At 41.2% G+C, this 144,179-nt stretch overlaps 1 pseudogene; it reads left to right on the top strand.

Moving 5' to 3' along the window:
- Positions 1-25,713: 25,713 nt before the first annotated feature.
- LOC149182651 (cysteine proteinase inhibitor A pseudogene) lies at positions 25,714-26,061 on the top strand (annotated as a pseudogene).
- The last annotated feature ends 118,118 nt before the right edge of the window (positions 26,062-144,179 follow it).

Below are 144,179 nucleotides of genomic sequence, written 5' to 3'. Positions count from 1 at the left end.
CCTTGAACTCTTTCAAATACTCATTAATGGATTCAATTTCTCTCTGCAAACGATACCCCCTTAGCTCATGCATAGTAGGGCCTTTGAAGCCTTTTCCAGCAGCATGTATGGCATCAAACATAGGCTCATAATATGGTGAACGAGCAGCATTAAAGGGGATATCAGCATCATACCACCATCTAGCTATGTACTCACAAGCAGTCTCCCTCAATTCTTTCTTCCAGTGGTCATCTAAAGTGGGCTGCATTTGAATTTTACTAACTTCAGGACCATGTGCATCTGATGGAGAGGAGGGAGTGAAATAACTTTTGATAGTCACATCACCCTTTGTCATTCTACCCTTTCCCTTATCTTGAACAGAACCAAAAGAGGGAGGAACATATCGGAAAGGGTTGGATGTATCAGTTTGAGGGATAGAGGAAGAACCCTCAAAATCATAATGGGGGTTGGTAGCCATCATTTTTTGTATCTCCCTCTTCCTCCCAATTTCAGCCTGTATGTCTTTTTGCCTAGCCTTATCTTCTTTAAATTTCTCAAAGCTGGCCAACAAATTCTTCCTAATCTCCCCAATTTCTGGTGAGGTACATGGGGTGATTTGGCCTCTAATCCCTGCCAAGTGTTGTTTCAGTCTATTAATGCCCCCAGGACCTTCCTTAATTTTCCTATGGCAAAATTTGCATTGCATTTGACTATCAACCATTTCAACATATGCCCAAGCAGGATCTCTTGCTCTAGGTGCCATTTTTTGACTAGGAAATGAAAGCAAACAATCTGAAAATGAAAAAAAAAAAAAACATTGATTCAATGTTCATTTCTTGGACAAAAAACACTCTCTAAGCTTTCTAAATATGCACCTAAAATTTACTAAGCAAAAACAGATTTATAGAGGTGAAAAAAAATACCTCCAGGCACAAACTGCCTCCTCAAGCTTGCTCCAAGAATCAGCTCCTCAATGCTGCTCCAAATGGCTGCCCAAGAAGCTCCTCACTCCAGCTACAATGCTCCTCCAAGACTCCTCACTGCTGCTCCAAAAACAAGCTCAAGAACTGCTCACTAACTCTCAAAGAAGACTCTCACTCAAATGCACAAGATTGCTGTGAGAGAATGAGAGCACTTGAGTGTGTTAAATAGGGTTTGGGAGGGGGAAATGGACCCCAAATGACATTTAACTTATTCACACAACAGCTTGGAGTCCAAACCAATCAACAAACACCAAAAAAAATCATTAAAAAATTGTAAAATCGCTGTTTTTGTTGGGTTACGGGCCGCTGGTTATGACTCGGCCGAGTCAATACGGAAACGGCCGAGTTGGCCGAGTCAGCCATGACTCGGCCAACCGAGCCGTTTCATAGGCCGAGTCACTCCGGAGGCCTCCAACTCGGATCAACTCGGCTGTTTCGGTATCGAAACAACCGTTTTTTAAAACTATGGTTGAGATATCTTCGTGGCACAATTACTTATGGGTTAAGATACACTGCCGGAGATGTGAGACTACTTGGATACATTGATGCTGATTGGGTAGGCAATGTGGAGGACCGTAAGAGCACTTCCGAGTGCTATTTCTCCTTGGGATCTGCTTCGATATCCTGGATGAGCAGGAAGCAGAAGTCGGTGGCTTTGAGCACCGTCGAAGCAGAGTATATTGTTGCTAGCATGGCCTCCTGTGAGGCAGTCTGGTTGCGAAAGCTCTCAAGTGCGCTGTTTGGATTTACAATGGATACCATTGTGATCCTGTGTGACAACTAGAGTGGGATTCGTTTGTCAGAGAATCCCGTATTTCATGATCGCTGCAAGCATATCGATATCAGGTACCACTATATTCGAGATATGGTGCAACGGGGAGCTATAAAGCTCCAACATATCAGTACAGATGAACAGGTCGCCGACATTTTGACAAAGCCCCTAGGAAAGGTCAAATTTTTGACTTTCCGAGAACGACTTGGTGTCGTTCAAAAAACCCTCTGATGAGGGTCCTGTATGATGCATTGAGCTCTGGGAGCTCTAGGGGGGGTGTGGGGTACTTGGAGCGACATATAACTACAGGGTGATTCACCATCCCCTGGTGGTATAAATGTACACCCCGTGGCAACTATGTAGCAGGATGATTGGTTCTCCTGTGAGGTCTGGATGATGTGTTCTCCATGACGACTATGTAGCAGGATGATTAGTTCTCCTGTGAGGCCTGGATGATGTGTTCTCCATGGCGTTTATGTAGCAGGATGATTAGTTCTCCTGTGAGGACAGGATTGATTAAGTTCTCCTGTCAAGGCATCCTACCCATGCAGTCTAGGACTCATGGGAAGTACCTCTCATCTTATCAATGAGAAGGGAAATGAGGATAGGGACCATGGTAGTACTAATGGGCGCACCGCTGTATCTACTGTACTCCCTATGCTAGGATGACCTTCATTGATTTGGGATCAATGATACTAGTCTGGGACCAGTGGTAGGAGTTGTACCCACTATGACGCTGACTTTGGGTCGGTTGAGACTGGTCTGGGACCAGTGGTACACACTCTGAGACTGACTTTGAGTCAGTGGAGGATGATACTGGTCTGGGACCAGTGGTAGGAGTTGTACCCACTATGACACTGACTTCGGGTCGGTTGAGACTAGTTTGGGACCAGTGGTACACACTCTGAGACTGACTTTGAGTCAGTGGAGGATGATACTGGTCTAGGACCAGTGGTAGGAGTTGTACCCACTATGACGTTGACTTCGGGTCGGTTGAGACTGGTCTGGGACCAGTGGTACACACTCTGAGACTGACTTTGAGTCAATATGATACATCCTCGATCATTTCTTCCTCTTCATAATTCAGACAAAGTAGAGTAGAGCAGAACAGAGTAGAGCAGAGCAGATCAGAACAGGGCAGAACAGAACAGAGCAGAGCAGGCAGAATAGAGCAAAGCAGAGCAGGCAGAATAGAGCAAAGCAGAGCAGGGGTCAAGCTGTACAGGGTAGTGCATTTGATGGATGAATAGTAGCGACCGACAGACAGATTGCAGATGGAGTTCTCCCTAGTTGATAGGGAGTGTTAAAATTGGAAACTAGGGCCAAACTCCATGTGGGTCATCTTATTATTGGCTGATAATATTTTTATTAGATTCCTCTCATCGAGAGGTGTAGGATTGATCTAAAGATCATTCGATTCCGATAAGTATTTATGGAGATATGAATTTATTTTGATTATGGAATAATTATCAAGCCGACCTACAACTCATGTAGGCTCAGAAGCCCAACAGTCGCATCTATTCAATCATCAATAGTTGTGTATAAATACAGGAGGTCTTTTCCTCATTTGGACTCACTCAACTCATCACATCTCTCTCTCTCCTGCGCAGAAAAGAGGCTCTTCTCCTACTGCGTAGAAAGAGGCTCTTCTCTCACACGTGTGGAAGGAAGGTGTAGAATTTAGGGCTGCAACTGTAGAACCAAAGTTTGACCAGAATTGACCATCAGTCTGCCTCTCAGAACTGCACTGTAGGTGAATCTGGATCTCCTCTGAAGGCTGCATTTTTTGGTGAAGGAATCAAGCCGATCCGATGGTCGGTTTGCAAGATATTGTTTGCCCTAGTTTGGCTGATCTAGGGTTTGCTGCTACTGATTGAAATCAGATTTATGTACTATTTCTCTCTGCTGAATTATTGAAGATAAAGAAAGATTTGATCAAAGGGTTTCCGCACATTGGGGTTTGTCCCTGGCTAGCCGCCACATCTTGTGTCTCTTGTCCTGGCTTGTTTTCTGGTGATCGTTTAATGTTCTATTTGCACTTTACTTTATGTACATGTGATTGCTAATCTGTGGATAATAATAAGAAAGATAAGTAAACTGCTCTAAGCATAGAACATACCATAAATTAACATTATCCTTCTAACTCTTTCGAGAAAGGTATTATTTGAGCGGTAACAGGGTGCTTGAATTTATTTTAGTTTTCGAAGAAGAAAAAAAGCCCAAAATATCTCACTAATAGCATGGTTGCGTAGTTCTCATCGATACCTCTTCAATCCTATATTCTTCTTAGAAAAAATCCTCCCGGGTGAGAAGTTATGGCCAGTTGACAATTAGTATTAATCAAGGCAAAAATTAAAAGGAAAAGCTATAGGGCCAAACCCAAAATATTATTTTTTTAAACATCGTGCAAGTTTCATGAAGATCCACCATTGGATAGGAATATCAATGGCCACAAGCACATGGAGTTGTGCATTAGTTAACAGAGTTAGAAACCATGCAAGTCTCATATCAATCCACTGTGTCCTCAAAAAATTAATGGTCAGATGAAGAAAATGATGCTTGATGTTTAACCAGTCCAAGCAGACCAATAGGATTACGACACATGGCAAGGTTATATTAGTAGATGATGTTAGCATGTCGACAAGGAGCCACCCGAGGCTGCCACTTGTCAGAAAAAATGGAAATTTCAGCTATCTAATGAGCGTGACATGTGGCCCCCTCTAGGTATGCCACGTGGTTGTTGTGACATTGTCGATGGCATTAACATTTTGACACTCAACGATTCTTGGGTCTAGGTCACAAGGGCATGGTCTTATGTCTTATGGAAATGTTGGCTCCGGGTTTAAAAAGTCGGTCTTATGGTCGATTGGGACAACCATGTGACCATAACAAGTCATGCGACTACGAGTTGAATGCAATGGAGGAGTGGCAACACATATTCGATCGAACAATGAACGAGTTTTGATATGTTAACTATTTGTGAAAAGTTCGGTACAATGATCTGATGGTTTGGTTTGAAATCAATGTAATACATGACATGGTTTGGAGTGGTTTTGATTCTTTTCTATTCGTTGTGGAATTTTGGCTATGAATTCGTAACGGAGATCTGGTCATGTCAACTCGTTGGAAGGGTTTGAAGCCATTATAATTTTGTCGCGCATGTTTTGAATATGGAGTGTAATCTCTTTCATGTGGAGGTCTTGTGACAATATTATGATTTGGTTTCATTACAACCCATCAACAAACTTGCAGAGATCTCATATATTGAGCGAAGCACGAAGTTTTGGCAGAGGTAAGTTTTGGCAAGAGTTTAAATTTAGAAAGGGAGTTCATATGGAAATATTATATGGTGGAAGCATATAATAGAGGTCAAGTCTTATTATTGATCCAGCTATATTTGGCTATGGTTGTGTTTCGATAGTTCATGGCTTGTTGCTAATTTTTTTTTAACATAGTCTCGTTTCTATACATCGAATTACTAACTCAATGCATGCAATCGATTGACACGAGAAATGATTGCACGATGCAATAATAGCGAATCCTGATTGGCTTAGAACTTGACACATAGACGCACCATAAGTTGATGTAAGCATTTAACACAATATGGATCATGACCCCACTCCAGGCATGTGGATACATGGCCTAACAGTACACAAGACTTGATACAAATACAAGAATGCCCAAATACAAACAAGCATAAGCACCCGATTGCATAATAAATAAAGTACCTTTTGATGAGAAGCCCACCTTCCAACATGTGCTCTTGGAAGATGAGTGAGGTAACACATGACTGATGTAGGTGGCAGAGGTATGAATGGCACGTCACATCGGCTACTAGTGGCTCTCAGGGGATGCCAGCTATCGGTTCAAAGAGATGAATAAGGAAAAAGTTTCTCCTATGGGCCACTCACTTTTGGTGGGTAACAGTGCCAATGAGGACAAAAATATCTAGCACGCGTATGTTGCTTCTCAAAGAATGAGAGAAGAAGAATGAAAAAGCAAAGGAAAGGAGGCAGAGAAAAAAGAAAGAAAAGTGGAGAAGACACTAGAGTTGTACTAGCAATGTTAGGAACCAAAACTTTAGAGGAGGGATACTCTGGATTGATGATTACGCAATCCTATAGCTGCAGTCTATAGGATGTACCAACCAATGCCAATATTCAAAGGAAGTGACAGGAGAAATGAGAATGGTAACCAGTCCCATCTAGGAAGAAGTTATCTCAAGTTGGGCCCTACTTGAGACAACAATCTAAAGAGAACCAATCACTAGTGAGGTGACCAAAAATATAGGAGACAAAAATTGAATAGGGAGAGAGAGGCAGAAGGAGAAAAATGGAAAAGATTAATTCTCATCATTGCTATGAATGATTAGTAGCTTATGTAAGGATTTCCAAATCTAATAAAAAATCCCTCATCCCCAATCTTTGATTCAAAGCAATGTTACATGGATTTATTGTATGCAATATGCCAGCAAGCGAGTATGAGCAAAGAAAAATGAAATAGGAAGATTTGAAAATGAAATAGGAAATGAAATAAATATCCCTGGGTAGAATTTGATGACTTGTTGGAGTGAGGGGCACCTATGAACCATTTCATCACTTGCTTGATGCAAATTGATCATTCTTGGAGGTTAATCATTTTGGAGAGTTTTTATTCCCACAAGTATGGGTTATTTTGGCATTTTTATTATGCTTTTGAGCTATCTCAAGATCGGCTAACATATTTGTATACTTCTGTAATGTCCCTTCCGAAATTAAATTGTTACAGGTTTATTTATTCTACAATTTTGACAATTTGGGAGGCCATGGGACCCATGTGATTTTTGGGAAGGACTTGGGAAGGGAAAAGGGGCTGAAATGTTTTTTTGGCATAGCGTGGGGGCCACCCACATGAGGAAATACAAACCACCTTAGAGGGAAGTTCGAATGACTAAGGAGGGAAAGTGAAATTGCTAGTTCGAGGGGGACCACATTAGAAAAGAGGTCCACGAATTATAAATAGAGGAGGCTCAGCCTCATTTGGCATCTTTTGGACATATTGAACTCACTCTTAGTTGCTCTAGTTGCGTAGCTGGGTCACCGGTTGTTTAGCACAAGTTCTCCAAGCAGATAACTCACCCTCTCTTTGGTGGACCACGAGTGCCACCCTAGTGAGGTTTCTTTCTATCATTCTGGGAGATTGCAGGTGGATATTTAGAGCTCCCAACGCAGCCATCATTTAGTCAGTGCGTACTCTAGAAAGATGCAGTAGTGGAATACACATGAGATCATTCAGTGGCCTTCCGGGGAGCAATTGCCGGAGGAGTTTTGGAGAAGGAAGTACATGGGAAGACTAGCCTTTAGGAGGATTTTGGGAGCTGGAGATTTCCGTTTGGGAGCAGTGTGATTGCCAACACTCAGGACCAGTGCAAGAATTCATCACTGGGCACACGTGGGGGATTCGTGGGTCAGTTGTGGAGCGAGTATTTGCCGGGAGAGATAAGGGGAAGTTCGCGGAAGATTATTTCAGCCATTTTGGTGTGCTTTGGAGGGCTTACTATGGATTTACAGGAAGGTCATACACTTTAGCAATTGGAGGAGGGCATGACTCTTGGGAGGACGAATTTCCGAGGTGAAAACCAGGGCAAACACTTTCTGGGTTTTGGTTGAGGAGATTAGGGCTAATTTTGCAGAATTTTCCCAGCAAATCTGGGGGGTCAAACAGGGATCCCAACTCATCTAGAAGCTAGATGAGCTAGGGAGAATTCAAGCCAAAATTGCAACGTCAACATTTGGCCAATTCCTTCGTGGGTTGTTCTGTGTATTTGGTGGAGAGGCATGAGTTAATTTCCCGGAATTTTCTGAGCATCGGAGGTGGGGTTTCCAGCAGCATCTGTGCAGCAGACAACACAGTTTCACTAGGGCAGTGCAGGGCATCATTGTAGCAGTGATTTGTGCCATCTCGGCTTCACATATTACCACCTGGGCTTGATCACGCTTGTCATTGAGGCAAGCCCAGGTGCACCACTTCCACATTATTGTACTTTTCTCCCAGATTATAATAAAATGGCTCAGCCATTGGTTATTCCTGGACATTTTATTGGTGTGCACTGAATGTTTCAACCTATGTTGCATGAAGCGCCCCCCCCCCCCCCCATGGTTCCAAGTCCCGAAGCGCGTCCCGTACGGAAGCGCCTAGGAAGCTTGGCCGGAAGCGCCGCTTCCTAGAAATTCAGAAGCGTGGTATGGAATCGCCGCTTCGAAGCGCCGAAGCGCGCTTCGTACGGCGCTTCGGGTGTCAGAAGCGTACGCTTCCGGAAAAGCGTTTAGAAAATCGTTTTTTTTTTCAATTTTTTTTTAAATTTTAGGTGAGTTTGCTTGTTGGGGTTGGGTCCACCTTGGGTTAGGGTGACGAATGAAGGCAAAAAAAATATAAATATAGCAGATGCTCCCTCATGGTAATCTTAAATTCTTAAAGTAAAAGGATGAAAATGAAAAATAAAGGAGAATATGTCACTTTTACTTAAATTTTTAACATTACCATGAAATGACTCAGGATGTTTGAGAGTGGTTCTAGCCTCATTGGACTTCATATGGAGAAAATAGAATTTCATATCCTATTCAAAATTCAACAGACTTAATAGTTTTCAGGAATTCAGGATCAATGGGATTGTGGCATTTCATTAGATTATATCAAGTATGAAGGTATGCGATTAGCATTTAATCAAGAGCACCAAGCCCTATATGTACCCTAGTGTTGGTGGTGTTAATTATTTAACTCCTTTGTCATGCGGCACGCCCTTAGCAAAAAATTACCTTTCAATCAAGTCAAAATCATCGATCAAGCATGTTAAGCTTTTTCTACCATATTTTAAGTCTTGAATTAGGTAGTTTGATCAAAATTGGGAAATGTTCATTGTTGACTAATATCCCTAGACAATCGAGGTAGAGGCAAAGGCTAGACAAAAGGAGAAGAATCTAGATTCTAGATGGTTGATGCATCTAAATGGTTGATGCTCGAATAATTAATAATTAATGTACAATGGATGTTATATCTATCTTGATTTATGCAAAAATATGCATGTTTTCATGTCTTCTACAATTAATTTGGTATTTGGGATGTTTGTTGTGAGTATAAATGCAAATATATATATATATATATATATATATATATATATATATATATATAGCAGACGCTTACGCGGATGCTTCGCTTCCTAGATTTTTGGAAAATGACGCTTCCACGTCCTCGCTTCCAAAAAACGCTTCCGCTTCGCCCTTGCTTCGTGCAACATTGGTTTCAATATTATGGTGTTGTTTTTATTGTTTGCTTTGCATAGCACTATTTTTCCTAGTTTGAAACATTACAACTTCAAGCAATTTTTTTTGGGATTTTCTTGTAAAATTATGAAAAAGTGACATATTTACCCTCACAAAATAGAGGGGAGTCACTTTCGATTGTTGATTATCATTCACTCACTTCTTCTTCTCTAGAGGAGGGTACATTAGCTCTTATCTTTCTTTTTGGATGTAATATGATCATTTATAGATCGAATTGTCTTGTGAAGGAGATTTTTGCATGGACAGACTTTTGGTATTCACGAAGTGATTCCTATTGGAAATGTGTAAGTTTATTGTCACATTTTCTTCCATTTTGCATGCTATATTTCTGAAATTAGGTCTTCTATGAATGCCATATTAACAAGTGCAATATATTTTCTTGAAATCTTGATCCTTGATGGCATGTAAAATTTGCTTTGCACGAGTCCATCAAAGGAACTTGATTCATGCATCCTTTGACATCAAAATATTCCATATAGTGAAGTCACTAGTCATTTCTAATTGAAGAAATTCAATCTTTCATCCTCTTCATCCAAGGCCCTTTGTCATTGACCTTTCACTAATTGTCTCCATTGCCTAACTAGATAAAGGCTCTAAACTAATAGGTGTTCATGATTATAAATCTTCCTTTCTTCTTTGATTTCATGGTAACTAGGGTTGGTTTGGGTTTAGCTTAAAATATACATTTAATCACAATTTTATGTCCATACGTTATTGCCCTATTGGAAGGGATTTCATTTAATAAATAATAAAAGGAAAAATATAGCATTAATTGAATATTTTAACCTTAAAATTAGGGCTGATGTCTTGGTATTTATTGTTGTCATATGCATTTTCAGCCATTTGAAACTATTGTTTACTTAACCCTAGCTTACCTCGCTCATATCCTATTGTTCCTTTGATAGGAATGTAAGAGAGGACTATCTTGAAGATGGGTATTCAAAAGACAATGTGATCCACCGCAAAGGGACTAGATATACCACCTAGGTTAAACACTTCACATAACTCATTCAAGCATGGCCCAATATAATACATGAATACAACAAGGAGAACACTTTTGGCTCAAGTAGTGAATTATGATTAAAATCAAATGTGTTAAAATATCCTTTAGTTATGCCTAGAGGTAAGGGGTTAACATGATCAATACCTACACTTACACGAGTGCTTGCGATACATTACAAGAACTTATTTATACCACGCCATTATAAAAATGAGAGTCATCTTGGAGATGCCAACAAGCTAGATTTTAATATTACCTTACAATTTTATAGGGTTACCTTGAGGAGTGAAGGTGATACCAACTCTCTAGGAAGGGCAAGAGATGAAAACAAGAAAGAGAAGAAAATAAGGGAGGCAATGACACTGTTGATGCACCATTAAAGACAAACGGTGGAAATGCCCATGCAAAGAAAGAAAGGGCATCAGAGGTGGAAGAATTCTTGAAATACCTGTGCATTTTCAGCTATTTGAAACTATTGTTTACTTAACCCTAGCTTGCCTCCTTCATAGCCTATTGGACCTCTGTTGATCTTATTCATTATAGTCTATTTTCAAGAGCTGCTATATAACATCATGTGCCTTAAATTTGCATATCTTACAAACCCTAACTTAAATAGATGGAAATATGAAACAACATGAGCAACTATTTAATAATCTCAAAGAGTCCTACACTTAAATGTGCCAAATACATAAGAAGGGAGTCCATGCTTGGGTATAAGATAAATTGTAATTTTCTAATGGAAAAATTAAGTGGATAACAGTAACATAAGGGGAGGTTCCATGCCTGGGTATAAGTTAAATGTTTCTCTATACATGCGGCAACCTTTATAACATGAGAAACACTTTATATAGAAAGGAGTGATGAAACTAAGGCTCCCCTAGATCATGTGTATTGGTAGAACCACCTAAAGACCCTTGCATACCTACCCAAGTCATAAACGACCAACGTGGAGTCAAATTAATGTCACCAAAAGATAGTCAAATAGGAATGTAAGAGAGGACTATGTTGAAGACGAGTATTCAAAAGACAACGTGATCGACCACAAAAGGTCTAGATATACCACCTAGGTTAAACACTTCATAGAACTCATTCCTCGCTAAGAGGGAGTGTTGATTTCTGGTAGCATCGAATGTGCTCTAAGCCTCAAAATTTGAAGGGAGGCTTGGACACATGTATTCCAGAATACCTAGAAATCGTTTTGGGAAATTCCGGCCAGAGACAGTTTTATTAAAATAATTAATTATTCCTAATGGATGCCTAAGTCTAAACTTAGGAAATTAAAATAATTAAAGGGTATTAATAAAACTGAGGGCGAAACTTCTAGAAGAAGAAGGAGATCAAGACCAAATGATCTAAGCCATTGATTAGAATATAATATGGGCCATTGATTACTCAACTGGAGCATTATAAGAAGGACTTCGATGGGTATTTGGAACAAACATTGGAGAGAGATCAAGATATCGATTTTCTCAGAGAGGGTAGCCCAAAAGTTTCGAGAGAATCGATCAAGGTGATTTCTTGCAGTGAGGGGCAGGGATAGTGGACCAGAGGAAGCTTTTCAGATCCGGGGAGTGTAAGGCAAAGACGAGATTCAGTGCAGGAAGTCGAGGTGTGAGACCGGAAGGCCTCAAGATCAATTTTCTAGTAAGTAGGAGGTCAACAGAGGGATTGACACAGAGCCCAGCCAGAGTGATGCAGTTTTGCGTAGGGTTGACGAAGAAGCTTCGCAGAGGCAGCGTAGGCCCAGTCAACAAGCCCCTGATCAGAATCGAATCTCCTAGAACAGTGTGAGATTTCTCTCACTAACCTTTTTGCCAGTTTCTCTCTGTATCGGATAGCCAGTTGGGCATCCAATGAATTGTATCCAGAAAACTACTACTTAATAATAAAAACCCTCAGCTTCTGCAACAGTTTTCCCGCATTGGGTTTTTCTGGGGACATTTGTCCAAAAATAACGGTGTCATGTGTTGTGTATTTCTTTCTTGCTCAGTTTCTTGTTTCCACATTTAATTTAATTGGTGAAGGCTGCAGTGTATTAGTTTCAATATTTGTTGTAGCATGCAGTAAATAATTTGTTCAGTAATTTAACAAATAGAAGATACTTAATCAATTGCTGCAGTAGAAATTTGGGTCTCCAAATTTTCACAACACCAACTCTCTACGAAGGGAAAGAGACAAACAAAAGCGATTGGAGAAAATAAGGGAGATAGTGACATTGTTAAAGCACCATTGAAGACAAATGGTGGCAATGCCCATGCAAAGAAAGTAAGGTCATCAAAGGTGGAAGAGTTCTTGAAATACCTATGAATGTAGGAGGCAATAACGACAAGATGTATCTAACTATGGTGCAAGTGTTGTGAGGACTAGTGAAGCACCAACAAAGATGAGATCTAGAAAAACTAGCACAACAACAAATGCTAAAAGAGGCAACACTAGCATGGAACAGGAAAGGGGATGAGTTTTGACGATGCTAGTGAGGTATCAATGAAGAAAGAAATCCTTAACACCATTACATAGCTGGGGAAGGAAAGACATAATGAGAATGAGTCACTCGAGCTATCCCACTTCATTATTGGGTTGCAACGTAGAGTACCCATCAAACCTTCTTGCTGGGAATCACACATATTCTCAATTATTACTAATTCTTCTCAATGCCATGAATTTATTAAACGCATAAGAATTATTTCCGCAAAGGTACCATTTCCATAATTCAATTCAATGTAGCCATGGTATGATAGAAGCAAGCCTAACTGCCATGGAGAGAGAATATTAGCTAAGATATGAAAATAAATGTCAAGATGCAATATAAGAAAACAATACCTGCACTTACCTAAGTGTTTTACATGCAATGCTAGAGCTATAACACCCTCCTCCCACCTTTACCCAAGCTAACCGGTCCACCGGGGTAAACATGTGATGAAGAGTTACTAAAATTTGATTCAACTCCCCAAGTATAGTTAAGGAAGTGGAATCGACTAAACGAAACCAAACTGACCTTCCTAAGGAGCTATGAAACCTTCAAGAGCCAACCAACCCCTCCAGTTGTCCAACCCCTGAGAGAACTTAATGTTTTGTTGAACTAGATCCCCAATCGCTCCTATAACAAGCCTTCCCTGCGACTAAGACCCTCCATGCGAATGTGGCCTTTGTCAGGCAGTTCTATGCCAGCGACCTCAGATTCTGAGCCACCTTTTCAAAGCTAAGACTCAGGCCTCTGCCTAGGACTTCATGAAACTTCCAAAAATGATAAGCAACGTTGATACAAAAATTGAACAAGGGCTTGATTAAGGCACTGATCTACCAAAAGGTGATCACCAAAATTCACATTCTTTCACCTTCTTCTAGGTCCAGCTAAGTTAGGGCACCCAGGGCATCAATTTATCGACAACCTAGCCCTCCAAAAAGTTCAATCTCCTAAGGTCTCCTGCGCTGGTGTTTCCTCAAGCTCTCCTCCAATTTTGAAGCCATTCTGTCGGTGGATTTGGGAGAAAAGCCAAGCCCTAGCTCTGGGATCAAACTTTGCATTAGCATCCTCAAGGATGGTACCTCATAGGATCAAACCAACACCTTCAAGTGAAATTTTTTTCTTTGATCCTCTCCCCACCTTGTCTAGGTTAAGAACATCATTGGTTGTTATACTCATTCCCCCTATCCTAGACCGGGTCCACTTGGTCCCGTGTGGCCCAAATCCTTTGAAAGACAATTCTTCAAGAAACATCCGGGATACCAATTACAATAAGGATTTTAGGGATTGGGAATTTCCTTCATAACTTATATCCCATAAACCTAACCCTTGAATCCTCCTTTTCATTTCCCTAGAAGACATTGTACTTTGCTTAGAAAGCAAGCAAGCCTTATCCTTCTAACTCTTCCAAGAAAGGGATTATTTGGGTAACTCCACATCATTTTGATGACTTATCCTTCATCAGGGACTCCATAATATAACGAGTCTCCTTCCATCGGTGAAAGTCCGTAAATATAAGGGAGCCTTAGCTGAGGTGACAATGGGCTAAGTCTCCATTTGTTACCCTTGGCCTAGCATTTCCCCTTTAGGAATCCCCTTTAGGTCCCCTACTAGTTTGAGTGGTAACAAGGTGCTTGAATTTATTTTAGTTTTTGAAGTAGAAAAAATGCCCAAAATATCTCACTAATAGCATGGTTGCGTAGTTCTCATCGATACCTCTTCAATCCTATATTTTTCCTAGAAAAAATCCTCCTCGGTGAGAAGTTATGGCCAATTGAAAATTAGTATTAAAGGGGGCTAAAATTAAAAGGAAAAAATATAGGACCAAACCCAAAATATTAATTTGTTAAATATCGTGCAAGTTTCTTGACTAGAACTTGATGATTTGTTGGAGTGAGGGGCACCTATGAACCATTTCATCACTTGCTTGATGCAAATTGATCATTCTTGGAGGTTAATCATTTTGGAGAGTTTTTATTCCCACAAGTATGGGTTATTTTGGCATTTTTACTATGTTTTTGAGCTATCTCAAGATCGGCTAACATATTTGTATACTTTTGTAATGTCCCTTCCGAAATTAAATTGTCATGGGTTTATTTATTCTACAATTTTGACAATTTGGGAGGCCATGGGACCCATGTGATTTTTGGAAAAGACTTGGGAATGGAAAAGGGGCTGAAATGTTTTGTTGGCATAGTGTGGGGTCCACCCACATGAGGAAATACACACCACCTTAGAGGGAAGTTCGAATGACTAAGGAGGGAAAGTGAAATCGCTAGTTGGAGGGGCCCCACATGGGAAAAGAGCCCCAAGAATTATAAATAGAGGAGGCTCAGCCTCATTTGGCATCTTTTGGACATATTGAACTCACTCTTAGTTGCTCTAGCTACATAGTTGGGCCACTCACTGTTTAGCACGAGTTCTCCAAGTGGATAACTCACCCACTCTTTGGTGGACCACGAGTGCCACCCTAGTGAGGTTTCTTTATATCATTCCAAGAGATTGTAGGTGGATATTTAGAGCTCCCAACACAACCATCATTTAGTTAGTGCGTACTACAGAAAGGTGGAGTAGTGGAATAAGCAGGAGATCATTCAGTGGCCTTCCGGGGAGTAATTCCTGGAGGAATTTTGGAGAAGGAAGTACAGGGGAAGACTAGCCTTTAGGAGGATTTTGGGAGCTGGAGATTTTTGTTTGGGAGTAGTGTGATTACCAACACTCAAGATCAGCCCAGGAATTCATCACTGAGCACACATGCGGGATTCGTGGGTTAGTTGTGGAGCAAGTATTTACAGGGAGAGATAAGAGGAAGTCTGGGGAAGATTATCTCAGCCATTTTGGTGTGTTTTGGAGGGCTTATTATGGATTTACAGGTAGGTCATACACTTCAGTGATTGGAGGAGGGCGCAACTTTTGGGACGACGAATTTCCGAGGTCAAAACCAGGCCAAACACTGTAATATCCCTTTTCAGGGATATCCCTCAAACACAAGCAAACTCCAACCAGAGATGGACTAGGAGGGCATTTACCAGATATGTCGCCTCTGAAAAGAGGACGAGATCTGGAGGCTACCTGGCCCTTTCCAAACTCTGTCTAAGAATATAGGAGAAAAACACACAAGTGGTATAGTAGCCGGGAACCTCAAAAAAATAACAGTAGTGCAACATACAATAATGTCTACATGGAATATAAGCAGATACTCAAGAAATGAAAAGAGAAATGCTAAGCCATTTTATTTATACTGAGTAATGGACAGAGTACAATAGGTGATTAGAAAGATAGCACCTCGACTTGCACAAGGCAAGTGAAGAAATACACTCAGAATGGTAAGGAAATGGCCTCTCTCTGAACTGCGTCCAAGCTGCCAGAGAACTGCTGTGCTGCTGCTACTACTGGAATCAAGTGAGGATTTGGGGCTGTTCACCTCCTCAGAAAATGCTGAAACTCTGGAATCAGCCTCTGTTCAATAAACCTAGAAAAGCCCAGAAAGCTTTTCTAAAATAGATGACCCCTGAAAATCACCCCCTTGAGGATCTACGCTATACCTCAAGGCTCTGCACTGCCGCTGAAGAGAATCCTCCAAAACTCTACCCAAGACTCTGCCAAAATCCTCCAATATGCAAGGGTTGATCCCTTGCTCAATCTCCAAACTCAAATCCTCCACATAAACCCAATCCAAAGCTCCTACCAAAAGAGACTGCGTCCTGCTCTCTCAAGACTGCGCAGTCATCAAATTGCTCAGTTCCTCCTCAACTCCAAAGATCAATCCTCCTGCAAAAGATTGATGAAACTACCTTGCTCGAGCAGGCACTTGAAGTCCCCCGTGGCTAAGGGTGAGATCTCCGAACGGAGACACTCGATGCACTAAACAGTGCTGCAGACAGGCTAAACAGCCAGTGCGCACTGAGTCGAAGTGACTAGCTCAAATGCAATATAATCGAATGCCAAAATGAGGAGGCTCCTCTCTCCTTTATAGCGTTGGCCTCTCTCAAAACCCTAAGGCCCACCTCCTCCAACGTAGCCTCTCTCTTGCCACGTGCTCCTCTCCATCTGTGCAGTCCCTCCACGTGTCTACGTGGGCCCCCTTCTCTACGTGGTCCTTTTGGCCCCCTTGGCTCCCCTTTTAAGGTACAACGTTGTGCTACTAGGGAGTGACTTTATTCAAAAAGTTGTGCTACTACGTAGTCTCCCCCAACAAAATGTTGCTTGTCCTCAAGCAACTAAAGTGATGGATGCTGTAAAATTTTCTCACTCTCCCAAGTGGCATCCTCATCCGGTAAATTCTTCCACCTCACCAAGAATTCCCGGACCGTCCTGCTCCGCAACTACTTCTCCCTGGTATCAATAATAGCCTCTGGCTGCAACACCAAATGCCCCTCATCATCCGTGGGTGGTAGCTCATCTGTCATTGTCACCTGCTGCCCCAATGCTTTCTTTAGGCATGATACATGAAAAACGTTATGAATCTTGCTGCCTTGGGGCAGCTCCAACTCATACACAACCTGTCCAATCCTGCGTATCACCCTGTATGGCCCATAAAAGCGGGGCTTGAGCTTCTCAGCCCCCTTCTGCTTTAGTGACGATTGTTAGTATGGCTGTAATCGTAGGTAGACCAAGTCCCCTACCTCAAACTGTCTCTCCACCCAACCCCTGTCAGCATACAACTTTTGCTGGTTCTGCGTTGTAGCCATATTATCCTTGAGAGCTCGGAGAATATCCTAACTCTCTTGGATCAAAATCTTGGCTCTCGGAGCCTTGCTAGCACCAAACATCACGTCAGCAAAAGATAAAGGATGATATCCATACAAGGCATAGAATGGTGACATACCAATAGACATGTGATGTGTAGTGTTGTAGCAGTACTCCCGCAGATGCAGCCACTTCAGCCATGCTCACTACTGCCCACTGACATAGTTACGCAAGTAGCCCTCCAGCCACTTGTTAACTATCTCTGTCTGCCCGTCCGTCTGTGGGTGATAACTGGTACTCGGTGTCAACTCCGTCCCCACCAATCGGAAAAGCTCCTGCCAAAACCCGCCCATGAAACGACTGTCCCTGTCACTGATGATGGTCTTAGGAAGACCATGTAGCCTGAAGACCTCTCTGAAGAATAGCTCGGCCACCTGTGTTGCTGTGTAGTGTGCGGATATGGCGAAAAAATGTGCGTACTTTGTCAGTCGATCAACGACGACAAAGATACAATCCTTGCCCTGTACCATGGGCAACCCTGTGATGAAGTCCATCGAAATACACTCCCATTTCCCCTCCAGAATGGGAAGAGGCTGCAATAATCCTGCGGGATGGCTCATCTCCCCCTTGTTCCTCTGGCAAATATCGCACTCCCGGATATGCTGGAGTACGTCCTCCTTGAGGCCCTTCCATGAGAACCTCTCTCTAATGGCCCTGTAGGTTTTGGTAAACCCCTAATGGCCGACCAATGGTGAATCATGTGATGCTTGAAGTATCTTCTTCTTGAGCTGAGATCCCTTAGTCAAGAAGATCCGGTCCCTGTAGTAGATGATCTCATCGACCACCCTGTACCTGTCATCCGCCACCTGCCCATCCAGAACCTCACATGCAAATCTATCCTTGGAGTACTCTACTAAGAGTCGAGCCCTCCAATCTGTGTCCAAGCTCATAAGAGACAATGTGGCTGGTCTACATGAAAGGGCATCTGCTACCACGTTGTTCTTACCCTTGACATACTCAATGTCAAAATCATATGCTTGGATCTTACTGATCCACTTCTGCTGCCTCTCCTATAGTTGCTTCTGCTCCAAAAAGAACCTGAGGCTGTTGTGATCAGTTCTCACCCTGAACCTGTTACCCACTAAATACTGTCGGAACTTGGCCAATGCATGCATAATGGCCAGCATCTCCTTGTCGTATATAGAATACAACCTCTCGTGCGGAAGGAGCTTCTGGCTCTCAAAGGCTATAGGGTGACCTCCTCGCATCAACACTACGCCGATCTCCTCTCTCGATGCATCACACTCCAAAACAAATGGCTGCGAAAAATCCGGCAATGCAAGCACTAGGCAGCTGCTCATAACCTCCTTGAGCCTGTCAAAGGCTCGCTGCGCTGTATCCGACCAACTGAATGCCCCCTTCCTCGTCAGATCTATCAGGGGTGCAGCAAGCTGTGAGAAACTCTTGACGAACTTCTGGTAGTAAGTACAAATGCCAATGAATCCCCAAAGTTCTGTCACGTTCCTCAGCTCCGGCCAATCTCTGATGGCCCTGATCTTCTCCTCGTGGACTCTCACTCCGTCCACCCCTATGATGTGTCCCAAGTACAACATCTCCATCAACCCAAACTCACACTTGGAGAGCTTGGCATAGAACTGCTGCTCCTCCAAGATGTGCAACACTGTCTCAATGTGCTGGAGATGCTCCTCCCAAGTCCTGCTGTAAATGAGGATATCATCAAAGAACACCAACACAAACTTCCTTAAGTGACTGCGGAAGATGTGATTCATGCAGGACTGGAATGTAGCTGGGGCGTTTGTTAGCTCGAAGGGCATCACCAAAAACTCAAAGTGCCCATAGTGACACCTGAAGGCAGTCTTGGGAATGTCCTGCTCCCTCACGCAAATCTGATGGTACCCAGATCTCAAATCAATCTTTGAGAAGAACTGTGCTCCTCTCAACTCATCCATCAACTCATCGATCCTGGCTATGGGGTACCTGTTCTTCGGTGTCTTCTTGTTTAGGGCCCTATAGTCAATGCACATCCTCAATGTGCCGTCCTTCTTCTTCACCAACACCATGGAAGAAGCAAAAGGACTTGTGCTTGGCCGAATGTGCCCAAGAGCCAGCAACTCCTGAATGGCCTGCTCAATATCATCCCGATAGGAATTGGGATTCCTATAGGGGGTAGTAATCATTGCCTGTATGCCCTGCTCAAGCTCAATGGTGTGCTCAAACCCCGGGTCCAGTGGCTGTCCCAGCGAAATCTCCCCAAACACTGTGGCATACTGGTCAAGGATGGACTGTATCTTTGGGTGCACCGTCTGCCCTGTAGTCCCTGCCTCTGATGCATGCAGCTCCACTGCCCACTCTACGTCTCCCTTCCGGAAGACTGCCTCCATCCGATGAACCGAAACAGTCTGAGGCGGATATGTGTGTTGTCCCCGTATCTTCTCATGCCTCCCTGTCTTCTCATCATCCCACTCCATCTCTAGGGCCTTCCAATCTGTCGTGACCTTCCCTAGAGTGATAAGCCACTGAACACCCAGTATCATGTTGGTGTCCGGAATGTTGACCACAAAAAAGTGGTCACTCAGTGTGTAGGTGCCCATCGTCACTGATAACTCTGGGACATAACGAGTACACACCATGGTCTGATCTCCTAGGACCAAAACTGAAAATCCATCGAAGCTCTTTGTCTGTATACCTCTCCGCTCAACCGTCTGTGCATCGATGAAGTTGTGGGTTGCCCCACTGTCAACCAAAACTGATACTCGCTGGCCACATACAGTCCCCTGTATGCACAACGTCAAATACTTGGGAACTCCTCGCAATGCTGCAAGGGCCCCTCTGGTAGGTGCAAAAGCTGCACCACCTGGTGGTGGTGGTGGAGGTGGAAAAGGATCTTGTGCGGTATGAATATCTCCTGCCTCCACATCATCCTCCTCATCCTCTTCCCCACTGCTCTCGGAGAAGACCTCAATAAAATGTGCTTTGCCAATAGCACATCTATGTCCCGGTGCCCACGGCTCTTGATAGGTAAAGCACAACCGCTTATTCTTCAGCTCCCTCCTAGCATCATGATTCATCATCAATCTGTGCTCGTGCGGGATTCCCCTTTGGAGGAAAAATCCTGACATCCTTCCCCTTAGGCTGGAAAGCCTGTCTCTGGGGGTAAGGTGTCCGGGTCCTGGGTAAGGCATCTTGTAAGTCCCGGGTCTTGCTAATAGCATCCTCGAGTGTGGCTAGTCTAGTGGATCTGACTAGACCCCGAAGTGGCTCTGCTAACCCCTCAACAAACATGTAGATCCTCTGTGCCGCAGATAGATCTGGCACCATCACTGAAACCCTCAAGAAGTCTGCAATGTAGGTCTCTGGGCTCCCAGTCTGTTTGAGCCTCGTCAGCTCAACAAAATGCTGTTCCGGATCCCTCCGGTAAAACCTCTCTATCAATCTCCTGGTGAACTCGGCATATGTCATCACTGTGGAGTGTCTGAGTGTAACCATCCCATGGAACCACCAGTCCTGGGCCTCACCATCCAAATGTAATTTCGCCACCTTGATGGCCTCTATCTCCGACATCTGGTTAAGATGGAAATAGATGTCCAGTTTTTCCATCCAAGACTTTGCCGAACTATTTGATGAACCATCAAACGTAGGCAAGTGGAATCTACTAGCTGTGCGGTGGGTGTCTCCATCATGATAATGCCGGTATCTTCTGTGATGGTCGCAGGGTCTACTATCCCGCTGGAGTTGAACAAAGTCTCTGAATGAGAGAGCATCCCTGAACTCCTGCACATAGGCCTGGTACTCTGCAAAATAATCACCCATATGACCGGGCTCTGCCTTTGGTTGGGCTCCGGCCCCCGTGTATGCTCCTAGGAAAGTGGGCATGGTAGAGCGTGTAGGGGCCTGTGAGGCCATCTGCTGAATAGTATCACGCTAAGTGGCACCCTGCTCTGGCAAATGGTGGGATGTACCTGATCCCTCACCAACTTGGCGTGGGTTCTCACACTGTCTAGCCTCCACTGCCGTGAATCTTTGCCCCATCACCTCGATCTGCCTCGACAGATCCTGCACTGATTTGAGGAGCATGTACGCAAACCTCTTCTTGTCCTCATCTGCCATCGGATCCTCCTGCTCTGTGTCCACCACAGGCTCCCCCTGTTCTGTGTTCACCACAGGCTCCTCCTGTTCTGTGTCCACCACCCGAACACAGTCTCCCTCTCCGTAGGTGTTATCCAACCTATGCTCAATATCTCTGTATTTCCTACCTCTGTAATAGATGTAGGGTTTCTTCCTCAGTGTCATAGACTGCTAGCTCCACAGGCTGAGCCAGATCTATGCTCTGATACCACTGTAATATCCCTTTTCAGGGATATCCCTCAAACACAAGAAAACTCCAACCAGAGATGGACTGGGAGGGCGTTTACCAGATATGTCATCTCTGAAAAGAGGACGAGATCTGGAGGCTACCTGGCCCTTTCCAGACTCTGTCTAAGATTATAAGAGAAAATCACACAAGTGGTATAGTAGCCGGGCAGCTCAAAAAAATAACAGTAGTGCAACATACAATAATGTATACATGGAATATAAGCAGATACTCAAGAAATGCAGAGAGAAATTCTAAGCCATTTTATTATACTGAATAATGGACAGAGTACAAGATGTTAAACACACATGGAAAACATAGAATAGGAAAGATAAATCAGTGAGTTCATTTTTTATTAACATCAGATATACATTTATAGTACAATATGTGACCGTTGGGATTCACATCCCAAGGTCTCTTGGACTACTTTTGTCCATTCGACTTCCACACTAACCCATTAGGATTAGGTGTCCAACATTCCCCCCCTTAATCCGAAGGGTTATGTATGAGTCCAAGAAGAGAGCTGTAATACAAAATGTGCAAAAAATGCATGACAACACTAGGCTGAATGTGCTCTATGAAATGTTGGTATAAAGGGCGGTGGTTTAAGGATGACAACCAACACTGGAACGCTTAGTGCAGTTCCCGGAACTCTTCCAAAACTGGCAAGAAACTGAAGTTTTCTGCTAGAGGAAGTGATCCTATTGTTTTAAAGAGGGAAACCTTCAACCATAAAAGGGAGGTCTCACCCCGCATAAAAGGTAAAACTTCAACCTGAAAAGGGAAGTCTCAACCTGTGATGGTTTAAGGATGACCAACAACTCTGGAATGCTTAATGCAATTCCTTGAACTCTTCCAAAACTGGCAAGAGGCTGGTGTCTTCTGCTAGAGGAAGTGTTCTTAATCTGTGATGGTTTAAGGATGACCAACAACGATGACCAACAACTCTGTAATTCCTGGAACTCTTCCAAAACTGGAAAGAAGCTGAAGTCTTCTGCTAGAGGAAGTGTCCCAGATTGCCAACTGAAGGCATGTTCAGGCATCTTGTCTCTGGCTACAACTCTGAAACTGGTGTGGCAGGTTGTGGCTCAGGCTCGCTTGATGTGACTTTGAAGCTTGTAGATGACCATCATTTCCCCCCCTGTCAGATACAAGGTGAGATGATGGAGGAAAATCAACTGCAAGACTGTTCAATATTCTGGAACAAGTTCTGATGTGTGTTTGGAATATCTTCTTGGCTGTTGATGCCCATTGCCAAGAAGCGATCCATCCAAGATGAATCTTTGTTCTTGCAGGACGTTTGTTTTTGAAGCATCTGTGTGAAGAATGGCTGGTTTTATGACAGTGCTTGCATGGATGAAGATCAAAACAGTGATCTTTCAGATGGCCAACTCGGTCACAGTGTTGGCATTTCACGATCTGTTGTTGTTGTTGTTGTTGTGGAAGAGGGGCAGAATCTGAAGCAGCTGGAGGTGAACTGTCATGAGGAGCAAGTGAACTGTCATAAATGAATCCAGCACTCTGAAACTGAATGGGCTTGGCATAGTCTGGAATATGAAAGGACAAGTCCTTGTCATATCCAAGACCAGTTATGTGCTTGTTGTGGACAAGCTGTTCCCAAGGTCTGATGATGGGCTTGGGAAGTGCAGACTGAGTTTCTGCATCTGCATGTACAATTGCTGCTTTATTGGGCACTGGATCTGAATGAACTTCAGCAATATTGTTTTGCTGTTTATGGGAGTCTGTTTCATTGTTCTGAACAGAAACAGGTTCAGAATGATGACTTCACTGCTGTAATTCTTCTTGCTGTAGCTTTGTCACCAACTGCAAAAACTCAATATTTTCCTGTGCATTTTGTAGACATGTCTGAATTTATGAGAGAAAATCCTTACTGATTCTGACTGTCCCATCAACAGTGGAAAAGATTAGACTATTTAGTAACTGTAATGCATCATCAATTTGCTCCATTTAATGACAATGTTGCACAAATATCTTATACAATGCCAAATAACCGCAACTTTAAAGAATATAAATAGCCCCCAATGCTTATGAACTTTGAACTCTGTCGTTCCAATTAATCCTCCAATTGATGAGGATGCCCTTTTAACAACTCAGACCACATTAATAGAAATGTCTCAGTTCTTTGATGGAATGGATGAGGATGGAAATCTTCGAAATACCAATGGACATGACACAGATGGAGATGCTGGTTATTTTGAAAAATAATGCAAAGTGGCACCTTCTAGTAATGGCAAACAACAATTCTATAAGGGAAGGTGCAATCAGTGGTAAACAAGGAACCCCAGATTAGAATGCGCATCTTTTGAGCATTATATACGTTATAGAATTCATCGAGCCCTGAGCGGATGTATACGGCACTGATCTCAAAAATCCTGGCACAGTGAAGTCAGGTTATATATATATATATATATATATATATACGCGGTTCTCTCAATGTTTATGGGACTATACTATTTTTGAAGTTCATCAACCATATGACCAATCTCAATCACTGAATTATGCTAACAACCTGCTATAGGAACTTTCCATTTGATGCAATTAGAAATGCATATCATGGCAAACTTTTCATATAGAATAGCTGGAAATTAATCAAATAATGCAAGAAATATTCTTGGTGTTGTCCTGTTCGGATTTGTGAGAAGTCCGTGGCATTTTCGGGTAAATATGTGACACACAAGGCTTTCAGCTGCCAGATTATTTACAGTTATTGGTTGAGATCTGACTTGACATACATAGTATATTGATGATCCATGGCCGCGCTTTTGATTTGTTCATTTGTTCATGTTTATATATACATAAACAATTACGTATTCCGCGTCATCCAACAGCTTTGATTCGAGGCGATTCAAATGTTAAGCACATATAAAATTTGAACACATAAAATTTGAACACATAAAATTTGAACAATGCATAGACAAACTTGATTCTCGTAACGAGTTTCTTTCTGAAGATTTCGTGGAAAACTTGAAGCGGATGGAAACTCTGTACGGAGCAAAGGACTTCGTTTCAACTTCTCAACTCAGTTTGCTGCGGCATGGCACTTTCTATTTGACTAAAGTAGATTCCATGTACCATCGTTTTTATTCCCCCAAAGTTATTAGTGCTGAACAATGCATAGACAACTCGGAAACAGATATGGACAGCGTTCAAAAACTGCACCAAACAATGACTCAAAAACTGCATCAACGGGCCTCTTAATACCGTTGGCTCTCTTAATACCAGTGTTCGAAAGGCAACGTGGTATGATGGTAGACCGCGTTATATAGTTTATATTATGGACCGATGTTGTATATTTTGTATACCGGCGTTCAACATATGCAACGGAGGAAGGTATGGTGGCACCACCAAATGGGAGGACAAGAGTCGAGTGTACAGATGAATCAGTATGATGTATGAACGCAATAGGGATCCACGAGTATTCAGGATGCAGCAACCAGAGGAGAGGACCAGTGGTATGGGGAGGCGGAGAGTTGATGGTATGACAAACAAACGTCAGGATTCAGGAGTATTAATTGTGTGGAAGGAGAGGCGTTAACCAAGCAACAGTTACGGTAACGCAGTATTATGCAACACAGTGATACCATCAAAATTGTCAATACACCAACAATCAAGATATATAACATACCATGAATACATTCACATCAGATATATGAACCAACGCACCAGTATTTGAACACAAAGATTCAAATTTGCAAACCATTGTTTCAACTCTTCGACTTCAAGGTTTTAACCATCTTACATCCCAGCATTCAAATGTTACCATTCAATATCGATACCAGGACATGTCTCCCCCGCAGGATTTGTGCGATGACAGTTGAAGAATGGGAGTAAAAGTCCCTGGCATACGCGGATCCCATATTCGAAGCACAGAATCAGCCCCGCCTGCAGCAATTAGTGAAGAGCCTTCACCACCGATACTCAGACAATGCAGTGCTTTCCGGCAACCCACTGTCAATGAAGGCGGTCCACACGCTGTTTGACCATGACTGTCGTGACTGTCATTTTCCACTGAATAAGCCCAAGTGCAAGCAAACAGCTACTGGCATTGATAACAAGAAAGTTTTGGTTGTGCCTTCTATTCTGCTGGCCTGGAAGAAGAGCAATGTCGATGACAATGGCGAAGAGAGACTACGACAACATCACAACAATGGCGGTGTACATACTATTACTGGGATGTCTATGTGCAAGTGCGGAGGCTTCTACTCCCAGTGGAGGGATCCACGACATTCCGGGGTTTGAACACAACAAAGAGATTCAAGACCTCGGACGCTTTGCTATCGATGAATACAACAGGCAACAGAATGCCAGTATTTCATTTTCCAAGGTGGTGAAAGCCCAGGAGCAGGTCGTCTCAGGCCTGCTGTACTACCTCAGAGTAGAGACAATGGACGGCGGCGAAACCAGGCTCTGTGCGACCAAAATATGGGTGAAGCCATGGGAGAATTCTAGTAAAGAAACTTAAAGATTACAGAGGCAAAGACTTGGAAGTTATACAGAAGCTTGTGCTTTTGCTGGTGAACCTGTTGAGCAGAAGGATGGTGCATGCAATATAAAAAACGCATGAACGCTCAGGTGCATTCAATAGAAAAATGCACATTCAGTAGCGCAGAGGCACGCAGTCTCAGGTGTAACCGAAACGCACATTCAGATTTCCAAAACGCATATTCAGATTTCAAAAACGCACATTCAGATTTCCAAAACGCATATTCAGATTTCCAAAACGCACATTCAACAGAGCAGAGGGCGCAGTGTCAGGACAAAGGCGTTATAAGGCAGCGGCAGCATATCAGGAGCGCTGGAAAAGAATATGGCAGAGGGCCAGGACTGACATGCACATAACAGGCCACAGAAAAACAAGTGGCTCTGATACCATGTTAAACACACATGGAAAACATAGAATAGGAAAGATAAATCAGTGAGTTCATTTTTTATTAACATCAGATATACATTTATAGTACAATATGTGAGCGTTGGGATTCACATCCCAAGGTCTCTTGGACTACTTTTGTCCATTCGACTTCCACACTAACCCATTAGGATTAGGTGTCCAACACAAGAGGTGATCAGAAAGATAACACCTCGACTTGCACAAGGCAAGTGAAGAAATACACTCAGAATGGTAAGGAAATGGCCTCTCTCTGAACTGCGTCCAAGCTGCTGGAGAACTGCTGTGCTGCTGCTACTACTGGAATCAAGTGAGGATTTGGGGCTGTTCCCCGCCTCAGAAAATGTTGAAACTCTAGAATTAGCCTCTGCTTAATAAACCCAGAAAAGCCCAGAAATATTTTCTAAAATAGCTGGACCCCGAAAATCACCCCCTTGAGGATCTATGCAATCCCTCAAGGCTCTGCGCTGCCACTGAAGAGAATACTCCGAAACTCTGCCAAAATCCTCCAATATGCAAGGGCTGATCCCTTGCTCAATCTCCAAACTCAAATCCTCCACATAAACCCAATCCAAAGCTCCTACAAAAAGATATTGCGTCCTCCTCTCTCAAGACTGCGCAGTCATCAAAATGCTCAATTCCTCCTCAACTCCAAAGATCGATCCTCTTGCAAAAGACTGATGAAACTACCTTGCTCGAGCAGGCACTCGAAGTCCCCCGTGGCTAAGGGTGATATCTCTGAACGGAGACACTCGATGCACTAAACAGTGCTGCAGACAAGCTAAATAGCCAGCGTGCTCTGAGTCAAAGTGACTAGCACAAATGCAACATAATCGAATGCCAAAATGAGGAGGCTCCTATCTCCTTTATAGCGTTGGCCTCTCTGAAAACCCTAAGGCCCACCTCCTCCAACGTAGCCTCTTTCTTGCCACGTGCTCCTCTCCATCTGCACAGTCCCTCCAAGTGTCTACGTGGGCCCCCTTCTCTACGTGGTCCTTTTGGCCCCCTTAGCTCCCCTTTTAAGTTACAACGTTGTGCTACTAAGGAGTGACTTTATTCAAAAAGTGAGTTATGTCCCCCTTTCCTCACCTTTTTATTTATAAATAACTATAGAAGGCAAAATTGAGCAAAACCGAATATTCCAATTAGCCATGGCTACTTAGGAATACTACAAACACTTTCTGGGTTTTGGTGGGTTTTGGTTGAGGAGCTTGGGGCTAATTTTGCATAATTTTCCCGGCAGATCTAGGCGGCCAAACAGGGATCCCAACTCAACCAAAAGCTAGAGGAGCTAGGGAGAATTCGAGCCAAAATTTCTACGTCAACATTTGGCCAATTCCTTCATGGGTTGTTCTGTGTATTTGGTGGAGAGGCCCGAGCTAATTTCTCGGAATTTTCTGAGCATCAGAGGTGGGGTTTCCAACATCATCTACGCAACAGAAAACACAGTTTCATTAGGGCAGTGCAGGGAAGCATTGTAGCAATGATTTGTGCCATCTGGGCTTGACATATTACCACCTAGGCTTGATCACGCTTGCCATTGAGGCAAGCCCAGGTGCACCACTTCCACATTATTGTACTTTTCTCCCAGATTATAATAAACTGGCTCAGTCATTGGTTATTCCTGGACATTTTATGGGTGTGCACTGAATGTTTCAATATTATGGTGTTGTTTTTATTGTTTGCTTTGCATAGCACTATTTTTCCTAGTTTGAAACATTACAACTTCAAGCAATTTTTTTTGGGATTTTCTTTGTAAAAATATGAAAAAGTGACATATTTACCCTCACAAAATAGAGGGGAGTGACTTTCGATTGTTGATCATCATTCACTCACTTCTTCTTCTCTAGAGGAGGGTACATTAGCTCTTATCTTTCTTTTTGGACGTAATATGATCATTTATGGATCGAATTGTCTTGTGAAGGAGATTTTTGCATGGACGGACTTTTGGTATTCACGAAGTGATTCCTATTGGAAATGTGTAAGTTTATTGTCACATTTTCTTCCATTTTGCATGTTATATTTCTGAAATTAGGTCTTCTATGAATGGCATGTTAACAAGTGCAATATATTTTCTTGAAATATTGATCCTTGATGGCATGTAAAATTTGTTTTGCAAGAGTCCATCAAAGGAACTTGATTCATGCATCCTTTGACGTCAAAATATTCCATTTAGTGAAGTCACTAGTCATTTCTAATTGAAGAAATTCAATCTTTTACCCTCTTCATCCAAGGTCCTTTGTCATTGACCTTTCACTAATTGTCTCCATTGCCTAACTAGATAAAGGCTCTAAACTAATAGGTGTTCATGATTATAAATCTTCCGTTCTTCTTTGATTTCATGGTAACTAAGGTTGGTTTGGGTTTAGCTTAAAATATATATTTAACCACAATTTTATGTCCATACGTTATTTCCCTATTGGAAGGGATTGCATTTATAAAAGGGAAAATCTAGCATTAATTGAATATTATAACCTTAAAATTAGGGCTGATGTCTTGGTATTCATTGTTGTCATATGCATTTTCATCCATTTGAACTATTGTTTACTTAACACTAGCATGCCTCGTTCATATACTATTGTTCCTTTGATGATCTTATTCCTTATAGGCTATTTTCTAGAGCTCTTATATCCCATTGTGTGCCTTAAATCTGAATATCTCACAAACCCTAACTTAAATCAATGGAAATATGAAATTGCATGAACAACTATAGAATATTCTCCAAGTATCCCAGACTAAAATGTGCCAAATACATAAGAGGGAGGTCCATGCCTGGGTATAAGAAAAATGTTTTTCTATACATGCGACAATCTTTATAACATGAGAAACACTTTATATAGAAAGGAGTGATGAGACTAGGGCTCCCCTAGATCATGTGTATTGGTAGATCCACCTACAGGCCCTTGCATACCTAGCCAAGCCATAAACGACCAACATGGTGTCAAATCAATGTCACCAAAAGATAGTCAGATAGGAATGTAAGAGAGGACTATCTTGAAGATGGGTATTCAAAAGACAATGTGATCGACCGCAAAGGGACTAGATATACCACCTAGGTTAAACACTTCACAGAACTCATTCAAGCATGGCCCAATATAATACATGAATACAACGAGGGCAACACTTCTGGATCAAGTAGTGAATTATCGTTAAAATCAAATGTGTTAAAATATCCTCTATAAGGTGTTAACATGATCAATACCTACACTTACACAAGCACTTGCGATAAATTACAAGAGCTTATTTATACCACGCCATTATGAATGAGAGTCATCTTGGAGAGGCCAGAAAGCTAGATTTGAATATTGCCTTACAATTTTATAGGGTTACCTTTAGGAGTGAAGGTGACACCAACTCTCTAGGAAGGGAAAGAGATGAACAAAAGAAAGAGGAGAAAATGAGGGAGGCAGTGACATTGTTGATGCACCATTAAATACAAACGGTGGAAATGCCCATGCAAAGAAAGATAGGGCATCAAAGGTGGAAGAATTCTTGAAATACCTGTGCATTTTCAGCTATTTGAAACTATTGTTTACTTAACCCTAGCTTGCCTCCTTCATAGCCTATTGGACCTTTGCTGATCTTATTCATTATAGGCTATTTTCAAGAGCTGCTATATACCATCATGTGCCTTAAATTTGCATATTTTACAAACCCTAACTTAAATCGATGGAAATATGAAACAACATGAGCAACTATTTAATAATCTCAAAGATTCCTACAGTTAAATGCGTCAAATACATAAGAAGGGAGTCCATGCTTGGGTATAAGATAAATTGTAATATTCCTAATGGAAAAATTAAGTGGATTACAATAACATAAGAGGAGGGTCCATGCCTGGGTATAAGATAAATGTTTCTCTATACATGCGGCAACCTTTATAACATGAGAAACAGTTTATATAGAAAGGAGTGATGAAACTAGGGCTCCCCTAGATCATGTGTATTGGTAGATCTACCTAAAGGCCCTTGCATACCTACCCAAGTCATAAACAACCAACATGGTGTCAAATTAATGTGACCAAAAGATAGTCAGATAGGAATGTAAGAGAGGACTATCTTGAAGATGGGTATTCAAAAGACAATGTGATCGACCTCAAAGGGCCCAGATATGCCATCTAGGTTAAACACTTCACATAACTCATTCAAGCATGGCCCAATATAATACATGAATACAACAAGGAGAACACTTTTGGCTCAAGTAGTGAATTATGATTAAAATCAAATGTGTTAAAATATCCTTTAGTTACGCCTAGAGGTAAGGGGTTAACATGATCAATACCTACACTTACACAAGTGCTTGCGATACATTACAAGAGCTTATTTATACCACGTCATTATAAAAGTGAGAGTCATCTTGGAGATGCCAACAAGATAGATTTGAATATTGCTTCAAAATTTTATAGGGTTAGCTTGAGGAGTGGAAGTGACACCAACTCTCTAGGAAGGGCAAGAGATGAAAAAAGAAAGAGGAGAAAATAAGAGAGGCAGTGACACTGTTGATGCACCATTAAAGACAAACGGTGGAAATGCCCATGCAAAGAAAGAAAGGGCATCAAAGGTGGAAGAATTCTTGAAATACCTGTGCATTTTTGTTAAATTTAGGTATGTTCTATGCTAGAGAAATTTATTTCAATTTTCACAGTTAGCTCAATATCTTTTCTAGATTAGCAATCACATCAGCATTAAAGTAAATTGCAGATAGAACATAAATATAAATCGCAGAAGACAAGCCAAGACAAGAGGACACAAGATGTGGCGCTAGCTAGGGACAAACCCCAATGTGGGGAAACCCTTCATCAATTCTTCTTATATGATCTTCAATAGTTTAGCAGAGAGAGAGAGATAGAGATAGTACATTTACAACAGAAGTCAACACTTTGACTTATCTAGATAAGAGCATAGATCATCTCCTAAGATGATGATACATGAGATCAGTTGAAGACATGCTGCTTCAATTGATTCTCCAAGGTGACTCCTTCACCTATCATAGTGCTGCATCTCATCATCATGTTGCACCTCACCGTGCTACACCATGCTGCACCCATCATCACAATGCTGGACCTCATGTTGTTGCTGTCCCAGTGTTTAGCACTGCTGTACATAGTGCCACTGCTGCACCATGCTTACTGTTGTCCCAATGTACTTGTTGCACTGTACTTGCTGCTGTCCATGCTTTACCATGCTGCTGCTGTCCATGATTCTTCATGCTTGCAGCTGTCCCATGTTGCAATTGTCCCATGTGTCACCAAGCTTGCAGCTGTCCTAGTGTCATTGCAGCTGTCCCATGTATAAGCTTGTTGTATTTAACTGCTGCATGAAGACATGTAGCATCCAACCATGTAGCTACATCATACATAGAGCTGTACTATGCATCATACCATGTTGCACCCTTTTTACATTATGTTGCATTGCTACCCATCACTGTATGTTGATAGCACTATGTTGTACTATGTATACAACTATCATATACTATGTTGTCTATGTCACATCATTCATCACATCAGGCTGCACTCCTTTGGGGTATTCATCACTCCATGTTGACCCAACATGTGGCTCCCATAGGCTGTTTCAAGTCTGATCCAAATCTGGCCAATATCCTTGACCCAATGCACCTCTAACACTGCTTCAAATCTACTTGACACTTTGTTGTTCCTGAATATTTTGTTTAGGGAACTTGGGCATACTGCTGCAGCCCTAAGTTCCTCTCAACAGTCCTCAAACAACCCTTCAAAAACTACGGACTAGGCAAGGAGAGATGCTCCTCCTCCATGTTGAAGGTAAGGGCTCAAGACAGCCCTCAAATCTGCCCAAGCTAGGTTTGCTGTAGTGGTATGGCATTTTTCCTACCACACAACACTACTACTGCTCACGACACCCTCCAACAATGATACAAACCATCCATTAGCCTTTAAACAAGCTAGCGTTCAACTTCCAAGGCCTCGGCCTAGCACAACAAGCATCATGACTTCCTACAACAGACTTTAGACTTTGTTCAACCGATGAAATAGTCCTCCAACCCATGCTGTGGCCTCAAAACAGAGATCTCCCTTTAGACCTGTGGCTAGGGCTAGGGCTTGAAAGCATAGCAGTTTAGGGCATATAGTAAACCCTTATAGGACAGCGAGGGAGCCTACTTCAATCTCCTTCATGACAGCGGTGAGGGTCTCCCTTTGACTGCGTAGAGCCTTCTTTGATTAACTGCATTAGGGCTTCTTCATTAGGGCAGCGTAGAGCCTTTCTCCATTAGGGCAGCATTATCCCTTAGGATCTCTTCTCCTACAAAAACCCAAAGAAAAGTAGAGAGGAAGAGATCCCAAGTGTGTGTGTAAAAATGACTTGAAGGCCACCTCTATTTATACTAAAACATTGAGCACAAGTGGGGTTTATTTGGTTGCTCGCCGACCTTGACGAATTGTCCCATAACACTAATAAATTCATATCTCCATGAATACTTATCGGAATCGGATGATGTTTAGATCAATCCTACACCTCTCGATGAGAGGGATCCAAGAAAAATATCAGCTGCCATTAATAAGATGAACCACATGGAGTTTGGCCCTAGTTGCCAATTTTAACAATTTTCAGCTATTTGAAACTATTGTTTACTTAACCCTAGCTTGCCTCCTTCATAGCCTATTGGACCTCTGCTGATCTTATTCATTATAGTCTATTTTCAAGAGCTGCTATATACCATCATGTGCCTTAAATTTGCATATCTTACAAACCCTAACTTAAATCGATGGAAATATGAAACAACATGAGCAACTATTTAATAATCTCAAAGAGTCCTACACTTAAATGTGCCAAATACATAAGAAGGGAGTCCATGCTTGGGTATAAGATAAATTGTAATATTCTAATGGAAAAATTAAGTGGATAACAGTAACATAAGAGGAGGGTCCATGCCTGGGTATAAGTTAAATGTTTCTCTATACATGCGGCAACCTTTATAACATGAGAAACACTTTATATAGAAAGGAGTGATGAAACTAGATCTCCCCTAGATCATGTGTATTGGTAGATCCACCTAAAGACCCTTGCATACCTACCCAAGTCATAAACGACCAACATGGTGTCAAATTAATGTCACCAAAAGATATTCAAATAGGAATGTAAGAGAGGACTATGTTGAAGACGGGTATTCAAAAGACAACGTAATCGACCACAAAGGGTCTAGATATACCACCTAGGTCAAACACTTCATAGAACTCATTCCTCGCTAAGAGGGAGTGTTGATTTCTGGTAGCGTCAAATGTGCTCTAAGCCTCAAAATTTGAAGGTAGGCTTGGACACATGTATTCCAGAAAACCTAGAAATAGTTTTGGGAAATTCCACCCAGAGATATTTTTATTAAAATAATTAATTATTTTTAACGTATGCCTAAGTCTAAACTTGGGAAATTAAAATAATTAAAGGGTATTAATCAAACTGAGGGTGAAACTTCTACAAGAAGAAGGAGATCAAGTCCAAATGATCTGAGCCATTGATTACTCAATTGGAGGATTATAAGAAGGACTTCGATGGGTATTTGGAAAACACATCGGAGAGAGATCAAGATATCGATTTTCTCAGAGAGGGCAGCGCAAAAGTTTCTAGAGAATCGATCAAGGTGATTTCTTGCAGTGAGGGGCAAGGATAGTATATCGGAGGAAGCTTTCCAGATCTTGGGAGTGCAAAGCAGAGACGAGATTCAGTGCAGGAAGTCGGGGTGTGAGACCGGAAGGCCTCAAGATCAAATTTCCAGTAAGTAGGAGGTCAACAGAGGGATTGACGCAGAGCCCAGCCAGAGTGACGTAGTTCTGCGTAGGGTTGACGCAGAAGCTGTGCAGAGGCAGCGTAGGCCCAGTCAGCAAGCCCCTGATCAGAATCGAATCTCCCATAACAGTGTGAGATTTCTCTCACTAAAATTTTTGCCAGTTTCTCTCTGTATCGGATAGCCAGTTGTGCATCCAACGAATTGTATCCAGAAAACTACTGCTTAATAATACAAACCCTCAGCTGCTGCAACGGTTTTCCCGCATTGGGTTTTTCTGGGGACATTTGTCCAAAAATAACAGTGCCATGTGTTGTGTATTTCTTTCTTGCTCAATTTCTTGTTTTCGCATTTAATTTAATTGGTGAAGGCTACAGTGTATTAATTTCAATATTTGTTGTAGCATGCAGTAAATATTTTTTTCAGTAATCTAACAAATAGAAGATACTTAATCAGTTACTACAGTAGAAATTTGGGTCTCCAAATTTTCACAACACCAACTCTCTACGAAGGGAAAGAGACAAACAAAAGCGATTGGAGAAAACAAGGGAGACGGTGACACTGTTGAAGCACCATTGAAGACAAATGGAGGCAATGCCCATGCAAAGAAAATAAGGTCATCAAAGGTGGAAGAGTTCTTGAAATACCTATGAATGTAGGAGGCAACAACAACAAAATGTATCTAACTATGGTGCAATTGTTGTGAGGACTAGTGAAGCACCAACAAAGATGAGATCTAGAAAAGCTAGCACAACAACAAATCCTACAAGAAGCAACACTAGCATGGAACAGGAAAGGGAATGAATTTTGACGATGCTAGTGAGGTATCAATGAAGAAAGAAATCCTTAACACCAGGTCATAGCTGGGGAAGGAAAGACAAAATTAGAATGAGTCGCTCGAGCTATCCCACTTCATTATTGGGCTGCAACGTAGACTACCCATCACACCTTCTTGCCGGGAATTACAGATATTCTCAATTGTTACTAATTCTTCTCAATGCCATGAATTTCTTAAATGCATAAGAATTATTTTTGCAAAGGTTCCATTTCCATAATTCAATTCAAAGTAGCCATGGTATGATAGAAACAAGCCTAACTACCATGGAGAGAGAATATTAGCTAGTATATGAAAATAAATGTCAAGATGCAATATAAGAAAACAATACCTGCACTTACCTAAGAGTTTTACATGCAATGATAGAGCTAGAACACCCTCCTCCCACCTTTACCCAGCTAACCGGTCCACTAGGGTAAACATTTGATGAAGAGTTACTATGATATGATTCAACTCCCCAAGGATAGTTAAGGAAGTGGAATCGACTAAACGAAATCAAACTGACCTTCCTACAGAGCTACAAAACCTTCAAGAGCCAACCAATCCCTCCAGGTATGTAATCTCTAAGAGAACTTGATGTTTTGTTGAACTAGATCCCCAATCGCTCCTATAACAAGCCTTCCTTGCGACTGAGACCCTCCAGTCGCTCCCATAGAAAGGTCTCCATGCAACAGTGGCCTTTGTCAGACGGTTCTATGTCAGCGACCCCAGATTTTGAGCCTCTTTTTTAGGGCTAGGACTCAGGGCTCTGCCTAGCACTTCATGAATCTTCCCGAAATGATAAATAACATTAAGACAAGGCTACTAACACAAAAAATTGAACAAGGGCCTGATTAAGGCACTAATCTACCAAAAGGTGATAACCAAAAATCACATTCTTTCACCTTCTTCTAGGTCCAACTAAGTTGGGGCACCTAGGGCATCAATTTACTGACAAGCTAGCCCTCCAAAAAGTTCAATCTCCTAAGGTCTCCTGCGCTGGTGTTTCCTCAAGCTCTCCTCCAATTTTGAAGCCATTCCATCGGTGGATTTGGGAGAAAAGCCAAGCCCTAGCTCTAGGATCAAACTTTGCATTAACATCCTCAAGGACAGTACCTCATAGGATCAAACCAACACCTTCAAGTGAAAATTGTTTCTTTGACCCTCTCCCCACCTTGTCTAGGTTAAGAACATCATTGGTTGTTGTACTTATTCCCCCTATCCTAGACCGGGTCCACTTGGTCAAGTGTGGCCCAATTCCTTTGAAAGACAATTCTTCAAAAACCATCCGGGGTACCAATTACAATACGGATTTAAGGGATTGGGAATTTTATTCATAAGTTATATCCCATAAACCTAACCCTTGAATCCTCTTTTCATTTCCCTAGAAGACATTGTACTTTGCTTAGAAAGCAAGCAAGCCTTATCCTTCTAACTATTCCGGGAAAGGGATTATTTGGGTCACTCCACATCATTTTGATGAATTATCCTTCATTAGGGACTCCATAATATATCAGGTCTCCTCCGATTGGTGAAAGTCCGTAAATAGAAGGGAGCCTTAGCTGAGGTGACAGTGGGCTAAGTCTCCATTTGTTGCCCTTGGCCTAGCATTTCCCCTTTAGGAATCCCCTCTAGGTCCCCTACTAGTTTGAGCGGTAACAGGGTGCTTGAATTTATTTTAGTTTTTGAAGAAGAAAAAATGCCCAAAATATCTCACTAATAGCATGGTTGCGTAGTTCTCATCGATACCTCTTCAATCCTATATTTTTCTTAGAAAAAATCCTCCCGGGTGAGAAGTTATGGCCAGTTGAAAATTAGTATTAATCGGGGCAAAAATTAAAAGGAAAAACTATAGGGCCAAACCCAAAATATTAATTTGTTAAACATCATGCAAGTTTCTTGAAGATCCACCATTGGATAGGCAGATCAATGGCCACAAGCACATGGAGTTGTGCATTAGTTAACATAGTTAAAAACCATGCAAGTCTCAGATCAATCCACTGTGTCCTCAACAAATTAATGGTCAGATGAAGGAAATGATGCTTGATGTTTAACCAGTCCAAGCAGACCAATAGGATTATGACACGTGACGAGGTTATATTAGTGGACAATGTTAGCATGTTGACAAGGACCCACCCGAGGCTGCCACTTGTCAGACAAAAATGGCAATTTCAGCTATCTAATGAGCGTGTTTTGGGTGACATGTGGCCCCCTCTAGGTATGCCACGTGGTTGTTGTGGCATTGTCGATGGCATTAGCATTTTGACACTCAATTATTCTTGGGTCTCGGTCATATGGGCATGGTCTTATGCCTTATGGAAACGTTGGCTCCCAGTGTCGATTGGGACAACCATGTGACCATAACAAGTCATGTGACTACAAGTTGAATGCAATGGAGGAGCGGCGACACATATTCAATCGAACAATGAATGAGTTTTGATATGTTAACTATTTGTGAAAAGTTCGGTACAATGATCTGATGGTTTGGTTTGAAATCAATGTAATACATGACATGGTTTGGAGTGGTTTTGATTTTTTTCTATTCATTGTGGAATTTTGGCTATGAATTCTTAACGGAGATTTGGTCATGTCAACTCATTGGAAGGGTTTGAAGCCATTATAATTTTGCCACGCATGTTTTGAATATGGAGTGTAATCTCTTTCATGTGGAGGTCTTGTGACAATATTATGATTTGGTTTCATTACAACCCATCAACAAACTAGCAGAGATCTCATATATTGAGCGGAGCACAAAGTTTTGGCAGAGGTAAGTTTCGGCAAGAGTTTAAATTTAGAAAGGGAGTTCATATGGAAATATTATATGGTGGAAGCATATAATAGAGATCGAGTCTCATTATTGATCTAGTTATATTTGGTTATGGTTATGGTTAGATAGTTCATGGCTTGTTGCTAATTTTTTTTTAACATAGTCTGGGTTCTATACATCGAATTAATCACTCAATGCATGCAATCGATTGACACGAGAAATGATTGCACGATGCAATAATAGGGAATCCTGATTGGCTTAGACATTGACACATAAACGCACCATAAGTTGATGTAAGCATTTAACACAATATGAATCATGACCCCACTCTAGGCACGTCGATACATGGCCTAATAGTACACAAGAGTTGATACAAATACAAGAATGCCCAAATTCAAACAAGCACAAGCACCCAAATGCATAATAAATAAAGTACCTTTTGATGAGAATCCCACCTTCAAACATGTGCTCTTGGAAGATGAGTGAGGTAATACATGACTGATGTAGGTGCTAGAGGTATGAATGGCACATCACATAGGCTACTAGTGGCTCTCAGGGGCTGCCAGCTATCGGTTCGAAGAGATGAATAAGGAAAAAGTTTCTCCTATGGGCCACTAAATTTTGGTGGGTAACAGTACCAATGAGGAAAAAATATCTAGCACGCGTATGTTGCTTCTTAAAGAATGAGAGAAGAAGAATGAAAAATCAAAGGAAAGGAGGCAGAGAAAAAAGAAAGAAAAGTAGAGAAGACACTAGAGTTGTACTAGCAATGTCAGGAACCAAAACTTTAGAGGAGGGATACTCTGGATTGATGATTACGCAATCCTATAGCTGAAGTCTATAGGATGTACCAACGAATGCCAGTATTCAAAGGAAGTGACAAGAGAAAGGAGAATGGCAACCAGTCTCATCTAGGAAGAAGTTATCTCAAGTCAGGCCCTACTTGAGACAACAATCTAAAGAGAACCAATCACTAGTGAGGTGACCAAAAATATAGGAGACAAAAATTGAATAGGGAGAGAGAGGCAGAAGTAGAAAAATGGAAAATATTAATTCTTATCATTGCTATGAATGATTAGAAGGTTATGTAAGGATTTTCAAATCTAATAAAAAATCCCTCATCCCCAATCTTTGATACAAAGCAATGTTACATGGATTTGTTGTATGCAATGTGCTAGCAAGTGAGTATAAGCAAAGAAAAATGAAATAGGAAGATTTGAAAATGAAATAGGAAATGAAATAAATATCCCTGGCTAGAATTTGATGACTTGTTGGAGTGAGGGGCACCTATGAACCATTTCATCACTTGCTTGATGCAAATTGATCATTCTTGGAGGTTAATCATTTTGGAGAGTTTTTATTCCCACAAGTATGGGTTATTTTGGCATTTTTATTATGCTTTTGAGCTATCTCAAGATCGGCTAACATATTTGTATACTTCTGTAATGTCCCTTCCGAAATTAAATTGTTACAGGTTTATTTATTCTACAATTTTGACAATTTGGGAGGCCATGGGACCCATGTGATTTTTGGGAAAGACTTGGGAAGGGAAAAGGCGCTGAAATGTTTTGTTGTTATAGCGTGGGGGCCGCCCACATGAGGAAATATGCACCACCTTAGAGGGAAGTTTGAATGACTGAGGGAGAGTGAAATTGCTAGTTGGAGGGGACCCACATGGGAAAAGAGGCCTACGAATTATAAACAGAGGAGGCTCAGCCTCATTTGGCATCTTTTGGACATATTGAACATAATCTTAGTTTCTCTAGTAGCTTAGCTAGGTCACCCGTTGTTTAGCACGAGTTCTCCAAGCGGATAACTCACCCTCTCTTCGGTGGACCACGAGTGCCACCCTAGTGAGGTTTCTTTCTATCATTCTGGGAGATTGCAGGTGGATATTCAGAGCTCCCAACGCAGCCATCATTCAGTCAGTGTGTACTCTAGAAAGACACAGTAGTGGAATATGCAGGAGATCATTCAGTGGCCTTCCGGGGAGCAATTGCCGGAGGAGTTTTGGAGAAGTACAGGGGAAGACTAGCCTTTAGGAGGATTTTGGGAGCTAGAGATTTCTGTTTGGGAGCAGTGTGATTGCCAGCACTAAGGACCAGCGTAGGAATTCATCACTGGGTACACGTGGGGGATTCGTGGCTCAGTTGTGGAGTGAGTATTTGTCGGGAGAGATAAGGGGAAGTTCGCGGAAGATTATCTCAACCATTTTGCTGTGTTTTGGAGGTCTTATTATGGATTTACAGGCAAGTCGTACACTTCAGCAATTTGAGGAGGGTGCGACACTTGGGAGGACGAATTTCCGAGGTCAAAACCAGGCCAAACACTTTCCGGGTTTTGGTGGGTTTTGGTTGAGGAGCTTGGGGCTAATTTTGCAGAATTTTCCCGGCAGATCTGAGGGGTCAAATAGGGATCCCAACTCAGCTAGAAGCTAGAGGAGCTAGGGGAAATTCGAGCCAAAATTTTGACATCAACATTTGGCCAATTCCTTCGTGGGTTGTTTTGTGTATTTGGTGGAGAGGCCCAGGTTAATTTCCCAGAATTTTCTGAGCATCGGAGGTGGGGTTTCCAGCAGCATCTACGCAGCAGACAACACAGTTTCACTAGGGTAGTGTAGTGCATCGTTGTAGCAGTGATTGGTGCCATCTAGCCTTGACATATTACCACCTGGGCTTGATCACGCTTGCCATTGAGGCAAGCCCAGGTGCACCACTTCCACATTATTGTACTTTTCTCCCAGATTATAATAAAATGGCTCAGTCGTTGGTTATTCCTGGACATTTTATGGGTGTGCACTGAATGTTTCAATATTATGGTGTTGTTTTTATTGTTTTCTTTGCATAGAACTATTTTTCCTAGTTTGAAACATTACAACTTCAAGCAAATTTTTTTGGGATTTTCTTGTAAAAATATGAAAAAGTGACATATTTACCCTCATAAAATAGAGGGGAGTCACTTTCGATTGTTGATCATCATTCACTCACTTCTTCTTCTCTAGAGGAGGGTACATTAGCTCTTATCTTTCTTTTTGGACGTAATATGATCATTTATAGATTGAATTGTCTTGTGAAGGAGATTTTTGCATGGAAAGACTTTTGGTATTCACGAAGTGATTCCTATTGGAAATGTGTAAGTTTATTGTCACATTTTGTTCCATTTTGCATGCTATATTTCTGAAATTAGGTCTTCTATGAATGCCATATTAACAAGTGCAATATATTTTCTTGAAATCTTGATCCTTGATGGCGTGTAAAATTTGTTTTGCAAGAGTCCATCAAAGGAACTTGATTCATGCATCCTTTTACATCAAAATATTCCATATAGTGAAGTCACTAGTTATTTCTAATTGAAGAAATTCAATCTTTCACCCTCTTCATCCAAGGCCCTCTGTCATTGACCTTTCACTAATTGTCTCCATTGCCTAACTAGATAAAGGCTCTAAACTAATAGGTGTTCATGATTATAAATCTTCCTTTCTTCTTTAATTTCATGGTAACTAGGGTTGGCTTGGGTTTAGCTTAAAATATACATTTAATCACAATTTTATGTCCATATGTTATTGCCCTATTGGAAGGGATTGCATTTAATAAATAATAAAAGGAAAAATCTAGCATTAATTGAATATTTTAACCTTAAAATTAGGGCTGATGTCTTGGTATTTATTGTTGTCATATGCATTTTCAGCCATTTGAAACTATTGTTTACTTAACCCTAGCTTGCCTCGTTCATATCCTATTGTTCCTTTGATGATCTTATTCCTTATAGGCTATTTTCTAGAGCTATTATATCCCATCATGGTCCTTAAATCTGCATATCTCACAAACCCTAACTTAAATCAATGGAAATATCAAATTGCATGAACAACTATAGAATAATCTCCCAGACTAAAATGTGCCAAATACATAAGAGGGGCAGTTCATGCCTGGGTATAAGAAAAATGTTTTTCTATACATGGGACAGCCGCTATAACATGAGAAACACTTTATATAGAAAGGAGTGATGAAACTAGGGCTCCCCTAGATCATGTGTATTGGTAGATCCACCTAAAGGCCCTTTCATACCTACCCAAGTCATAAACGACCAACATGGTGTCAAATCAATGTCACCAAAAGATAGTCAGATAGGAATGTAAGAGAGGACTATCTTGAAGATGGGTATTCAAAAGACAATGTGATCGACCGCAAAGGGACTAGATATACCACCTAGGTTAAACACTTCACAGAACTCATTCAAGCATGGACCAATATAATACATGAATACAACGAGGGAAACACTTTTGGATCAAGTAGTGAATTATGATTAAAATCAAATGTGTTAAAATATCCTCTAGTTACGCCTAGAGGTAAGGGGTTAACGTGATCAATACCTACACTTACACAATCGCTTGTGATACATTACAAGAGCTTATTTATACCACACCATTATAAAAATGAGAGTCATCTTGGAGATGCCAACAAGCTAGATTTGAATATTGCCTTACAATTTTATAGGGTTACCTTGAGGAGTGAAGGTGACACCAACTCTCTAGGAAGGGCAAGAGATAAACAAAAGAAAGAGGAGAAAATGAGGGAGGCAGTGACATTGTTGATGCACCATTAAATACAAATGGTGGAAATGCCCATGCAAAGAAAGACAGGGCATCAAAGGTGGAAGAATTCTTGAAATACCTATGCATTTTCAGCTATATGAAACTATTGTTTACTTAACCCTAGCTTGACTCTTTCATAGCCTATTGGACCTTTGCTGATCTTATTCATTATAGGCTATTTTCAAGAGCTGCTATATACCATCATGTGCCTTAAATTTGCATATTTTACAAACCCTAACTTAAATCGATGGAAATATGAAACAACATGAGCAACTATTTAATAATCTCAAAGAGTCCTAAAGTTAAATGCGTCAAATACATAAGAAGGGAGTCCATGCTTGGGTATAAGATAAATTTTAATATTCCTAATGGAAAATTTAAGTGGATAACAATAACATAAGTGGAGGGTCCATGCCTGGGTCTAAGATAAATGTTTCTCTATACAAGCGGAAACCTTTATAACATGAGAAACACTTTATATAGAAGGGAGTGATGAAACTAGGGCTCCCCTAGATCATGTGTATTGATAGATCTACCTAAAGGCCCTTGCATACCTACCCAAGTCATAAACAACCAACATGGTGTCAAATTAATGTGACCAAAAGATAGTCAGATAGGAATGTAAGAGAGGACTATCTTGAAGATGGGTATTCAAAAGACAATGTGATCGACCGCAAAGGGCCTAGATATACCACCTAGGTTAAACACTTCACAAAACTCATTCAAGCATGGCCCAATATAATACATGAATACAATAAGGAGAACACTTTTGGCTCAAGTAGTGAATTATGATTAAAATCAAATGTGTTAAAATATCCTTTAGTTGCGCCTAGATGTAAGGGGTTAACATGATCAATACCTACACTTACACAAGTGCTTGAGATACATTACAAGAGCTTATTTATACCACGCCATTATAAAAATGAGAGTCATCTTGGAGATGCCAACAAGCTAGATTTGAATATTGCCTCACAATTTTATAGGGTTACCTTGAGGAGTGAAGGTGACACCAACTCTCTAGGAAGGGCAAGAGATGAAAAAAGAAAGAGGAGAAAATAAGGGAGGCAGTGACACTGTTGATGCACCATTAAAGACAAACAATGGAAATTCCCATGAAAAGAAAGAAAGGGCATCAAAGGTGGAAGAATTCTTGAAATACCTGTGCATTTTCAGTTTTTTGAAACTATTGTTTACTTAACCCTAGATTGCCTCCTTCATAGCCTATTGGACCTATGTTGATCTGATTCATTATACTCTATTTTCAAGAGCTGCTATATACCATCATGTGCCTTAAATGTGCATATCTTACAAACCCTAACTTAAATCGATGGAAATATGAAACAACATGAGCAACTATTTAATAATCTCAAAGAGTCCTACACTTAAAAAGCTAAATGTGCCAAATACATAAGAAGAGAGTCCATGCTTGGGTATAAGATAAATTGTAATATTCTAATGGGAAAATTAAGTGGATAACAATAACATAACAGGAGGGTTCATGCCTGGGTATAAGTTAAATGTTTCTCTATACATGCGGCAACCTTTATAACATGAGAAACACTTCATACGGAAAGGAGTGATGAAACTAGGGCTCCCCTAGATCATGTGTATTGGTAGATCCACCTAAAGACCCTTGCATACCTACCCAAGTCATAAACGACCAACATGGTGTCAAAGTAATGTCACCAACAGATAGTCAAATAGGAATGTAAGAGAGGACTATGTGGAAGATGGGTATTCAAAAGACAACGTGATCGACCACAAAGGGTGATCTGAAAATGAGATCTTAGATTAATATCAAGGTATCACAGACTCATGTGCATGAATGCCTATATTACTTAGTGCAACGGATCGAAAAGATTGCGAATAATATAGACAATGAGCAGTTAGAGAAACATAATAGACACACACACATCAACACAGCAAATAATCAAGGAGTTCACCCAAAACTCTTGGGCTACGTCTCTTGGTCCAGCTTTCAGTGGTGACCTCTCTATTATGTCTTCAAGAGCAGAGTTTTTACAAGTGTGAGCTCAAATCGAGTCTCAACACAATAGGAACAAACAACAGGGTTTTACTTGAATCCCTCAAGTCTTTCTGAGTACACAGACTCTCCCTCTCGCTCTCTATCTTCTGTTTTCTCTCTGTCTCAGCATTGCTTGCTCTGTCTCTGACACTGAGTGGCTTTTAAGCCTATCGGTGCTTGTCTGTTCGTTTTCCCTTTCGGGCTCTCTGGCTCCCGGCCTCTGTCCGTTCAAATCCCCTTTGAGCATTAAACAATCATGGTGAAATGCCTTCAGGTATGGTGGCCACCTGTTTTGCAACAGAAAGGACCACTGGCGCATTGAAATCCAAAAAATATCATTTCTATGTTTACACAGCGAAATACACAGAAAACACTGAAAAATCTGACAAAACGCTTTCTATCGGACTTCAAATAATATTAAATCAGCCTCATAATTCTATCGGGTCCGCTTTTATATCGCTATCGCAAGCCCACCGTTGATCTGTGTGATCCCCAATCCAACGGTTAATATCCATTTCAGGCGGCTTATATGTACGGAGATAACTCACCTGAAAAGGCGGTTTTCTCTCTCCAGCGCCAAGCTACGTGTCGGCCAGTGTATGGGATTGGGCAGAGCCCGCCCAATACCACTTACTGCCTGAGGTCCACTTGAAATCCTGCTTATTACGGAACTGAAATAATATAACGCTGCATCTATAAGCCTTTCGGGTCCGTTTTATCGCTCCGGGAACATTTCCTTTGTATTTCATTTTTTTAACGAAAATGCGTAAATACATAGAAAAACCCTTTTTACTAGAACTCAAAATATATTAATTTGCATCCATAAACCCCATTGGGTTCGGCTATCGCAAGTCGCATATTGTATTGGCCCCACTCCTTTGTAACTCCACAATGCGATATTGCGATTAGATCTGGACCGTTGATCTGCGCGGTTGATCAACGGCCCTCGTTTAATCACACTGATCGCTATTGCGATTTCCATAAGGTCGCCTCCGATTGACTCTGCTTGCCACCTCCGATTGTGATATGCCGATTAGATTTGGACCGTTGATCGGCCAGATTCGACGGCTCTTGTGCAATGTTGCTTAACCCTCCGATTAAATCTGTTTTCACCTTTTCTTCATGTTTTTCTCGTGCGATGGTGTTTTTCGCCATTTGCTAATGTTTTTCCCTTGCGATAGTGTTTAAGTATATAAAGACTTAGAGGGTTTTAGGATCCATTTTGGATCACGCCTTCCCACTGAAAAGCTTTTGGACCACCAAAAGTTGGTTTTTAGGCATCGATCAAGTGAGGATACAACTTCCTCACTTGTCCAATTTCTATCCATCGTGCACTGCTTGGTTTTGAACCTTTGAGTCTGATTCTCAGGTACTCAACATCCCCTCTGCGCGTAGTTCTCACCTTCCTGTCCAGAACTGTGTCTTCCTGCAACTCATTGAGATATTCAAGCAACAGATCATCAATAGAAGGCAACTGACTTTGCTCTTTGGGATCTTCAATCAATGAAGGTTCATACAGTCTCAAGTTTTCTGCATTAACGACTGAATAGATATGCATATAAGCTGGCAAATCAAGGCGAAAAGCATTTTCACCAATTTTCTCAAGTATCTTGAAAGGCCCATACCTTATTGGTTTTAGCTTCTTACCTTCACCTTGCATTCTGTCTTTGTTGATGTACAGCCAGACTTGATCACCAACTTGGAAACTATGCTCAATTCGATGCTTGTCACGCCTTGCCTTGTACTTGGCCTGGCTTCTTTCCAGCTGTTCCTGCACTACCTGGTGAATTTCTTGGATCTATTCAATGAACTTGGTTTCTTTGTCGACATCACTGTGTCCATCGACCGCTATGTCTTTGCCAAAGACAAAATCCAAGGGAGACTTTGGTATAAAACCAAAACAAGTCTCAAAAGGAGATCTCTGAGTAGAAGAGTGCTTGGCACGGTTGTAAGCATGTTGCACATAACACAAATGCTCATCCCAAAGCTTGGGATTCTTGCTGCAATAGCCTCTTAGCAACTAGATCACTGTCCTGTTGATCACCTCTGTTTGACCATCTGTTTGTGGATGAAATGTTGTGCTCTTCTTCAATCTAGTGTCCATCAACTCCGATAGACCTGACCAAAACTTCCCAATAAGTTTGGAATATCGATAAGATACAATAGAAGTGGGTAACCCAAAATGAACCCATACATGCTGAAAGAACAACTTCACTGTTTGTTCAACTGTAACCTGCTTGTTACAGGGTATCAAAATACACATTTTACTAAACCTATCCACAACAACATACAAATAATCATGACCTTTTCTAGATTTTGGCAATCCCCCAACAAAGTCCATGGAAACACTTTCCCAAGGACGAGAAGAAACTGGAAGTGGAGTGTACAAGCCTAATTTTCTATTACTGGGCTTGCCTGTAGCACACATAGTACACCCTTTAATATATCTAGAAATTTTTTCATGCATTCTTGGCCAATAACAGAACCTTTGCAACTTTGCAATTGTTTTACTTACACCAAAATGACCTGATATGAGAGAAGTATGTGCTTCTCGGATTATGTTAACTCTTTCAGTTTGTGGAATGCATAACTTTCCCAAATGATATAAGAGTTGGTCCTTAACATAATAATCCAATTCTTCTACTTGCTTGCCATGACTTAAAGTTTCATATACATCTTTAAAATCTACATCTTGAGCATATTGTTCAATGTAACTTTCATGCATTACTGAGTTATGCTTAAGTATAGTAGATGCATTTATGATTGGTCTTGATAGCATATCTACAACCTTATTGTGTATGCCCTTCTTATATCTGATGACAAGATGAAATTGCTGTAGAAAACCCATCCACCTATAATGTCTTGATTGCTGCAATTTAGTTTGTGAGTGCAAATATTGAAGTGGTTGATGATCTGTATGTATGATTGTTTCTTTGCCCATTAGGTAATGTTTCCACTTTTTCACACTCTGTACTAATGCATACAATTCTTTATCATATGTGGGATAATTAACTACTGCAAAATTAAATGTCTCAGAATGATAGCATATGGGTTTACCGTGTTGCATCAACACTGCTCCCATGGCATAGTCACTAGCATCTGTTTCAATCTCAAATGGACGTTGAAGATCTGGCAGTGCTAGTACTGGTGTTGTACTAATTTTTTCTTTTAAGGTGTCGAAGGCTTTCTGCTGTTTGCCTCCCCACTGAAACACCTTTTTCAATCCTGTTAAAGCATGTAATGGAGCTGCAATCAAAGAAAAGTTAGCAATAAACTTTCTCCAATATTGTGCTGCTCCTAGGAAACTTCTAACCTCTGTAGCAGATTTGGGTTTAGGCCAGTTCACAATGACTTCAACCTTAGAGGGATCTATCTTCAATTCACCACCCCCTACAATATGACCCAAATAATTTAAATATGTTTTGCCAAATTCACATTTTGACAACTTCACATAGAGATTTTCTCTTTTTAAAACATCTAAAGTCTGCTTTACATGCTTCAAATGGTCTTCCCATGTTTTACTGAAAACAAGAATTTCATCTAAATATACAATTACAAAATCATCAATAAAAGGTCTGAGTACATCATTCATAACTCTCATGAAAGTGGCAGGAGCATTAGTTAAGCCAAAAGGCATAACCAACCATTCATACAACCCTTGCTTTGTCTTGAAAGCAGTCTTCCATGCATCTTGTTCTGCAACTCTGACCTGATGATAGCCACTACGCAAGTCTAACTTGGAAAAGTAAACTGCTTCTTTCAATTGATCTAATAGATCATCAATACGAGGAAGAGGATAACGATTCTTGATCATTATTTTATTCAGTGCTCTATAATCAATGCACATTCTCCACGAACCATCTTTCTTTCTCACTAGTACGATTGGAGATCCACATGGTGATGTGCTTGGTCTTATGAACCCTTTATCGAGCAGCTCATGTACCTGCTTCTTTATCTCTGCATTCTCTAAAGCGGATAACCTTTTATACCTATGGCTGTGACTGTTGTTTCATCACCTCAGTCTGACCCCAAGTCTTTCTGAATAGCAACAAGAGTCTTCTTCTTCTTACCACCGAACTTCTTAGGTTTCATCTTTGGATGCAAAGACAAATAGTGTGCATCATCGTGTCGATCCTTCTTGCAATGAGTGCATGAAGGTTTGTCCTTCTGTACATCGTTTGTCTTCCTCTCCTTCCATTTTAGCTTCTTCTTTTCCTTGTTCTTGCTTGTAGAGTGTTTAGATGATCCCCCAACCTCTGGGTTCACATTCTTGCCTCTAGCTTCTAGATGTGTAGCCTCAGCTGATACATCATCTAGGCTAGTGGGATTAAACATGAGAATGGTGTGCTTCAAATAGCTATACAGACCACCTATATACTTAAACAAAGTTTCAAGTGAGTCTAGAGATATGCCTAGAGTTAAAGCTCTTTTTCTAAGTTCCTGGGTATAACTTTGTACACTTTGACCCTTTAATTGGCGCAAAGTTTTCCAACTCATCATTGCTTGCTGCATATAAGCAAGAGGATAGAATTGTTTTTCGATGGCAGAAACAAATTCATTCCAGGTAGAAAGAATTTTACCATGTCTCTTCAGATCAGCTTGTGTCTTGCCTTCCCACCACACTAGGGCAGTTCCTCCAAGTCGAAGGCTAGCCAGTTGAATCTTTCTCCTTTCTGAATCAATGTTCTGCACCCTGCAATATACATCAATCTGTCTTATCTAGTTATCTAGCTTCTTTGCATTTAGTTCTCCATCATAAATTGGCAAATCAAATTTTACATCTAATTTAATCAAAGAAGTTTTCTTCTTTTTCTTATCAGGGCTAGGAGATGAGGATGATGAAGGTGATGGTGGAGGAGATGATGGAGGAGGCATTTCCCCTTTCCCTTTGCCCTTTGGAGGGGCATCTAAAGAAGGTTCCTCTGCTCCTTTGTCTTGTTTGGGTGTTGAAGTTCTTTCATCTTGACCCTTCTTAAATTCCCGATACATCTCTTCCACCATGGCTTGTGTGGCTATAAAACTGTCCATGAACTAAGATTCTGATTTCAATGGAGTTTCTTCTACCATTCTCCTCCGAGGATACACTCTTCCAATCCCTGGATTAGCCTCAACAAGTTCTCCTTCTCCTAGTTTGAGCTTTGACCTAGTTAGCATTCAAAAATCCAGCACAAGCTTGTCTAACCTTAACAAATCAAAACCAAAATCTCTGATACCACTTGATCTGAAAATGAGATCTTAGATTAATATTAAGGTATTACAGACTCATGTGCAGGAATGCATATATTACTTAGTGCAGCGGATCGAAAAGATTACGGATAATATAGCCAATGAGCAGTTAGAGAAACATGATAGACACACACACATCAACACAACAAATAATCAAGGATTTCACCCAAAACTCTTGGGCTACGTCTCCTAGTCCAGCTTTCAGTAGTGACCTCTCTATTATGTCTTTAAGAGCAGAGTTTTTACAAGTGTGAGCTCAAATCGAGTCTCAACACAACAGGAACAAACAATAGGGTTTTACTTGAATCCCTCAAGTCTTTCTAAGTACACAGACTCTCCCTCTTTCTCTCTGTCCTCTGTTTTCTCTCTGTCTCAGCACTGCTTGCTCTATCCCTGACACTGAGTGGCTTTTAAGCCTATCGGCGCTTGTCTGTTCGTTTTCCCTTTCAGGCTCTCTGGCTCCCAGCCTCTGTCCGTTCAAATCCCCTTTGAGCGTTAAACAATCATGGTGAAACGCCTTCAGGTATGGTGGCCACCTGTTTTGCAACGGAAAGGACCACTGGCGTGTTGAAATCCCAAAAATATTGTTTCTCTTTTTACACAGCGAAATACACAGAAAACACTGAAAAATCCGACAAAACGCTTTCTATCGGACTTCAAATAATATTAAATCCGCCTCATAATCCTATCGGGTCCGCTTTTATATCGCTATTGCAAGCCCACCATTGATCTGCGTGATCCCCGATCCAACGGTTAATATCCATTTTGGGCGGCTAATATGTACGGAGATAACCCGCCTGAAAAGGCGGTTTTCTCTCTCCAGCGCCAAGCCATGTGTCGGCCAGTGTATGGGATCGGGTGGAGCCCACCCAATACCACTTACTGCCTGAGGTCCACCTGAAATCCTGCTTATTACAGAACTCAAATAATATAACGTTGCATCTATAAGCCTTTCGGGTTTGTTTTATAGCTCCGGGCGCATTTCCTTTGTATTTCATTTTTTTTAACGAAAATGCGTATATACATAGAAAAACCCTTTTTACCGGAACTCAAAATATATAAATTTGCATCTATAAACCCCATCGGGTCCATCTATCGCAAGTCGCATATTGTATCGGCCCCGCTCCTTTGTAACTCTGCGATGCAATATTGCAATTGCATCTGGACCGTTGATCTGCGCGCTTGATCAATGGCCCTTGTTTAATCGCGCTGATCGCTATCGCGATTTCCATAAGGCCGCCTTCGATTGACTCCGCTTGCCACCTCCGATTGTGATATGCTGATTAGATCTGGACCGTTGACTGACCAAATCCGATGGCTCTTGTGCAATGTTGCTTAAGACTCCGATTAACTCTGTTTTCGCCTTTTCTTCATGTTTTTCTCGTGCGATGGTGTGTTCCGCCATTTGCTAATGTTTTTCCATTGCAATAGTGTTTAAGTATATAAAGACTTAGAGGGTTTTAGGATCCATTTTGTATTAAAGGGTCTAGATATACCACCTAGGTCAAACACTTCATAGAACTCATTCCTCGCTAAGAGGGAGTGTTGATTTCTGGTAGCATCGAATGTGCTCTAAGACTCAAAATTTGAAGGGAGGCTTGGACACATTTATTCCAGAATACTTAGAAATCATTTTGGGAAATTCCACCGAGAGACATTTTTGTTAAAATAATTAATTATTTTTAATGGATGCCTAAGTCTAAACTTAGGAATTTAAAATAATTAAAGGGTATTAATCAAACTGAGGGCGAAATGTCTAGAAGAAGAAGGAGATCAAGTCCAAAAGATCTGAGCCATTCATTAGAATCTAATATGGGCCATTGATTACTCAACTGGAGGATTATAAGGACTTCGATGGGTATTTGGAAAACACATTGGAGAGAGATCAAGATATCGATTTTCTTAGAGAGGGCAGCGCAAAAGTTTCTAGAGAATCAATCAAGGTGATTTCTTGCAGTGAGGGGAAGGGATAGTAGACCGGAGGAAGCTTTCCAGATCCGGGGAGTGCAAGGCAGAGACGAGATTCAGTGCAAGAAGTCGGGGTGTGAGACCGGAAGGCCTCGAGATCAAATTTCCAGTAAGAGAGGGATTGATGCAGAGCCCAGCTAGAGTGACGCCATTTTGCATAGGGTTGATGCAGAAGCTGCGTAGAGGCAGCGTAGGCCTAGTCAACAAGCCCCTGATCAGAATCAAATCTCCCAGAACAATGTGAGATTTATCTCACTAACCTTTTTGCCAATTTCTCTCTGTATCGGATAGCCAGATGGGCATCCAATGAATTGTATCTAGAAAACTACTGCTTAATAATACAAACCCCTCAGCTGCTGCAACGGTTTTCCCACATTGGGTTTTTTTGGGGACATTTGTCCAAAAATAACGGTGTCATGTGTTCTCTATTTCTTTCTTGCTCAATTTCTTGTTTCCACATTTAATTTAATTGGTGAAGGTTGCAGTGTATTAGTTTCAATATTTGTTGTCGGATGCAGTAAATAGTTTGTTTAGTAATTTAACAAATAGAAGATACTTAATTAGTGGCTACAGTAGAAATTTGGGTCTCCAAATTTTCACAACACCAACTCTCTATGAAGGGAAAGAGACAAACAAAAGTGATTGGAGAAAATAAGGGAGACAGTGACACTATTGAAGCACCATTGAAGACAAATGGTGGCAATGCCCATGCAAAGAAAGTAAGGTCATCAAAGGTGGAAGAGTTCTTGAAATACCTATGAATGTTGTAGGCAATAACGACAAAATGTATCTAACTATGGTGCAAGTGTTGTGAGGACTAGTGAAGCACCAACAAAGATGAGATCTAGAAAAACTAGCACAACAACAAATGCTACAAGAGGCAACACTAGCATGGAACAGGAAAGGGGATGAGTTTTGACGATGCTAGTGAGGTATCAATGAAGAAAGAAATCCTTAACACCAGGTCATACCTAGGGAAGGAAAGACAAAATGAGAATGAGTCACTCGAGCTATCCCACTTCATTATTGGGCTGCAACATAGACTACCATTCAAACCTTCTTGCTGGGAATTACACATATTCTCAATTTTTACTAATTCTTCTCAATGCCATGAATTTCTTAAACACATAAGAATTATTTCCGCAAAGGTTCCATTTCCATAATTCAATTCAATGCAGCCATGTTATGATAGAAACAAGCCTAACTACCATGGAGAGAGAATATTAGCTAGTATATGAAAATAAATGTTAAGATGCAATATAAGAAAACAATAACTGCACTTACCTAAGAGTTTTACATGCAATGCTAAATCTATAATGCCCTCCTCCCACCTTTACCCAAGCTAATCGGTCCACTGGGGTAAACATGTGATGAAGTGTTACTATGATATGATTCAACTCACCAAGTATAGTTAAGGAAGTGGAATCGACTATATGAAACCAAATTGAGCTTCCTAAGGAGCTACAAAACCTCCAAGAGCCAACCAACCCCTCTAGGTGTCCAACCCCTGAGCAACTTGATGTTTTGTTGAACTAGATCCCCAGTCGCTCCTATAACAAGCCTTCCCTGCGACTCAAACCCTCCAGCTACTCCCATAGAAAGGTCTCCATGCGACTGTGGCCTTTGTCAGGCAGTTCTATGCCAGCGACCTCGGATTCTGAGCCACGTTTTCAAGGCTAGGACTCAGGCCTCTGCCTAGGACTTCATGAAACTTCCAGAAATGATAAATAACATTGAGACAAGGCTACTAACACAAAAAATTGAACAAGGGCTTGATTAAGGCACTGATCTACCAAAAGGTGATCACCAAAAATCACATTCTTTCACCTTCTTCTAGGTCCAGCTAAGTTGGGGCACCTAGGGCATCAATTTACCGACAAGCTAGCCCTCCAAAAAGTTCAATCTCCTAAGGTCTCCTGCGCTGGTGTTTCCTCAAGCTCTCCTCCAATTTTGAAGCCATTCTGTCGGTGGATTTGGGAGAAAAGCCAAGCCCTAGCTCTAGGATCAAACTTCATAGGATCAAACCAACACCTTCAAGTGAAAATTGTTTCTTTGATCCTCTCCCCACCTTGTCTAGGTTAAGAACATCATTGGTTCTTGTACTCATTCCCCCTATCCTAGACCGGGTCCACTTGGTCTCGTGTGGCCCAATTCCTTTGAAAGACAATTCTTCAAGAACCATCTAGGATACCAATTACAATAAGGATTTTAGGGATTGGGAATTTCCTTCATAAGTTATATCCCATAAACCTAACCCTTGAATCCTCCTTTCATTTCCCTAGAAGACATTGTACTTTGCTTAGAAAGCAAGCAAGCCTTATCCTTCTAACTCTTCTGGGAAAGGGATTATTTGGGTCACTCCACATCATTTTGATGACTTATCCTTCATCAGGGACTCCATAATATATCGAACCTCCTCCCATCAGGGAAATTCTGTAAATAGAAGGGAGCCTTAGCTGAGGTGACAGTGGGCTAAGTCTCCATTTGTTTCCCTTGGCCTAGCATTTCCCCTTTAGGAATCCCCTTTAGGTCCCCTACTAGTTTGAGCGGTAACACAGTGCTTGAATTTATTTTAGTTTTTGAAGAAGAAAAAATGCCCAAAATATCTCACTAATAGCATGGTTGCGTAGTTCTCATCGATACCTCTTCAATCCTATATTTTTCTTAGAAAAAATCCTCCCGGTTGAGAAGTTATGGCCAGTTGAAAATTAGTATTAATCGGGGTAAAAATTAAAAGGAAAAACTATAGGGCCAAACCCAAAATATTAATTTGTTAAACATCGTGCAAGTTTCTTAAAGATCACCCATTGGATAGGCAGATCAATGGCCACAAGCACATGGAGTTGTGCATTAGTTAGCATGTCGACGAGGAGCCACTCGAGGCTGCCACTTGTCAGACAAAAATGGCAATTTCAGCTATCTAATGAGCGTGTTTTGGGTGACATGTGGCCCCCTCTAGGTATACCACGTGGCTGTTGTGACATTGTCGATGACATTAGAATTTTGACACAACGATTCTTGGTTCTAGGTCATATGGGCATCATCTTATGGCTTATGGAAACGTTGGCTCCAGGCTTAAAAAGTCGGTCTTATGGTCGATTGGGACAACCATGTGACCTTAACAAGTCATGCGACAACGAGTTGAATGCAATGGAGGAGTGGCAACACATATTCGATTGAACAATGAATGAGTTTTGATATGTTAGCTATTTCTGAAAAGTTTGGTAAAATGATCTGATGGTTTGGTTTGAAAACAATGTAATACATGACATGGTTTGGAGTGGTTTTGATTTTTTCTATTCGTTGTGGAATTTTGGCTATCAACTCCATAATAAATAAAGTACCTTTTGATGAGAAGCCCACCTTCCAACTTGTTCTCTTGGAAGATGAGTGAGGTAAAACATGACTGATGTAGGTGGCAGAGGTATGAATGGCACGTCACATCGGCTACTAGTGGCTCTCAGGGGCTTCCAGCTATCGGTTCGAAGAGATGAATAAGGAAAAAGTTTCTCCTATGGGCCACTCACTTTTGGTGGGTAACAGTACCAATGAGGACAAAAATATCTAGCACGCGTATGTTGCTTCTCAAAGAATGAGAGAAGAAGAACGAAAAAGCAAAGGAAAGGAGGCAGAGAAAAAAGAAAGAAAAGTGGAGAAGACACTAGAGTTGTACTAGAAATGTCAGGAACCAAAACATTAGAGGAGGGATTCTCTGGATTGATGATTACGCAATCCTATAGCTGCAGTCTATAGGATGTACCAACCAATGCCAATATTCAAAGGAAGTGACAGGAGAAAGGAGAATGGTAACCAGTCCCATCTAGGAAGAAGTTATCTCAAGTCGGGCCCTACTTGAGACAACAATCTAAAGAGAACCAATCACTAGTGAGGTGACCAAAAATATAGGAGACAAAAATTGAATAGGGAGAGAGAGGCGGAAGGAGAAAAATGGAAAAGATAAATGGTCATCATTGCTATGAATGATTAACAGGTTATGTAAGGATCTCCAAATCTAATAAAAAATCCCTCATCCCTAATCTTTGACTCAAAGCAATGTTACATGGATTTATTGTATGCAATATGCCAGCAAGTGAGTATGAGCAAAGAAAAATGAAATAGGAAGATTTGAAAATGAAATAGGAGATGAAATAAATATCTCTGGCTAGAATTTGATGACTTGTTGGAGTAAGGGGAACCTATGAACCATTTCATCACTTGCTTGATGCAAATTGATCATTCTTGGAGGTTAATCATTTTGGAGAGTTTTTATTCCCACAAGTATGGGTTATTTTGGCATTTTTATTATGCTTTTGAGCTATCTCAAGATCGGCTAACATATTTGTATACTTCTGTAATGTCCCTTCCGAAATTAAATTGTTACAGGTTTATTTATTCTACAATTTTGACAATTTGGGAGGCCATGTGACCCATGTGATTTTTGGGAAAGACTTGGGAAGGGAAAAGGGGCTGAAATGTTTTGTTGGCATAGCGTGGGGGCCACCCACATGAGGAAATACGCACCACCTTAGAGGGAAGTTCGAATGACTAAGGAGGGAAAGTGAAATTGCTAGTTGGAGGGGGCCCACATGGGAAAAGAGGCCCACGAATTATAAATAGAGGAGGCTTAGCCTCATTTGGCATCTTTTGGACATATTGAACTCACTCTTAGTTGCTCTAGCTGCGTAGCTGGGTCACCCGTTGTTTAGCACGAGTTCTCCAAGTGGATAACTCACCCTCTCTTCGGTGGACCACGAGTGCCACCCTAGTGAGGTTTCTTTCTATCATTCCGGGAGATTGCAGGTGGATATTTAGAGCTCCCAATGCAGCCATCATTCAGTCAGTGCATACTCCAGAAAGACGCAGTAGTGGAATACGCAAGAGTTCATTCAGTGGCCTTCCGGGGAGCAATTGCCGGAGGAGTTTTGGAGAAGGAAGTACAGGGAAAGACTAGCCTTTAGGAGGACTTTGGGAACTGGAGATTTCTATTTGGGAGCAGTGTGATTGCCAACACTCAGGACCAGCACAGGAATTGATCATTGGGCACACGTGGGGGATTCGTGGGTCAGTTGTGGAGCGAGTATTTGCCGGGAGAGATAAGGGGAAGTTCAGGGAAGATTATCTCAGCCATTTTGGTGTGTTTTAGAGGGTTTATTATGGATTTACAGGCGGGCCGTACACTTCAACAATTGGAGGAGGGCAGGACTCTTGTGAGGACGAATTTCCGAGATCAAAACCAGGCCAAACACTTTTTGGGTTTTGGTGGGTTTTGGTGGAGGAGCTTGGGTCTAATTTTGTAGAATTTAACCGGTAGATATGGGGGGGGTCAAACAGGGATCCCAACTCAGCCATAAGTTAGAGGAGCTGCAGAATTCAAGCCAAAATTTCGACGTCAACATTTGGCCAATTCCTTCGTGGGTTGTTCTATCACTATGTATTTGGTGGAGAGACCCAAGTTAATTTCCCGGAATTTTCTGAGCATCGGAGGTGGGGTTTCCAGCAGCATCTATGTAGCAGATAGCATAGTTTCACTAGGCCAGCATAGGGCATCATTGTAGCAGTGATTTGTGCCATCTGGGCTTGACATATTACCACCTAGCCTTGATCACGCTTGCCATTGAGGCAAGCCCAGGTGAACCACTTCCACATTATTGTAATTTTCTCCCAGATTATAATAAAATGGCTCAGTTGTTGGTTATTCCTGGACATTTTATGGGTGTGCACTGAATGTTTCAATATTATGGTGTTGTTTTTATTGTTTGCTTTGCATAGCACTATTTTTCCTAGTTTGAAACATTACAACTTCAAGCAATTTTTTTGGGATTTTCTTGTAAAATTATGAAAAAGTGACATATTTACCCTCACAAAATAGAGGGGAGTCACTTTCAATTTATAGATCGAATTGTCTTGTGAAGGAGATTTTTGCATGGACAGACTTTTGGTATTCACGAAGTGATTCCTATTGGAAATGTGTAAGTTTAATGTCCCATTTTCTTCCATTTTGCATGCTATATTTCTGAAATTATGTCTTCTATGAATGCCATATTAACAAGTGCAATATATTTTCTTGAAATCTTGATCCTTCATGGCATGTAAAATTTGTTTTGCAAGAGTCCATCAAAGGAACTTGATTCATGCATCCTTTGACATCAAAATATTCCATATAGTGAAGTCACTAGTCATTTCTAATTGAAGAAATTCAATCTTTCACCCTCTTCATCCAAGGCCCTCTGTCATTGACCTTTCACTAATTGTCTCCATTGCCTAACTAGATAAAGGCTCTAAACTAATAGGTGTTCATGATTATAAATCTTCCTTTCTTCTTTAATTTCATGGTAACTAGGGTTGGTTTGGGTTTAGCTTAAAATATACATTTAACCACAATTTTATGTCCATACGTTATTGCCCTATTGGAAGGGATTGCATTTAATAAATAATAAAAGGAAAAATCTAGCATTAATTGAATATTTTAACCTTAAAATTAGGGCTGATGTCTTGGTATTTATTGTTGTCATATGCATTTTCAGCCATTTGAAACTATTGTTTACTTAACCCTAGCTTGCCTCATTCATATCCTATTGTTCCTTTGATGATCTTATTCCTTATAGGCTATTTTCTAGAGCTCTTATATCCCATCATGTGCCTTAAATCTGCATATCTCACAAACCCTAACTTAAATCAATGGAAATATGAAATTGCATGAACAACTATAGAATAATCTCCAAGTATCCCAAACTAAAATGTGCCAAATACATAAGAGGGCGGTCCATGCCTGGGTATAAGAAAAATGTTTTTCTATACATGCGACAACCTTTATAACATGAGAAACACTTTATATAGAAAGGAGTGATGAAACTAGGGCTCCCCTAGATCATGTGTATTGGTAGATCCACCTAAAGGCCCTTGCATACCTACCCAAGCCATAAACGACCAACATGGTGTCAAATCAATGTCACCAAAAGATAGTCAGATAGGAATGTAAGAGAGGACTATCTTGAAGATGGGTATTCAAAAGACAATGTGATCGACCGCAAAGGGACTAGATATACCACCTAGGTTAAACACTTCACAAAACTCATTCAAGCATGGCCCAATATAATACATGAATACAACGAGGGCAACACTTTTGGATCAAGTAGTGAATTATGATTAAAATCAAATGTGTTAAAATATCCTCTAGTTATGCCTAGAGGTAAGGGGTTAACATGATCAATACCTACACTTACACAAGCGCTTGTGATACATTACAAGAGCTTATTTATACCACACCATTATAAAAATGAGAGTCATCTTGGAGAGGCCAACAAGCTAGATTTGAATATTGCCTTACAATTTTATAGGGTTACCTTTAGGAGTGAAGGTGACACCAACTCTCTAGGAAGGGCAAGAGATGAACAAAAGAAAGAGGAGAAAATGAGCGAGGCAGTGACATTGTTGATGCACCATTAAATACAAACAGTGGAAATGCCCATGAAAAGAAAGATGGGGCATCAAAGGTGGAAGAATTCTTGAAATACCTGTGCATTTTCAGCTATTTGAAACTATTGTTTACTTAACCCTAGCTTGCCTCCTTCGTAGCCTATTGAACCTTCGCTGATCTTATTCATTCAAGGCTATTTTCAAGAGCTGCTATATACCATGATGTGCCTTAAATTTTCATATTTTACAAACCCTAACTTAAATCGATGGAAATATGAAACAACATGAACAACTATTTAATAATCTCAAAGATTCCTATAGTTAAATTCGTCAAATACATACGAAGGGAGTCCATGCTTGGGTATAAGATAAATTGTAATATTCCTAATGGAAAAATTAAGTGGATAACAATAACATAAGAGGAGGGTCCATGCCTGGGTATAAGATAAATGTTTCTCTATACATGCAACAACCTTTATAACATGAGAAACAATTTATATAGAAAGGAGTGATGAAACTAGGGCTCCCCTAGATCATGCGTATTGGTAGATCTATATAAAGGCCCTTTCCTACCTACCCAAGTCATAAACAACCAACATGGTGTCAAATTAATGTGACCAAAAGATAGTCAGATAGGATTGTAAGAGAGGACTATCTTGAAGATGGGTATTCAAAAGACAATGTGATCGACCTCAAAGGGCCTAGATATACCACCTAGGTTAAACACTTCACAGAACTCATTCAAGCATGGCCCAATATAATACATGAATACAACAAGGAAAACACTTTTGGCTCAAGCAGTTAATTATAATTTATGATTAAAATCAAATGTGTTAAAATATCCTTTAGTTACGCCATGGGACCCATGTGATTTTTATAAAGACTTGGGAAGTCAAAATGGGCGAAATATTTTGTTGGCATAGCATGGGGGCCACCCACATGAGGAAATATGAACCACCTTAGAGGGAAGTTCGAATGAATAAGGAGGGAAAGTGAAATTTCTAGTTGGAGGGGGCCCACATGGGAAAAGAGGTCCACAAATTATAAATATAGGAGGCTCAACCTCATTTGGCATCTTTTGGACATATTGAACTAACTCTTAGTTGCTCTAGCTGCATAGCTGGGTCACCCACTGTTTACCATGAGTTCTCCAAGCGGATAACTCACCCTCTCTTCGGTGGACCACGAGTGACACCCTAGTGAGGTTTCTTTCTATCATTTCGAGAGATTTCAGGTGGATATTCAGAGCTCCCAACACAGCTATCATTCAGTCAGTGTGTACTCCAGAAAGACACAGTACTGGAATATGCAGGAGATCATTCAGTGGCCTTCAGGGGAGCAATTGCTGGAGGAGCTTTGGAGAAGGAAGTACACAGGAAGACTAGCCTTTAGGAGGATTTTGGGAGCTGGAGATTTCCGTTTTGGAGCAATGTGATTGCCAACACTCAGGACCAGCGCAGGAATTCATCACTAGAAACACGTGGGGGATTCGTGGGTTAGTTGTGGAGCGAGTATTTTCCGGGAGAGATAAGGGGAAGTTCGAGGAAGATTATCTCAGCTATTTTGCTGTGTTTTGGAGGGCTTATTATGGATTTATAGGCAGGCCGTACACTTCAGCAATTGGAGGAGGGTGCGAATCTTGGGAGGACCAAGGATAATTTTAGGGGCGAATGTTCGCCCTTTGGCGAAATTAAGGGGTTTTAAATTTTTAGTGGGCGAATATTTTGTATCATAGTACATTTTTACAAATCACCTCAAATAGCCCACCTTATTTTAAGGGAGAGGGTAAAAAAGGTAAATTTAGCCCTTGAAATTAGGACTTACAACCTTCCATTCGCCCATTTTCAAGAATATGTTTTATTTAAGTGAATCCATTCGCCCATTTTCAAGAATAGGTTTTATTTAAGTGAATCATATGGGCCAAATACCATATTTATAAAAGAGGTATGGTAAATTAATAAAAATATAAATAAATGAGAGGTATGGTAAATAAATAAAACATTTTTTATATTTACTCCATAAGTCACCTGATATACATGTAAGGGTGTAAACAAATAAAAATATAAGTAAAGTGGAGGTATGGTAAATAAATAAAACGTCTTTTTATACTTACTCAAAAGGTATGGTAAATAAATAAAAATATAAATAAACTAGACGTATCGTAAATAAATAAAACCTCTTTTTATATTTAGTCCATAACCCTCCTTCTATTTATGAAGGCATCCTATGGGCCAAATACCATATTTGTAAAATAGGTATGGTAAATTAATAAAAATATAAATAAACGAGAGGTATGGTAAACAAATAAAACATTTTTTTATATTTACTCCATAAGTCACCTTATATTTACAAACACTCAAAAAATGGGTTATATTTAGGTGAAACCTATGGCCAAAATACTATGGGACAAATACCATGGACTAGATTGTTATTAATACCATGCAGAAAACCATTATTAACCCTAATATCAGAATTAATAAAAATAAAAATGGCACATGGTATTGACCCATGGTATTCACCAAAATGGCACATGGTATTGAACCATGGTATTCACCTGGAATGTAGCCTATTTAAATGGGGGAATTAAACCATCATGTAGCCTATGCTAAGATTCACTAGGACTTTACAAAGTTTTATTATTTAGTGAAAGACTCGCCAAGATCTTACAAGATTTTATAATTGAGTAAAATATTCTAATAAAAATAAAAATGGCACATGATATTGACCCATGGTATTCACCAAAATGGCACATGGTATTGACCCATGGTATTCACCTGGAATGTAGCCTATTTAAATGGGGGAGTTAAACCAGCATGTAGCCTATGCTAAGATTCACTAGGACTTTACAAAGTTTTATTATTTAGTGAAAGACTCGCCAAGTTCTTACAAGATTTTATAATTGAGTAAAATATTCGCCATGCCTGGTGAGAAATTCGCCAAAAAATTATATATACATATTATATTATTGATAAAATTGCCTTCCATTTTTCCTGTATACCATGGAGATTCGCCCATTTATTATATTTATAAATATAGAGGGGGTTCTTAAAATTTTCCCTGGGGAGGACGAATTTCCGAGGTAAAAACCAGGCCAAACACTTTCTGGGTTTTGGTTGAGGAGCTTGGGTCTAATTTTGCAGAATTTTCCCGACAGATCTAGGGGATCAAACAGGGATCCCAACTCAGCCAGAAGCTAGAGGAGCTAGGGAGAATTCGAGCCAAAATTTCGACGTCAACATTTGGCCAATTCCTTCGTGGGTTGTTCTATGTATTTGGTGGAGAGGCCCGAGTTAATTTCCCGGAATTTTCTGAGCATCGAAGGTGGGGTTTCCAGCAGCATCTGCGCAGCAGACAGCACAGTTTCACTAGGGCAGCGCAGGGCATCATTGTAGCAGTGATTTGTGCCATCTGGGCTTGACATATTACCACCTGGCCTTGATCACGCTTGCCATTGAGGCAAGCCCAGGTGCACCACTTCCACATTATTGTACTTTTCTCCTAGATTATAATAAAATGGCTCAGCCGTTGGTTATTCTTGGACATTTTATGGGTGTGCATTGAATGTTTCAATATTATGGTGTTGTTTTTATTGTTTGCTTTGCATAGCACTATTTTTCCTAGTTTGAAACATTACAACTTCAAGCAATTTTTTTTGGGATTTTCTTGTAAAATTATGAAAAAGTGACATATTTACCCTCACAAAATAGAGGGGAGTCACTTTCGAATCATCATTCACTCACTTCTTATTCTCTAGAGGAGGGTACATTAGCTTTTACCTTACTTTTTGGATGTAATATGATCATTTATAGATCGAATTGTCTTGTGAAGGAGATTTTTGCATGGACAAACTTTTGGTATTCACGAAGTGATTCCTATTGGAAATGTGTAAATTTATTGACACATGTTCTTCCATTTTGCATGTTATATTTCTGAAATTAGGTCTTCTATGAATGCCATATTAACAAGTGCAATATATTTCCTTGAAATCTTGATCCTTGATGGCATGTAAAATTTGTTTTACAAGAGTCCATCAAAGGAACTTGATCCATGCATCCTTTGACATCAAAATATTCCATATAGTGAAGTCACTAGTCATTTCTACTTGAAGAAATTCAATCTTTCACCCTCTTCATCCAAGGCCCTTAGTCATTGACCTTTCACTAATTGTCTCCATTGCCTAACTAGATAAAGGCTCTAAACTAATAGGTGTTCATGATTATAAATCTTCCTTTCTTCTTTCATTTCATGGTAACTAGGGTTGGTTTGGGTTTAGCTTAAAATATACATTTAACCACAATTTTATGTCCATACGTTATTGCCCTATTGGAAGGGATTTCATTTAATAAATAATAAAACGAAAAAACTAACATTAATTGAATATTTTAACCTTAAAATGAGGGCTGATGTCTTGGTATTTATTGTTGTAATATGCATTTTCAGCCATTTGAAACTATTGTTTACTAGAGCTCTTATATCCCATCGTCTGCCTTAAATCTGCATATCTCACAAACCCTTACTTAAATCAATGGAAATATGAAATTGCATGAACAACTATAGAATAATCTCCAAGTATCCCAGATTAAAATGTGCCAAATACATAAGAGGGCGGTCCATGCCTGGGTATAAGATAAATGTTTCTCTATACATGCGACAACCTTTATAACATGAGAAACACTTTATATAGAAAGGAGTGATGAAACTAGGGCTCCCCTAGATCCTAAAGACCCTTGTATACATACCCAAGTCATAAATGACGAACATGGTGTCAAATTAATGTCACCAAAAGCTAGTCAAATAGGAATGTAAGAGAGGACTATGTGATCGACCACAAAGGGTCTAGATATACCACCGAGGTCAAACAGTTCATAGAACTCATTCCTCGCTAAGAGGGAGTGTTGATTTCTGGTAGCATCGAATGTGCTCTAAGCCTCAAAATTTGAAGGGAGGCTTGGACACATGTATTCCAGAATACCTAGAAATTGTTTTGGGAAATTCCACCCAGAGACAATTTTATTAAAATAATTAATTATTTTTAATGGATACCTAAGTCTAAACTTAGGAAATTAAAATAATTAAAGGGTATTAATAAAATTGAGGGTGAAACTTCTAGAAGAAGAAGGAGATCGAGTCCAAATGATCTGAGCCATTGATTAGAATCTAAATTGGGCCATTGATTACTCAACTGGAAAACACATCGGAGAGAGATCAAGGTATCGATTTTCTCAGAGAGGGCAGCCCAAAAGTTTCTAGAGAATCGATCAACGTGATTTACTGTAGTGAAGGGCAGGGATAGTAGACCGGAGGAAGCTTTCCAGATTTGGGGATAGCAAGGTAGAGATGAGATTCAGTGCAGGAAGTCAGGGTGTGAGACTAGAAGGCCTCGAGATCAAATTTCCAGTAAGTAGGATGTCAGCAGAGGGATTGACGCAGAGCCCAACCAAAGTGACACAGTTTTAAGTAGGGTTGACGCAGAAGTTGCGCAGAGGCAGCGTAGGGCCAGTCAGCAAGCCCTTGATCAGAATCAAATCTCCGAGAACAATGTGAGATTTCTCTAACTAACCTTTTTGCCAGTTTCTCCCTGTAGCGGATAGCCAGTTGGGCATCCAACGAATTGTATCCAGAAAACTACTGCTTAATAATACAAACCCTCAGCTGCTGCAACAGTTTTCCCGCATTGGGTTTTTCTGGGGACATTTGTCCAAAAATAACGGTGTCATGTGTTGTGTATTTATTTCTTGCTCAGTTTCTTGTTTCCTCATTTAATTTACTTGGTGAAGGTCATAGTGTATTAGTTTCAATATTTGTTGTAGGATGCAGTAAATAATTTGTTCAGTAATTTAACAAATAGAAGATACTTAATCAGTTGCTGCAGTAGAAATTTGGGTCTCAAAATTTTCACAACACCAACTCTCTACGAAGGGAAAGAGACAAACAAAAGCGATTGGAGAAAATAAGGGAGACAGTGACACTGTTGAAGCACCATTGAAGACAAATGGTGGCAATGCCCATGCAAAGAAAGTAAGGTCATCAAAGGTGGAATAGTTCTTGAAATACCTATGAATTTAGGAGGCAATAACGACAAAATGTATCTAACTATGGTGCAAGTGTTGGGAGGACTAGTGAAGTACCAACAAAGATGAGATCTAGAAAAACTAGCAGACAAACAAATGCCACAAGATGCAACACTAGCACGGAAGAGGAAAGGGGATGAGTTTTGACGATGCTAGTGAGGTATCAATGAAGAAAGAAATCCTTAACACCAGTACATAGCTGGGGAAGGAAAGACAAAATGAGAATGAGTCACTCGAGCTATCCCACTTCATTAATGGGCTGCAACATAGACTACCCATGAAACCTTCTTGTTGGGAATTACACATATTCTTAATTGTTACTAATTCTTCTCAATGCCATGAATTTCTTAAACGCATAAGAATTATTTCTGCAAAGGTTCCATTTTCATAATTCAATTCAATGTAGCCATGGTATGATAGAAACAAGCCTAACTACCATGGAGAGAGAATATTACCTAGTATATGAAAATGTATGTCAAGATGCAATATAAGAAAACAATACCTGCACTTACCTAAGAGTTTTACATGTAATGCTAGAGCTATAACACCCTCCTCCCACCTTTACCCAAGCTAACTGATCCACCGGGGTAAAAATGTGATGAAGAGGTACTATGATATGATTCAACTCCTCAAGTATAGTTAAGTAAGTGGAATCGACTAAATGAAACCAAACTGACCTTCCTAAGGAACTACAAAACCTTCAATAGCCAACCAACCCGTCCAAGTATCTAATCCCTGAGAAAACTTGATGTTTTGTTGAACTAGATCCCCAGTTGCTCCTATAACAAGCCTTCCCTGTGACTGATACCCTCTAGTCGCTCCCATAGAAAGATATCCATGCAACTGTGGCCTTTGTCAGGAAATTCTATACCAGCGACCCTGGATTCTGAGCCACTTTTTCAGGGCTACAACTGAGGCCTCTACCTAGGACTTCATGAAACTTCCAGAAATGATAAATAACATTGAGAAAAGGCTACTAACAAAAAAAATTGAACAAGGGCTTGATTAAGGCACTGATCTACCAAAATGTGCTCACCAAAAATCACATTCTTTCACCTTCATCTAGGTCTAGCTAAGTTGAGGCATCTAGGGCATCAATTTACCGACAAGCTAGCCCTCCAAAAAGTTTAATCCCCTAAGGTCTCTTGCGCTGGTGTTTCCTCAAGCTCTCCTCCAATTTTGAAGTCATTCCGTCGGTGGATTTGGGAGAAAAGACAAGCCCTAGCTCTGGGATCAAACTTTGCATTAGCATCCTCAAGGATGATACCTCATAGGATTAAACCAGCACCTTCAAGTGAAAATTATTTCTTTGATCCTCTCCCCACCATTGGATAGGCAGATCAATGGCCACAAGCACATGGAGTTTTGCATTAGTTAACATAGTTAAAAACCATGCAAGTCTCAGATCAATCCATTGTGTCCTCAACAAATTAATGGTCAGATGAGGGAAATGATGCTTGATGTTTAACCAGTCCATGCATACCAATAGGATTATGACACGTGGCAAGGTTATATTAGTAGACGATGTTAGCATGTCGACGAGGAGCCACTCGAGGCTGCCACTTGTCAGACAAAAATGGAAATTTCAGTTGTCTAATGAGCGTATTTTGGGTGACAAGTGGCCCCCTCTAGGTATGCCACGTGGTTGTTGTGACATTGTTGATGGCATTAGCATTTTGACACTCAACGATTCTTGGGTCTAAGTCATATGGGCATGGTCTTATGGCTTATGGAAATGTTGGCTCCGGGTTTAAAAAGTCAATCTTATGGTCGATTGGGACAACCATGTGACCATAACAAGTCATGCGACTACGAGTTGAATGCAATGGAGGAGTGATGACACATATTCGATAGAACAATGAACAAGTTTTTATATGTTAACTATTTGTGAAAAGTTCGGTACAATGATTTGATTTTTTGGTTTGAAATCAATGTAATGCATGACATGGTTAGGAGTGGTTTTGGTTCTTTTCTAGTCGTTGTGGAATTTTGGCCATGAATTCGTAACAGAGATCTGGTCATGTCAACTCGTTGGAAGGGTTTTAAGCCATTATAATTTTCTCGTGCATGTTTTGAATATGGAGTGTAATATCTTACATGTGGAGGTCTTGTGACAATATTACGATTTGGTTTCATTACAACCCATCAACAAACGAGCAGAGATCTCATATATTGAGCAGAGCACGAAGTTTTGGCAGAGGTAAGGTTCGGCAAGAGTTTAAATTTAGAAAGGGAGTTCATATGGAAATATTATATGGTGGAAGCATATAATAGAGGTCTAGTCTTATTATCGATCCAATTATATTTGGTTATGGTTGTGTTTAGATAGTTCATGGCTTGTTGCTAAATTTTTTTTAACATAGTCTGGGTTCTATACATCGAATTAATCACTCAATGCATGCAATCGATTGACACAAGAAATGATTGCATGATGCAATAATAGGGAATCCTGATTGGCTTAGACCTTGACACATAGACGCACCATAAGTTGATGTAAGCATTTAACACAATATGAATCATGACCCCACTCCAGGCACGTGGATACATGGCCTAACAGTACACAAGACTTGATACAAATACAAGAATGCCCAAATACAAACAAGCATAAGCACCCGATTGCATAATAAATAAAGTACCTTTTGATGAGAAGCCCACCTTCCAACATGTGCTCTTGGAAGATGAGCGAGGTAACACATGACTGATGTAGGTGGCAGAGGTATGAAAGGCACATCACATCGGCTACGAGTGGCTCTCAGGGGCTACCAACTATCGATTCAAAGAGATGAATAAGGAAAAAGTTTCTCCTATGGGCCACTCACTTTTGGTGGGTAACAGTACCAATGAGGACAAAAATATCTAGCACGCGTATGTTGCTTCTCAAAGAATGAGAGAAGAAGAATGAAAAAGCAAAGGAAAGGAGGCAGAGAAAAAAGAAAGAAAAGTGGAGAAGACACTAGAGTTGTACTAGCAATGTCAAGAACCAAAAATTTAGAGGAGGGATACTCTGGATTGATGATTACGAAATCCTATAGCTGCAGTCTATAGGATGTACCAACCAATGCCAATATTCAAAGGAAGTGACAGGAGAAAGGAGGATGGTAACCAGTCTCATCTAGGAAGAAGTTATCTCAAGTCGGGCCCTACTTGAGACAACAATCTAAAGAGAACCAATCACTAGTGAGTTGACCAAAAATATAGGAGACAAAAATTGAATAGGGGTAGAGAGGCAGAAAGAGAAAAATGGAAAAGATTAATTCTCATCATTGTTATGAATGATTAGCAGGTTATGTAAGGATTTCCTCATCCCCAATATTTGATTCAAAGCAATGTTACATGGATTTATTGTATGCAATATGCCAGCAAGCGAGTATGAGCAAAGAAAAATGAAATAGGAAGATTTGAAAATGAAATAAGAAATGGAATAAATATCCTTGGCTAGAATTTGATGACTCGTTGGTGTGAGGGGCACCTATGAACCATTTCATCACTTGCTTGATGCAAATTGATTATTCTTGGAGGTTAATCATTTTGGAGAGTTTTTATTCCCACAAGTATGGGTTATTTTGGCATTTTTATTATGCTTTTGAGCTATCTCAAGATTGGTTAACATATTTGTATACTTCTGTAATGTCCCTTCCGAAATTAAATTGTTACAGGTTTATTTATTCTACAATTTTGACAATATGGGAGACCACGGGATCCATGTGATTTTTGGGAAAGACTTAGGTAGGGAAAGGGGCTAAAATGTTTTGTTGGCATAGCGTGGGGGCCACCCACATGAGGAAATACAAACCACCTTAGAGGGAAGTTCGAATGACTAAGGAGGGAAAGTGAAATTGCTAGTTGGAGGGGGACCACATGGGAAAAGAGGACCACAAATTATAAATAGAGGAGGCTCAGCCTCATTTGGCATCTTTTGGACATATTGAACTCACTCTTAGTTGCTCTAGCTGCGTATCTGGGTCACCCGCTGTTTACCACGGGTTCTCCAAGTGGATAACTCACCCTCTCTTCGGTTGACCACGAGTTCCACCCTAGTGAGGTTTCTTTCTATCATTCGAGGACATTGCAGGTGGATATTCAAAGCTCCCAACGCAGCCATCATTCAGTCAGTGCGTACTCCTGAAAGACACAATAGTGGAATATGCAGGAGATCATTCAGTGGCCTTCCGAGGAGCAATTGCCAGAGGAGTTTTGGAGAAGGAAGTATGGGGGAAGACTAGCCTTTAGGAGGATTTTGGGAGCTAGAGATTTCCGTTTGGGAGCAGTGTGATTGCCAACACTTAGGAACAGTGCAGGAATTCATCACTGGGCACATGTGGGGGATTCGTGGGTCAGTTGTGGAGTGAGTATTTGCCGGGAGAGATAAGGGGAAGTTTGGGGAAGATTATCTAGCCATTTTGGTGTGTTTTGTAGGGCTTATTACGGATGTACAGGCAGGCCGTACACTTGAGCAATTGGAGGAGGGCGCGACACTTGGGAGAACGAATTTTCGAGGTCAAAACCAGGCCAAACACTTTCTGGGTTTTGGTGGATTTTGGTTGAGGAGCTTGGGGCTAATTTTGCAGAATTTTCTCGGCAAATCTGGGGGGTCAAACATGGATCCCAACTCAGCCAGAAGCTAGAGGAGCTAGGGATAATTCGAGCCAAAATTTCGACATCAACATTTGGCCAATTCCTTCATGAGTTGTTCTGCGTATTTGGTGGAGAGGCCCGAGTTAATTTCCCAGAATTTTCTGAGCATCGGAGGTGGGGTTTCCAGCAGCATCTGCATAGCAGATAGCACAGTTTGACTAGGGCAACGCGAGGCATCATTGTAGCAATGATTTGTGCCATCTGGGCTTGACATATTACCTCCTGGGCTTGATCACGCTTGCCATTGAGGCAAGCCCAGGTGCACCACTTCCACATTATTGCACTTTTCTCCCAAATTATAATAAAATGGCTTAGCCGTTGGTTATTCCTGGACATTTTATGGGTGTGCAATGAATGTTTCAATATTATGGCGTTGTTTTTATTGTTTGCTTTGCATATCACTATTTTTCCTAGTTTGAAACATTATAGCTACAAGCAATTTTTTTGGGATTTTCTTGTAAAATTATGAAAAGGTGACATATTTACCCTCACAAAATAGAGGGGAGTCACTTTCGATTGTTGATCATCCTTCACTCACTTCTTCTTCTCTAGAGGAGGGTAAATTAGCTCTTATCTTTCTTTTTGGATGTAATATGATCATTTATAGAGCGAATTGTCTTGTGAAGGAGATTTTTGCATGGACAGACTTTTGGTATTCACGAAGTGATTCCTATTGGAAATGTGTAAATTTATTGTCACATTTTCTTCCATTTTGCATGTTATATTTCTGAAATTAGGACTTCTATGAATGCCATATTAACAAGTGCAATATATTTTCTTGAAATCTTGATCCTTGATGGCATGTAAAATTTGCTTTGCACGAGTCCATCAAAGGAACTTGATTCATGCATCATTTGACATCAAAATATTCCATATAGTGAAGTCACTAGTCATTTCTAATTGAAGGAATTCAATCTTTCATCTTCTTCATCCAAGGCCCTTTGTCATTGACCTTTCACTAATTGTCTCCATTGCCTACCTAGATAAAGGCTTTAAACTAATAGGTGTTCATGATTATAAATCTTCCTTTGTTCTTTGATTTCATGTTAACTAGGGTTGGTTTGGGTTTAGCTTAAAATATACATTTAATCACAATTTTATGTCCATACGTTATTGCCCTATTGGAAGGGATTTCATTTAATAAATAATAAAAGGAAAAATATAGCATTAACTGAATATTTTAACCTTAGAATTAGGGCTGATGTCTTGGTATTTATTGTTGTCATATGCACTTTCAGCCATTTGAATCTATTGTTTACTTAACCCTAGCTTCCCTCACTCATATCCTGTTGTTCCTTTGATAGGAATGTAAGACATGACTATCTTGAAGATGGGTATTCAAAAGACAATGTGATCCACCGCAAAGGATGTAGATATACCACCTAGGTTAAACACTTCATAGAACTCATTCAAGCATGGCCCATTATAATACATGAATACAACAAGGAGAACACTGTTGGCCCAAGTAGTGAATTATGATTAAAATCAAATGTGTTAAAATATCCTTTAGTTACGCCTAGAGGTAAGGGGTTAACATGATCAATACCTACACTTACACAAGTGCTTGCGATATATTACAAGAGCTTATTTATACCATGCCATTATAAAAATGAGAGTCATCTTGGAGATGCCAACAAGCTAGATTTTAGTATTTCCTTACAATTTTATAGGGTTACCTTGAGGAGTGAAGGTGACACCAACTCTCTAGGAAGGGCAAGAGATGAAAAAAAGAAAGAGGAGAAAATAAGGGAGGCAGTGACACTGTTGATGCACCATTAAAGACAAATGGTGGAAATTCCCATGCAAAGAAAGAAAGGGCATCAGAGGTGGAAGAATTCTTGAAATACCTGTGCATTTTCAGCTATTTGAAACTATTGTTTACTTAACCCTAGCTTGCCTCCTTCATAGCCTATTGGACCTCTGCTGATCTTATTCATTATAGTCTATTTTCAAGAGCTGTTATATGCCATTATGTGCCTGAAATTTGCATATCTTACAAACCCTAACTTAAATTGATGGAAATATGAAACAACATGAGCAACTATTTAATAATCTCAAAGGGTCCTACACTTAAATGTGCCAAATACATAAGAAGGGAGTCCATGCTTGGGTATAAGATAAATTGTAATATTCTAATGGAAAAATTAAGTGGATAACAGTAACATAAGAGGAGGGTCCATGCCTGGGTATAAGTTAAATGTTTCTCTATACATGTGGTAACCTTTATAACATGAGAAACAATTTATATAGAAAGGAGTGATGAAACTAGGGCTCCCCTAGATCATGTGTATTGGTAGATCCACCTAAAGACGCTTGCATACCTACCCAAGTCATAAATGACCAACATGGTGTCAAATTATTGTCACCAAAATATAGTCAAATAGGAATGTAAGAGAGGACTATGTTGAAGACGGGTATTCAAAAGACAACATGATCGACCACAAGGGGTCTAGATATACCACCTAGGTCAAACACTCCATAGAACTCATTCCTCGCTAAGAGGGAGTGTTGATTTCTGGTAGCATAAAATGTGCTCTAAGCCTCAAAATTTGAAGGGAGGCTTGGACACATGTATTAAAAAATACCTAGAAATCGTTGGTGAAATTCCACCCAGAGATATTTTTGTTAAAATAATGAATTATTTTTAATGGATGCCTAAGTGTAAACTTAGGAAACTAAAATAATTAAAGGGTATTAATCAAACTGAGGGAGAAACTTCTAAAACAAGAAGGAGATCGAGTCCAAATGATCTAAGCCATTGATTAGAATCTAATATGGGCCATTGATTACTCAACTAGAGGATTATAAGGACTTCGATGGGTATTTGGAAAACACATCGGAGAGTGATCAAGATATCAATTTTCTCAGAGAGGGCAGCGCAAAAGTTTCTAGGCAATCAATCAAGGTGATTTCTTATAGTAAGGGGTGGGGATAGTAGACCAGAGGAAGCTTTCTAGATTTGGGGAGTGCAAGGCAGATACGAGATTCAATGCAAGAAGACGCGGTGTGAGACCAGAAGGCCTCGAGATCAATTTTCCAATAAGTAGGAGGTCAGCAGAGGGATTGACGCAGAGCCCAGCCAGAGTGACACAGTTCTGCGTAGGGTTGACGCAGAAGCTTCGTAGAGGCAGCGTAGGCCCAGTCAACAAGCCCCTGATGAGAATCGAATCTCCCAGAACAGTGTGAGATTTCTCTCAATAACCTTTTTGCCAGTTTCTCTCTATATCGGATATCTAGTTGGATTTTTCTGGGGACATTTGTCCAAAAATACGGGATAGCCAGTTGGGTTTTTCTTTTCTTATCACACCTCAAGGAAAGACGGGTGCATGCTATATCATCACCGCGACAGAATACTTGACTCGATGGGCGGAAGCACAACCGGTTAAGGACTGCACGGTCGCTATAGCTGCGAAATTTTTGTTCGATCATGTGTTGACACGGTTTGGATGCCCGAAAATCCTAATGAGCGACCGCAGAATGCACTTCCTAAATGAAACTATCAGTGCACTCACTGAGGAATTCCAGATATATCATCAGCAAAGTACGTCGTACCATCCGCAAGCGAATGGGACAGTCGAAGCTTTCAACAAGATTTTGGAGACTGCATTGACCAAAGTATGTAATGCGCAGCGAAACGATTGGGATTTGCGCATACCTACTATGCTATGGGCATACCGAACCACCTGCAAGAAATTGACGGGTCAGACACCTTTCCGGTTAGTCTATGGCACGGAAGCCGTCATGCCAATGGAATACATTGTACCCAGTTTGCGAATAGCAGCGATGACAGGCATGGCAGACCGCGGGGCCTTGGAAGAGAGGCTCACGCAACTGGAAGAACTTGAGGAGGAATGGTTTCTGGTGGGATTCCATCAACAGGTACAGAAGCAGTGAGAAAAAGCTTGGCATGATCGCCATATCAAGTTGTGCATGTTCAAAGAAAATGATCTAGTATTATTGTACGACAGCAAGTTCGAGAAATTCCCTGGAAAGCTCCGAATGCATTGGTTGGGACCATAAGTAGTTAAAGAAGTCATAGAGGAAGGCGCGGTCCAGCTCGGCAAGCTTAATGGAGAGCCCTTCCCAGGAAAAGTAAATGGCAGTCGCCTGAAGCTCTACACGAGTGGTCTAGCTACCTGACTAATCGCCTGAAGCACAGTCTCACCACTCTGGACAGTTGAAAGAGAGCGCGGGATGGTAAAACAGTCTGTTAGGAGGCTGCGTGACAATAAGGGCGCACAAAGAATCGGTATGTCAAAAAGTTCGCGGTTGCGCAGAAGGGGCTATGCTACTACATGGCTAAACACGGAAGTGACCGTTGCTGTCACTGTTCATGAAAAGATGTCTGAGTTACAACGGAAAGGAGCGGGCGGCAGGCAATTAAGATACGAAGTACGAGCCAGATCTGGAACGATCTACCGTAAATCTAACGTTAATGCGCCAGAAAAGGAGGGAATGGCTGAATTTAAATTTCAACAAGACTATAAATCACAGTGGGGCATCCACCGAACAATCTGTGGTGTCTGGGGAAGTAAGCTATTGTGCCTTCCAATCGGTATGGAACTGTTGAACGTCGACGCTCAAGGAGTAAGCCCGGGGGTTTTAATATGGCCAAAAGAGATACAGGACCTTTGGGATAGTGTGATGTCGATGGCCGCAGACACTGCACCGAGTTCAGCACCAACGGTGGGGGATGTACCGGAAATTCTTAGACAAATAGCAGGACTGGTCCGGATGCCACTACCTAAACCACGGGCCGGCAGGCGATCCATGAAAGATAAGGAAAAGATGGTGAATCTTGAGACAAATGATGGAATTGTAATTAATAGTTCGTCTCTGACACACCTTGAAGATTGGGATCTCGCGGATAGCAACATCTCTCTTGCAAAAATGCAATGCAAGCTGCAGCAGACAATGGACAAGCTGCAGATCCACCATCTTTTCCTTATCTTTCATGGATCGCCTGCTAGCCCGTGGTTTAGGCAGTGGCATCCAGACCAGTCCTGCTACTTGTCTGAGAATTTCTGGTACATCCCCCACCGTTGGTGTTGAACTCGGCGCGGCGTCCGTGATCGTTGACATCACACTATCCTGAAGGTCCTGTGTCTCTTTTGGCCATATTAAAGCCCCCGGGCTTACTCCTTGAGCGTCGACATTCAACAGTTCCATGCCGATTGGAATGCACAATAGCTTACTTCCCCAGACACCAAAGATTGTTCGGTGGATGCCCCACTGCGATTTATAGTCTTGTTGAAATCTAAATTCAACCATTCCCTCCTTTTCTGGTGCATTAACGTTAGATTTACAGTAGATCGTGCCATATCTGGCTCGTACATTGTATATTATTTGTTGGCTTGATGGGGCCTGACCCAGGTTCGGAAGTGTTTTAGCCAAACTGAAGTCTCACCCGAGGTAGTATGGGAGGGTGTTGGACCCAGGTTTCCACACCCTAGGGATGTCTTGATGAGGACTGGAAGGGGTGCGAACTGATCTGCGCACACGTGCTACTCTGCGCAACTGTCTGGCCTTCGCGTAGCTCGGTGACGAGCCACTTAGATTCCTATTATTAATGTGTTTATTATAGATCAGATCTAATTCATAAGGTCTTTAAGCAAGCATTCAACAGTTATAACCAGCGCGCACAACCATAAATCTTACAGATATGCATAAACTCAGAACATAAGCATAAACATATAGATTTGCAACCAAATGCAAAATAATTCAGAAACACTTATCCTTATTAATCTTCTCTTTAGTACAATCAGTTCCATCCTGCGCACTCAGCTGCAGGGGTCCGGGCACACAGCTCTACTCTAACTACTACCACCCACGACTCGGACTTACAGACTCAGAGAGAATATTGTCTTTACAAACCCTTAATACATCAAATCTCCATCAAAAGCTACCTTCTACCCTTAGAGCCTCGCTCTATTTATACTTTCCCATGGTCCACGGACCATGGGTAGGCCGACTCACTTTCTATTGTTTTACATTATTTTCGAGCGGACAACCCTTTGATTTGACCTATTACAGCTCGTGCTCCCCGCACTTTGCGGAACTTTTACAATATCATTACCCTAAATTGTGGGCTTTAAGCCCCAAAACTGTTACGCGGGGGATCCACTACCCAACAGGCCCCCAACACAATCATTGTGACTCGTCTGGTCACTCGTCAGTGCGGCGAGACGCGCTGCCAAGGCGTCGTGGTTTCACCATCCTTGCGAGTGACGCACTACGTTCTGTTGCTCTATCCTTGCTGCTTGTAAAACTCCTTCAAGCTCCTGCTCCATTGCCTCTACTAACTTTCTCAACCAATGATGCTCATTCTGCTCTACTCGGTTAACACAAAGCGACCCCTCATAGGATTTTAGCTCTAGCTGAGGCGCCAAAGGCAACAAGTTGCCAATTTCAAGTCCACGATGCACACTGTCTGTTGCAGCTTGTGTTGCATTTTTGCAAGAGAGATGTTGCTATCCGCGAGATCCCAATCTTCAAGGTGCGTCAAAGACGAACTGTTAACTGCAATTCCATCATTTGTCTCAAGATTCACCATCTTTTCCTTATCTTTCATGGATCGCCTGCCGGCCCGTGGTTTAGGCAGTGGCATCCGGACCAGTCCTGCTACTTGTCTGAGAATTTCCAGTACATCCCCCACCGTTGGTGCTGAACTCAGCGCGGGGTCTGCAGCTGTCGACATCACACTATCTTGAAGGTCCTGTGTCTCTTTTGGCCATATTAAAGCCCCCGAGCTTACTCCTTGAGCATCGACGTTCAACAGTTCCATGCCGATTGGAATGCACAATAACTTACTTCCCTAGACAACACAGATTGTTCGGTGGATGCCCCACTATGATTTATAGTCTTGTTGAAATTTAAATTCAACGGTTCCCTCATTTTCTGGCGCATTAACGTTAGATTTACGGTAGATCGTGCTGGATCTGGCTCGTACTTCGTATCTTAATTTCCCGCATTGGGTTTTTCTGGGGACATTTGTCCAAAAATAACGGTGTCATGTGTTGTGTATTTCTTTCTTGCTCAGTGTCTTGTTTCAACATTTAATTTAATTGGTGAAGGCTGCAGTGTATTAGTTTCAATATTTGTTGTAGGATGCAGTAAATAATTTGTTCAGTAATTTAACAAATAGAAGATACTTAATCAGTTGCTGCAGTAGAAATTTGGGTCTCCAAATTTTCACAACACCAACTCTCTACAAAGGGAAAGAGACAAACAAAAGCGATTGGAGAAAATAAGGGAGACAGTGACACTGTTGAAGCACCATTGAAGACAAATGGTGGCAATGCCCATGCAAAGAAAGTAAGGTCATCAAAGGTGGAAGAGTTCTTGAAATGCCTATGAATGTAGGAGGCAATAACGACAAAATGTATCTAACTATGGTGCAAGTGTTGTGAGGACTAGTGAAGCACCAACAAAGATGAGATCTAGAAAACTAGCACAACAACAAATGCTACAAGAGGCAACACTAGAATGCAATAGGAAAGGGGATGAGTTTTGATGATGCTAGTGAGGTATTATTGAAGAAAGAAATCCTTAACACCAGTACATAGCTGGGGAAGGAAAGACAAAATGAGAATGAGTCTCTCGAGCTATCCCACTTTATTATTGGGCTGCAACGTAGACTACCCATCAAACCTTCTTGCTGGGAATTACACATATTCTCAATTGTTACTAATTCTTCTCAATGCCACGAGTTTCTTAAATGCATAAGAATTATTTCCGCAAAGGTTCCATTTTCATAATTCAATTCAATGTAGCCATGGTATGATAGAAACAGGCCTAACTACCATGGAGAGAGAATATTAGCTAGTATATGAAAATAAATGACAAGGTGCGATATAAGAAAACAATACATGCACTTACCTAAGAGTTTTACATGCAATTCTAGAGCTATAACACCCTCCTCCCACCTTTACCCAAGCTAACCGGTCTACTGGGTAAACATGTGATGAAGAGTTACTATGATATGATTCAACTCCCCAAGTATAGTTAAGGAGGTGGAATCGTCTAAACGAAACCAAACTGACCTTCCTAAGGAGCTACAAAACCTTCAAGAGCCAACCAACCCCTCCAGGTGTCCAACCCCTGAGAGAACTTGATGTTTTGTTGAACTAGATCCCCTGTTGCTCCTATAACAAGCCTTCCCTGTGACTGAGACCCTCCAGTCGCTCCCATAGAAAGGTCTCCATGCGACTGTGGCCTTTGTCAGGCAGTTCTATGCCAGCGACCCCGGATTCTGAGCCACTTTTTCAAGGCTAGGACTCAGGCCTCTGCCTAGGACTTCATGAAACTTCCAGAAATGATAAATAACATTGAGACAAGGCTACTAACACAAAAAAATTGAATAAGGGCTTGATTAAGGCACTGATCTACCAAAAGGCGATCACCAAAAGTCACATTCTTTCACCTTCTTCTAGGTCCAGCTAAGTTAGGGCACCTAGGGCATCAATTTACCGACAAGCTAGCCCTCCAAAAAGTTCAATCTCCTAAGGTCTCCTGTGCTAGTGTTTCCTCAAGCTCTCCTTCAATTTTGAAGCCATTCTGTCAGTGGATTTAAGAGAAAAGCCAAGCCCTAGCTTTGGGATAAACTTTGCATTAGCATCCTATGGAATGGTACCTTATAGGATCAAACCAACACCTTCAAGTGAAAATTGTTTCTTTGATCCTCTCCCCACCTTGTCTAGGTTAAGAACATCATTGGTTGTTGTACTCATTCTCCCTATCCTAGACCGGGTCCACTTGGTCCCATGTGGCCCAAATCCTCCTTTTCATTTCCCTAGAAGACATTGTAATTTGCTTAGAAAGCAAGCAAGCCTTATTCTTCGAACTCTTCCGAGAAAGGGATTATTTGGGTCACTCCACATCATTGTGATGACTTATCCTTCATCAGGGACTCCATAATATATCGAGTCTCCTCCCATCAATGAAAGTCCGTAAATAGAAGGGAGCCTTAACTGAGGTGACAGTGGGCTAAGTCTCCATTTGTTGCCCTTGGCCTAGCATTTCCCCTTTAGGAATCCCCTACTAGTTTGAGCGGTAACAGGGTGCTTGAATTTATTTTAGTTTTCAAAGAAGAAAAAATGCCCAAAATATCTCACTAATAGTATGGTTGTGTAGTTCTCATCGATAACTCTTCAATCCTATATTTTTCTTAGAAAAAATCCTCCCAGGTGAGAGGTTATGGCCAGTTGAAAATTAGTATTAATCGGGGCAAAAATTAAAAGGAAACACTATAGGGCCAAACCCAAAATATTAATTTGTTAAACATCATGCAAGTTTCTTGAAGATCCACCATTGGATAGGTAGATCAATGGCCACAAGTACATGGAGTTGTGCATTAGTTAACATAGTTAAAAACCATGCAAGTCTCAAATCAATCCACTGTGTCCTCAACAAATTAAGGTCAGATGAAGGAAATGATGCTTGATGTTTAACTAGTGCAAGAAGACCAATAGGATTATGACACATGGCAAGGTTATATTAGTAGACGATGTTAGCATGTCGACGAGGAGCCACCGAGGCTGCCACTTGTCAAACAAAAATGGCAATTTCAGCTATCTAATGAGCGTGTTTTGGGTGACATGTGGCCCCCTCTAGGCATGCCACGTGGTTGTTGTGACATTGTCAATGGCATTAGCATTTTGACACTCAATGATTCTTGGGTCTAGGTCATATGGGCATGGTCTTATGGCTTATGGAAATGTTGGCTCCGGGTTTAAAAATTCAGCCTTATGGTCGATTGGGACAACCATGTGACCATAACAAGTCATGCGACTACGATTTGAATGCAATGGGGTAGCGACGACACATATTCGATCGAACAATGAATGAGTTTTGATATGTTAACTATTTGTGAAAAGTTTGGTACAATGATCTGATGGTTTGGTTTGAAATCAATATTATATATGACATGGTTTGGAGTGGTTTTGATTCTTTTCTATTCGTTGAGGAATTTTGGCTATGAATTTGTAACAGAGATTTGGTCATGTCAACTCATTGGAAGGGTTTGAAGCCATTATAATTTTGCCACGCATGTTTTGAATATGGAGTGTAATCTCTTTCATGTGGAGGCCTTGTGACAATATTATGATTTTGTTTCATTACAACCCATCAACAAACAAGCAGAGATCTCATATATTGCGCGGAGCACAAAGTTTTGGCAGAGGTAAGTTTTGGCAAGAGTTTAAATTTAGAAAGGGAGTTCATATGGAAATATTATAAGGTGAAAGCATATAATAGAGGTTGAGTCTCAGTATTGATCTAGTTATATTTGGTTATGGTTATGTTTAGATAGTTCATGGTTTGTTGCTAATTTTTTTTTAACATAGTCTGGGTTCTATACATTGAATTAATCACTCAATGCATGCAATCGATTGGCACGAGAAATGATTGCACGATGCAATAATAGGGAATTCTGATTGGCTTAAACCTTGACACATAGACGCACCATAGCTTGATGTAATCATTTAACACAATATGAATCATGACCCCACTCCAGGCATGTGGATACATGGCCTAATAGTACACAAGACTTGATACAAATACAAGAATGCCCAAATACAAACAAGCATAAGCACCCGATTGCATAATAAATAAAGTACCTTTTGATGAGAAGCCCACCTTCCAACATGTGCTCTTGGAAGATGAGTGAGGTAACACATGACTGATGTAGGTGGCAGAGGTATGAATGGCACGTCACATAGGCTACTAGTGGCTCTCAGGGGCTGACAATTATCGGTTCGAAGAGATGAATAAGGAAAAAGTTTCTCCTATGGGCCACTCACTTTTGGTGGGTAACAGTACCAATGAGGAAAAAAATATCTAGCACACGTATGTTGCTTCTCAAAGAATGAGAGAAGAAGAATGAAAAAGAAAAGGAAAGAAGGCAGAGAAAAAAGAAAGAAAAGTGGAGAAGAGACTAGAGTTGTAATAGCAATGTCAAGAACCAAAAATTTAGAGGAGGGATACTCTGGATTGATGATTACACAATCCTATAGCTATAGTCTATAGGATGTACCAACCAATGCCAATATTCAAAGGAAGTGACAGGAGAAAGGAGAATGGTAACCAGTCCCATCTAGGAAGAAGTTATCTCAAGTTGGGCCCTACTTGAGACAACAATCTAAAGAGAACCAATCACTAGTGAGGTGACCAAAAATATAGGAGACAAAAATTGAATAGGGAGAGAGGCAGAAGGAGAAAAATGGAAAATATTAATTCTCATCATTGCTATGAATGATTAGCAGGTTATGTAAGGATTTCCAAATCTAATAAAAAATCCCTCATCCCCAATCTTTGATTCAAAGCAATGTTACATGGATTTATTGTATGCAATATGCCAACAAGCGAGTATGAGCAAAGAAAAATGAAATAGGAAGATTTGAAAATGAAATAAATATCCCTGGCTAGAATTTGATGACTTGTTGGAGTGAGGGGCACCTATAAACCATTTCATCACTTGCTTGATGCAAATTGATCATTCTTGGAGGTTAATCATTTTCGTGAGTTTTTATTTCCACAAGTATGGGCTATTTTGGCATTTTTATTATGCTTTTGAGCTATCTCAAGATTGGCTAACATATTTGTATACTTCTGTAATCTCCCTTCCGAAATTAAATTGTTATAGGTTTATTTATTCTACAATTTTGACAATTTGGGAGGCCATGGGACCCATGTGATTTTTGGGAAAGACTTGGGAAGGGAAAAGGGGCTGAAATGTTTTGTTGGCATAGTGTGGGGGCCACCCACATGAGGAAATACGCACCACCTTAGAGGTTAGTTCGAATGAGTGTTGCGAACATCTTGATAACATCCCGATTTTATCTTGAAATCATGATTTTTTGGCCTAGCCGATGTTTGAAGATTTTTACAAATATTTTTACGGTAGCTTAATTTTGTTGATGTTTGCAGACTTTTACAGATATTTTTCCCGATTTTCATGATTTTTTTGGTTTTTCAGACCCTTGCCGACTTTATCCCGATGCCGATGTTGGCAACATTGGTTCGAATGACTAAGCAGGGAAAGTGAAATTTCTAGTTGGAGGGGGCCCACATGGGAAAAGAGGCCCACGAATTATAAACAGAGGAGGCTCAGCCTCATTTGGCATCTTTTGGACATATTGAACTCAATCTTAGTTGCTCTAGCAGCTTAGCTGGGTCACCCGCTGTTTAGCATGAGTTCTCCAAGCGGATAACTCACCCTCTCTTCGGTGGACCACGAGTGCCACCCTAGTGAGGTTTCTTTCTATCATTCCGAGAGATTGCAGGTGGATATTCAAAGCTCCCAACGCAACCATCATTTAGTCAGTGCGTACTCCAAAAAGACACAGTAGTGGAATATGTAGGAGATCATTCAGTGGCCTTCCGGGGAGCAATTGTCAGAGGAGTTTTGGAGAAGGAAGTATAGGGGAAGACTAGCCTTTAGGAGGATTTTGGGAGCTAGAGATTTCTGTTTGGGAGCAGTGTGATTGCCAGCACTAAGGACCAGCACAGGAATTCATCACTAGGTACACGGGGAGGATTCGTGGGTCAGTGGTGGAGCGAGTATTTGTCGGGAGAGATAAGGGGAAGTTCACGGAAGATTATATCAACCATTTTGCTTTGTTTTGGAGGTCTTATTATGGATCTACAGGTAGGTCGTACACTTCAGCAATTTGAGGAGGGCACGACTCTTGGGAGGATGAATTTCCGAGGTCAAAACCAGGCTAATTTTGCAGAATTTTCCCAGAAGATCTGAGGGGTCAAATAGGGATCCCAACTTAGCTAGAAGTTAGAGGAGCTAGGGGAAATTCGAGCCAAAATTTTGACGTCAACATTTGGCCAATTCCTTCGTGGGTTGTTCTGTGTATTTGGTGGAGAGGCCTAGGTTAATTTCCCGGAATTTTCTGAGCATCAGAGGTGGGGTTTCCAGCAGCAAACAACACAGTTTCACTAGGGCAACGCAAGGCATCATTGTAGCAGTGATTTGTGCCATCTGGGCTTGACATATTACCACCTAGGCTTGATCACGCTTGCCATTGAGGCAAGCCCAAGTGCACCACTTCCACATTATTGTAATTTTCTCCCAGATTATAATAAAATGGCTCAGCCATTGGTTATTCCTGGACATTTTATGGGTGTGCACTGAATGTTTCAATATTATGGTGTTGTTTTTATTGTTTTCTTTTCATAGAACTATTTTTCCTAATTTGAAACATTACAACTTCAAGCAATTTTTTTGGGATTTTCTTGTAAAAATATGAAAAAGTGACATATTTACCCTCATAAAATAGAGGGGAGTCACTTTCGATTGTTGATCATCATTCACTCACTTCTTCTTCTCTAGAGGAGGGTACATTGGCTCTTATCTTTCTTTTTGGACGTAATATGACCATTTATAGATCGAATTGTCTTGTGAAGGAGATTTTTGCATGGACAGACTTTTGGTATTCACAAAGTGATTCCTATTGGAAATGTGTAAGTTTATTGACACATTTTCTTCCATTTTGCATGCTATATTTCTGAAATTAGGTCTTCTATGGATTCCATATTAACAAGTGAAATATATTTTCTTGAAATCTTGTTCCTTGATGGCATGTAAAATTTGTTTTGCAAGATTCCATCAAAGGAACTTGATTCATGCATCCTTTTACATCAAAATATTCCATATAGTGAAGTCACTAGTCATTTCTAATTGAAGAAATGCAATCTTTCACCCTCTTCATCCAAAGCCCTCTGTCATTGACCTTTCACTAATTGTCTCCATTGCCTAACTAGATAAAGGCTCTAAACTAATAGGTGTTCATGATTATAAATCTTCCTTTCTTCTTTAATTTCATCGTAACTAGGGTTGGTTTGGGTTTAGCTTAAATATACATTTAATCACAATTTTATGTCCATACGTTATTGCCCTATTGCAAGGGATTGCATTTAATAAATAATAAAAGGAAAAATGTAGCATTAATTGAATATTTTAACCTTAAAATTAGGGCTGATGTCTTGGTATCCTATCTTGCCTCGTTCATATCCTATTGTTCCTTTGATGATCTTATTCCTTATAGGCTATTTTCTAGAGCTATTATATCCCATCGTGGTCCTTAAATCTGCATATCTCACAAACCCTAACTTAAATCAATGGAAATATCAAATTGCATGAACAACTATAGAATAATCTCCAACTATCCCAGACTAAAATGTGCCAAATACATAAGAGGGCGGTCCATGCCTGGGTATAAGAAAAATGTTTTTCGATACATGGGACAACCGTTATAACATGAGAAACACTTTATATAGAAAGGAGTGATGAAACTAGGGCTCCCCTAGATCATGTGTATTGGTAGATCCACCTAACGGCCCTTGCATACCTACCCAAGTCATAAATGACCAACATGGTGTCAAATCAATGTCACCAAAAGATAGTAAGATAGGAATGTAAGAGAGGACTATCTTGAAGATGGGTATTCAAAAGACAATGTCATTGACTGCAAAGGGACTAGATATACCACCTAGGTTAAAAACTTCACAGAACTCATTCAAGCATGGCCCAATATAATACATGAATACAACGAGGGCAACACTTTTGGATCAAGTAGTGAATTATGATTAAATCAAATGTGTTAAAATATCCTCTAGTTACGCCTAGAGGTAAGGGGTTAACGTGATCAATACCTACAATTACAAAAGCGCTTGCGATACATTACAAGAGCTTATTTATACCACACCATTATAAAAATGAGAGTCATCTTGGAGATGCCAACAAGCTAGATTTGAATATTGCCTTACAATTTTATAGGGTTACCTTGAGGAGTGAAGGTGACACCAACTCTCTAGGAAGGGAAAGAGATGAACAAAAGAAAGAGGAGAAAATGAGGGAGGCAGTGACATTGTTGATGCACCATTAAATACAAATGGTGGAAATGCCCATGCAAAGAAATACAAGGCATCAAAGGTGGAAGAATTCTTGAAATACCTATGCATTTTCAGCTATTTGAAACTATTGTTTACTTAACCCTAGCTTGACTCCTTCATAACCTATTGGACCTTTGTTGATCTTATTCATTATAAACTATTTTCAAGAGTTGTTATATAGCATCATGTGCCTTGAATTTGCATATTTTACAAACCCTAACTTAAATCGATGGAAATATGAAATAGCATGAGCAACTATTTAATAATCTCAAAGAGTCCTACAGTTAAATGCGTCAAATACATAAGAAGGGAGTCCATGCTTGGGTATAAGATAAATTTTAATATTCCTAATGGAAAATTTAAGTGGATAACAATAACATAAGAGGAGGGTCCATGCCTGGGTATAAGATAAATGTTTCTCTATACATGCGACAACCTTTATAACATGAGAAACACTTTATATAGAAAGGAGTGATGAAACTAGGGCTCCCCTAGATCATGTGTATTGGTAGATCTACCTAAAGGCCCTTGCATACCTACCCAAGTCATAAACAACCAACATGGTGTCAAATTAATGTGACCAAAAGATAGTCAGATAGGAATGTAAGAGAGGACTATCTTGAAGATGGGTATTCAAAAGACAATGTGATCGATCACAAAGGGCCTAGATTTACCACCTAGGTTAAACACTTCACAGAACTAATTCAAGCATGGCCTAATATAATACATGAATACAATAAAGAGAACACTTTTGGCTCAAGTAGTGAATTATGATTAAAATCAAATGTGTTAAAATATCCTTTAGTTGCGCCTAGATGTAAGGGGTTAACATGATCAATACCTACACTTACACAAGTTCTTGCGATACATTACAAGAGCTTATTTATACCACGCCATTATAAAAATGAGAGTCATCTTGGAGATGCCAACAAGCTAGATTTGAATATTGCCTCACAATTTTATAGGGTTACCTTGAGGAGTGAAGGTGACACCAACTCTCTAGGAAGGGCAAGAGATGAAAAAAAGAAAGAGGAGAAAATAAGGGAGGCAGTGACATTATTGATGCACCATTAAAGACAAACAGTGGAAATGCCCATGAAAAGAAAGAAAGGGCATCAAAGGTGGAAGAATTCTTGAAATACATGTGCATTTTCAGGTATTTGAAACGATTGTCTACTTAAGCCTAGGTTGCCTCCTTCATAGCCTATTTGACCTCTATTGATCTTATTCATTATAGTCTATTTTCAAGAGCTGCTATATACCATCATGTGCCTTAAATTTGCATATCTTACAAACCCTAACTTAAATCGATGGAAATATAAAACAACATGAGCAACAATTTAATAATCTCAAAGAATCCTACACTTAAATTTGCCAAATACATAAGAAGAGAGTCCATGCTTGGGTATAAGATAAATTGTAATATTCTAAGGGAAAAATTAAGTGGATAACAGTAACATAAGAGGAGGGTCCATGCCTGGGTATAAGTTAAATGTTTCTCTATACATGCGACAACCTTTATAACATGAGAAACACTTTATATAGAAAGGAGTGATGAAACTAGGGCTCGCATAGACCATGTGTATTGGTAGATCCACCTAAATACCCTTGCATACATACCCAAGTCATAAACGACCAACATGGTGTCAAATTAATGTCACCAAAAGATAGTCAAATAGGAATGTAAGAGAGGACTATGTTGAAGATGGGTATTCAAAAGACAACGTGATCGACCACAAAGGGTCTAGATATACCACCTAGGTCAAACACTTCATAGAACTCATTCCTCGCTAAGAGGGAGTGTTGATTTTTGGTAGCATCGAATGTGCTCTAAGCCTCAAAATTTGAAGGGAGGCTTGGACACATGTATTCCAGAATACCTAGAAATCATTTTGGGAAATTCCACCCAGAGATATTTTTATTAAAATAATTAATTATTTTTAATGGATGCCTAAGTCTAAACTTAGGAAATTAAAATAATTAAACGGTATTAATCAAACTGAGGGCGAAACTTCTAAAAGAAGAAGGAGATCGAGTCCAAATGATCTGAGCCATTGATTAGAATCTAATATGGGCCATTGATTACTCAATTGGAGGATTATAAGAAGGACTTCGATGGGTATTTGGAAAACACATCGGAGAGAGATCAAGATATCGATTTTCTCAGAGAGGGCAGCGCAAAAGTTTCTAGAGAAACGATCAAGTTGATTTCTTGCAATGAGGTGCAGGGATAGTAGACCGGAGGAAGCTTTTCAGCTCTGGGTTGTGCAAGGCAAAGGAGAGATTCAGTGAAAGAAGTCAGGGTGTGAGACCGGAAGGCCTCGAGATCAAATTTCCAGTAAGTAGGAGGTCAGCAAATGGATTGACGAAGAGCCCAGCTAGAGTGATGCAATTCTGCGTAGGGTTGAGACAGAAGGTGCGCAGAGGCAGTGTAGGCCCAGTCAGCAAGCCCCTGATCAGGATCGAATCTCCCAGAACAGTGTGAGATTTCTCTCACTAACCTTTTTTCTAATTTCTCTCTGTATTGGATAGCCAGTTGTCCATCCAACGAACTGTATCTAGAAAACTACTGCTTAATAATACAAACCCTCAGCTGCTCCAACAGTTTTCCTGCATTGGGTTTTCCTGGGGGACATTTGTCCAAAAATAACGGTGGCATGTGTTGTGTATTCCTTTCTTGCTCAGTTTCTTGTTTCGACATTTAATTTAATTAGTGAAGGTTGCAATGTATTAGTTTCAATATTAGTTGTAGGATGCAGTAAATAATCTATTCAGTAATTTAACAAATAGAAGATACTTAATCAGTTGCTGCAGTAGAAATTTGGGTCACCAAATTTTCACAACACTAGCTCTCTACGAAGGGAAAGAGACAAACAAAAGCAATTGGAGAAAATAAGGGAGACAATGACACTGTTGAAGCAACATTGAAGGCAAATGGAGGCAATGCCCATGCAAAGAAAGTAAGGTCATCAAAGGTAGAAGAGTTCTTGAAATACCTATGAATGTAGGAGGCAATAACGACAAAATGTATCTAACTATGGTGCAAGTGTTGTGAGGACTAGTGAAGCACCAACAAAGATGAGATCTAGAAAAACTAGCACAACAACAAATGCTACAGGAGGCAACACTAGCATGGAACAGGAAAGGGGATGAGTTTTGATGATGCTAGTGAGGTATCAATGAAGAAAGAAATCCTTAACACCAGTACATAGCTGGGGAAGGAAAGACAAAATGAGAATGAGTCACTCAAGCTATCCCACTTCATTATTGGGCTGCAACGTAGACTACCCATCAAACCTTCTTGTTGGGAATTACACATATTCTCAATTGTTACTAATTCTTCTCAATGCCATGAATTTCTTAAATGCATAAGAATTATTTCCGCAAAGGTTCCATTTCCATAATTCAATTCAATGTAGCCATGGTATGATAGAAACAAGCCTAACTACCATGGAGAGAGAATATTAGCTAGTATATGAAAATAAATGTCAAGATGCAATATAAGATAACAATACTTGCACTTACCTAAAAGTTTTACATGCAATGCTAGAGCTATAACACCCTCCTCCCACCTTTACCCAAGCTAATTGGTCCACCGGGGTAAAAATGTGATTAAGAGTTACTATGATATGATTTAACACCCCAAGTATAGTTAAGGAAGTGGAATCGACTAAGCGAAACCAAACTGACCTTCCTAAGGAGCTACAAAACCTCCAAGAGCCAACCAACCCCTCCAGGTGTTCAACCCCTAAGATAACTTGATGTTTTGTTGAACTAGATCCCCAATCGCTCCTATATCAAGCCTTCCCTGTGACTGAGACCCTCTAGTCGCTCCCATAGAAAGGTCTCCATGTGACTGTGGCCTTTGTCAGGCAGTTCTATGCCAGTGACCCCAGATTCTGAGCCACTTTTTCAAGGCTAGGACTTAGGCCTCTGCCTAGGACTTCATGAAACTTGCAGAAATGATAAATAACATTGAGACAAGGCTACTAACACAAAAAATTGAACAAGGGCTTGATTAAGGCATTGATCTACCAAAAGGTGATCACCAAAAATCACATTCTTTCACCTTCTTCTAGGTCCAGCTAAGTTGGGGCACCTAGGGCATCAATTTACTGACAAGCTAGCCCTCCAAAAAGTTCAATCTCCTAAGGTCTCCTGCATTGGTGTTTACTCAAGCTTTCCAATTTTGAAGCCATTTCGTCAGTGGAATTGGGAGAAAAGCCATGCCCTAGCTTTGGGATCAAACTTTGCATTAGCATCCTCAAGGATGGTACCTCATAGGACCAAACCAACACCTTCAAGTTAAAATTGTTTCTTTGATCCTCTCCCCACCTTGTCTAGGTTAAGAACATCATCATTGTTGTACTCATTCCGCCTATCCCAGACTGGGTCCACTTGGTCCCGTGTGGCCCAATTCCTTTGAAAGACAATTCTTCAAGAACCATCCAGGATACCAATTACAAAAAGGATTTTAGGGATTGGGAATTTCCTCCATAAGTTATATCCCTTAAACCTAACCCTTAAATCCTCCTTTCATTTCCCTAGAAGACATTGTACTTTGCTTAGAAAACAAGCAAGCCTTATCCTTCTATCTCTTCCAGGAAAGGGATTATTTGGGTCACTCCACATCATTTTGATGACTTATCCTTCATCAGGGACTCCATAATATCTCAGGTCTCCTCCCATTGTTGAAATTTCATAAATAGAAAGGAGCCTTAGCTGAGGTGACAGTGCGCTAAGTCTCCATTTGTTGCCCTTGGCCTAGCATTTCCCCTTTAGGTGTCGTACTAGTTTGAGTGGTAACAGGGTGCTTGAATTTATCTTAGTTTTGAAGAAGAAAAAATGCCCAAAATATCTCACTAATAGCATGATTGCATAGTTCTAATCGATACCTCTTCAATCGTTTATCTTTCTTAGAAAAAATCCTCCCGGGTGAGAAGTTATGGACAATTGAAAATTAGTATTAATCTGGGCAAAAATTAAAAGGAAAAATTGTAGGGCCAAACCCAAAATATTAATTTGTTAAACATCATGCAAGTTCCTTGAAGATCCACCATTGGATATGCAGATCAATGGCCACAAGCACATGGAGTTGTGCATTAGTTAACATAGTTAAAAACCATGCAAGTCTCAGATCAATCCACTGTGTCCTCAACAAATTAATGGTCAAATGAAGGAAATGATGCTTGATGTTTAACCAGTCCAAGCAGACCAATAGGATTATGACACGTGGCAAGGTTATATTAGTAGACGATGTTAGCATGTCGACGAGGAGCCACCCGAGGCTGCCACTTGTCAGACAAAAATGGCAATTTCAGCTATCTAATGAGCGTGTTTTGGGTGACATGTGGCCCCCTCTAGGTATGCCACGTGGCTGTTGTGACATTGTCGATGGCATTAGCATTTTGACACTCAATGATTCTTGGGTCTAGGTCATATGGGCATGGTCTTATGGCTTATGGAAACATTGGCTCCGGGTTTAAAAAGTCGGTCTTATGGTCGATTGGGACAACCATGTGACCATAACAAGTCATGCGACTACGAGTTGAATGCAATGGAGGAGCGACGACACATATTCGATCGAACAATGAACGAGTTTTGATATGTTAACTATTTGTGAAAAGTTCGATACAATGATCTGATGGTTTGGTTTGAAATCAATGTAATACATGACATGGTTTGGAGTGGTTTTGATTTTTTTCTATTCATTGTGGAATTTTGGCTATGAATTCTTAATGGAGATCTGGTCATGTCAACTCGTTGGAAGGGTTTGAAGCCATTATAATTTTTCTGCGCATGTTTTGAATATGGAGTGTAATCTCTTTCATGTGGAGGCCTTGTGACAATATTATGATTTGGTTTCATTACAACGCATCAACAAACTAGCAGAGATCTCTTATATTGAGCGGAGCACAAAGTTTTGGCAGAGGTAAGTTTCGGCAAGAGTTTAAATTTAGAAAGGGAGTTCATATGGAAATATTATATGGTGGAAGCATATAATAGAGGTCGAGTCTTATTATTGATCTAGTTATATTTGGTTATGGTTATGTTTAGATAGTGTTGAAGTTTCTAAGTTTACTTAGTTAGAAACCCTCCATGAACTATATCTGATTTATTCCTACCTACTTGTTATTTTTCCTTAACAAGTTATTTACAATGTAAATACTGAAAATAAACACTAGTGCATGCTCAACATGTTACAGATCAGCAACTAAAAGAAACAAGAACAAACACACCATATGACACCATTATTTTTGGACTAATGTCCCCGGTAATAGCCAATGCGGGAAAACCGGTGCAACTATCTGCGGGTTTTCTTATTAAGCAATATCAGAGTACAATCTGGGTGCCGAAATTGGCCTACCCAACAGAGTATTTCCTTAGCAGTAATACCCCTCAGTTTCTGACAAATCTACTGGCTGAAACCCCGGATAATCCTTCTGGCAACTACTCAGCACCAATTTGCCCCAGAAACCCCAGCGTCTGCCCAATTTGGACTGCATCAGCCTATCTTGGCCTGTGTCAATCCCAGGAGGCCCTGCGTCAACTCTCTGAGCCTCTGCGTCAGCTACGCTGGCCCCTCTAGTGCTCTGCACAACACTTAGCTGCCTCTGCGTGAGCACTAGCTGCTTTACTAGTATCCCAATGTTGATTTGGGGTAGCATCAGATGTGCTCTCACAACGAAATTTGGTGGAGAGGTTGGGGCAAATGAGATCTCCAATACCCAGGAAGGGTTTGCGCAGATTCTAAACAGATCAGGAGATATTAAAATAATTAATATTTTTAATGGAGTCCCTAAGTCTAAACTTAGGGAAAATAAAATATTAATGTGTATTAATATGAATCTGTGTTAGAGTGGTCCAAAAGACATGGATCAAGCCAGATCTAATCTTAGCCATTGATTAGGGACTTAATCTCGGCCATTGAGATGTCAACAGGAAAAGTATAAGAGGAGGCTTGAGGGTCACTTGGAGGATACACCAGATGATCAGTCATTCCATTCTCTAGAGCGGGGTTTGCTAAGAGAGATAGAATTAGTGATCGAGAGAGCAACTGAGGGACATTGAGTACAGAGAGACAAAGAGGCAGAGATAGTGTCGGGATAGCAGCAGAGCAGCCAGAGAGATAGAGACGCAGGAGCAGCCAATGCTCACGCAGGGCTACGCAGAGGCAACTAAGTGTTGCGCAGACCACCAGAGGGGCCAACGTAGCTGACGCAGAGGCTCAGAGAGCTAACGCAGGGCCTCCTGGGGCTAATGCAAGCCAAGATAGGTTGACCCAGGGCCAGCGCTGGGCTAGGAGAGGCTGACGCGGTCCAGATTGGGCAGACGCTGGGGTTTCAGGGGCAGATTGGTGCTAAGTAGCTGCCGGAAGGATTATCCGGGGTTTCAACGAGTATATTTGTCTGAAATGGAGAGGTATTACTGCTAAGGAAATTCTCTGTTAGGTAGGCCAATTTCGGCACCCAGATTGTACTCTGATATTGCTTAATAAGAAAACCCTTAGATAGCTGCACTAGTTTTCCCGCATTGGATTTTTCCGAGGACATTGGTCCAAAAATAATGGTGTCATGTGGTGTGTTTGTTCTTGTTTCTTTTAGTTGCTGATCTGTAATATGTTGAGCATGCACTGGTGTTTATTTTCAGTATTTACTTTGTAAATAACTTGTTAAAGAAAAATAACAAGTAGGTACAAATAAATCAGAAAAGGTGCATGAAGGGTTTCTAAACTAAGTAAACTTAGAAACTTCAACACCCAGCACTATCTCTGCCTCTTTGTCTCTCTGTACTCAATACGCCTCAGCTGCTCTCCCGATCATTGATTCTATCTCTCTTAGGCTTTAGCAAACCCCGCTCTAGAGAATAGAATGACTGATCACTCTGGTGTGTTATCCAAGTGACCCTCAAGCCTCCTCTTATACCTTTCCTATTGACATCTCAACAGTCGAGATTAAGTCCCTAATCAATGACTAAGATTAGATATGGCTTGATCCATGTGTTTTGGACCATTCTAACACAGATTCATATTAATACATATTAATGTTTTATTTCCCTAAGTTTAGACTTAGGCACTCCATTAAAAATATTAATATCTCCTGATCTATTTAGAATCTGCCCAAACCCTTTCTAGGTATTGGAGATCTCATGTGCCCCAACCTCTCCACCAAATTTCGTGGCTAGAGCACATCCGATGCTACCCCAAATCAACACTCCCTCTTAGCGAGGACTGTGCTCTAACAATACTCCTCACTGAGTATTATTCTGATCATCCATCATCAGTACTTGTGCTGATGTTAGGCCTTCCTACCCAACATCCTTTGCACTACTGCATCCTGTACTATTGCCCATGGTTCTGCCACTACCACTACTGCATCTGTACGACAACTCCCTCTGCATCCGTGCTGCTGCTGGTCCTTCCTCCCAGCACTGCATCTGCACTGCACCTCCTCTCATCATGTTGCATCGTGCTGCCCACTGCTGCACTACAACTCAGTTACTAAGAAGTAAGTAATTGATCTCCCAACTGACCTCCCTGTTGGGCTAGAAACACCCATTGATGTTGAAGCTCCCTTTACCGCTGACAAGTGCTCCCTCTCTGACCTCTGCGCTGCTGCAACAACTCCTTGCATCTCACACCGTTGCACACCTCTCTGTGCCTTCCTGCACTGGTGCAACATTCTTGTGCCTCTCGCACTGCTGCAACCTGCTAGCTTTGCGTTGTCTTGGGACTCCTGCACTGTAGCTCCCTTTGTCGCTCCATCCACATTCGTGTCTACCCACATCAGCCAATCCTACTACTCGTCGGGGCTCATGTAGCAAGGTCTAATCCAAGAGGCTGGGTACCTCAAGGATCCTGCACCTCATCACCTGTAGTCCACCTAACTACAGCTCGATGTCTCCCCACTTCCGCTCAACTGGCGTGCGTGCTCTCATGGCACATTCATCGTCTATCCAAACTTCCTTCTCTTCCCGTGCTGGCGTTGCCTTAGTCTCGGGAGACTCTCCCTTACTCTTCTTCCTTGGACACTGGGTCCCATAATGACCCAGCTCTCCATAATGTAAGCACTTGATCTTGGAAAGATCTCTCTTCTTCCGCTTTTTCTGCTTCCCCTCAGATGCTAGGGCCACATCTTCCTCCTCCTGCTTAACTTTGATCCCCTTGCTGCTGCTACCTGTCTTCGACTGTCGTCTGATCTCTTCCTGGCAAAGAGTTGCCCACATCTCGTCCCACAGTGGAAGCGTCCCTCTGCCCAATATACTCTGGAGAAACACTTCCCAATCTTCTGAGACAGCATTCAGGGTTGTCCTCACCATCAACTCCTAATCCGGTGTCACACCTATAGCAGTCAACTGGTCTCGGATCTCATTCAGTCCTCCAAGGAAGGTGTTAATCGATTGCCCCTTCTTCATCTGATACGACCTCATCTGATTCTCGAGCAACATTCTTCTCTGCACAAAAGTATGCTGATACAGCTTCTTGAGAGCCTCCCACATCTCAAATGTCATTTCCTTCTCGGCTATATGTGGTACCACATGATCCTTGACCTCGTCAAGGATAACGCACTTGGCGCTCACCATCGCCTCCTCGTACCTGTCATTATCACTGGGGTCGACTGGGATAGCTATTACCTTCAAGGCGAAGTTCTTGACACAATTCCTGTCAAGCACTGATAAGATTCTGGCCTTCTAGACTGCGAAGTTTGATGCTCCGTCCAATCTATCCTGGTCTCTTACCCCGTGTAGTTCCATGATGCTCCTCTACTTCCCCCCTGGAAGTTCTTTGTTTGACTCCTCTGAGTCTCTACTTCCCGTCTGGAAGTTCTCTTCTAGACTCCCTATGAGTCCTAATTTCCCTCCAGGAAATCCTTCTGCCGCTTGTCGAGATGCCCCCTACTCTAATCATCTTGTGCAACTGCACTACTGATCCAGGTTCCTCGGCTAGAAACCCTTGGTAACAACTCCTCTGGCCCTGCTCCGTCAGGTACTGTTCTGACTACAGTATCTCACTAGCTCCACTCTACAATATTCCTGCAGCCTTCTAGACCCCAACAACTGCCTCTCTGTGAACTGCGTCAGCCCCACTCTGCCTCAAGCTGGCCCTGCGTCACCCCGGATGGGTCTGCATCAGCCCTCAGGCCCTCTGCATAAGAAACGCTGGCCTCTCTGAGGCTCTGCGCAGCTCCCGACTTCCTCTGCGTGGCTCTGGCTGGATCTGCGTCACACTTCTTGGCTTCTGCACTGCTAGAAATAGGGTCTGTCACCTCAAGACAACTGTTTTCTGCTACTATTGCTCCACTCGGTTGATGTCTCTTAGTCCTCCTGTGATCTGCAATCACGCTCTGATACCATGTTGAAGTTACTAAGTCTACTTATTTAGAAACCCTCCATGCACTTTATCTGATCTATTCCTACCTACTTGCTATTTTTCCTTAACAAGTTATTTACAATGTAAATACTGAAAATAAATGCTAGTGCATGCTCAACATATTACAGATCAGCAACTAAAAGAAACAAGAACAAACACACCATATGACACCATTATTTTTGGACTAATGTCCCCGGAAAAACCCAATGCGGGAAACCGGTGCAACTATCTGAAGGTTTTCTTATTAAGCAATATCAAAGTACAATCTGTGTGCCAAAACTAGCCTACCCAACAGAGATTTTCCTTAGCAATAATACCTCTCGGTTTCTAACAAATCTAATGGTTGAAACATGAAACCCCAAAAAATCCTTCCGGTAGCTACTTAGCACCAACTTACCCTAGAGACCCCAGCGTGTGCCCAATTTAGACTGCATCAGCCTCTCTTAGCCTATCTTGGCCTGCGTCAGCCCCAGGAGGCCCTGAGTCAGCTACGTTGGCCCCTCTGGTGCTCTGTGCAGCACTTAGCTGCCTCTACATGGCCCTGCGTGAGCACTGGCTGCTCTGTTGCTATCCCGACACTATCTCTACCTCTTTGTCTCTCTGTACTCAATGCCCCTCAGCTGCTCTCCCGATCAATGATTCTCTCTCTTAGCAAACCCCACTCTAGAGAATAGAATGACTAATCACTCTGGCGTGTTCCCCAAGTGACCCTCAAGCCTCCTCTTATACTTTTCCTGTTGACATCTCAACGGTCGAGATTAAGTCCCTAATCAACGGCTAAGATTAGATCTGCCTTGATCCATGCCTTTTGGACCATTTTAACACAGATTCATATTCATACATATTAATATTTTATTTTCCCTAACTTTAGACTTATGGACTCTGTTAAAAATATTAATTATTTTAATATCTCTTGATCTATTTAGAATCTGCCCAAACCCTTTCTGGGTATTGGAGATCTCATGTGCCCCAACCTCTCCACCAAATTTCGTGGCTAGAGCACATCTGATGCTACCCCAAATCAACAGATAGTTCATGGCTTGTTGTTAAATTTTTTAAACATAGTCTGGGTTCTATACATCGAATTAATCACTCAATGAATTCAATCGATTAACACGGGAAATGATTGCACGATGCAATAATAGGGAATCCTGATTGGCTTAGACCTTGACACATAGATGCACCATAAGTTGATGTAAGCATTTAACACAATATGAATCATGACCCCACTCTAGGCACATGGATACATGGCCTAACAGTACACAAGACTTGATACAAATACAAGAATGCCCAAATACAAACAAGCATAAGCACCCGATTGCATAATAAATAAAGTAACTTTTGATAAGAAGCACACCTTCAAACATGTGCTCTTGGAAAATGAGTGAGGTGACACATGACTAACGTAGGTGGCAGAGGTATGAATGGCACATCACATTGGATACTAGTGGCTCTCAGGGGTTGCCAGCTATCGGTTCGAAGAGATGAATAAGGAAAAAGTTTCTCCTATGGGCCACTCACTTTTGGTGGGTAACAGTACCAATGAGGACAAAAATATCTAGCACGCGTATGTTGTTTCTCAAAGAATGAGAGAAGAAGAATGAAAAATTGAAGGAAAGGAGGCAGCGAAAAAAGAAAGAAAAGAGGAGAAGACACTAAAGTTGTACTAGCAATGTCAGGAACCAAAACTTTAGAGGAGGGATACTCTAGATTGATGATTACGCAATCCTATAGCTGCAGTCTATAGGATGTACCAACCAATGCCAGTATTCAAAGGAAGTGACAGGAGAAAGGAGCATGGTAACTAGTCCCATCTAGGAAGAAGTTATCTCAAGTCGGGCCCTACTTGAGACAACAATCTAAAGAGAACCAATCACTAGTGAGGTGACCAAAAATATAGGAGACAAAAATTGAATAGAGAGAGAGAGGCAGAAGGAGAAAAATGGAAAAGATTAATTCTCATCATTGCTATGAATGATTAGCAGGTTATGTAAGGATTTCCAAATCTAATAAAAAATCCCTCATCCCCAATCTTTGATTCAAAGTAATGTTACATGGATTTATTGTATGCAATATGCCAGCAAGCAAGTATGAGCAAAGAAAAATGAAATTGGAAGATTTGAAAATGAAATAGGAAATGAAATAAAGATCCCTGGCTAGAATTTGATGATTTGTTGGAGTGGGGGGCACCTATGAACCATTTCATCACTTGCTTGAGGCAAATTGATCATTCTTGGAGGTTAATCATTTTGGAGAGTTTTTATTGCCACAAGTATGGGTTATTTTGTCATTCTTACTATGCTTTTGAGCTATCTCAAGATCGGCTAACATATTTGTATATTTCTGTAATGTCCCTTCCAAAATTAAATTGTTATAGGTTTATTTATTCTACAATTTTGACAATTTGGGAGGCCATGGGACCCATGTGATTTTTGGGAAAGACTTGGGAAGGGAAAAGGGGCTGAAATGTTTTGTTGGCATAGTGTGGGGGCCACCCACATGAGGAAATACGCACCACCTTAGAGGGAAGTTCGAATGACTAAGGAGGGAAAGTGAAATTGCTAGTTGGAGGGGGGCCACATGGGAAAAGAGGCCCACAAATTATAAATAGATGAGGCTCATCCTCATTTGGCATCTTTTGGACATACTGAACTCACTCTTAGTTGCACTAGTTGCGTAGCTGGGCCACTCGTTGTTTAGCACGAGTTCTCCAAGTGGATAACTCACCCTCTCTTCGGTGGACCACGAGTTCCATCCTAGTGAGGTCCCTTTCTATCATTCCGGGAGATTGTAGGTGGATATTCAGAGCTCCCAATGTAGCCATCATTCAGACAGTGCGTACTCTAGAAACACGTAGTAGTGGAATACGCAGGGGATCATTCAGTGGCCTTCCAGGGAGCAATTGCCAGAGGAGTTTTGGAGAAGGAAGTACAAGGGTAGACTAGCATTGATGAGGATTTTGGGAGCTGGAGATTTCCATTAAGGAGTAGTGTGATTTCCAGCACTCAGGACCAGCGCAGGAATTCATCACTGGGCACACGTGGGGGATTCGTGGGTCAGTTGTGGAGCGAGTATTTGTCAGGAGAGATAAGGGGAAGTTCGGGGAAGATTATCTCAGCCATTTTGGTGTGTTTTGGAGGGCTTATTATGGATTTATAGGCAGGTCATACACTTCAGCAATTGGAGGAGAGCGTGACTCTTGGGAGGACGAATTTCCGAGGTCAAAACCAGGCCAAACACTTTCTGGGTTTTGATGGGTTTTGGTTGAGGAGCTTGGGGCTAATTTTGCAGAATTTTCCTGGCAGATCTGGGGGGTCAAACAGGGATCCCAACTCAGCCAGAAGCTATAGGAGCTAGGGAGAATTCGAGCCAAAATTACTACGTCAACATTTGGCCATTTCCTTCGTGGGTTGTTCTGTGTATTTGGTGGAGAGGCACGAGTTAATTTCCTGGAATTTTTTGAGCATCGGAGGTGGGTTTTCTGGCAGCATCTGCGCAGAAGACAACATAGTTTCACTAGGGCAGCGCAGGGCATCATTGTAGCAGTGATTTGTGCCATCTGGGCTTGACATATGACCACCTAGGCTTGATCACGCTTGCCATTGAGGCATGCCCAGGTGCACCACTTCCACATTATTGTACTTTTCTGTTGGCTTGTTGGGGCGTGACCCAAGTTTGGAGTTAATTAGCCAAACAAATCCCTGTACTACTGGCCCTTTCGGCAATAGTCCGTGGAGCACGGACTGAGGTCTCACCCGAAGCAGTATGGGGGGATGCTGGAACCAGGTTTCCGCACCCTTGAGATGTCTGAGGGGTTGATTTAGTCCAACTATGAATACCTTCGTGCAGGTTACTTCATGCACTTCCCTGGCCTGCGAGGCCTTCGCGCCCTGATATATTCGCCTTTGTGCAGCCCTAACCAGGAGTTGTGGGGCTTTTGCACTGCTGGAGCAGCGATCTGCACTATTTCCCTAAGTCACACCATGGATCTTACTTATCTTCTTATAACAGTTAGTTATCTTCGCATAAACAGATACCTTGTATTATATTCACTTACTCAGCACATTTATATAAGTTCGCGTAGTAAATAAACAGTAAGCTTGTAATTCATACCCAATAATGCATAAAATAGGAAAAGATACACAGAAATATGGTAAAACTTCTCTTTATTGCTATTTCCAACGGTTACAAACTCGACCTACCCTGCGCACTCAACTGCAGACTACTAGGCCTCTGTGCACTTAGCTTTAGAGCCTTCTCCTACTCTACGACCCAAAGACACAACTCTACACTTTGACTCACTGCTTCATCGATTTATTTCTATACTTAGATTATTAGATGTTTTACACTTAGAGCCTCGCTCTATTTATACAATTCCATGGTCCGCGGACCATGGGTAGATTTCTCAAACTGACACTACATTTACAAAAGTAAGGGCGGACAACCCTATGACTCTATTACAGCTTCGCGCTCCATGCCCACAAATCGCGGAGTCTTTATAATAGATTTAGTCAAGACTTGGCCTTTAAGACCCAAAACTTGCCTTGGGGGGATCCCACACCCAACAGGCCCCCAACACAAACATTGTGACTCGCCCTCGAGTCACTTTGTCGATGCGGAGATCTTCGTGTGGAGACCTCCCAACTCTGCTTGGACGGCTGCAAGGTTGGAAACGCACTGAGCAACTACCTGTTGAATCTCCTGTACACATTGTTCCGAGACCGCGGTGTCGGAACTGCTTCCTTGGATCTGGTTCTGCGTCCCCTACATCTGCTCAAGCTTGCCTTCAATTGTCCACTGCCTCTTTAAGCGCTTTGGCCTGTTGCATTCGCGCGAGCCTCTGAGTGAGGGCCACCATCTGCGCGGTCCCTTTGATGTTATCGTACTGCTGCTGTAGCTCATGCACCTTTGTTTCCAAGCATTGTATGTTCGGGTCCTCCTGCAGATTTGTGAGGACCTCGAATGATTCTTCTAACATTCTGGTGCAGTCTCTTACTGCACTACTGATCTCCTCCAGCCCTGATGTAATGGCGCTGGCATGCTATTCCCTTACCTCTGGAGGAGTTGAAGGCTGCACCTTCAACCGTAGCTCTGCGATCTGAAGGTTCAGCTCCAGCTGAACCTTAGCCATTTCTTCTCGCGTCTGGCAAGCTCAACTGCTCCATGTTGATCTTTTGCTCACTCAGCACCTGCAATGCACGGCTCTCCCTAGCCCGCAGTTCTGCAGTAATCCCATCCTGCAAAACATAGAGTGTCTCTCACGGGAGCGCAGCCATGTTGATCCCTATCCCCTTCAGTGTACTAACCGTAGGCCGGTCGACCTCATTTGCTGTAACGAGTGCCCCTTCTGGCAGCACTATTGTGTTGGTTGTACGAGCGCGCAACATTTCCTCGGCTGTGGTTGTTCCTACTGCGAGGCTGGTCGAGAGGGTACTAGCCTGAGGAGCACACACCTACAACTCCTGAATCTGTGCTTGGAGGGCCCCCAACACAATTTGATTCTCCTCCGCGAAGTTCTGGAGGGCCTTTGTGGTGACGTCGCGCACCGTTTCACCTATATCATGCAAATCCCCCTCAATAAGGGTGATCAGGTCGATAGACAACTTGGACGCTTTTACCTTCTTGCGCGGCCCCGTCCACTCGCTCGGGCGCTAGCGCTTCAATTGTGTTGATGTTGTTTGTGGGTCCGCGTCGCCCTCTTCTTCCTCTGTTTCCATCTCTTTATCTTGCTCAGGCGGAGGCGACTTCTGGCCCTCGTGCGCCTTCTCTGTTGCCTTCTGTGCTACTGCTGCTGCGGCCTTTTTTTGTTCTGCTGTTGTTTGCACAGCGTCCCGTGCCTCCTACTCTTTTGCTGCTACTGCTTCTTTCCTTCTCTTTTCCGCCAACTGTGCCACACGCAATTTTGCCTCCTCCTTCTTCTGCGCAGCAGATTTTTCCAACGTAGAGATGTCCGGAGCGCGCCACTCCGACGGCCACGTCACAAGCACATCGAAGATCACATCATCTGTTGCTATATAAGGCAGTTCGTTCCACTTCTTAGCAGGGTAGTTTATAGTCCCGCGCCTCCTTCCAACTGTTGGGAGCGTTAAAAATGTACTTCCCACGGCTAGTCAGGTGGCCGCGCCACCTGTATAGGGTTTCAACTGGTCATCCATCACTTTTCCTAGAAAACATCCACCTTTTATTGTTACTGGCTACGTTGCACACTTTACCATCTGCAGCGCGCCACCATGGGTGATCCCTTTGGTAATATGCGGTCTAATCCAAGGCATCAGGCTGATCAACTCTTGGCGGTAGTTCCCAAATTCATCACCGTAATCGTGCGCACCGTGTTTTATCATCCTGATTTTCTTATCGAGAAAATCCTTCGTTATTTCTTCCTGAAGCTTCTTGACTTTCGCTTCCACTAGAGTGCTTTTCTCCCTTAATCACACCCTTTCTTTCATAAGTTCTTAGAGCCTAAGATCACCCTGTTGGATTTCTTCCTCAGGTCCCAAGCGTTCTACTTCGTTCAGCTGCGCGATCCCTTCTTCCAAGGCTCCGCGAACCATCATATCTACTGGTGCTGCTATGTGCAGACTAGGCTTACTGCGCGCTATTGGAACTATAGTGTTTGCTCCATAGGCCAATGTAGAAGGCGTTGTTGTCCTATAAGCCCATAGAATTGCTGGGACGCGCAGGTCCCAATCACTCCGCTGTGCATTATATACCATGTTCAGTGCTTCGCACACTCTGTTAAAGGCTTCTGCGTGGGTAACCTTCTGCACACGCGTTCTTTCTAGACTTCGTCGTCCCAACTGGAGGGACCGTTTGTGCAATTTCCTTGCCAACACCTGCTTATTGATCGTGTTTCCGAATGTGAAGTCCATGTGCATCCATGCAGGTTGTTTACCATATGCCTGTACCCACCTGGACAGATGCGTGCATGGATCATCCCGTCCGTCATACTTGTCTTTTAGACACATCTGAGGCTTCCCAAAACGCATGCGCATCATTCTCCTGCATTTGCGCCAGTCCTCAAAGCTTCCTTGGTGCATACCCCACCACCTCGCGGGCGTAGTGCGTAGTACCCATTTCAAAGCCTCGAAACGTTGCTGTTCCGGCACCTCTTTTTCAAATCTATTCAGGAAGGCGTCTACCTCGCTTAACCCATCATACGTAGGCAGATCCCTTATGTTGATACGTAGCATAGCGATATTGTCATCATGTTACAGTTTAGCGTGGTTACCTCGTGTAACCAGTTCTGTCATCGCTCTATCTCTTCATCCAAATCCGATGTACATGAGCTTTCACGCTCCCATGAGATTCGTCCATCCGCGGTGGGATTTACCCAGTCTTTCTCTCGCGTGGTTATCTTGTAGATGCAGTCTAAATCGTCGTCATTTTCATAGTCGCGCACTGGCTCTGTGTAGCACGATCCTTCTGCAAGGTCCAAAGTTATGACTACGCGGAGAGACTTTTTCTCAAAAATCATCTTGCACTTCTTCAGATTTATCACCCTGTTCATGTGAGTGGGGATTGTTGTCATCAAGAATCTCTATAACTTCAAAATCTGCTAGCGCGCTTGCTCCTTTAATATCCATGGTGATTCCTTGCAATCTCCCCATAGGTATTATCTTTTGCTTGTTCACCATTCACAGCCGGATAGGAGACCCTTGTAGCGTAGGCCTTCCCATGCGCTCCCATGTCTGCTTCGACAGAACGTTCACGTCCAATCCTAAATCCAGAATCACTTGGTCCATCTCATATTCTCCAATCTGCACGGTCAATCTCATTTCTCTTCCCGTCCTCGTCGCATGCTTTCCAATCTTTCGGACTATGCGCGGCTCTCCTAGCGCGGTCCCAGCGCATCTATTTATGAGTTCTTGCAATCCCTCTATAGCCTTGCTCTCGCGCAGTAGCTTCATGCATGTTTCTAGGAACGTCGTGAGCATTGATGGGTCCATTTCTGGCTCCGGTCTGTCTTTGCTTCCTAAAGTGGAGGCATTAGCGAAGCTCTTCCTAGCTTCCATGAAGGTTTCCTTAGCGTGCTCCAAATCAAACTCTGGTTCTTTCGTCAGAGCCTTGCGAACCCAAGTACTATCTTCAGGCTTCTTGCCTTTATCATCCCCTGTCGTAATTCCACTTCAGAGAACAATGTTCACGTTAGGGTCTTCCTCGCACGACTCAGACCTCATCATTTGTAGGTTCTGAGTCGGGGGAGGTTGGAGTGCTCCCTTGTCACGCAACCTCGCTATCAGTGTGGGACAATCCTCCGTCTCATGATCAAACAATGTACAATACAAGCATGATGGATGCGTCAAATCCACAATCACGGGCATAATGTCCTGGCCCCCCGAAATTGTAACATATCAGTTGTCTGCGACCTCTTCCAGGTCCTCCTCCACCTCGGCCTCGTCCGCACCCCTGAAATACAGGTCACGCCATTCTTGCGTTCTGGTCAAGGGGCCGCGTTTTGGCCTGAACTCTATAGGTGGGAGTCCTATCCATCATCAATAGATAACTCCACTTTTTTAGGGCTAGGACTCAGGCCTCTGCCTAGGACTTCATGAAACTTCTAGAAATGATAAATAACATTGAGACAAGGCTACTAACACAAAAAATTGAACAAGGGCTTGATTAAGGCACTGATCTACCAAAAGGTGATCACCAAAAATCACATTCTTTCACCTTCTTCTAGGTCCAACTAAGTTGGGGCACCTAGGGCATCAATTTACCGACAAGCTAGCCCTTCAAAAAGTTCAATCTCCTAAGGTCTCCTACGCTGGTTTTTCCTCAAGCTCTCCTCCAATTTTGAAGCCATTCTGTCGGTGGATTTGGGAGAAAAGCCAAGCCCTAGCTCTGGGATCAAACTTTGCATTAGCATCCTCAAGGATGGTACCTCATAGGATCAAACCAACACCTTCAAGTGAAAATTGTTTCTTTGATCCTATCCCCACCTTGTCTAGGTTAAGAACATCATTGGTTGTTGTACTCATTCCCCCTATCCTAGACCGGGTCCACTTGGTCACGTGTGGCCCAATTCCTTTGAAAGACAATTCTTCAAAAACCATCCGGGGTACCAATTACAATAAGGATTTTAGGGATTGGGAATTTCCTTCATAAGTTATATCCCATAAACCTAACCCTTGAATCCTCCTTTTCATTTCCCTAGAAGACATTGTACTTTGCTTCGAAAGCAAGCAAGCCTTATCCTTCTAACTCTTCCGGGAAAGGGATTATTTGGGTCACTCCACATCATTTTGATGACTTATCCTTCATCAGGGACTCCATAATATATCGGGTCTCCTCCCATCGGTGAAAGTCTGTAAATAGAAGGGAGCCTTAGCTGAGGTGACAGTGGGCTAAGTCTCCATTTGTTGCCCTTGGCCTAGCATTTCCCCTTTAGGAATCCCCTCTAGGTCCCCTACTAGTTTGAGCGGTAATAGGGTGCTTCAATTTGTTTTAGTTTTTGAAGAAAAAATGCCCAAAATATCTCACTAATAGCATGGTTGCATAGTTCTCATCGATACCTCTTCAATCCTATATTTTTCTTAGAAAAAATCCTCCCGGGTGAGAAGTTATGGCCAGTTGAAAATTAGTATTAATCGAGGCAAAAATTAAAAGGAAACACTATAGGGCCAAACCCAAAATATTAATTTGTTAAACATCGTGCAAGTTTCTTGAAGATCCACCATTGGATAGGCAGATCAATGGCCACAAGCACATGGAGTTGTGCATTAGTTAACATAGTTAAAAACCATGCAAGTCTCAGATCAATCCACTGTGTCCTCAAGAAATTAAGGTCAGATGAAGGAAATGATGCTTGATGTTTAACCAGTCCAAGTAGACCAATAGGATTATAACACGTGGCAAGGTTATATTAGTAGATGATGTTAGCATGTCGGCGAGGAACCTACGAGGCTGCCACTTGCTAAACAAAAATGGCAATTTCAGCTTATTAATGAGCGAGTTTTGGGTGACATGTGGCCCCCTCTAGGTATGCCACGTGGCTGTTGTGACATTGGCGATGGCAATAGCATTTTGACATAATGATTCTCGGGTCTAGGTCATATGGGCATGGTCTTACGGCTTATGGTAACATTGGCTCCGGGTTTAAAAAGTCGGTCTTATGGTTGATTGGGACAACCATGTGACCATAACAAGTCATGCGACTATGAGTTGAATGCAATGGAGGAGCAGCGACACATATTCGATCGAACAATAAACGAGTTTTGATATGTTAACTATTTGTGAAAAGTTCGGTACAATGATCTGATGGTTTGGTTTGAAATCAATGTAATATATGACATGGTTTGGAGACAAATTGGAGTGGTTTTGATTCTTCTCTATTCGTTGTGGAATTTTGGCAATGAATTCGTAACGCAGATCTGGTCATGTCAACTCGTTGGAATGGTTTGAAGCCATTATAATTTTGCCGCGCATGTTTTGAATATGGAGTGTAATCTCTTTCATGTGGAGGTCTTGTGACAATATTATGATTTGGTTTCATTACAACCCATCAACAAACTAGCAGAGATCTCATATATTGAGCGGAGCACGAAGTTTTGGCAGAGGTAAGTTTCGGCAAGAGTTTAAATTTAGAAAGGGAGTTCATATGGAAATATTATATGGTGGAAGCATATAATAGAGGTCGAGTCTCATTATTGATCCAGTTATATTTGGTTATGGTTATGTTTAGATAGTTCATGGCTTGTTGCTAATTTTTTTTTAACATAGTCTGGGTTCTATACATCGAATTAATCACTCAATGCATGCAATCGATTGACACGAGAAATGATTGCACGATGCAATAATAGGGAATCCTGATTGGCTTAGACCTTGACACATAGATGCACCATAAGTTGATGTAAGCATTTAACACAATATGAATCATGACCCCACTCCAGGCATGTGGATACATGGCCTAACAATACACAAGACTTGATACAAATACAAGAATGCCCAAATATACACAAGCATAAGCACCCGATTGCATAACAAATAAAGTACCTTTTGATGAGAAGCCCACCTTCCAACATGTGCTCTTGGAAGATGAGTGAGGTAATACATGACTGATGTAGGTGCCTGGGTATAAGTTAAATGTTTCTCTATACATGCGGCAACCTTTATAACATGATAAACACTTTATATAGAAAGGAGTGATGAAACTAGGGCTCACCTAGATCATGTGTATTGGTAGATCCACCTAAAGACCCTTGCATACCTACCCAAGTCATAAATGACCAACATGGTGTCAAATTAATGTCACCAAAAGATAGTCAAATAGGAATGTAAGAGAGGACTATGTTGAAGACGGGTATTCAAAAGACAACGTGATCGACCACAAAGGGTCTAGATATACCACCTAGGTCAAACACTTCATATAACTCATTCCTCGCTAAGAGGGAGCGTTGATTTTTGGTAGCATCGAATGTGCTCTAAGACTCAAAATCTGAAGGGAGGCTTGGACACATGTATTCCAAAATACCTAGAAATCGTTTTGGGAAATTCCACCCAGAGACATTTTTATTAAAATAATTAATTATTTTTAATGGATGCCTAAGTCTAAACTTAGGAAATTAAAATAATTAAAGGGTATTAATCAAACTAAGGGCAAAACTTCTAAAAGAAGAAGGAGATCGAGTCCAAATGATCTGAGCCATTGATTAGAATCTAATATGGGCCATTGATTACTCAACTGGAGGATTATAAGAAGGACTTCGATGGGTATTTGGAAAATACATCGAAGAGAGATCAAGATATCGATTTTCTCAAAGTGGGCAGTGCAAAGGTTTCTAGAGAATCAATCAAGGTGATTTCTTACAGTGAGGGGCAGGGATAGTAGACCAAAGGAAGCTTTCCAGATCCGAGTTGTGCAAGGTAGAGATGAGATTCAGTGCAAGAAGTCGGGGTGTGAGACTAGAATGCCTCGAGATCAAATTTCCAGTAAGTAGGAGGTCAGGAGAGGGATTGACACAGAGCCCAGCCAGAGTGACGCAGTTCTGCGTAGGGTTGACGCAAAAGCTGTGCAGAGGTAGCGTAGGCCCAGTCAGCAAGCCCCTGATCAGAATCGAATCTCCCAGAACAATGTGAGATTTCTCTCACTAACCTTTTTGCCAATTTCTCTCTGTATCGGATAGCCAGTTGGGCATCCAATGAATTGTATCTAGAAAACTACTGCTTAATAATACAAACCCTTAGCTGCTGCAACGATTTTCCCGCATTGGGTTTTTCTAGGGAACATTTGTCCAAAAATAACAGTGTCATGTGTTGTGTATTTCTTTCTTGCTCAGTTTCTTGTTTCCGCATTTAATTTAATTAGTGAAGGTTGCAGTGTATTAGTTTCAATATTTGTTGTAGGATGCAGTAAATAATTTGTTCAGTAATTTAACAAATAGAAGATACTTAATCAGTTGCTGCAGTAGAAATTTGGGTCTCCAAATTTTCACAACTCCAACTCTCTACGAAGGGAAAGAGACAAACAAAAGTGATTGGAGAAAATAAGGGAGACAGTGACACTGTTAAGGCACCATTGAAGACAAATGGTGGCAATGCCCATGAAAAGAAAGTAAGGTCATCAAAGGTGGAAGAGTTCTTGAAATACCTATGAATGTAGGAGGCAATAACGATAAAATGTATCTAACTATGGTGCAAGTGTTGTGAGGACTAGTGAAGCCCCAACAAAGATGAGATCTAGAAAAACTAGCACAACAACAAATGCTACAGGAGGTAACACTAACATGGAACGGGAAATGGGATGAGTTTTGACGATGCTAGTGAGGTATCAATGAAGAAAGAAATCCTTAACACCAGTACATAGCAGGGGAAGGAAAGACAAAATGAGAATGAGTCACTCAAGCTATCCCACTTCATTATTGGGCTGCAACGTAGACTAACCATCCTACCTTCTTGTTGGGAATGACACATATTCTCAATTGTTACTAATTCTTCTCAATGCCATGAATATCTTAAATGCATAAGAATTATTTCCGCAAAGGTATGATAGAAACAATCCTAACTACCATGGAGAGAGAATATTGGCCAGTATGTGAAAATAAATGTCAAGATGCAATATAAGAAAACAATACGTGCACTTACCTAAGAGTTTTACATGCAATGCTAGAGCTATAACACCCTCCTCCCACCTTTACCCAAGCTAACCGGTCCACTGGGGTAAACATGTGATTAAGAATTACTATGATATGATTCAACACCCCAAGTATAGTTAAGGAACTGGAATCGACTAAGAGAAACCAAACTGACCTTCCTAGGGAGCTACAAAACCTCCAAGAGCCAACCAACCCCTCCAGGTGTTCAACCCCTAAGAGAACCTGATGTTTTGTTGAATTAGATCCCCAGTCGCTCCTATATCAAGCCTTCCCTACGACTTAGACCCTCTAGTTGCTCCCATAGAAAGGTCTCCACGTGACTATGGCCTTTGTCACGCAGTTCTATGCCAATGACCTGGATTATGAGCCACGTTTTCAAGGCTAGGACTTAGGCTTTTGCCTAGGACTTCATGAAACTTGCAGAAATGATAAATAACATTGAGACAAGGCTAATAACACAAAAAATTGAACAAGGGCTTGATTAAGGCACTGATCTACCAAAAGGTGATCACCAAAAATTACATTCTTTCACCTTCTTCTAGGTCCAGCTAAGTTGGGGCACCTAGGACATCAATTTCCTGACAAGCTAGCCATCCAAAAATTTCAATCTCCTAAGGTCTCCTGCATTGGTGTTTCCTAAGCTCTCCAATTTTGAAGCCATTTTGTCGGTTGATTTGGGAAAAAAGCCAAGCCCTAGCTCTGGGATCAAACTTTGCATTAGCATCCTCAAGGATGGTACCGCATAGGATCAAACCAACACCTTCAAGTGAAAATTGTTTCTTTGATCCTCTCCCCACCTTGTCTAGGTTAAGAACATCATTGGTTGTTGTACTCATTCCCCCTATCCTAGACCAGCTCCACTTGGTCCCGTGTGGCCCAATTCCTTTGAAAGACAATTCTTCAAGAACCATCCGGGATACCAATTACAAAAAGGATTTTAGGGATTGGGAATTCCCTTCATAAGTTATATCCCATAAACCTAACCCTTGAATCCTCCTTTCATTTCCCTAGAAGACATTGTACTTTTCTTAGAGAACAAGCAAGCCTTATCCTTCTAACTCTTCCGGGAAAGGCATTATTTGGGTCACTCCACATCATTTTGATGACTTATCCTTCATCAGGGACTCCATAATATATCAGGTCTCCTCCCATCGGTGAAATTTCATAAATAGAAGGAAGCCTTAGCTGAGGTGACAGTGGGCTAAGTCTCCATTTGTTGCCCTTGGCCTAGCATTTCCCCTTTAGGAATCCCCTTTAGGTCCCCTACTAGTTTGAGCAGTAACAGGGTGCTTGAATTTATTTTAGTTTTTGAAGAAGAAAAAATGCCCAAAATATATCACTAATAGCATGGTTACGTAGTTCTCATCGATACCTCTTCAATCCTATATTTTTCTTAGAAAAAATCCTCCCGGGTTAGAAGTTATGGATAGTTGAAAATTAGTATTAATTGGGGCAAAAATTAAAAGGAAAAACTATAGGGCCAAACATTTGTTAAACATCATGCAAGTTCCTTGAAGATCCACCATTGGATAGGCAGATCAATGGCCACAAGCACATGGAGTTGTGCATTAGTTAACATAGTTAAAAACCATGCAAGTCTCAGATCAATCCACTGTGTCCTCAAAAAATTAATGGTTAGATGAAGCAAATGATTGGTCAGATGAAGGAAATGATGTTTGATGTTTAACCAGTCCAAGCAGACCAATAGGATTATGACACGTGGCAAGGTTATATTAGTAGACGATGTTAGCATGTCGATGAGGAGCCACCCAAGAATGCCACTTGTTAGACAAAAATGGCAATTTCAGCTATCTAATGAGCGTGTTTTGGGTGACATGTGGCCCCCTCTAGGTATTCCACGTGGTTGTTGTGACATTGTCAATGGCATTAGCATTTTGACACTCAATGATTCTTGGGTCTAGGTCATATGGGCATGGTCTTATGGCTTATGGAAACGTTGGCTTCGGGTTTAAAAAGTCAGTCTTATGGTCAATTGGGACAACCATGTGACCATAACAAGTCATGCAATTACAAGTTGAATGCAATGGAGGAGCGATGACACATATTCGATCGAACAATGAATGAGTTTTGATATGTTAACTATTTGTGAAAAGTTCAGTACAATGATCTGATGGTTTGGTTTTAAATCAATGTAATACATGACATGGTTTGGAGTGGTTTTGATTTTTTTCTATTCATTGTGGAATTTTGGCTATGAAGTCTTAACGGAGATCTGGTCATGTGAACTCGTTGGAAGTCTTTAATTTTATCAACCCGGTAGTTCGTAACAAACTTGGAAGCGACGGTGCTGTATGCACAAGTACTAGCTCTTGCCGCAGCTGTCACTTGGTCAGCTGGCACAAGTCCGCTAGGGGCTCAAGCCAACTTCTATGAGCTCTTAGAAGAAGCTTTTTAATTGATGGATGAAAGCTAACTCGAAGGAAGCTAATCTAATTGCAAAAAGAAACTGAAAGCCAAAAAGAAATACAAACCCTAGCAAACCCTAATTCTACCAACTAGTCCTACTGATGCAAAAATGAGAATGCAAACTACGAGAAGAGATGCCATTACTTCTAGGAAGGTAAAATGCATGTGTCTAAGTTATCACTATCTGAAGAAAACATCTTTTTGTATTTTTTCTTAAGTTGTTGAAATTACCATGCATGTGCTTCTAACTAGTTTTCCACTGTGCAGGGATGGATCAAGGGATGAAATGCTTTGGGAAAGGTTGGGATGGTACAGAGAGGGTCTAAGGGATCCCTAACATTCTTCCTGAGAGTTTCACAAAGTCTGGATGCCATGCAACCGTGTTCATGAACTTCTACAGGAAGTCTGCAGGGGTTTCTACAAGATGTTCTGGGATTTCTACAGGATGTTCTGTAATGCAATTTCGGAGCATGGGTGAGTGAGGTAAGGTGCATGAATGGATAGGGAGGTAGGGTAGGGGCTTGAAATGACCCAAGGACTGATGGATAGAGTTGATGAGAGGGTGTGGAGGTCTAGCTTGCATCAAAGAAGGTTTAGGCAATGGAAAAGCAAGAAGGTAGGGTTACGTGGCAAAAGAGCAAATGGGAGATGAGGAAACAGACTTGGTGATGGAGGAGATGATCTGGACGAGGCTCAGATGAACGAGGAGGTGATGAAGGTGCCCTGCATAGTGTTTCCAACTGAACCAACAAAGACATGCAAGAAAACAAAGATCTAGTTATGCTACCCTAATATGATCTAGCTAACAGTAGTAAGAATGGACAATATCTTTATTTGCAAGGAAACCATGTACAACACGTGAGCAAGAACAGTCCAAAAGATCTGAATGCATGACTAAATCCTACCACTCTATTCCAACCATGAAAAGCTACTTTAACCATCAAAAGAAATCTAAATAACAAAGAAAGATCTAAATCTAGATAGCAGATTTTATTTCAAGAACGCAGCAAAACACATAAAGATAAACAAGGGAGGTATTGGGCGCTTGAGATGGGCCCAACCCCAAGAGCTACAGCCTCCCAAGAGAGATTTAGAGCTGGTGCAAAGTTGGATTCATCTTTATTAAACAAGAATGAAGAGTTACATCAAAACTGTCCACAAGGAGAGCTTGAACATGAGCTGAAAGCAAAGCTAATCTATTGCATAAAAATCGAACTACAAATTAGCTAACTAATGGCTAAAACAAAATGACTAACTAGCTAACCAAATTGACTAACCACTAGCTACAAAAATGACTACCAACTAGCTAACCAAAATGAGGCCCTAAGCCTTCTTATTTATACAATTTGAGGACCCAACAGTCCTCCTAAAATTTAGGGACTTGGCTGCCCAAGACTTGTAGTTAACAACAGTCCTACTTGACTTGCTTGGCTGCCCTTGTGCTCATTGATTTGGTGGCCTTTGAACTCCGAGCTGATGGTGGAGAATTCGAGGTAAGGGCCCATAAATGAGGGGGACACCTTCCTACAAATCCTCTAGCTTGTTCTCCCACGAATTTGGCTGCCAAGTGCTCATTAAGACCTTCAATTTTGTCTCCAAGTTGACCAAAAAGGCTACACAAAGCACCCATTAGACTTGTTGGCATAATGACTAACCAAATTCACTCTATTAACATAAAAATAATCAAAAACATGCAATAAACCAATGAGAATGGTGGATTAAGTCAAATTAGAAGGTTGAATGAGCCCAAATAATTGTCCATTTTTGGGGCTCATCATCACCCCCCTGCTAAAAGTGTTGCTCATCCTCTGAGCAACCAATCTCTCTCCTCATCTTTGATGGCCCTGGTGGCTTCTTTGGCTAACATCTCGACTGATTTCTCCTTTGGCTTTCCTCTTTTCAAACTTCCTGTAGAAACAGTTCTCTGTCTTCCTGTAGAAACAGTCTGCTAACAGTTCTCTGTCTTCCTGTAGAAACAGTCAGCACCACTGTATCCTGTAGAAACAGTCTGCTAACTTCCTCTGATTTGGCTTTCTTGGCTGGGGCGCCTTCTCCTTGACCTGTGTTGTGGTTGCCTTGGGTGTGTCCCTACTTGTTTGGCCTTTTTCAATATTTTCTGCTCTCTTCTGCAATCCTTTTCCAAGGTGTTGGTGCCATTGTTCCTCCCACAGTTTTAGGCTTAGCAATTTGGCCCATTTCTCCTTTTCCTCTCTGTTTCTTCCTTCTTTTTCTTTCTTGCTTGTCGTCTTGCTTTCCTTGTGGCTTCTTTGTCATGCCAAGCTTCTGAAGTGATGTCCTCTTTTCTGTCATGAAACCATGCTTCTTTGCTTCTTCCCACTGCATGTTCCTTTTCCTAGTGAATTCTCAGCCTTGGTATGATTGTGCATGCATATTCAATCTGATGGCGGCAATGGTGGTGAAAGGATATGAAACCAGTGGAGGATAGAAGAAAAGAGTGGTTGCATGCCTCCTCAACAGACTTCAAGCTTCCAATCCCTCTCCATAATTGATTATGGCCTGCCCAAAGGCTTCTACAGGATGTTTCTGTTAAAAATACAGAACTTCCTGTAGAAAGTCCTGTAGCTTCCTGTAGAACTGTCTCAGCTTCCTGTAGACTGTCTTTGAGTCCATCATCTTGATTTGTTCTCTCTAGGTGAAGGTTTTTAGCTTCCTCATTCACAAATGATGGATCTCTTTGAAGGAGACTCTTCCTTTTGTTTAGCTGTGGTGTCCTCAATTGTAATTGGCTCCTCTAACTGTGGCTAGGGTCTGCCAGCTTTTATCCACATGCTCCTTCTTGCCTTAAAGTACATGGAAGGCTCCTTTTTTGCTTCCCTTTTTGCTTTGGATATGTGCTTAGGGCATCTAGCACTGCTACCGCCTCCTTGGCCAAAATCTCAGGCGATTTCTCCCTTTTCTGCTCCGTTTCCAGACTTCCTATAGAAAGTCCTGTAGTGGCCGCTTTCTAGCTTCCTGTAGAAACTGTTTCGGTCTACTGTCACTGATCTCTCATGGTGTGTCTCTTCCTCCTTTTTTCCTCTTCTTTGGTCTTTTCTGCCTCTGTTAGCTTGCTTCCTCATGCTCTGTTTTGGCTTTCTTCTCATCTTGTTTAGCTTCTACCTTCTCTACTGTAGCCTTTTTTCTCTGTTCTACCCTTGTTTTGCCCTCTGCTTGAATGATTTGTGCTCCCTCATCATTGGCTTTTTTGTTCACCTTCTTCAATGTGTTCTCCCATTATGAATCCTCATGGAATGGTGGGGGTGCTTTTTTTATGCTTTAATTAGAAAAGAAAATGCTCAGGAAAACAATAATCAATCACTAAAATAGAAGACAACTGAATTTGGTGTTTTCTGAACCCAGGGAGGAGTTTCTCTTGTGTTCCTCAGAATACCAGATAGCAATAAGTCTCTTGTTTCTGTCACCCAAAATTCAACTGTCGGTTTATTGAGAGTACAATATTGTTTTTGCATAACTGAGCATAAGGGCACAAATTTTCTTCTCAACACATAGATACATATGTGAATTCAAGTTTTCGTGCATAGAGGGCGGCCTCTACTACAACATATATCTTCTTTTCTTTTAAAGATGACGGGGAGATTTCAGAGTGCAGATAAAGAACTTGGTAAAATAGAGTGAAACATGCAGGCAATCTTTCATGTTTAGTTGAATACACAGGTAGAATGTTACTATCATTTTTTCAATTTGATGCCATGTTCCATTCACCATTTTGTACCAACAAATCATGCACAATGAAGTTTCCCTGATCCTACCTCATTTGGAGCTTGAAATTCGCCGAAAATCCCACATTTTCTTTCTGCATGGTTGTTTTCTGCGTTTCCTGTAGAAGACTTCCTGTAGAAACGCCTGTAGGATGTCTCTGCGCCTCTAAACAATATGATATGCGGGATAATTTTGAAAACAGGTAGAAAAACTTAGTGGAGGACGATAGGTTAACCGATTGTGCACACTTCAGTTGAAAATGTTGCAAGTGCAAGTTGGCAACCATCTGTGAGTTTCAGCTGAGCGTTGATTAATTGTTGCGTGATTTGTGGTGAAGGAGTGCAGTGGCCAAGCGTACGTGGCCACATGCAGACGGCAGTGCTGTGAAGCTGCATGTCCTCTTCCCGTTAATCAACTGCACTGGAGTTAAACTCTCTATCACTGTTTTTTTCTTTTAATTTTTTTTAATTTTTACGTGAGTCCACTGTCCACGTGCACTGCGTGACTTCCGGCTGAGTTCTAAAGAAGACAATCAGCTTAACCTTGATAATTCGTGGCTTAATCCCACCATTCCATCAATTCATGCAGTTTTCAAATTAAATTTATGCAATAGAAGAATGAGTTTGTCACATACCTCGAAGTTGAATGGCTGTCGTGAGCTGCTGTGGCCTGTCATTGCTGCATGCATTGGTTTTTCTGATTGCATGTGGCTTGGCTGCTAATATTTGATTGCTTTTCCTTGTGCAGGTGTCCTCTGGCCGGATCTGAGCTGCATGCCATTGTTTCCACGTTCAGATCTGCACCTTCAAGCTGCTGCTGCTGCATGGTCACAAAACCAGAACTTGTTTTCGCCATTTCTCCCAAACGGTAAAGCGGATTGATCTGAAACTTGCTGAGAATGTTTCTATCATCATGATGCATCTCCCATAGCAAAATCGTGATCAATGGATGCACGGATTTTGAGAAAAATGGAAAATGGATGAAGATTTCAGAGCTTGATTTCTCGGAAACCGTGCTTCAGAATCAGCTGAAACTGCTGGGGTAGGCTACTATCACCCATGTGCATCTCCCCATGAAACAGGTTTTAAAATGGATGCACGGATATGGAGAAAACGCAAAAATGGCTGATGGTGATGGAGGCTGATTTCTTGGAAACCGTGCACCGGAATTGGCTGAAACTGCTCAAGCATGTTGTCATCAACCTTGTACAATTCCCCATAAAACGGTTTGTCAAATGGATGCATGGTTTTCAAGTTATGGCAAAAACAAATTTTGCTCTATGGATTTTTGCTTCAAGGCACTTTGCATGTGTTTGCATGGTATGACAAAATGAATTTTGGCTGTGATGTAGGTATGGAGATGATGGAGGAGGAGTTGGAAGATTGCATGAGGACTTTTGAACCCTTGAGGAAGCTACCATGTTCGCCAAACCACTTTTTGAAATGCATGCCTAGTTTCCCACAATTTCTACAGGAAGTTCCTGTAGAAGCACAATGAGAAGCACAAGGAAGTGGAAAAAAATGATGGAGAAAGGCAAGGGATGGACACACAAGTGCTTGTAGGCCTAATCAACAGATTCCCACCATCAGATTCACTTTTGAAATTGGATTTGGCTCGTCCAAAGGTTCTACAGGATGTTTCCTGTAGAAATACAGAGCTTCCTGTAGAAGGCAAGAAAATTCCTTTGACCTTGATTTGAGTGCTCCTCCTGTCATGAAACGTCCTTCTTGCAACCTGTAATGTCACTGCTGCAACATGAAATTATTCAATGGAGATTAGCTTTTATTTTTCTTTTTCTTTTTCTCTTTTTTTGAAAAACAACTAGGGCACCTCATGGAGGTTTTCACCCTAATTGCCTGCCTTGGGCGCCTCCAAGGGAGGTTTTCACCCAAAGATCTTATTCTCTTTTCTCTTTTTTTTTTCCAACCCATTGACCGCCTCATGGAGGTTTTCAATCAATGAGCCAATCTAAGGCGCCTCCGAGGAGGTTTTCACCTTAGATTTCTATTTTCCTCTTTTTTCATTTTTTTTTCTTTTTTCTCTCTTTTTTTTTTTTTTTTTTTTTTTTTTTTTTTTTTTTTTTTTCTACCCTACCCTACTTGAAAAACAAAATCATTTTCAAGTATAAGAATACTTCCAATGGAGCCATGTGCACATCGAGATTAGAGACAAAATGATGTGAAGGCTCGGAATGCATGCTTTGACAACTATCCACATTTCAGAGACAAAATGATCTGACTTTGAAAGTACAAAACATAGCTGAGGAGGAGAGTACTGCTGCAACTAAGTGGCTGTCTGGAACCATGTCTCAATATAGCTTTGATATCCTTGGTCCTTTTTCTGATCTCGATCATTCTTCATGTCAGCTTCTAGCATGAATTTCTCATCTTCCTCTTTTTACTGATCTTTCTCTTGAGTACATGGAGGATTTGATGGTAACCATGAGGGAACTCTCTCGATCTCTGATTCTGATCTCTTCTCTTCATCAAGTGCAGCCCATGGTTCTTTGATCTCCTCTTTGGAATCTTCTTTTTCCTTTGGTCCTTCAAGGTTGTCAATATAATCTTTGTTTTGTAACACTCTTCCTGAGCTTTGGTGAACATCATTGAGCTCAAGAGAAGTCATTTGCACGTTTTGTACCTCAGCTTTGCAATTGGGTTGAGCTACTCCATTGTATGGCTTTGGAAATGGTACGGGTAGTTGAGTGGAGGTGTGAAATTGAGATGGAGATGGATGGCATTGTGGTTGGGTAGGCATTTGGGGTTGCCTTGGTGGAGGAGGAGGCGATGGTTGTGGATGAGCAGGTGGTGGAGGAAACGAAGTGGGAGGAGTGTTGTACTGGGGCCTCCACTCCTGATGAGGTGCATTCCACTGAGGCTGTGGCTGAGCATAAGAGTGAAATGAATGAGCAACTGGTTGGGCATAATATGGATCTGTGAAGGAACAAGGAGGATATGACCAAGGAGGAGGTGTAGACCAGGAAGGATGAGCAGGGGGACCCCAAGAAGGCATGAAAGTGGCTTGATAAGGGTCATAATAGGTCTCGGGTGTCCCTTGCAGTTCCTGTTGGTAAGATCTAGGTCCATGTGGCCAACTTTGGTTCATGTAATAGAGTGATTCAGTGGCTCCTTTGGCTCTCTGATATGCAGCTTTGAATCTGGGTAAGGAAGGGCACTGATCTGTAGGATGGTATTCTTCACAAACAAAACACACTTCTATGGAGTACAATGGACATTTGTTCCTAGGATGCTTTCTAGTGCACCTAGGACAAAAGATGACCAAAGCCCTCTTGGCTTCCTCTTGCTTCTGTTGGATCCGCAAGGTATCCAGTTGCATGGCAAGAAACTGCCTCATATCACTCTTGAAATCTTTGATCTGATTTTCAAATTCATCTTTGGACAAGATGTTGCTCCCAACATTTCTACTTGTAGCCATTTGCTCCAAAGGAATGTTTTCTTCTTCTTCTCCCCTAGAGGTTCTTTAAATATGCCTTGATGTCCACCCAGGGGTTCTTTAATCACAGCCATCGAAGAAGAGAGAATGTTGGCTGTGTGAAGCAGTGGGGGTGTTGTGCAATCATTTTTATAACTTATCTCTACTCCTACAAGGCATGAAATGAAATCTTTTTGGTTGATTTTTGCTTTTTTTCTACTTCTACTTGCAAAACTGAAATAGATTGAACTGCAACTAACTATCTTGCTAAAATGAAAATGCGGAACTGAAATGAAAGCAGGAAATGACTAATCTATTTTGCTCAAATGAAATTGCAGGAATGAAATGCTAGTCTATGCTTGCGGAATTGAAATGCTAATCTACGCTTGCAGAAATGAAATTGCGGAATTGAAATGCTAATCTATGAAAGCGAGAAATGCTAATCTATGAAAGCGGGAAATACTAATCTACTTTTGCATAAACGAAATTGCATAATGGAAATGAAATAAACTACTTAGAAGAAGATTGTAGTGGAAAATAGAAGAAAAGCGACAATCACCAATACTCTGACGCTTCCCCGGCAACGGCGCCAAAAAGATGGTGGGCTCCAGTATTGTAGCAATAATGCTACAACTCCTGGAACTCCCTTCTTTAATTTTATCAACCCGGTAGTTCGTAACAAACTTGGAAGCGACGGTGCTGTATGCACAAGTACTAGCTCTTGCCGCAGCTGTCACTTGGTCAGCTGGCACAAGTCCGCTAGGGGCTCAAGCCAACTTCTATGAGCTCTTAGAAGAAGCTTTTTAATTGATGGATGAAAGCTAACTCGAAGGAAGCTAATCTAATTGCAAAAAGAAAATGAAAGCCAAAAAGAAATACAAACCCTAGCAAATCCTAGCAAAACCTAATTCTACCAACTAGTCCTACTGATGCAAAAATGAGAATGCAAACTACGAGAAGAGATGCCATTACTTCTAGGAAGGTAAAATGCATGTGTCTAAGTTATCACTATCTGAAGAAAACATCTTTTTGTATTTTTGCTTAAGTTGTTGAAATTACCATGCATGTGCTTCTAACTAGTTTTCCACTGTGCAGGGATGGATCAAGGGATGAAATGCTTTGGGAAAGGTTGGGATGGTACAGAGAGGGTCTAAGGGATCCCTAACATTCTTCTTGAGAGTTTCACAAAGTCTGGATGCCATGCAACCGTGTTCATGAACTTCTACAGGAAGTCTGCAGGGGTTTCTACAGGATGTTCTGGGATTTCTACAAGATGTTCTGTAATGCAATTTCGGAGCATGGGTGAGTGAGGTAAGGTGCATGAATGGATAGGGAGGTAGGGTAGGGGCCTGAAATGACCCAAGGACTGATGGATAGAGTTGATGAGAGGGTGTGGAGGTCTAGCTTGCATCAAAGAAGGTTTAGGCAATGGAAAAGCAAGAAGGTAGGGTTACGTGGCAAAAGAGCAAATGGGAGATGAGGAAACAGACTTGGTGATGGAGGAGATGATCTGGACGAGGCTCAGATGAACGAGGAGGTGATGAAGGTGCCCTGCATATTTTTTCCAACTAAACCAACAAAGACATGCAAGAAAACAAAGATCTAGTTATGCTACCCTAATATGATCTAGCTAACAGTAGCAAGAATGGACAACATCTTTATTTGCAAGGAAACCATGTACAACACGTGAGCAAGAACAGTCCAAAAGATCTGAATGCATGACTAAATCCTACCACTCTATTCCAACCATAAAAGGCTACTTTAACCATCAAAAGAAATCTAAATAACAAAGAAAGATCTAAATCTAGATAGCAAATTTTATTTCAAGAACGCAACAAAACACATAAAGATAAACAAGGGAGGTACTGGGTGCTTGAGATGGGCCAAACCCCAAGAGCTACAGCCTCCCAAGAGAGATTTAGAGCTGGTGCAAAGCTGGATTCATCTTTATTAAACAAGAATGAAGAGTTACATCAAAACTGTCCACAAGGAGAGCTTGAACATGAGCTGAAAGCAAAGCTAATCTATTGCATAAAAATCGAACTACAAACTAGCTAACTAATGGCTAAAACAAAATGACTAACTAGCTAACCAAATTGACTAACCACTAGCTACAAAAATGACTACCAACTAGCTAACCAAAATGAGGCCCTAAGCCTTCTTATTTATACAATTTGAGGACCCAACAGTCCTCCTAAAATTTAGGGACTCGGCTGCCCAAGACTTGTAGTTAACAGCAGTCCTACTTGACTTGCTTGGCTGCCCTTGTGCTCATTGATTTGGTGGCCTTTGAACTCCGAGCTGATGGTGGAGAATTCGAGGTAAGGGTCCATAAATGAGGGGGACACCTTCCTACAAATCCTCTAGCTTGTTCTCCCACGAATTTGGTTGCCAAGTGCTCATTAAGACCTTCAATTTTGTCTCCAAGTTGACCAAAAAGGCTACACAAAGCACCCATTAGACTTGTTGGCATAATGACTAACCAAATTCACTCTATTAACATAAAAATAATCAAAAACATGCAATAAACCAATGAGAATGGTGGATTAAGTCAAATTAAAAGGTTGAATGAGCCCAAATAATTGTCCATTTTTGGGGCTCATCACCTGGCTAAAAATTATGTTATCATTGGTGACACATTATACCGTCGAGGGGTTGATTCAATCCTTCAGAGTTGTTTAACCTTAGAGGAAGCGGAGTCAGTGCTAAATGACTGCCACAGTGGAGCTTGTGGTGTTCATCTATCAGGGCTTGCTACAACCCAGTGCATCTTGTGTACCGGCTATTTTTGGCCTTCACTCTTTAAAGACTGTGTTGAAGCGGTCAAACGCTGTCACCCTTGTCAAATTTATACTCAGAAGATGCGTGCACATCCAGCTCCTCTTTTTCCCGTTGTCACCATCGGTCCCTTTACTAAGTGGGGTATTGATTTTACAACTTCTAATCCACCTTCAGCGGAAAATCACATGTACATTATCGTGGCTGTAGACTACTTTACGAAGTGGGCCAAGGCCATGCCCACTTATAAAAATGATAGTGAAACGGCAGCGTTGTTTCTTTTTAATCAAATTATCTCAAGATTCGGTATCCCGAGAGAGATTGTCACTGATCATGGCAGTCATTTCCAGAATCAACTGATGTCTGAATTGGCTCTCAAATTGGGTTTCCGGCAGGAGAATTCGTCTCCTTATTATCCTCAGGCCAATGGACAGGTCGAGGCAGTCAATAAAACTCTTAATACGATCCTCCAACGAACAATCGAGAAAAATCGGTCCAATTGGCATCTTATGTTGTATCCGGCTCTTTGGGCATACTGGACCTCCGTAAAGACTGCTACTGGTTTTACATGTTTTCAGTTGGTTTATGGGATGGAATCTATCTTTCTGGTTGAATGTGAAAATCCATCTCTTAAGTTATTTTTTGAGCTCCTTCCAGAGACTTCAAGTCTCGAAGAGCGCCTCCTTCACTTGGAACATCTCGATGAGCAGCATTGAGATGCCGCCACAATGAATGAGGCTCATAAGAAAAGGGCTAAAACGCAGTATGATAAAGTTGTCCATCCTCGAGTCTTTTCTTAAGGTGCCCTTGTCTTGGTCTATGACCAAGATAAAGACACCTTGGGGGCAGGCAAGTTTAAGCCTATGTGGTACGGTCCTTTCATTATTAAATGAGTTTTAGAAAAAGGGTCGTATGAGTTAATCGATTTTGAGGGAAACAAGTTGGCGGAGCCCTGAACGGGGCTCTACCTAAAGAAGTACTTTGCTTAAGTAGGAGTTAGGCAATGGATTCTTTGTATATTATGTATATTTGTACATATATCATCGATATTTTTTGATATCAACCTTTTTGGTCTACTGTGACAGGTGTTGATGGATGACTTGGTCCATTTTGGGTTCGCCAATGGTGCTAGTCGGCACACTCGGAATCTTGCTTCCGCAGCTTGGGTACTCTGTTATCCAACTGGTCAGTTGATGGTATCAAAGGGAGTATGCATTGGTCCTGATTCAAACATTATGGCTGAGTATACTGGCATTATTAATTTACTATCCGAGGCAATTTCTCACGAGATCGACTCGTTGGTAGTTTATCTTGATTCTCAATTGATAGTGTCACAATTAAACAACATTTATCGGGTAAGGGATCCATGTTTATATCGCCAGTATTTAAGGGTGAGGTTGTTGCAAAGATCATTTACTTATATTAATTATTTGCACATTCCAAGATCTCATAATTGGTTAGCCGATTCTATCGCTAACCAAGCATTAGACTGGCACATCAATCATTCATCACAATAAAATCAAGCATCAAAAAGTCGAACTGTATATATATATATATATATATATATATATATATATATATATATATATATATATATATATATATATATATATATATATATATATATATATATATATATATATATATCATAAAGCATCTCGAGTGTACATATGTTTGTCCAAAAATATACAAAATTGGGACTCAAATGCCCATAATCATGTCTGGCATATCTAATGCCCCGGCTCAGGATGAGCAGCTAAGTAGGTAACTATCGCATTGGCCACACGCCGAAAAGTGCGAACCCAGTCACGTGGCATGCCAACCACATGACGCTGCATATCCTCAGGAAGGTCCTCTACAGCAGCCATCGGTACTTGGTGACTCAGTCTCACCAAGTGTCGTTGGACGTTATGTAGAAGTCATTCTGTATCAACAACCGCCTCTTCGGCTTCTCGACCGCACCGTCCATGCCACGGGAACCCATATGGTCGTATCGGCCCAATATCTGGAACATGATCATCATATTAGTCATTTGAATCCCATCAAAAATATTTTTCAAAATTCGTCATTATATTTGAAAAATCCAAAAAAATCATAAAATCGAAAAACACTTACCAATGTTGCCCCATGCTACGGTCGGTGGTAATGCTAGATCAGGATCTCCTCTATGGCGATGATCTGTTGATCCCACCAAGTAAAGAAGTCATCGTCAAATGCAATCTGTGGGACCTCCCCACCCCCTAGATGTTTCATCAGGTCAGCCCACCGGCCCATGCGTGGATCTCGTGGGGTGTTGATGGAAACTGCTACCCTACAACGGAGTGCTGGGACCCTCTCAAAAAAGAAAGAACACAGGATAGTCCCATATCCAAAGTTTTTGGCCTGTCCTCTCTTGATAGAAGTGAGTTGGCTCTTCATATTGGCCAGAAGAGGAGTACACCAGTCAAATACAGTAGTGAGACAGTCAACTGCCACGCTCATGGTTAGCCGTGATGCCTGATGTAGAGAGGCTGATCCGTTCACTCAAGCTATGGTGAACGGGATTATCCTCAGTGATAAACTCACCGCATGTGTGATGGAAATCTGACTCCCAACCTTCTTGGGATGTCTCGGGCAATATATCTGTACGTAGTCCTCGATCGAGAGACTGCTCCGTATCCTACCCTGGGAATGTACTACCTCTCCCCTTCAGGAAAGGCCCATGATGAAATAGATATCTTCCACTTCTATCCTAAGTGGCATCTGGTCAATCATAAAGGCATCCTCCTCGATATCCCAATAATCAATGAGCATCTCAAGCAGACATGTGTTTGCTTTCATATTCGGCAGTTTGAAGAATTTAAGCAAACCACATCCCCATAGGGCATCCAAAGCATCAGGATCGTTCATGACTTCATTATCCACCGCGGCATGCTCTCTTTCTCGCCAGGTGACCGGCATCCTGAGGAAAAAATGATTTTCAACCGTTAGTTTTTTGTTTAAAAATGTTCGCGGCGTATACGCGGGTCCCTGTGCACACAGTTGCATATAGGGCCCGCGTGTACGCGGGTTTCATATTACCAACCCACGTATATGCCGCGGTGAAATTTTTGGCAAAAAATTCAACGGTAAAACATTAATTAAAAATCTTAAAACTAGTCACAATCAATTGCAAGATAAGTATAAGAGTTACTTGGAGGTTTTTGAAGAATCTGAACGGTTGAATTTGGCGTATGGGAAGTTTGCTCCTTTTGCTCCAATTCTTTTCTCTCAAACTCGAATGGTGAAAATGGTGAGTCCAAAAGCTCTTTTATAGGTTTTGAAAATGCAAAATTTTATCAAAATATTATTTTGTTTGGCCTCATGTGACTTTTAACTTGGGAGCTTGGAATGTCGAGAATGGTTTGATTTTAAGGACATTTTGGACGTTTTTTCGACAATTTCGAGACGGTTCCATGACTGCTGACCCGTAATGGCTGGTATCATTTTTCTCACTGGCATATAGGTTAGGGACACCATTTTTCCGTTGCATTATGCATACTAGCCTCCATTTGTCGATACGTCTGCCATAGGGTCAACCCCATCGTGTTATGGTTCGTAAGCCATCTTCACTCGCCGATTCTTTAAACCATGACACGATGGTAAAGCCACCCTTTACATGGGCATCATAGTTATCACCTCACTGACATTTGTTGCCCATGCTGCTCTGATTTGAGTAGGCTCGCGAGTCCTCTGTAGTCCCACCATGACTTATGCGTTGAAGACTCATTCCTCTTTGCTTCTTCGCTTCATTTTGGCCTTATACCTTAGAGGCTCCTTTGTGTTAAGTTGTACTACTGCATTGCATGTTGACCACTTGCACCTTTTGGCCTAGAGCCGGCTTCACTTGGACTCGTGTTTAAGCCAACTTTTTACCATGACGACTGCAAAATCAACCTTGCATACCGTTGACTTCTGCAACTTGACACACCTTGACCCATGGAAGGAACGCACCTTTGAGTGTCACTGACCAGTTTTCACCTCCCTGCATTGAGCATAGGAACGTTCCATTCCCAGGAACTAGATCATCTGTTTCACCGACACTCGTTCTTTCCACTATACCATAGCATTCTTTTATTCTTAAATAATTAAATATTCCAAAAAAGAGTGGGAACAGGACAATATTTCCATTTATTTTTGGCAGCTAGATTCAACCGTGTCACCCTTGAACAAAGCATCCAAAGCAAAGTCTCCTCCGTTTGGGCGGGATTTAGTTTGACTTAGGTATGCCTTAACCTTGTTATTGAGTCAGTTCTCCCCCGATTGGTTATCTCTTCCAATCATATGGAGGGTTCATTCGTGCCTCCTACATGATGAACTTATACAGAGTCATCATATGCTGCCACATAGTCACATTGAGTCGTGCTTTTGTTCAAGGGAAGTTAGCCTGAGTCGGCCTCTCTGCGGTGTCTCTTGACTCATTTTTTAGTCGGCCATCTGATCCAGGTGGATATTGGTGGCCACTTGCCAAGTCCACCTGGACCCCCACCATTGTCTTTCTCAGCATTTTCAGTTTCCTTAATTGTAGCACAACTTACTATTTTTAGCAGTTTTTCGGGTCCTGAACTTCCGGAGCCGTTTTGAGGCCCTAAACGACGTTTTTTGGGAAATCTAGGGGCAACATGGGTCCATGGATCAATGTTTCCCTTCCCAAAGTGGTAGTGCTCGGATAGATCTTTCTAACGAGCTATTGTACGCGTCAAACGGAGATCGTATGCCAAAGTTACGACCCCGGGAAGTTGATGTACCAATTTACCCAAACGGGGCCCACAGTTTGGCGTTTCATCTCCTAGGGTTAGGTTTTGGAATGTTAAGGGTTGTCCATTGTTTCTCAACAATAAATAGGCCTTCGAGCCTCATTGTAACACAGTTCAAAGGCATGTAGCCATCACATCTCTTCTCAGAGATAAGCTACCATCGCCCTAGCTAGTTTATTGCCATTTCTGTTTGTAAGCATATTTCAGTATTTTCCATTAATGAAATGAAGTGTTATTTCCGCTGCATCGTTGTGTATATGGTTATCTCTGTAATTTGTTGTGTTCCTGTTTAAATCCGGATCAGTGGTATCAGAGCGGTCTGCTTTTTCTCTGTTTTTCTTTGCATGTCCCCAACAAGGTCGGGATATAAGGAGTTAGGGCTTGAACTGGTTGAACCTTTGCAAGACCAGCCTCGCAAATCCCGACGGCCTCCCATGGCGGACGAGCAGAAAGACGAGGGGGCAGGAGATCCCATCAAAATCTTGCTCGAAGAAGCGCTCGAGCGACAACGGAACGCGATGATGGACAGCTTTGCGCAGATCCTTCAGCGGCTACCCAGAAGCGGCGCATCGGCTTCCAGTAGCTCCTCTGGAAACGCCACACCCTTTAAGGTACAAGTTAATTTTGAAATCCCCATATTCGAGGGTCAGATAGACGCCGATGCCGTAGATAAATGGTTAAATCTGCTAGAGGGTTATTTTTCTGTTCATGAATTTTCGAGTCGGGAAAAGATTGTTTTTGCTCTTCTCAAAGCAGCCCCCCACGTCAAGGACTGGTGGGAAACCTACTGCGAGCAGAAGGATGAAAGTACTGGCTCACTATTTTCAGCCGCACCCACCTGGGATTCGTTCCGGGATGCCATCAAGGAGCAGTACTACCCTGTCGGAAGCTATGAGGATGAATACATAAAGTGGACCACGCTGCGGCAGGGAAGGGACCAAGACGTGCCGGAGTTCACCAATCTTTTCCATACCCTTCGCACAAAGTTGGGTATCAAGGATTCGGAGCAACATTTGATACTCAAATACCGTGGCTGCCTGCACAAGTACATCCAGGAAGAAATACAGTTCTTAAACATCCCCTCGCTCGGCGCAGCATACCGGTATGCCGTCAAGGTCGAGCAGAAGTTTAAACAAAAGAAGCGAGACTTTGGATCTGCGAATCCAAAGCAGGGGAAAGGTGCCCCTAAACCACAGAACAAAGGACAAAGCCAAGGCGGGACAGCCCAAGACAACCAGCCAAAGCTGCAAGCAAAGAGCAACGCTGCGAAGCCGAGAAAGGACACTGGAAAATGGTGCGAGTTCCATAAGAGCTCCACTCACAACACAAGTGAGTGTCGGGCCAAGCAGTCACTGGTGGCTGAGCTAAAGGTTTCAGAATCAGATGCATGTTCCGACTCTGAGTCAGAACTCGATAAGGGGTATGAAAAAGGGAAGCAGATCATTGATGCGGATGCCAGCGCCACTGTTGCTACCGCAAAGATCCAGAAAAATGAACCCGAAGATCCAGAGGTGGAGGAGCGTCTCTTCCACTCCCAGATGTGGGTAAAAGGCTCCCCGATACAGTTCATTGTTGATAGCGGGAGTCAAAAGAACCTCATTTCGGCAGAGGTCGTGAAGCGGTTGGGCTTACCGACCACAGCACATCCACAACCATACACCATTGGGTGGCTTCACCAAGGGCGAGATCTTCGCGTGAGCCAGCAGTGTCGCCTTCCATACAACATCAAGCCCTTCACGGATGAGGTATTGTGTGACATTGCTCCCCTTGAAGTTTGTGATGTATTACTAGGACAACCATACTTGTGGAAGCGACATGTTTTGTATGAATCAAGGCCCCGTGCTGTTATTATTACATTGGGAAATAAGTTGTTCAGGATACCAGAGGTAGCACCACCTGCCGCCATCTCTTTGATTACTGCAAAACAATGCAGTAAGATCATTTCCAAAACCAGGAAATTTGTTTTCCTGATGATACGCCCTCAAGGGAAGAAGAAGACAGTGGCCGCGGCCTCCAAACGGGGTTCCTCTGCACGACAGCTACAGATGGACAAGATTGTGGAGGAGTATGAAGACATCTTCACCTCCCCGGCAGGGGTTCCTCTGCACTGTCAAGTCAAGCACTCCATCGATCTGACCCCAGGTGCGCCGCTACCCAATGGACCAATTTATCGGCGCTCCGTTCTGGAGAACAATGAAATCAAGAGACAGATTCAGGAGCTCCTACAGAAAGGTCACATTCGTCCGAGTTCTTCGCCCTGTGGGAGCCTGATAGTGTTGGTACAGAAGAAGGATGGGACGTGGAGACTCTGTATTGACTATCGGGCGCTGAACAAGATCACTGTCCGTAATAGGTACCCGATCCCGCGGATTGATGACCTCCTAGACCAACTAAAGGGGGCGAAATATTTCAGCAAGATCAATCTGAAGTCAGGATATCACCAGGTACCAATTGAACCCTCAGATGTGTGGAAGACTGCCTTCAAATCCAAGGAGGGCCTCTTCGAATGGTTGGTCATGCCTTTCGGATTGACGAATGCTCCTGCAACCTTTATGAGGCTAATGGATGACATCTTGCGGCCATTCACCAACTCCTTTGTAGTAGTATACTTGGATGACATTCTGATCTTCAGCCAGAGTTGGGAAGAACACCTCCACCACATCCGACAGGTTCTCCAAACACTACGGCAACACAAGCTATGTGCCAATTTGGAGAAATGCACTTTTGGCATGACCGAGGTTCAGTATCTGGGATACATCATTGATGAACAGGGGGTGCATGTCGATCCAGCCAAGTTCCAAGTCATTCGGGATTGGCCCTCTCCAACCACTCTAACAGAGCTCCGCAGCTTTCTAGGTCTTGCCAACTTCTACCGCAGGTTTGTGTTGGGATTTTCTCATATTTCTTGGCCCTTGGGTCAAGTCACCAAGGGCGGGGCGAAAGCAAAATTCTTTTGGTCTGAATCTCAACAGAAGTCATTCAGGGAGTTGAAGGATTGCCTCTGCACGGCACCAGTGCTCGCGTTACCAGATTTACAACAACCATTTGAGGTCGAGACAGATGCCTCTGACTATGCTATTGGGGCAGTCCTTACTCAACATGGACATCCAGTGGCATATCACAGTGAAACACTTTCAGACACAGTCCGGAAGTACCCCACTTATGATAAATAGATGTATTCCATTGTACAGGCTTGCCGACAATGGAAGCATTACATTTTGGGGAAGGAAACGGTCATCCACACAGACCACCGACCTCTGCAGTTCATACAGACCCAAGGGAAATTGCAGAATGATCGCCATCAGAAGTGGTCTACATACCTGCAACAGTTTCACTTGAATATCAAGTATAAAAAGGGCAGCACGAATAATGTTGCAGATTGCCTCAGTCGACCACCGATCATGGCGCTAACCACCGTGCTCAACTCTTGCGGGCACAAGACTTCTGATTGGCCACTTCTCTACAAAAGCGACCCAGAATTTGGCCACACATACCAGACACCCTTGGAGGGTCGGCAGGTTGCAGATTTTCACCTCCAGGATGCCCTATTATGCCACCTCGGTCACCTCTGTGTTCCTTCAAGCGAGCGTGCCAAGATGATTTGGGAAGCACACTACAGTCGGGCTGCTGGGCATTTCGGGGTCGAGAAAACAGTGGCAGTACTGCAAAACTACTTCTATTGGCCGAATTTTCGACAGGATGTTGGGAAGTACATCCGATCATGTACTGCCTGTGCCATTGCCAAACCGACCATTAAGAAGCAAGGCCTCTATACCCCGTTGCCTACCCCTAGTCGACCTTGGGAATCCATCTCCATGGATTACATGTCAGGCCTTCCTTCCACTAAGCATGGAAATGACTGTGTTTTTGTGGTCGTCGACAGGTTCTCAAAGATGGCCATTATGATGGCCTGCAAGAAGAATATCACAGCAGAAGCCACTGCTAAGCTCTTCTTTGAACGAGTGTGGGTGCACTTTGGGATCCCACAGTCTATCATCTCAGATCGGAACAGTCGGTTTCTCAGCATTTTTTGGTCCAGTCTCTGGTCAATGCTGGACACCAAACTCACGAAGTCCACAGCGTTCCATCCTCAAACTGATGGCCAGACGGAGGTTGTCAATAGGATGATTGTGCACATTCTGCGCATGTATAACTCAAAGCATCCATGCACATGGGACGAGAGCCTCCCCTACGTTCAGCACAGCTACAACCGAGCTCTTCACAGCTCCACTGGCCATAGCCCTTTTCAGGTGGGTTTGGGATTCCAGCCACTATGCCCCATTGATGTGGCCATGCCACTTGCAGCTACTCACATGAATTCAGCTCATGTCCAGTCCGAAACAGATAAGGCCACCAGCTTCATTGAGCGAATCCAACATATTCGCCAGCAGGTCCATGACATTCTTGAGAAATCAAATGCCAAGTACAAGCAGCGACATGATCAACATCGGGTGCCACACAAGTTTCAGGTGGGCGACAAAGTCTGGTTGCATTTGCAAAAGGAACGCCTTACTGGAGCCTATCGGAAATTGAGACCACTCCGATATGGTCCTTACACCATTACTAAGGCTATGGGAGACAATGCATTTGAGCTCAGCATTCCCCCATTCCTTGGCCTGCACCCAGTATTTAATGTGGACCGCCTTCGGCCATACTTTCCACCATTGCTAGACACATCCGACATTGCAAAACAGCTCAAACCCACAGAATTAAATCCAGATTGCATGGAACAAGCTGCAACTGATCGGATCATGGACACACAGATCAAGAACACTCGCCAACAGAATATCCAACTGTATCGAGTTGTCAAAGCGGGCCAACTCCTTCAGCAGGGCAAGTGGCTCACCAGGGAACAAGTTCAGCAGAAGTTTCCTCATCTCATGGAGGAGCTCAACGCAATGGGGAACATTGCTTCCTAAGGGGGGAGGAATGATCTAGGTGGATATTGGTGGCCACCTGCCAAGTCCACCTGGACCCCCACCATTGTCTTTCTCAGCATTTTCAGTTTCCTTAATTGTAGCACAACTTACTATTTTTAGCAGTTTTTCGGGTCCTGAACTTCCGGAGCCGTTTTGAGGCCCTAAACGACGTTTTTTGGGAAATCTGGGGGCAACATGGGTCCATGGACCGATGTTTCCCTTCTAAAAGTGGTAGTGCTCGGATAGATCTTTCTAACGAGCTATTGTACGCGTCAAACGGAGATTGTATGCCAAAGTTACGACCCCGGGAAGTTGATGTACCAATTTACCCAAACGGGGCCCACAGTTTGGCGTTTCATCTCCTAGGGTTAGGTTTTGGAATGTTAAGGGTTGTCCATTGTTTCTCAACAATAAATAGGCCTTCGAGCCTCATTGTAACACAGTTCAGAGGCATGTAGCCATCACATCTCTTCTCAGAGATAAGCTACCATCGCCCTAGCTAGTTTATTGCCATTTCTGTTTGTAAGCATATTTCAGTATTTTCCATTAATGAAATGAAGTGTTATTTCCGCTGCATCGTTGTGTATATGGTTATCTCTGTAATTTGTTGCGTTCCTGTTTAAATCCGGATCACCATCCCTGGTTGTCAGTATCATGTCTATCATCACATCAGCTATATTGGTCCTTTACTCGTGCCAGTTTGAGAAGGTCTCCATTGACTTCTTGCTGGCGGGTCTTGTCCTTATTGATGACGACATCTTGCTCTGAGGACAGGCTTAGAGCTGCACCCTGGCCCTATTTTCATTATTGATAGGTCACCTTGTGCTCAGCATCGATCAGTATCATGGGTCTTTGACTGAGTAGTTTCCCTTATGTTCGACATCAGTTTACATTATCACACATTGGGATTCGTGCAGTACCTTGGTATCCATTTGACCCTATTGGTGGATACCTCGCCTCTATGTCAGCGTCCATTACTGGTTGGTTCAGAGGGTTTCTGTCGTGCACTAGCCACATCCTGTGTACGCCGGAAACGTACTTCGGTTGGGTTACTACATCTTTTTCGTCCGATTCCTTCCACATTATTGGCCTACAGGTTACACTCGTGCTAGATTGATGAAGGATGCCTTAATGTCTTCCTTCTAGCGGATCTTTCCCTATCGACTCTGATTCATTGCTCTGGGGCAAAGATCTAGAGTCCATTTGGCAGTACCTTGGGGTTTGCAGTCATTAGTGGAAGATCCTTTGCTATCGACAGTGGGAAACCATCATTGTGTCCTGATCGATAGATTCTTACAGGTGGTCGACTCCATCTCATCTATTCACACTTGTTAGATTGTACTAGGTACCTTCATAGTTTTAAAATTCGGCCGATTCGAAACGGAAACAGTCGAGTTGATCCGTTTTATTGCCCAAAAATGTGACTCGGTGGAGGAAACGGTTCCGTAGGCTGAGTCATGGCTGACTCGGCCAACTCGGCCGTTTCCGTATTAACTCGGCCGAGTCATAGCCAGTGGCCTGTAACCCCATCAAAACAGCGATTTGACATTTTTTTAATGAAATTTTGAAGTGTTTGCTGATTGGTTTGGACTCCAATGTGTTTTATGAATTAGTTAAATGTTATTTGGGGTCCATTTCGCCCTCCCAAACCCTATTTAACACACTCAAATGCTCTCTACTATTGGTATGCTATTCAAATTTCATGGTAATGTTAAATTATTAAAGTAAAAGTGACATTCTCCTTAATCTTCATTTTCATCCTTTTACTTAAATTTTTAACATTACCATGAAATGACTCAGGATGTTTGAGAGTGGTTTCGGCCTCATTGGATTTCATATGGAGAAAGTAGAATTTTATATTTCATTCAAAATCCAGCAGACTTATCAGTTTTTCAGGATTCCAGGATTGGAGGATTGCATTGTTTCATTGAATTTTGTCATGTATTAGGGTATGGAACTCATATTTAATCAAGAGCACCAATCCCTCTATGTACCTTGATGTTAGTGACATTCGTTGTCGAACTCCTCTAGGATTCGCTCCCAAACCTGGAGCTTCTGAAAATATCGCTCCCACTCCCGTTTTCGCTCTCGCTCCCCACTTTTGCTCCTGCTCCCAACTTCCAAGTAACACTGAGCCAGATGATGGTGGAAACTCTAGCAGTAGCCAGTAGTACTGGTTACAGACTTTTGTTGTAGAGGCCATTTATAGCCTCCTTGGTTATGTGTTTTTGTTTTGATCTCTATATCATCATCGTGTATGTATTGGACAATGCATTGGGTGCCATTTTGATATAATGGATATATTCATGAGCCTACTTTGATCATATGTTGTCTTCTATCTATATTCTAATGTTGTGTGTTTGGAAACATGAATGAAAATCTTTAAAATTATGTGTTTTTATAAAAAATAAATATTTAATGTATTCTTTACAATGACCGAGTCATTGAAATTGAGCCGGCCAAGTTGATACCGAGTCGGAGTCGGAGTCAGAGTCGAAGTTTTAAAACATTGGGTACCTTGACGCTCATTATCATTATCGGTGAGTAGTCTTGCGTTTGTTAATGGTATACATCAATGACCGGTAATCAAACGATTTCTCACATGGTCCACTTCAGATCATTTATTCCCATGGTGTAGAAATGTACCACGGTGGTCGATGAAGACCTCAGGTTGTATCAACATTCATTGGTTCACTTGACAGTTGCTCCTATTGCTGCTAGTTGATACCGTTCCACATTATATGTTGCAGTCAGTCATGGCGACATTCTATATGCTGGCACCTAAGTTTGCAATGTAGTACCATCCTATTCCATCATGTTCAGTTGGTACCTTTTGGGATCATTCTTTGATATCAGTGATCCGTTGGATCTTTTAGCATCATTGACAGTCTTATATGTGATATTCAGACATGTACTTATTCGATCATGATCGGATGATCCATTATGTATTTTCCAGTCAAGTATACTTAGTGGATCCGCTTGTACTTGATATGTGGACATGCTTTACTTTTTCTGAGCATGGGTATGCCCGCCTCAGACAGTGTTTCTTTCTGATCTCCTTTTGTGGCTTGGCAGGCTGAACTCTGGTGAAGTCCTTTTCGATTTTTGACAGATTTCCTTTCCATGTACTTGCTTAGTACATTTCGGCCATCATGTACCCCTTCTGACCTCATATATTAGGGGGCATCTATTATATCTCCAAATCTCACTCTTATGGTTTGTGATGCTGCACTCATGGCCTAGGGCAACCCCTCCTTCCAGACCTGGTCCAAAAATTTTAAAAACAGTGTTTTATCCCTTATACGCGACATTGCCCTGAGTTAAACGTGTGTATACGTGGGTAGGCTTATACCCAACCCATGTATATGTATTAAAACACTTAAAAAAATATAAAACTCCTTAATTTCGGTCGGAGATCGCGGGTTTTACCAGCTGATCACCTGTTAGTGCCTGTGCCCCAACTGTTCCCAACCAACTCCCAACTAAAAAACTGCTTTGGGAGAAGTATAAAAAGGCTTCAATGGGAAGGCCTAAAGGAGGAGAGAAGAGAGAGAAAGGTTATTATGCTGAGATTTCCCTGACCAGTTCTGAAGATCCTTGTGCCTCCTACACTTCCCCCATTTGTACAGGAAACCCTTGTTTCCTTGTGTGTTGATTTCCATCCACTACTTGTGATATCATGGAGTAAGTCATGGAAGGAGTTTGTTAAAGGCTTGAGGCTGGACGAACCCGGAAGAAGGCTTTGCTTGGAGCCTGCGAAAGGATGACTCAGGTGAAATTATTCCTTTTCTGTACTTTATTTGTCTATAATAAAAGAAACACATGTCTTGGTTCCTGATATAAATCTTCTTCATGTTTATGATATTCATGTTAGAATTCATATGTGAATGGTTGTTTAAATTTCATAACTAACTACCTTTCTTTTTAATATGAAGATGGTTTCTTTATAAGATTTAGTCCATATACTGTTGTACTCTCTTGAATTGGTTGTTTTGTAGGTCAAAGGAGCAAAAGGAACTCTAAGAAGGGTTTGGACCCTAAAGGAACTTCTCAAACGTAGGACCTGAGGTATGCCGCTTATCATAGAATTTGCTTATATTATCATAATGGCTGTGTGAATGTGTGTTTCTCTGTATAGACAACTTTCAGTCTGCTAGGCTTTCAACCCAAAAGCCCTAGGGGAACATTTCCCTTAACACACTTTTAATTTAGATGATGAGACAGAAACACTTTTCATTTTTAATCAAGTTAACTATTTTCCTTTTTAATCAATTTATATCGCATTGAGTTATTCCTAACGAGATTGTCACTGGGCATGGTAGTAACTTTCAAAATAAAATGATGTCTAAGTTGGCTTCGAAATTGGGATTTCAGCAAGAGCATTCATCTCCTTATTATCCTCAAGCTAATGGACAAGTTAAAGTCATTAACAACTCCCTTAAGACCATCCTGTAAAGGATTATTAAGAAAGCCAAGGCCAATTGGCATATCATGCTTTATCCTAATTTATGGGCATATCAAATGTCTATTAAGATTTCCATGGGGTTCACTTCCTTCTAGTTAGTCTATGGTTTGGAATCAATCTTTCCTATAGAATGTGAGATTCCATCACTTAAGTTGGAAAACCAACTTCTTCCAGATACCTCAAGTTTAGAGGAATGCCTTGTCCACTTGGAACATCTTGATGAGTAGCATCCATATGCTACCACAATGAATAAGGCTAATAAGAAAAGACTTAAAGCTCAATATGATAAGTTTGTTTGACGTATGGTTCTCTTTGAAGGTGACCTTGTCTTAGTCTATGACCAAGATAAAGACATCTTGGGGGCAGGAAAGTTCAAACCTATGTGGTGTGGTCCTTACATTGTCGAGTATGTCTTGAATAAGGGTTCTTATGAGCTATTTGATTTCGAAGGGAAGGTGTTGTCGGAGCCCAGAAATGGGATTTATCTCAAAAATATTATGCTTAGGATCTTGCCTAAGAATTTTCTTTATTTTTTAACTATTTTATATACCTTTAATTTCTATCTATGAGCATCATAATGAAGATGGTGTTTTTAATATGCTTTGGTTGGTATCGATGGGTGTTTTTGTGTTTTTAGGATTCACAGATGGTGCTAGTAGGCACACCAGGTATCTAGCTTCTGCAACTTGCAAAATTCATTATCCATCTGGTTAGTTGTTGGTTGTAAGAGGCATATGTATTGTTCATGCTTCTAATAATATGGTTGAATACAATGTCACTATAGATTTAATTTCTGAAGCAATATCTTATGGTATTGAAGCATTAGTGGTGTACTTGGACTCACAAGTGGTGGTGTCTCAGTGAAATAACATTTATCACGTGATAGATCCTTTATTGCATCATCAATTTCTAGGAGTGAGATTATTATAAAGATCATTTAATTTTATCACATTTATTCACATTCCACGATCAAATAATGCATTTTTTTGTTCTATGGCTAACCAAGCATTGGATTGGCATATCAATCACTCGTCATGTTAAATCAAAATATCAAACAATAATTTTTATATATGATAAATTCATCCTGAAATATTTGTATATATAGATAGACAAGTCTCAAAGAATATTACAAAATGTGGAAAAATGTCTTACAAAATTGGGGCTTATTGTCGATCATGTCTCTAATCAAAATATCATTCTAATCTAAAAATCTAAGCTTGAGGGACTTACCCTGGATGAGCCTCTTGATAGAAGACGATGGAATTTTCCACTCGATGGAAGACTACGTGGTATTCTGACCATCTGTGGTATGGCCTCTAAAAGGTCCTCTACTGCCACCATTGGAACCTAGTGAGTCAAACTCTCAAAGTTCCTTTGTACCGCTTGAAGGACCCTCTCAAAATCAGCAGCTACGCCTTCCACATCTTTTCCATGCCTCCCATGCCTCGGTAGACCTTCACATCTCATTGGTCCCACATATACATCATAATCATTATAATATTGTTAGGATTTATGTTTCACAAAAAAAGATTTCAAATTTCTTGAGATTATCCTTAAAAAACAAAAAAATCAAATATGTTGAAAAATAAACTTACCAATGTCACCCCATTAAACCCCCTCAAGAAGTGCTAACTCTAGGTCCCCTTGAAATTCTAGCCCTGCATAGGGGTAGTCCTCAATGGCTATGAATTTTTTCTCCTATCACTGGAAGAACTCGTCATCAAATTTTTCCTGAGTGACTTATCATCCACCAAGTCTCTTCATCAAATATGACCATCTAACCATCCTAGGATCTCTAGGACTGCTAATGGAAGATGCTACTCTGGGTCGCAATGCAGGGATTCGCTCAAAGAAGAATGAGCAGAGAATAGTGTCATACCCAAAGTTTTTAGTCTTCCCCCATCGACATGATGTGACTTGCCTCTTCATGTTGAACAAGAGCATTGTACACCAATCATACACTATTGGTTTCAAGCACTATATTGCTAGAAACATCGCAAGTTGTGAAGCCTGATGCAAAGAATTTGAACTTGATACCATGGAAATTGTGAAGAGAATTATCTTTATTTCTAGTTTTGTGATATTCTTAATTGGGATGTGTGACCAAACCTTGTCAATTTTTGGTTCATAGTACACACCAATATAGTCATCAATGTTTAGTCTAAAAGGGGCCTAAACATCGATGACTATATTGTCATGTAAATATATTCTACCTCAATTTGTAGTGGAATCGAATTATGAATAATTGTTCCTACTCTAGGTCCCAATAATTGAATAATATTTCCAATAATCTGGTTTGAGCTCGCATATTTAGCATCATAAAAGACTTGAGAAAACCACAATTTTTAAGACCATCCAATGACTCTTGGTCTTCCAAGACTTGGTTATCAACATCATTGTGTTCCCATTCTCTCCAAATGATTGACATCTTGAAAAATTTGGCATTTTCAACCATCACAAAATTCATTTATGAATTTGGTTCTGCATGTACGACGTTTCTGTAAAAGACAATCGCATATATATGTGAATTTCCCTTTGACAACCTGCATATAGGGATTTCTATACACATGCGTATAGAGCCAAACCTGCATATACACAGATCCAGTTTTAAAATTAACTTAAACAATCAAAAAAATTAATTCAATCACTGAGAATTAGATCCAAATGAAATAGAATGCGATCAAGAATTACCTAGGGCTTGCAGTTTCCAAATATGTTGGTTAAATTGGTTGAATTTGCTTGCCCAAGTTTCCCCCCAAAGCTCTCTCCTCAACACTTGAATGGTAAAAATGAGTTGGGAAAGTTCTAAAACTTTTTTTTATATTCAAAAACTCAAACCCTCTTTTATAAAGTTCATTTTAACTTTATTATTTGAATTTCATGAACTTTTTGACCTTGGTTAAAGTGTTGGGAAGGACCTTTTTCAGGGTAATAAAGACTTTTCTTATCACTTAAAGATTTTTTCGAGTTGTTCGATTCCATGATCACTAACCTATCATGGAAAGTATTGTACTCTAAACTAGCATATAGGTTAAGATTATCTTATGTTGCACTTTTCATCTTGGCCTCATTCTGCAATACTTAGCCACAAGGTTGACCCCACTATGTTGTCATTATTTAACCACTCTGTTGTGCTATGCAACAACCCCCCCATTTTTATTATGTATAATACAAATAGGGACCCTTTTAAATTAAATTTTTCCCCTCTTTGTGAATAAAATGCCAACTTTTAGAAAATTGTCACTTTTCAAAAACCCTTTTTAAAACATATTAAAGTCTTCATCGCAAATCGCAAATCGCATGATTCCTTAGTAGCAAAGTTAAGCACATTCAAAAAATACCGATATGCGACTTGCGATTGAACTTTGTATGTGACATCCCGATCGCATATCACACATCGGAGGATATTATGTCAGCAACTTAAATGTTACCTATCAAAACCCCAATATTGCGATATCCCGATATTGCGATCTTGCGATTTTGCGGTATCGCATATCGCAGATTACAAGATCCATCAAACAAAGTTTCATTCACGCCATAGCATAAAATATCTGATGTGATGGATTTGATATATGTTTAATAAGTGATTTTGAGTCGGACACAAGTCAGGTCAGAATGAGTTAATATGGTTATCATCCCTATGCATGTAATCATGGTGTTCATTATGGTTGATTAATGTTGAACTTGTTCCCGAATCTTTACACACAAAGTTCAGTCATTTCATCAAATCTTTTATTTTACGCAACAATTAATTGTTGTTGGTTTTAATAGGAACTCCACTCAAATGATGTCCATTCGAAAGGTGATGTAGAAGCATACCAAGTAGTCTATCGCAGAAACTGAAAGTACAGAGATGTCGTCCGTCTTTACAGATAAAGTATGCATTGCAGATGGAGGTGCCACTACATGGTAGACTATCTATACTACACTGGAGAATGAAAACCCTGAAGTAACAAAAATTCAACCAACTGTTGACAACACAGAACCATCAGGAGTGCAATTCAGAGACGTTGCGTGCTCTTTCTTTGACTGAATAGCAGCAAGGGCTAGACTCTTACCATACACAGATATGACAAGATGGATACTATAGAATACAGAAGTCGAAGACAGACTTATCAAGACAGCTAAAAATACAGTCTTGGGTTCCTTCAGAGACGAAGATTTACAACAAATGTACAAGCTACCTGATGCCCAGGACATCTACAACAAACAGTTTGTTGCAAAGTTCGTAAAGGCAAACGAAGACCCATTTCAAATGATATAGGAATGAAGGAGAAGCAACAATAAATTGAAACAAGATAAATCAGGTATGTATCCCATTGCTTCTTTGGCCATTCCTTATAATTTTGTAGCCTCTATGCTATGTAGATTGTATGGCCTCCCTGATAATTCTAAATTCTCAATCAATCAGGTTCTGTTAATTGAGGCTTGCATTAATTCTCACATTATGAATCAGGAAACCATTCTGTCTGAGAATTTGGCCAAAGTGATTGCTGAATATCGCCAAACCAGAGTTGCCTCCTCTAGAGCAGTTCCCCAATTCTTCATGTCTACATATATCTTCGATGTTGTTTGTTTCTCCACTCATTTTCCAACCATGGGTTGGAAATGGACTACCAATGATCCTACTCCTATCTTCCTAAGTTATAAGCAAATGTGGGAACAAGACTATATTCCATATTTTCACCAATTATGCTAGGGAGTTGTTCTTCCCTTACATCAGTTTGTTTTCAACAGAAGATGTTTGAGATTCACAAAAGAAGCTATCACAGACCTCCAAGCAATCGGAAGATATTTTCTTGAAGAATCCTTCTCTTATATCAGGATATTTGGTAGCCAATCTTTCCCACATGTCCTCCGTATGTATGTATCAGATAAATTACTAGTAAGAGAAGTAGCATACCAAACAGTAGTAAATGGCCTCACAAAAACATTGAGGGAAATGAAGAAATATTTATGGTCAAATTTTCCCCTTCAGTGTGGGTAATTTACCCTTCTTAACCATGGTCATGCATATAAAGAGTATCAAAATATGCAGTCATTAAAGCTCCCTGTTCTACCGGCTACACCTTTTGATCCATAGCATATAGCAAGCAAATTCACCCTTTCAGTTAAGATCAAACCTGTAACTCATTCAGTTGATGAGTTTGAAGATTTACTGGAATATACCGAGGACTTTGAGCATATTTTGAATGTAGCCAAGACAAATTTCGACCTAGAGAAATTCAAATGATTCCAAGAGTTTAGAGGAAAGAGGTTAGAATACCTCCCACAAGAATTTTGGATTACTGATCATATAATTGAAACCAAGTCTCAGAAGCAGAATAAGCCAAGCACGTCACGAGAGCAGGAAGCAGAAACAGATGAATTGGAAAATTTGTGGGATGCATTCAATGACAAACTACAGGATACCCCTAAGGTGTCATTAATACAAGAAACTACAGGATTTTAGACCCCGCTAGGGCAAATAGCAGTAGTGACAATTGAAGGTCCAAAGACAAGTTTCCAAGATACAGAGGTAATATCTACAGATCCAACTACTGAAATTGTTTTGAATGTAACAAATATCCCCCTCTAGACGTCTTTTACAACCCTCTCCATAAAGTTGTTGTGAAAGACAGAGGAAGAGGAGGAGAACTAAAACACCCTTAGAACATGAATTTATGGATTTCCTATGGAAGGACACACAAAGAAATCCGACTTAACATTTGACTCGGCTATCTCAATTTGTCGGAGCCTATGCTACATCAGCAATCGGAAAAGCAACCAAAGTCTCTGTTTTGATTAAAGAAAATGATGTCTAGATCGCATTATTACTGCGACAGTTAGATGAGGAAAGAGCCAGTGTAAACTGTCAAGCATAGGAATAACTACATAAGCTACAACAGGATATGGAACTACTAAAGGTAAGTCATGAAAATGACTTATCTGCTAAAAACAAACAGATCCAGGAGTTAAACAGTGACCTAGAAAAGTATAAGTATATTCCTACTGTAGAGGAATTTATTAATGAGGCTTTGACAATGAATATTTTACTGACAAAGCAAAAGAATCTCTTCCTCCAACATATACCAAATATCATTCTGCCTCTAAATACTAGCGAACAATTAACAAACATCATTATTTATCAAAAAATTGAGTTCAATGAATTCAATTCTAAGATCTTTGATTATATTGAATGGTAGGATTCAGATGAAGGGAAAAGGTTAAGTCTCCCGAAGATCAATGAAAGGCATAAGGATATTCTATTCACTAATTGGACTCACAGGTGAAACAGGCCAAACTAGAAATAGTCAGAGCATCGGATATTTCAAAAAGCATTGTCAAAACAATAAATCACATGTTGCACACCTCCAACCTCATAAAGAAGGGTGATCCAAAAACACTTCCTGATCTTAAAACAATAGATGATAATTGGAATAATAAGAGTCAGCGACAAAAGGAAACAATTGAGGGGCTATCAAAAATTGACTGGGAAGCAATATGGAAACTTTTGGTCAAACCACATAGTCAAATCATGACCTTGAATTGTTCCTTGGATTCAGTATAGAGAATATTGCCACCTTTACATGATGTTATATTTACAGGGAAATTGAGAAAAAAATTCAGGATGCCACCACAAGTCAGGCTAATGTCCGATATTTTTGAACTGAGAGGCAAAGCTGGTAGCAGTGATTAATCAATGAAGACTTGAGTCAATTTTAAGCGGTTTTATTTTTGAAAGTTGGATACTAGGAATGAGGAAGGTTGTTTGAAACCTCCTCATAGATATTTTGTATAAGTTATTTTTAGTTAATTAAGAATAGTATTTAAACCCTTCTCATGCATTTAGAGAAGGGTCCAGAATCTTATGAAGAACATTTACAAAGAATGCACTATCGTAAGTTTGTAGATGTCTTGATGGAATCATGGAACATGGTCTTTTCAATTAGATGTCCTTTTTTTTATCACTGTTGATGCACTATTGTATTCTTTGGGATGCTTATTGGTAGAAGATTGATTATGGCCTATTGTCACTAGTAAAATGAGCAGAATGGTACACATCTGGTACTATTATCATGTTTGCTAAATCCTTGTTCTAGTATTAGTGATAAGTTTATCTTTCATGAATTATGTATGAAATATGTCATCTCTGTTTGAAGTATCAGTTGCACTATTGTACGATAATAGAATAGAGAATGTTCTGTTTTATATATGATCATTAGAATATGTGATATGTTTTTCACAATTCTTTTGATTAACTATTTTCTCAAAGGAATCATCTTACAATATATTAACTCTATATAGTCTGTGATTGATCTATATCATCATAGATTACATAGACATCTTCTTATATCGCATAAAACCAACAATACCTCAGGTTAGATTTAAATAGATTTACTTCAAATTTTTGCATCTTAGAATAAAGTTGTGTTAATTTCTAGTCATTCTTTTGCAAATAATTAGGAAAATCTGACAAACCATATAAACCCAAAACACTGGGAAACTGGTCCCATCATATCCAGTCAGAGCAACTATCCCAAACAGAAAAGGAGCTGCTCTAAGGTCCATATCGGGTGGTTATCCCCTTTTTTGTTGCCACAGACTTCTGAGGCCTCAAAATTTTTGGCGCTAGAAGGATGGCCCCGACTATGAATGGCATATAAATCTAAATCTCAAACTCGAAGCCTTCATAAGAGTCAATCCCCCTTAAAAATATCTACAACCTCCTGATCACGTTCTAAGTCACCCACTCTAAATTCAAATGTTGTAGAGACTTCACCCTAATCTCCTAAAGTATCTCAACACTTACCTTCTTCAAAATATAATCCAAAATCTCCTAAAGTTTAGTCCTTAGTTCATAAATTAGAACGAATATCTATTTCTGCTGAGAAGCATGATAAACCCACAGTTTCTGAAGAAAGTATTACTTCTCTGTTCAGAGAAACTGGTATCCTAACACGATCAAAAAGTGATAAACTTGGAATACCTCCCTTTGAGTTCCCAATACATTCACAGTGTAAGAAAGTTAATGTGTCTATATCTAAGCCTGATACAAGTGAGGTCATATCAAGTTCCCCTCCATTTACTCCTTCGTGCACTACACCTCCATTCACATCCTCTCATCTTTCCATTTCTTCTACTCAAATAATTAGTGCTACCACAAGTAGTACCAGTCTAGTTGTAAGTTCTACATCCATACACACTACTTCTAGATTTGCTTCTATATCTTCTCAAATCCTAACTCAAGTTATGGCTAATCCGTCGTGGACTAATCCTAGTTTTGTGTTGCTTGCAAACCCACATCCTCTCCCAGATCATACAAAGAAATGGTTACCCAAATACAATCCAGATGATGGTCTTCCAGCTGAAGAACACATCAACAATTTTATGTTGACCATGAATTTGAATGGGGTTTCACATGAAGATATTGTAGTGAGATTGTTTCCTTATACTCTTAAAGGATATGCAGGATCCTGGTACTTTTCTCTTCCAATGGGAACTATAACAGACTAGGTAAATTTTAAACAACTATTTCTTGCAGAATTTGGAGATGATAGAACTGTGGCATCTTTAATCAATGCTCTCTATAACCTAAAAACAAATTCAGGTGAAAGGATCAAAGATTTCAACTACGGATTTAACAAGTTATTAAAAAAAATCCTAGCTGCTTTTAAACCTGTTGTTGATGTACAAATAGAGTGGTACATTTCTGCTTTGCCTTCTAATATAGCCATTTTTGTAGATAGATCCAATAAGGCTACTCTCTTAGAAAACATGAAAGAAGCCCTGTCTGTAGAAAGGATAATTTTAGCCTTAGAAAAACGATCTAAGATGGAAGATAAGAAATCTAAAAAGGTGAATTTTAGCTAAGAATCAAAAAAGAAAACCCCAAAGGATCCTCTCGATCTTAAAGGTCTTCAAAAAGTCTTGGAAACTATGTCAAATGATATGATTGAAATAAAGAAACAAGTAGTTGAATCTTCAGTTCCTAAGAAAATATATCACCCATACAATAGAAATCCTGCTTCGCCATCTCAGCCTTTGAATGTGATCTCGAGTGCCGAATCAGATCAAGATGTTGAAGACACCTCAACAACTGAAGAATAAATATAACCTGAAGAAGAAGTTGAATTGAATGGGTTATGGGACTTTACTCTTCCCACCGAAGAAGAAAGAGAAGCTATGCCTGTATCTACAAGGAGAAAAACATATGTTGTCTCAACTATACCAGTTCAGAAATAGAAATCTCCTTCCACAAAGGAGAAAACATTGAATAAAAAATCTAAAACTATTCAAACTGATCCTATTTCCCTGGATACTTCTAAAAATCTAATAGTTTAAGATACAGTGGAATGCGATATAGTTAAAGACATGAAAAAGACTAAAGCAAACATCTCATTATATGAAATGGCCAAGTTGAAACAGCAGCAGAAAATCTTACTGAGAGAGCTTAAGGCAGTTCCTATAGATCCCATGCCACCACCGGTTATAGCTCAAGTTGACAAAGGTACGACAAAACCTCTCTCACCTTCAAACAAGGTAAGCCCAGATGATCTTTTGTTGATT

This window comes from Pinus tabuliformis, chromosome 3_2 (genome assembly GCF_031772625.1).
Source record: "Pinus tabuliformis cultivar Carrire ecotype Pingquan chromosome 3_2, CPIR1, whole genome shotgun sequence".
In the NCBI taxonomy this organism is placed as follows: domain Eukaryota; kingdom Viridiplantae; phylum Streptophyta; class Pinopsida; order Pinales; family Pinaceae; genus Pinus; species Pinus tabuliformis.
Note: the sequence above shows the minus strand (reverse complement) of the source record. Positions and strands in the feature narration are given on the sequence as shown.